The sequence below is a fragment of the Pleurodeles waltl genome, chromosome 7 (assembly GCF_031143425.1).
Source record: "Pleurodeles waltl isolate 20211129_DDA chromosome 7, aPleWal1.hap1.20221129, whole genome shotgun sequence".
In the NCBI taxonomy this organism is placed as follows: domain Eukaryota; kingdom Metazoa; phylum Chordata; class Amphibia; order Caudata; family Salamandridae; genus Pleurodeles; species Pleurodeles waltl.
Window position 1 is genome coordinate 1,195,782,779 of NC_090446.1, and position 137,066 is coordinate 1,195,919,844.

At 44.4% G+C, this 137,066-nt stretch overlaps 1 protein-coding gene across 2 annotated transcripts; it reads left to right on the forward strand.

Moving 5' to 3' along the window:
* Positions 1-53,118: 53,118 nt before the first annotated feature.
* LOC138246090 (TBC1 domain family member 24-like) lies at positions 53,119-120,686 on the forward strand. 2 transcript variants are annotated; one of them, XM_069200321.1, is made up of 7 exons: positions 53,119-53,273; positions 83,813-84,848; positions 95,738-95,896; positions 96,804-96,867; positions 105,878-105,976; positions 112,564-112,855; positions 119,724-120,686. In XM_069200321.1, exons 1-7 carry the CDS (start codon positions 53,246-53,248, stop codon positions 119,867-119,869), a joined length of 1,824 nt encoding a protein of 607 aa, XP_069056422.1. In that variant the 5' UTR covers positions 53,119-53,245; the 3' UTR covers positions 119,870-120,686. The 2 variants fall into 2 exon arrangements, with proteins under 2 accessions (XP_069056422.1, XP_069056424.1); XM_069200323.1 differs by lacking the exon at positions 119,724-120,686 and adding an exon at positions 113,958-114,013.
* Positions 120,687-137,066: the final 16,380 nt, after the last annotated feature.

The window sequence follows — 137,066 nt, forward strand, 5'->3', positions numbered from 1 at the left end:
GACTCACAGCTACTTTCCAGGAACCTGAGACCCCCCCCCCCATTCAAAGGGAACCTGCGCCACTCTGCAGAGGCTCTCAGAGTTGTCTACCGCAACTACTTGGTGAAGTACCCGGGGATCTATCTGCTCTTCAGACACCAGGTGACTCCTCACTGTAGTCACACTGGCTCCTGTGTCTATCAGAGCCTCCACCCTCTGTCCATTAATGGTCACCCATTGCCTGTAGTTCTTAGTGTTATCAGGCACTAGGTTTCTCTGGACCATCTCACTGTCCCCTAGTGAGACAAGGGTCATTTCTGCTGGTTCCCACCCACCTGAAACCAACTCCTCCCCAAGCGCTACACTGGCCAAACCCTGGGACGGTGCACCAGTGGGTGCCGGTGTACTTTTGGAGCATTTGGGGTCCCCCCTCACATGACCCACCTGGTCACATGCTTAACACTTACGTGGGGGACCACCTGCCACTGGCTTCCCTTTGGACAACCATGGCTTCTTTTCACTGGGGGGTTGGGAATCCTTACCCTGGGAATCAGTTTGGGGCCCTTTAGAGAACTCCCCCTGTTTGCCCTTACTCCCCCTGTTTGCCCTTACCCCCCCTTTCTTCTGAGAGGGACCCTGCCCACCCTTGGCGTGGTCTCCCCCATACCTCTCTTGGACCCTGGTGCTCTCCCAGCGGTCCGCTTCCTGCGCAAGCGTCCTGGCGTCAGTCAGCTTGCTGTCAATGAGGTGCTGGCGCAGCTCTGGAAAGCATAAACTGTACAAGTGCTCCCAAGCGATTAAATTGTAAAGCCCCTCATACGTGTTTACCTTACTGCCCTTCACCCAACCATCCAGTGACCTGCAAAAAGAATCAACACATTCCAACCATGTTTGGGATTCCTTTCTCTTGTAGGATCTAAACTTCTCCTTGTACTGCTCAGGGGTGAGACCATACCTGGTGAGTAAGGCCTCCTTCATGACAGGGTAGGTGAGATCCTGAGCATCCCCTAAGGCTGTCAGTGTGTCCCTCCCCTCTGCCTCAAAATGCTTCCACAGGGCTGCCCCCCAATGAGCTTCAGGGACCAGGTTCATGTGGAGAGCTGACCCATAACCCTTGAACCACAAGTAGATATCATCCTCCCTCTTATAATCCCTCACAAGGTATTTTGGGATGTGTACCCTTCTCTCAGGCTGCACTGTAGGATTGCTGCCACCATCCCTACTGGGCTGACCCCTCTGATCTATCTCTTTTAAACTGAGCTCATGAGCCATTGCTAACTTCCTTTCCTCAATGGGCAGCCTTCTCTGTTCCATCTCTAGACTGAGCTTTTTCAGCTCCAATTGGTACTCCCTTTCTGCCTGTCTGTCCTGTAACTCTTCAGGTGTCAGACCCTTGGAGGATACACTGCTACTTGCCCTAGAGACTCTTTCCCTGGGAATAACAGGTCCCCCCCACTATACCATTATGTACTGATTGCTCTCCCTCCTCCTCCTCGTCCTCCTCCTCATCCTCAGTGTGCCCTCCAGTGCTTCTGGCAAAAAGTTAAGGGAGACCACGCGAAGGATGAAAAGTCTAACAATCGGCATCTAGCAAGAGTGTGTCCTCCCGTTCTGCCATAGCACCTCTATTGCTAGTGCGGTGTGCAGATCTAATCCATGGTGCCAAGGGCTCCACCCATGGGGCGCAGAGGAGGGGAGAGGGAGGGTATCCCTGCCTGGTCCCTTTTTCCAGTGGGAAGATCTCAGACGCTTCTTCGTTCACTCGCACCGCCACCGTGGGTTTTATGTATAGGAGGACCACCCAGCTACAAATCCGAGGCCTTAATCTGAAACATTGTAGCACCAGGGTAAAATAAGTTCAGTGGATGGGTTCAAATGCCTTTTCAGTATCAGTCCAGACAATGGCAAGGGGAGTTTCCACCTCTTGCATGGCATCAAGTCAGTTATACACCCATTTCAAATTCAGCCCAGTAGACCTGAAGGGGCATGAACTCATTTTGGTCACAGTGAATGAGTGATGCAATGACTTTTTTGGAGATTACTGGTTAATGGTCTGCTAGTAATTTGGCCTTGACTTTAAGGAGAGAGTTGAGGCAATATGACCCACAATTTGTTTTTCGTTCCAGCAGACCCATCATTGTTTTGAACAGCTCTACTCGCAGGCCAGTGGGTCCTGGCATCTTGCCACTCTCTATTGCCATGAGCTCCTCAAGTCTCAAATTGCCCTATAGCAATTCCAGGTCCTCCTGCGACAAGGTCGGGGGGTGCATTCTCCCCAGGAATTGCTTCATCTCTTGATCATCTGTTTGCGGCCACACCACTTACAAAGCATGGTAGTATCTTGTGAATTCCTGGGCTATGTCTCTACTGTCAGTTAGTGTCTCCCCTGTTGGGGCAATGAACTCCATGACCCAGCATGCCTCTTCCTCTCTGTGACTCAACCAGGCCAATAGCTGCCAAGAGTTTTCTCCCACATCATGCAGTTTCCTCTGGGTGACCAGGAAATTACTATAGGCTTTATCTTCTGCTGTGGCGTGGTACTACTTCCAAGTAGTGGTTAGCTGCCGGATGATGTTGGCCTCGAGTAGTATAATAGCATATTGTTCTAATACTAGGAAGCAGTGTTTGTGGGTGGTCAGTGTCTCGGCTGTGCCACCAGAATTTGTAATTTGACTCACAGGACTGTTTTGAGGGCCTCTTACACTAAAACTGGGCAGTCTACCGAGTACTTATTTTATTTGAAGTATGTTTCAGAGTACAGTTGTAACTGCTTGGCAGTGTCTGGGTCCTGTAGTTGCTAGGATTTAATCTCCACTTACTCCTCCTTCTCTGTCCCCTACCATTCAGGGTGAGTAGCAACAGTGAGTAATCAGAGATACCTCATACGAGGTACTATGCCTCTTGCACAGCTGAGTGTTCTCCCATAGGTGAAAACAAGTAGTCAAGTCTAGAAAACGTCCCTCTAGCTCCAGAAAAGAATGTGTACACCCTCACTGAGGGCTTCCAGAGTCTCCACAAGTCAGTCAGTCCCAGTGCCCTAGCAAACTGGGACAACAGCATCTCCTGCAGATCTCGGCCCATTGAGGCCTGTGTCCTATTTAGGTCGTGCACCATGGTGCTGTTGACTAGCCACTAGCTGCAGCATACCCCCTGCCTCCAAAAGTATCAGGGTTACTTTGCCCATGTTTTCCACTGCAGGCAAGGAAAGGCATACACACTGACCAAGGTGTAGCCTTGTATGCCTTTGGTGCCCTGTACCCCAAGAAAAAGTCCTGCTGGGTTTGTCCAGACTCTTGTGGTTTTAAAAAGGTGAAGTCATTTGAAGCAAGTATTGCAACTCCACTGTATCCCCAGGAAAATCCTGCATGTCCAAGGACACATATTAGCCTCACCCCAAGAACTTGCAACAGTTTCTCAGCAGGTGGGTCTCCTGCAGAAAACCAATATCAGGTGCTAGTTATTTAATATATTGTGCCACAGCTCCCCATATGACTTTGTTCCCAAGGCCGTTCATGTTCCAGGTAAGGACTTTGAAACAATCCCTTCTTGTTCAGCCGTAGTCCGTGAACAGTTCCCTGTCCAATCCCAGGATCACTCCCTCAGATCCAACCTCTGACCCTGTTTCCCAAGTCCCTCAATCGATTCGCCTTGCATCTGCTCACTAACTGAAAAGCTTATTCTGCACCAACCTAAGAAATGTCTGTATCCCGTTCCCCTCAATACACCAGAAATCAGATAAAAGCAATAATGCAACAACTAGTGTAACTGTCAGCCCCCATGTGCAGGCCTCCTATGTAGGAACTCAGTAAGACAGGGTATCTAGGCCTAGCACAAGGCGCTCACTGATATTAACTGGGTTATGATAAAAAGCAATTCATGGCACTTCAGTTGTACTCTATAACAAGGATTGTCTACTAAACAATACCAAAAATAACCCCCAGATGAGGGATTAATTAATGGTAAACACAATAAAGAGTTCTGAGCACTCAAACGTTCAAGTTGGAGTCAATATCCAGTTCCAAGAGTCGTGAAGTTTCAAATAGTTTTATTTCAGGTCCACCATGTGGTTCATACAACGTCGGTGTATTTATGAGAACAGCCAAAAACATCCAGAACTCTTATTGTTCTCCTATGTAAGAACTCAACTCGTCTTTTAGTAGGAGTACGAGTGTGAATCCTATAGTGGTCATAAAGTTGGGGGGGATCCTAGCACCTAACTGCCAGTGCACAGCTCCTTACCTTCCCTCATTGGCCAGCAGCCCTTTAGCTCTGTATCCGGCAATTGAGGTGTTCCTGGTCAACAGATGATAGTTCAACCCAGTGTGTCTGCCGTCATGGGAGTAAACACTGATCTCTGGCAGAGTAGCAATTCTGTGTTATTTTCCAGTGAGTCCAGGTCATCTCTGGAGTGCTACGGGCTACTTCGCAGCTCTGTTGCCTATGTCTCTCTGTAATGCATCATTTCCACAACCAGCAGTGCTTATTACATTTCTGCCTGATGTTTTGTAGGTGTTCCGTACAGCCTGATCTTGCATTTTGACTCCTTCCTACACCTTCTGGGTTCCATGAACCGTCAGTTTTCTATTTCCATTCTTGGTATACTATCTTGCGCCAGTTAGTGCCAGACCGCCTCCAGTGTTGTAAAGAAGAAGGAGGAGGTATCCCTCTCCATGTGAAGCCACACGGAATAAAGGAGCACACAGCGGAGGCCTAGCTGGTGGAGCTTTGCTTTCACTTGGAGGAATGAGTTCTTCTTCCTTGGACAAGGATTGTGTAGCCCGGGAACAAGTTCACTTTATTATTTTCCTTTTCCACTGTCCATGGGCCATGTGACCGGGCAACATGAAGAATGCTATTCCTCTCTATAAAATTCAGGAACCTACTGACCACAGGCCTAGACAGAGTCCCTGTCACCACGGAGGGCATCCAAGAACCAGGTGTGTCCTATTCACTGTGAAAAAGCATGAGGGGTTACCATCATAAATGTGTTGTATGAGCCATTTTTCCTGAAACAGTTTCTGGCTTTGTCCTTCAATTTGTTCTGGGAGGCCAATGATCTGGATATTATTTCTATGACAGCAGCCCTCTCAGTTTTCCGCCTTTTCCTAAAGGTGAGCCACCGCGTCCATCAGGTCTTTCAATTGGATCTTCATGTCCTCAATGGCTGGGTGCTTGTTTGTCTCCTTGGTGGCTACCCTATCCATTAGTTTCTTATGATCCATGCTGAGGAGGGCCATGTCCACCGCCACTCCATCAATCTTTAAGGGTACTTTTCAGCTCTGAGATCGCTATCTGGATTTCGCTAAACTGTTTTTTTGGACCATGACTTCCCAGCCCAATGGGTGGAGGGCTCTCTCAGTGAATCCTCTGAACCTCTGCTCCATTCCTTTAGGACCCAGGTCCCGGGGGAGCCCAGTCCCCTGGCCCAATTTGGCCACCTCTAGTCCAGCCCTCGTTCAAGCTGCACTCTCTGCCTGAGTATCCCTGGTGGTCCCTGGTGGTCCCACGGTAGCCCCAGCAGAATGTGGCTCCTGTCACCACCATCCACAGTCACAACCTGGGTCCAGAAAAACAAGATTTTGAACCACCCCCCTCACTTTGTGGCATGATGACGGAGTGTGGGTGGGACTCGCATTTGCAGTCCTTGCAAAACCCATCACCAGGGCCAGGCAATGTAAGGCAGGTGATATGGGGTCTCCAGCTAAGGGCAGCCTACATCGTTGTGTCAACCTCCGTGCCTCACCGGAGATGTCCAGCAATTCAGGCCCCCATTTAAGGTTGGTCCGGTCTCACTGTATGATCCTGGTCTTCTTACAGGTCACTCGTCTCGCTCACCATGGTTCGGGCTCTCCCACAGGGATCTACTGTCAGCTGGAACAAAGTGGAGCAGGAAGTGCTTCTCGCTATATGGACGCACTGGCTACCGCAAAGCAGTAGTGTGTGTGGAGGAGCCAGTCTGCCTCAATCCATTATTTTAGGCTGTTGCTGCAGCTCTGGGGTGTACGCTTTCTCCATGTCCCTGCGAGCCGCTGGATGCTTCTGCTCACACTAGTCTACTAACAGGCCTCCCTGGACCTCTGTCAGCATGTGGGACCCCTCCAACCTGCAGGATTACACTGCAGTCGAGGATACGCTGCAGAAGCTCAGGTGGATGCATCAGCTTTATTGCAGTGTTGGCCATGCCCCCACAATTCATTTTTTAGCATGTTTCTCAAACAGTTCATCTGGCTGGCGTAAACAGATATAAATCATGAATAAAATTCAAAAAGACCCATAAAAGCCATCAAACCTTCTTAGTCCTTGGGGGTGGAGGGAAGCCCCCTTAACAGCTTTGAGCTTTGACAAGACCAGGCCTGGGTTTTACCCCTTATCTAGAAACTGTATAGCCCAGTTATCCAAATTGAAGCATAAGAAATTCACATTTACCTCTCATCGTCACAACATGATTTTTGAAAAACAGCAAACACCTTACACAAAGATTTATCATGATGTTCGTGGTCTCAGGCATATATTCTTAAACACTGCAACAGCTTTAGGCAGGTGGTACATAATCCATTAGAATGAGGATTATACCTGTAAGAAATTGGGTCATTATTTGTGGCGGGTAACTAACCACAATCCTTGCCAGGGTGAACCCTCAAAGTCACTAAATTAGCCTGAGCTCACCCTCTTGGTAGCTATGGCACAGAGCAGGCATGTTTAACTTGGGCAATACAATACCAAAACAGTAATAAAGTAGAAATACAAAACAAAAAAATCCTGAATTAAAAAAAAAAAAAGTAAAATTAAATAACCAAAATCATGACATAAAAATGACAAAAATCCAACAAGAGGAATCGGAGATATGAATTGTTTCAATTTTAAGTAGGAAAAGCACCAAGAAGCACAAAGTGTCAATGATCATCAGTGGTGGTGGGAGATTGGGACCAAGTCACAATTTGAGGTGGCTATGATGGAGCGTGAGTCGGATACACCTATCAGATTCCTCCTGGTCCAAGATTTTACCTTCTGACTTAGGGGACGAACACACGTTTGGCGGTCCCAATACAGTCCTTTTGTCAATACCATATATTTTACAAACAATGTGCATATTAACCCCTTGGGTGCCTGGGGCGAGTTGGTCTTGTCCTCAGCCATGGCGGTCCGACTGCCACCGTGAGTCTGACGGTCTTGTGACTGCCAGACTCGTTATCAGGCCCTCAGTCTTTTAGGTCTTAGTCCTCCTTCTGAGTACACCTTTAACGCCCCCCTCAGGACTCGGGGAGGCACTTAGAGGCTCAGATTGTGTGATGCAGAAGCCAACAGTAGGGCTCAGTCCAGGACCATTTGCCACTGTTCAGCTGAGCAGTTGCAGGGAAGGCCGCTTGTAGCATGCTGTCTGCCTGTTGCCACACAGGAGGTCAGTCAACTGACCCTTGGAGTCCAGTTCTTTGCCCTGGGTACAAGAGGGAGCAGACCTACTACTTCAGGGCTCCTCTCAGGTCACAGAAACATTATAATAATAGCAATAATCAACATAAACAGTACTCAATTTTCCAGCAGATATATTATCTGCACAGTTTCATTTAAACGTGATAATTGAAATTGACTCTCAGGAAGTCTATATCAACTGCTTGATCAATTCCTGTGTACTCAATGCAGAGAAGGGAAGGATTTTTGAAACTCATTAGCAATATGATTAAATACCATTTGGAATTCCATTATTGATTATTTCTTTACCTGTATCAGCTCAGTGCTTAATATTGTATGAAAAAGGAGATTCCATACTGTGCATTCTACCGCTTCTCACAATGATGTTGGCTAAGTGCTCTACATGTCCCGGAAAATACAGTAAGTGCCATTACAGATGGAATGTGACCGCTGGAAAATTGAATACTGTTTATGTTGATTATTGCTATTATTATGATATTTCTAAAAAAAGTTTTATTAATTCTCTTAACTTTTGCATGATTTTTTAGATTAGACTACCATACCCAGAATGCACTGGTATGGGAGAGCAAAACTGTACTATTTAAGGAAAAGAGAAATGGGACTCACTGACCATGAGTAAGACACAAGTGGAGTTTAAATGCGTTGGTGGTTTCTGTTTTGTTGAATAAATATGCCATAAAGGATTGTTTGGAGTGCAGTAAACATTTGTTTGGATATATTATTAACTCGAGGGTGGTCTGCTCCGTTACCAGCACCGGCAGCTGAGTGCGCCTCTGAGACTGTGACTCTGACCTTTTGCTTAATAAATATATAATCTCAATAAATAACATTTCCATCTTTAGTATACAGTCCTTATGTCAATACCATATATTTTACAAACAGTGCGCATATTAACCCCTTGGGTGCCTGGGGCGAGTTGGTCTTGTCCTCGGCCACGGTCGCTGTGTGTCGAGGATGAGACCAGCTCGTCCTGCACCCAGCTCATGGGGAAGCGCTAGCGCTCCCCCCTTTAGCCAGGGGGCAAGGATGGAAGCGGAATCGCTTCCCCTTCCACCCCAACCCCCCTCATCCCCCCAGCGACGTCTGATGATGTCAGCGCACAAATCGCACGCTGGCGTCATCAGAGGTCACCTCCCATTGCGCTAAAAGCATGCTTTCAGCGCGATGCGGAAGAGAAATGCTAAGCATTTCTCTTCCTGCCAGGAAGTGGGGGGCAGGCAGAGGCATGAAAGGAAAGGAAAGGTCTCTAAAAGCATTTCTGCAGCCGATCGCGATGCGATCGGGCTGTAGAAATGCCCACTAGACACCAGGGAATTTCTATTTTTATATGTTTATGGATAAGGGGAGTGGCCCCTTGAGCAAGGGTCGATCCCTAGGGGGGCAATTTTTTTCAGCCCTTTTCTACCCCTTCCCCGGGGGCAGATCAGCCTACAGTAATTAGGCCGATCTACCCCCCCCCGGTGGGTGGGCAGAAACCATTAGACGCCAGGGATTTATTTTGTTTGTTTATTTTCATAAGGGAAGTGACCCCTTAGGGAAGGGTCTCTTCCCTGGGGGGCAAATTATTTTTAGGCCATTTCTGCCCTCCTTTGGGGCAGATCGGCCTATTTTTATTAGGCCAAGATACCAGGGATTTTTTTTCTATATATGAATAAGGGGCCCTTGGGCAAAGATCGCTTCCTAGGGGGGCAATTTTTTTTAAGGCCTTTTCTGCCCCCACTGGGGGCAGATCAGCCTACTGTAATTAGGCCGATCTGCCCCCGGGGGGGTAAAAACCATTAGATGCCAGGGATTTTTTGTTTGTTTATCTTTATAAGGGGAGCGACCCCTTAGGCAAGGGTCGCTGCCCTGGGGGGCAAATTATGTTCAGGCCATTTCATCCCCCCTTGGGGGCAGATCAGACTATTTTTATTTGGCCAATCTGCCTCCAAGGGGGGCAGAAACCACTAGACACCAGGTTTTTTTTTTGTCAATTTCACGCAACAGGAGTGACCACTTAGGCAAGGGTTGCTCCCCTGGGGGGGGCAAATTTGTTTTAGGTCATTTCTGCCCCCCAGGAGCACATCGGCCTATTGTAATTTGGCTTATCTGCCCCCAGGGGGCACGAAACCTCTAGGCACCAGGAATCATTTTATTTAATTTTTTTACAATTTTTTTTAGAGATGGGGAGCGACCCCTTAGGCAAGGGTCGCTCTCCTGGGGGGGAAATCTTTTTGGGCCTTTTCTGACCCACTTGGGGGCAGATCAGACTATTTTTATTAGGCCAATCTGCCCGCAAGGGGGGCAGAAACCACTAGACACCAGCCATTTTTATTTTTTTGTGTCAATTTCACGCAAGGGGAGTGACCCCTTAGGCAAGGGTCATTCCCCTGGGGGGGGCAAATTTATTTTATGCCATTTCTGCCCCCCTTGGGGGCAGATTGGTATTAGGCTGATCTACCCCTAGGGGGGCAGAAACCACTTAGGCACCAGGGATAGGTGTGTGTGTATGTGTTTTCTTTGAGGGGACAGCCCCTTGGGCAAGGGTCGCTCCCCATGGGGGCACATTACTGTTGGCCATATCTGCCCCCAATCGGCCTATTTTTGGAAGGCCCATCTGTCCCCAAGGGGGGCAGAAAGCCCGCCAGAGAAGATTTTTTTTCAAAACAAGAGGGTGGGGGTATGACCATACCCCACCCCAAATATATGGGGCCACAGTTGTTCTGCTCACCGGTGGGCAAATGGGGCATTTACCCCCAATCCACTCCCTGGGGGGCAGAAACCCTACTGGATGCAAGGGAGTTAAAAGAAAATAGTGGGCTGGTGGCTACCAGCCAGTATGGGTATGGTTATGCCCCCAACTGAAGGGGGTAACAGTCTTTCAGCTCTCCCCGCACACTAAAACATCTTATCCCACGGCAAGCAAAAGGACATTTGATTATTTGGGTTTTGGTTTCACATTTGGGCCACGAGAGCTTGTCTAACTCTCAAAATTGTCCCACTTGGAATGGTGAGGGCTCCACTTTTTGGACTTTGGGACACTGCCATGTAGAAAAATACACAAGACCTAGACACATCTGAAAACTAAACATCTGGGTGAGTCCAGGGTGGTGTGCTTCACATGCATCCCACACCATTTTCTTACCCACAATGCCCTGAAAACCTCCAACTTTGCTTGAAATCACATATTTTTCCCACATTTTTGTGATGGAACCCTCCGGAATCTGCAGGAATCCACAAAATTCCTACCACCCAACATTGTCGCATCTATACAGATAAATGTTTTTTTTTCAAACTGCCCTTTTGGACCCGCTTTGGTTCCCCGTCAATTTCTACATGTTTTTGTCTCTTCCTTGTCACAGGCACTTGGCCCACCTACACAAGAGAGTTATCATTTTTACCAGGAGACTGAGGGGAACGTTAGGTGGTAGGAAATTTGTCCTGGTGCGGTGATCCCACACAGAAATGTGGGAAAATTAGTTTTTTTAGCTAAATTTGAGGGCTGCTGAGGATTCTGGGTAAGAAAACACTGGGGGATCCATGCAAGTCACACCTCCCCGGACTCACTCGGGTGCCTAGTTTTCAGAATTTCAGGAATGTTTGGGTTTGGTAGGTTTCCCTATATGGCTGCTGAGCCCAGGACCAAAAACGCAGGTGCCCCCTCGCCCCGCAAAAACAGGTCATTTTGTATTTGATAATTTTGATGTGTCCACATAGTGTTTTGAGGCATTTCCTTTCGCGGGCACTAGGCCTACCCGCACAAGTGAGGTACCATTTTTATCGGGAGACTTGGGGGAACACAGAAAAGCAGAACAAGTGATATTGTCCCTTGTCTTTCTCTACATGTTTTCCTTCTAAATGTAAGACAGTGTGTGAAAAAGACGTCTTTTTGAGAAATGCCCTGTAATTCACATGCTAGTATGGGGACCCCGGAATTCAGAGATGTGCAAATAAGCACTGCTTCTCAACACCTTATCTTGTGCCCATTTTGGAAATACTAAGGTTTCCTTGATACTTATTTTTCAGTGTTTATATTTCACCACATTAATTGCTGTATACCAAGTATACAACGAAAACCCATTGCAAGGTGCAGCTAATTTACTGGCTCTGGGCCCAGGGTTCCTGATGAACCTACAAGCTCTATATATCCCTGCAACCAGAAGAGTCCAGCAAATGTAACAGTATATTGCTTTAAAAAATCTGATCTCACAGGAAAAAGTTACAGAGTAAAACGTGGAGAAAAATTGCTGTTTTTTTAGCTCAATTTCAATATTTGTTTATTTCAGCTGTTATTTTCTGTAGGAAAACCTTGTAGGATCTACACAAATCACACCTTGCTGACTTCAGAATTGTGTCTACTTTTCAGAAATGTTTAGCTTTCCGGGATCCAGCATTGGTTTCCACCCATTTCTGTCACTAACTGGAAGGAGGCTAAACGCACAAAAAATTGTAAAAATGGGTTATGTCCCAGTAAAATTCCAAAATTGTGTTGAGAAATATGGTTTTCTGATTCAAGTCTGCCTGTTCCTGAAAGCTAGGAAGATGGTGATTTTAGCACCGCAAACCCTTTTTTGATGCCTGTAACTGGGCGTCTCTCGCCTCGGTTACTCTTCATCGCCCGAGCCGACAAAAACATACTCCCGGGACACTCAGGAGAGGAACAACGTTGAACGAATGACGTCAGATGAAGAATGCGCCGAAGGAGAGCTAGAAATTGAAGACGGACACCGGAATAACGTGTCGGAGAAGCAGGAAGGAACCCTGCCATCGAGGACCGCGAGGAAGGAGACGCTGCTATCGCCGCAAGACGAGGAATCCAAGGAAGCCTGCGACGAGAACCCGAGGGAGCCAAAGGATAGAGAACCCCTGTACCAGCCGCAGAAGAACTTCGAGGAGAAACCGGGGAACCACGGAGGGGCCCGCCACGTCCCAGGAGGGGCGTGGCATTCTCAGGTACGATCGTACCCTAGGCTTTCTTTTCTGCCTAATTGGTTACCGGGTGGGAGAAAGTCTACAGGGGCTGAAGGGAGGAGTGGGGAAAGGTGCTGCAAAGAAGGGAAAGTACTTTGAGCCCTAGAATCGACTAATCCCACAAACAACTGGGTTAGAACACCTTCCCCAGCTATAAAGAGACACTAAAAGAGAGAGAGAGAGAGAGAATACTCACGGGAAGGTGAATTCACTAGAGAGATAAAATACCCAACCACAACCCTGCACCCCCATCCTCCCACTACCCCTACTAACCATCTTAAAATCCCTTAAATCTACCTCTACACTTACCTGTTGTTCCGTTCTTTCTGTTTTGGGGAAACCGGTCCATCATCACGGGAGAAGAGAACAGACCCTATTCCACCAATGGACAGAATGGGTTGAGATCTCCAACCGAACACCTAAAGAAGTAAAAAGCGCCCTGGTGAACTCACTAGCAAGCAACCAAGAAAACACAGCAAAGTGATAAAAAGTAACTGGAAAACCATAACAATAAAGAAATATTCAAAACAAACCTGGGGCCTATAGCATTATTCCAATATCCATCCCATACAGACTTAGAACCCACTACAGTGGTGTCAGAAGTGGGATATTGGAATAGGTACCCAGGACGGACAGAGACAATGGAAGGTACCCCCACCATCGCGGATATAATGCAGCAATTGGCTGAGGGTCAGAGGCACCTTCAGATCGTGTGGGAAGAACAACAGAAAGAAGCTAAGGTTGAAAGAGAAGCCCTGCAAAGTGTCCTTAAGAGTCAGGCCACTATCATGGCCAACAATCAGTTGGTACATGAGAACGCTCTAAAATCTTTGACAGACACCATCGCGGCCACCCGAGTACACCCGAATGTACCAAGCTCAGTGCTACAAAGGTACCAGGAAGGCGAAGACCCGGACGCCTTTTTTACAAACTTTGAGCGAGTTGACACCTGGCCTCAAGATAGGTGGGGTCAGTATATTGCCCCTTTATTAACTGGAACCCTCCAAGCAGCCTATCAAGCTGTGAACCCGGGAGGTACCACACCCTACCAAGATATTAAAAAGAGCATCCTGGAGAGGGTAGGGTTTGACACAGAACATTATAGAGTTTGGTTTAGGAAAGCCAAGTGGGGACCGTCCGAGAATCCAAGAGCCTTGTATTTTAGGGTAAAAGATCTGGGTCTCAAATGGTTTTGGCCCATAGGGACTAATAGGAAAGATATTATTGAGGCAATTCTGTTGGAACAATATCTAGAGGCTCTACCCGTCACCACCCGTAACTGGATCAAACAACATCCTAGTCCCGACACGAATACCACCACTGAGTTGGCCTGTGCTTTTCACCGCTCCCTTGAGTTTAAAACACCCCTCCATCGTGCGGCCCCTACAACATCGCATCAAAACATGGGACCGATTCCCCCCTTGGGAAGAAGACTCGTCGAAGCCCCTGTAAAATCCAGAGGGATGGAGAAACCATTTTTGCAACAGCCCCAATGTTATAGTTGCTGGGAGTGGGGCCACATAGCCCGGGTATGTCCCCTTAAAACCGAGAAGACAGAACCTATGGAGATAGGTATTACTAGAGGACGGGTTTTCTTCACCGGGGGAAAAGATACCCATTATAAGAAAGAGCTATTACTCAACGGGAGACTAACCATGGTACTTATTGACTCCAGATGTAGCCAGTCAGTAATCAGGGCCGACCTGATAGACAGCCATACCATTACTCCTGGGATTACCGTTTCAATTTGCTGTATCCATGGAGAAAGCCGAGAATACCCCATGACTTGGGCCACCCTTTCTTGGGAGGGGAAAGAAACACCAATAAGAATGGGAGCTGTAGAACGGTTGGTTGAAGAAGCCATAATCGGAACGGATTATAAGGACTTTGCTGTTCTCTTGGATAGTACAAGGAACCAGGAAGATACTAGTTCCTGGTGGAAGAATGCCCCTTTTTCCAGCACACAAATACAACCTCAGGCTATCCTTTATAAACCTAGTCGAAAGGAGAAATGGGAAACCAAGAAACTCTATGGACAAAAGGACACAAACTATAATCGGGTAATTACGCAAGTCCACACCCTCTATAGTCTTCCCCCATTCCGTAAGTGTCAAAGAGAAGATCCTAGCCTACTTAATGCCTGGAGAACCGCCCGACCTCGAACCCCAGAAGATAAGGGCCCTTCTTTTTCCATAATCAAAAATCTGCTTTATAGAGTCACTAAGACTGACAGTCAGGAAAAGAAACAACTACTGGTTCCCGAACCTTATAGACTGCAAGAATTACATCTGGCCCATAGTCAACCGGGAGGTGGTCACTATGGGAGAGAAAAAACAGAAGAATATCTATTAAGGAGGTTCTATTGGCCTTGCGTATTTTCCCAGATCAGGAAATTTTGTCAACAATGTCCTAAAAGTCAGTTCATTGATCCATGGCCAAAGAAGAGAGCCCCCTTACAACCCCTTCCCATTATCGAAATACCCTTTTCCCGGATAGGGATGGACATCATAGGACCTCTTATACCTTCCTCAAAGGGTTATCGATATGTATTAGTACTAGTGGATTACGCCACTCGGTACCCCGAGGCCATCCCGCTCACCAGTATTAACACCAAAAGTGTAGCTAACACTATGATAGGATTCTTCTCCCGAATAGGCTTTCCTAGAGAGATCCTAACAGACCAAGGAACACAATTCATGTCCAATCTAATGGCTCAGATCTGTCAACTTCTAGGAATTAAACAGATAAGGACTGCAGTTTATCATCCTCAAACCGATGGTTTGGTGGAGAGATACAACCGTACCCTGAAACCCCTTTTTAAAAAATCAGTTTCTGAGTCGGGGAAAGACTGGGATAGGAGGTTGCCATTAGTACGATATGCCATTAGGACCCATGAGCAAGCATCCACGGGACACAGTCCTTTTGAACTAGTGTTCGGACAGCAACCACGAACATTATTGGATATGGCCGCGGAATTATGGGATGAGGAGGAAGGGGGAGAGAAATCTCTTTTAGAATATACTAGCGATTTAAAAACCCGACTTCAGTCAGTATGGGAAGATGTAAGGGAAAATATGGAAAAACCCCAGAAGAAACAAAAACAGTATTATGATAGGAGTGCCCAAATGAGGACCTTAAACAAGGGGGAAAAGGTGTTAGTACTCCTACCCAGTTCCGATAACAAACTATTGGCCAAATGGCAAGGGCCGTATGAGGTTATCGGAGTAGTGACCCCAGTTACCTATACAATCCAACTGGCTGATAATCCCAAAAGAACCCAGATATTCCACATAAATCTGTTAAAAAATGGGAAGAGCCTGCAGATTCTCAGGCAACTGGATGTTTGGTCAATACGGTTAAAGAGTTAGAGATCGGTTGGTGTCCTACTGATAGACATTCCAAAACCGAAGAGCCTCAGAGGAATACTCACCTCACGTCAAAGCAAAAAAAACAGCTAACCCAACTGCTCACCTGTCATAATCAAGTATTTTCTACGCAGCCGGGTAAAACCACCTTAGTGCAGCACCAGATTTTAACTCAACCAGGTAAAATAGTCCGGTTACGGCCCTATCATATTCCTGAGGCCCGAAAAATCATAGTAGAAAAAGAAATAGAGAAAATGTTAGACATGGATATTATAGAGCCCTCAAAAAGTCCCTGGTGTTCCCCGGTGGTGTTAGTCCCCAAACCGGATGGATCAATACGTTTCTGTATTGACTTCAGACAAGTCAATGCGGTGTCCCAATTTGATACCTATCCCCTTCCCAGGGTAGACAAACTCATACAAAGACTAGGGAAAGCCAAGTATATGTCCACCCTCGATTTGACAAAGTGATACTGGCAAATTCCATTAGCAGCAGAGGATAAGGAAAAGACGGCCTTCTCTACCTCCTCGGGCCCGTATCATTTTAATGTCCTCCCTTTTGGTTTACATGGGGCACCGGCCACATTCCAACGTCTTATAGACTCTGTATTACAACACCACACCAGATACGCAGCTGCCTATTTGGATGATATCGTTATATATAGTGAGACCTGGGATGACCACTTACACCATTTACATAAAATCTTTACTGTCTTACACCAAGCGGGACTTACAGCCAATCCTTCTAAAAGGCGTTTAGCCTTTCATGAAATCTCTTGCTTAGGGTATCACATCGGAGGAGGTATCATTAAACCACAGGTGAACAAGGTAGAAGCCATTACTCGCATAAAAGCTCCTACCACCAAAAAGGAGGTACGTTCTTTTCTAGGCCTAGTTGGTTACTATAGGAGATTTATACCTCATTATTCAATCCTGGCGGCACCCTTAACAGATCTCCTGAAGAAAGGACAGCCCAAAAATATTATAAATCTCAACCCTTCCCAGACCCGTAGCTCCCAAGCGTTACAAAAATGTCTCACTACGCAGCCGGTATTGAGCTGTCCAGATTTTAATCTACCCTTTCACTTACAAACTGATGCCTCAGATGTAGGGCTGGGGGCGGTTCTTTTCCAAAGGGATAAAGAGAACACAAGACACCCCGTGGTCTTCATAAGTCCAAACTTTGTCCCAGGGAACAGAGGTATCCTATAATTGAAAGGGAATGCCTGGCCATCAAGTGGGCAATCGAAAGCCTGCAGTATTACCTCCTAGAACGGCCCTTCTTACTATATACTGACCATGCTCCTCTTACGTGGCTCTCAAGACACAAAGATACCAACGTCCGTATATTGAGATGGTTTATGGAACTTCAACCTTTTTCCTTCCAGGTGTGCCACCTTCCTGGGGAGCTTATGGGTCAAGCTGACTATTTATCCCGATATCCGGCCACTCTGGGACTCGAACAGCCCCATTCATGGGAGGGGACATGTAACCGGGTGTCTATCGCCTCGGTTACTCTTCATTGCCCCGAGCCGACAAAAACATACCCCCAGGGCACTCAGGAGAGGAACAACGTTGAGCGAATGACATCAGACGCAGAATGCGCCGAAGGAGAGCTAGAAATTGAAGACGGACACCGGAATAACGCGTCGGAGAAGCAGGAAGGAACCCTGCCATGGAGGACTGTGAGGAAGGAGACGCTGCTATCGCCGTAAGACGAGGAATCAAAGGAAGCCTGCAACGAGAACCCGAGGGAGCCAGAGGACAGAGAACCACTGTACCAGCCGCAGAAGAACTTCGAGGAGAAACCGGGGAACCACGGAGGGGCCCGCCACGTCCCAGGAGGGGCATGGCATTCTCAGGTACGATCGTACCTTAGGCTTTCTTTTCTGCCTAATTGGTTACCGGGTGGGAGAAAGTCTACAGGGGCTGAAGGGAGGAGTGGGGAAAGGTGCCGCAAAGAAGGGGAAGTACTTTGAGCCCTAGAATCGACTAATCCCACGAACAACTGGGTTAAAACACCTTCCCCAGCTATAAAGAGACACTAAAAGAGAGAGAGAGAGAATACTCACGGGAAGGTGAATTCACTAGAGAGATAAAATACCCAACCACAACCCTGCACCCCCATCCTCCCACTACCCCTACTAACCATCTTTAAAACCCTTAAATCTACCTCTACACTTACCTGTTGTTCTGTTCTTTCTGTTTTGGGGAAACCGGTCCATCGTCATGGGAGAGGAGAACAGACCCTATTCCACCAATGGACAGACTGGGTTGAGATCTCCAACTGAAGACCTAAAGAAGTAAAAAGCGCCCTGGTGAACTCACTAGCAAGCAACCAAGAAAACCCAGCAAAGTGATAAAAAGGAACTGGAAACCCATAACAATAAAGAAATATTCAAAACAAACCCGGGGCCTATAGCATTATTGCAATATCCATCCCATACAGACTTAGAACCCACTACAATGCCATTTTCAAGGGAAAAACCACAAGCCTTCTCCTGCAGCCCTTTTTTCCAATTTATTTGAAAAAATGAAATGTTATCTGTATTTTGGCTAACTTATTAGTCTCCTTCAGGGGAACCCACAAACTCTGGTTACCTCTAGAAACCTTAGGATGTTTGAAAAAAAGGATGCATATTTGGTGTGGGTAGCTTATGTGGACAAAAAGTCATGAGGGCCTAAGCGCGAACTACCCCAAATTGCCACAAAAAGGCCTGGCACCTGAGGGGGAAAAGGTCGGCAGCGAAGGGATTAAAGAAAATTTCACAGTCTGAATATTAGAGTGATCTTATGCCCAAAATGTGTTTTGCAACTCTTGTTTCTTTTTCAAGACTGTAAAGAACAGAATAACCAACATATTGGCTACAGAACCATTACATGGAAATTATCTTACAGAATTTGTTTATAGGAACTTCGTTTATAGTTTAACGATGTCAAAGTTCATATTTGTAAATATTGTATCTCATTTCTTACTCAAGTTAATTGCAAACCATAGATTCAAAGTAGATGTATATTCATCCTTAATAGATATGACAGATGGCAAATCCTTATTGTAGCATTCTAATTAATTTCTCAGATACATTTCTTCTTGTACTAACACCTTACTGGTTATTGATTAATTCCTTAATCTTGCTATTATAATCTTTTTGAGGTATTATATTGTCTAAAGAAAGATTCCTTTACCAATATTCTACAATTAATAATAGTTGTTTGGTTGTTGTTCCAGCTAGTTCCATTCCTGGGATACAGTTTTAGGAATTTAATGTGTACTTGGGCTTTATACATAGAACAGCTAGGGCTGCCACAGTGAGAAATTGCTTTTGGGTGCTAATCACTGTGAGGACATGATACCATTAAGGTTCTACATTTCCTACTTTTAAATACCATGCACCCTCCTTTGGTTGCTACAAGTCTTACATAGGGGAAACATATTAATATTTAGAAGGGGGGTTTTGCCCTGTCAAAATGTTTTTTGTGAGGTGAATTGCGATCTTTACACTGTTACAGTCAGGGGAGACTGGTAGGTCTGAAGTCATGTTTTACACTGTCACTGTAGCAGAATGTGGCACAATGAGTGCTGAAGTCCACTAGTGACATTTAATTTGCAGGCCCTAAGTACACTTTGTACCATATACTACAGACTTATAGTTAAATTAAATATACCAATTTCATCATGTTAAAAAAGGGCGCACAGGCACTTTACCAATGGTTAATAGGGGTAAAGTGCACAGAGTTCTATAGCCAGCAAAAATAGTTAAGTCGAAAATATCGGGGATTTCAATCAAAAGATGGTAATTTCCTTCACTGCCGAATGCAGACCAAAAGGCATTTTGCAGTACTAAAAGGTGCCAATAGGGGAAATAAAAGCAGTGAAAAGTCTGGACTCTGTGTTTCATTCTAATTAGTGGTATGCTACTGCCAGATATAATTTAGAAAACCAATCCGCACCATGTATCATAGACAACAGCTCACTGGTATGAATAGCAGCCCAAATTTCCTTATTTAATCTACAAAGACTGATGCACACCCTTAGTTCTGCACTGTGTGAAATCCGCAAATAATGGAGAAAGCTGTAGAAAAGATTTGATAGATTTTACAATAGCACTTAGTCAGAGACAGTTCAACTGTTTGTCAAGAGTTTCTCTAACACAAAAATGGACACAAAGTAGCTTATGTTTAATGGGTACGCTCCTGATTTTGTTTTCATTTGATGTCTGGATCCTTTGATTTTACTTAGTTCCCTTATAAAAACATTGGGATATCTTCTCAACAACTCCTCCAAAAATGTCTTACATCTATTAACAAGCACTTGTTTGTTTGCTTCAGTCCTAACTACATCCCAAAAAGAGCTTGATGGAACCACCCCAGATTGTTCAACCTTTTTGTAGCCACATATGTTTTGCCTTTGAATTCAAGTGTATTCTGAAAATACCACAATAGGTCAATTTTCTGCTCTTCCTATGATCAGGGTCACTGGAATTATGCAGTAGGAGAGGGCCAAATTATGTAGCAGGGTTGAGTAAATTATGCAGCAAGAAAAGACAAATTATGCAGCATAATGCAGCACATTTTGTAATTGTATTACTCCATTATTTCATCACTTATACACTTGGTAACACTGTATGGGCATTGGTTGCACCTCATTAGTGCCAGTTTAAAATCCAAATGTACCAATAAGCAACAGAAAAGTGACCAGTCCAGCTTTGCAAAGGGCCTTTAACTGTGCTGCAACGCGTTGCAGCATTTTTTGTGACTTTTGAACCGTTTGAGCTAGAAACAATTTTTGGGGTTAAAATGTGCAGATTATACGGCAGATGGTGAGTTATGTGGCAATTGCGCCATATCTATTATGCGAACATTTCTGTGGCTGCATAATTGCATTCCAGTGGCCCTGCATTTGATACCGGTGCTATGAGGAGCACATAACTCTGTTTTCTCATGAATTTTCAAACAATCCCTTAACGATCATGGGGTATTTCACACCAGAATCTACAAGGGAAAACATTGATTTCTGGCCCACCAGGACATCAACATAGGGATTAACACAGTCTGTAGGATCACCTTCTTTTTCATCAGAAACAATAAACATCATGTCATTAATTTCTTCCTGGACACAACCATATCACCATTTTTGTCTTGCGCTTGCATTTTAGCAGCCACTTTGTTACTACTGTGTCCAACAGTCTGACACACTTTAGCAAAGTGTACTGACTTATTGCATAATTGTCTGCAATGTGTGTTACAATTCCACAGGACAAGGTTTTCCTCTTTTGATATGACTTTGATAACCGCATCTAAAACAAAAAAAAAATGTTTAAAACGTTTTTCCGCAGACATTTATTCATTCGACTTGACCTCTCTTGGATAGCTTTATTTTTGTGACGAAGGACACAATGATCAGAATCGGATTTTCATTCATTTAGGGACAGACGTACTAAGGTTTTTTCTTGTCACAAATGGCCCGATTCGCAGAATTGGACAGTTTGAAACAAGAAAAAAGCATTTCCCAATTTACAAACCCAATTATGCGATTTGGGAATCTATTTATCCAATCGCAACAAGGGTTTGCAAGTCGCAGTTAGGAAAGGGTGTTCCAAGGGCATCCCTTCCTAACTGAAACTCACAGTGGTATGTATGATTGTTTTGTGACTGTGAATGCGGTCACAAAACAATCTCAGTTAACATCCATTTCAAATTGGTGCTAACCCATTCGCAAACGGGAATGGAAGCGAAAATATTTTTTCAGAGCAGGTAGTGGTCCCACGCACCACTGCCTACTCTGAAAACATGAAAAGAAAACTTTTCATTTTTTTGTTTGAAATGCATTTTTAAAAAATGCTTTATTTAAAAAGCAGTCACAAACATTGTGGCCTGCTGTCCCCAGCAGGCCACCATCACTAGGAGTGTCGCCATTCCCAGTGGGGTCACAAATTGTGACCTACCTCATGAATACTGATGAGGTAGGTAATTTGCTACCCCATTGGGAATCACAAACGGTGTTCTTAACACAGTAGTACATTTTGTTTTGCGACTCGCAATTTGCGATTCCCAAACGGATCGCAAATTGCGAGTCGCAAAACAAAAGGTCAACCTCTGGCCCTTAGGGCCAGATGTACTAAAGAAGCATTTTGCGAGTTGCAAATAGCGAGTCTTAGCGACTCGCTATTTGCAACTCGCAAAATGTCATGCAGAACGGTGTCTCAGACACCGTCTGCGAGTCGGTATGGGGTCGCAATGACCCACCTCATTAATATTAATGAGGTGGGTCGCAAATTGCGGCCCCATACCGACTATGGGCACTCGCAAACATGGAGGCCTGCTGTAGTCAGCAGACCTCCGTGTTCGTGACTGCTTTAAATAAAGCAGTTTTTTTTTTTTTAAGTGTAGCCCGTTTTCCTTAAAGGAAAACGAGCTGCACTTAAAAAAAAAAACGAAACCTTTCGTTTCGGTATTTTTTCAGGGCATGGAGTGGTCCCTTGGACCACTCCCTGCCCTGAAAAAATTTTTTTGGGTCCAGTCACAAACTGGAAGGGGTCCCATGGGGACCCCTTCCAATTTGCGAGTGGGTTACCATCCACTTGAAGTGGATGGTAACTGCAACACCATTTGCGACGGCATATGCGGTCGCAAATGGTATTGCATACCACTAGGAATCGCAAATAGGAAGGGAACACCCCTTCCTATTTGCGATTCTGAAATGCATTTTGCGAGTCGGTCCGACTCGCAGAATGCATTTCTGCATAGGAAAATACGATTTGCAACTCGCAAACGGCAGTTTTTGCCGTTTGCGAGTTGCAAATCCTTTCCTACATCTGGCCCTTAGTTCTCTGACTGCGAAGTTTCTATGCTTATCTAACTTCTTAATAAGGATTACCCATTGAAAGAGGCTTCCGTTGTACTCTCTTGTCCAACAGCCTAACACTAGTCTGCGTAACACTGTGTAATAAGAATCAACAGTTTCACCACGCTTTGAACACGTTTCAGAAACTTGTGTTTTAATGCAACAAGGCTGGGTTAAATGTCTAAAAGACGTTCACATTTTGTGATTACCTCTTGGTACTCAACCTGAGCTTCACCTTCATTTAAAACAATGCCAGGGAGATGTCTGTAAATAGCTTTACCCGTAAATTCTAAATGATGTAATGTAAGATATTTTTTTCTATTTGGGGTGAATTTTGGTGCATTTACCCCAGATAGTGTTCAAAGGGATCGTGCCACTGTCTCCGTGGAATAGAAGGATCACCTAGACCTTCATAAACAGGAGGAGGGGGATTAACTGATTGCATTGTAGGAATATGATGGAAAGCTCATTCAAACCAAAACTGGGATCAAATAAACGTGATGACAGGCCTAAAATGTTGTGTTTGCCACTACTTTGATAACAATACTATAATAAATGCTCCTAAAGTGTAGCTAAAATATTGATCTTCGTGTGTGTAAAGTTGCTAATAGCACCTACAAATAATATGTGCCACACTTAAATAGAGGACATGTTATTGCTCAAAGATTAAAAAATAATGCATATTCTTTATTCAGACTGGACTGTGAGTACTTGTCTCAGTCTTTACTTTTACCTGGTGACTACTTGAGTGAGTTGAAAGAAATCAGCGTCTGAGACACTGTTGAAGAGTGAGTGTATCACTTTTGAACCACACAGTGTTGCTGTGTGCTGGAACGTACCATACTTTCCTGTGTAATGTTGGCAGATTCCTGGAAGACTGAAGAATTATAAGTCTGTTGAGTTTGACTCACTACTGAATGGTGAGTGTGTCATCATTGAACGACACGCGGTGCTGTGTTTTGGGGTTCACTGTGTAATTAAACACACAGTGATGCGGTGCTGAACGCTCAGTTCGGTCCACTGGAAAATTGACACACCCTTGCAGATGTGACCCAGGTATGCCACGAAAGGGGATCTGGCTGTGTACCTGTCATGTGGCGGATCTTAAATCGTGGCCTGTGTTTCATCAGGACCGTTGGCAGGCCGATAGCGTGCCAAAATGCCGACAAACTGTAGATCAAGGTCAACACAACAACACTGTATGGTATGAAACTCTTACAAATTTATCTTACTACCAACATCAATATCTATGAATATGCCCAATAGAGTCCTTGCACGTGGGTGTGATGAAGGAGGAGGTCACCTGTTAGTTGCAGTCAAAATAGAACTTTAGGCTTGAGCCTCTAAAAGGACTGTTCAGGGAAATAAAAATCTACCCCCTATGACTTCAAGGCTGCTCACAATGTATCTGGTTAGCCTTCCCGATTCCTGGTCCCTTGGTCGCATCCTGCTGGCCTTTACCACTGCAGATTTGTCACCCACGACCTGCTTTTACCAGCGTTTTAAGTGGAAATATGTCAAGTCTTGCCAATTAGGAACACCTTAGGGGAGCATGAACATCAAAATACGCCCTGCTACTTCAAGACTGTTGCTATGTCTCAGACTAGCCTTCTTTATTTACATCCTACAGAACAATACTATTGCAGAGATGTTACCTTCAGCATTCTTTTATCTACATTTGAAGTTGAAGTACATCGAGCCCTGCTACCAAGTAGCTTAAACACCCTTCATTTTGTGTGCGAGAAATGGATAATATCCTACTTCAATATGAAGAAACGAGAAAAAAAACTGCTTGCAATGCCCTTAAGGGCATGGAATCCACACAGGAAGGCACTCTTCAAGAGATCTATTTTTGGGGTGGCTCCATACGAGTGGGGTTTACTAATATCTGAGAGACTGTCTGCCTATTAGTAGTGTCTGTGCATTGATGATCAAACCTCATTTGTAATGACTGGAACAAGGAAGAGTGGGCGAGGGGGTGATGCTGCACAATCTTTGGCAGTATGTTGCTACTTGGTCACTTTAAGACACATCAATACAGTCTGTACAACAGATTACCCGCGTTACTATCAGTTCAACACCTGAAGACTGTATTCAGTAACTGAGAGGGGGCACATTAATCTTTGCAGAGTGTCAACTACAACACAGCACTACACATTAGCCTTACTTTAAAGTAGCATTTGATCCATTTTAGCTAGAAAATGTTTTGTTCAGATCAACCAATTGTGCAGCAGATGGCAGATTTTATGCCAAGTACGATAATTCCATGGTTATGCGAAAAACATTTGTGGCCGCAGACTCGGACTTTTTAAGGTATGGGCGAAGTGGGCAATTGCCCAGGCTCACCACCTTCTAGGCGGTTCATAGGGGACAGTCAAAAGTTCCACCAAGAAAACAGTGTCAAAACCAGATTCTTTTTTTAATGGGATAGCTGGGTATGTTGAACAAAATGTTAGTGAGTATGTCTGACCTGTCCTACCTTAAACTTCACACTCTAATACAGTTAATGGCAATTACATTTTTAAAAAATAGGGTTATGTCTCTCCACCCGTCACCTCACCCCTCTCGCTTGACTGCTCTCTACCTTTCTCTGCATCTCCATGTACCTACACCCTCTCTATCTCAAGCGTTATAGCATTCTAAGAACAGATATGCCAACTGGTGTTTCAGAACCACACTGATAGATTTCTGGTACTATCATGGTCTTGTCTGCAGTTGTCAAATTCAGTCAGTAGCTCCTATGCACGAGGCACAGAGGCAGGCAACATGTTTTCTCTTGTCGGTCCCTCTCCAGAAGCCATGAAACTATAGGATAGGAATGTATAGCAATGGTAGGTTAGAAATGGGGTCTCTAGTGGTTTTCACCCTGTCCAAGAAGGGACCCTCATTTTAGTCAGATTCAGGGAGTAACACAGCTAAGATAACCCCTGCTCACCTCCTTGGTGACAACATGGCCACCAGGACGTGAGCTCCCGCCAGCCGGGTGATAAAATTAATAAAAATCCTGCAAAAATCCTGTGCGATCCTGTCTCTCTCCGACCCTACAACGGAACCTAAGAAGGGTGCAGCACCCAGGGACTGATTTCTGGTCCTTGGGAGCCCTGAGTACTGTGTGTGGGACCTGTGGCCTGGAGTGACCTGTGTGGAAGGATGCCCAGGCTGACGTGGGGCTGACGCGGCTCGGGACGGAGGGGCCGCGCCATGTGACTTGCTTGGATTCAGTGAGGCCCTGTCCGGGTTGCTGATTGTGTGCTGTCTTCCGCAGAAGTGGGCGGATTCTCCAATCCCCTGGCTGCCGCCTTGAGCTCCAGTGACTGTGAGCGCAGAACCTGGGTACCGGGGGGCGGCTGGAGGCGAAGGTGCGTGACGGGGGAGGCCATTACCAGAGCGAGTTGGTGCCGAGTCCAGTAGATCACCGGTGGCACCTTAGATCGGAGACCCAGGCCGAATGGGGGTGAGAACGATAGCACATAGAGGTGACGGAGTCAAGAACATATAGAGCCTAGGGTGTACGGTGAGGTATCTCTGGGCTCCAGCACTGGATTGAATGAGGGGGCACCACAATATACAGACCCCTGATCGCTCACCTCTGATGCTGCATGTGAGCTGATCGTTTGCTGGTCCTGTCGTCCTGTCGCCTGTGAGGGCTGTTATCACCGGGGGCCCTGCACGTGGCGCCTGGCCCTTCTTGCACAAACTAAGTGGGTGGGGCAGGTTAGGCATGCACGCTATGCTCTCGGCGGCCTGGGCCCTGCTGGCAGTGTTTTGACGGATCCAGCTGTAATGGAGTAGTAGGCTATTGCAGGAGAGACACTGAACTGAGTGCTATGGTTTCTATGCAATGCTATTAAGGTCCTCATCCCCTTGCTATTAGCGCCTCCCCTTACGGACAATATAACTCAGCCCTGCCTGTGAAGCAACGGTCATTGAGCATGATTGGCTGAAATTATTGGGAAACTATCGGAACTTGGAGTGCCCCAGTGACTCACTGATAATGCTTGCTCGCTGCAATCTACCAGGCAGTATGGGGAAGGATAGGTCGGCTCGCTCACACGTCTCGAACACTATCACACAATATACACCGCCTCGCCAGTTCTCACAGACAATAACGAGGCATGCGGAGATATTCGCTGTGATACATGGTACCCGCACTGCCTCAGAACAACAAATCGACTCTGTGCCCATTGATGTTAATCTACTGCCCACTGACCTTCGCAGAGTGGCAGAGAAAGTCATAACTGCATTGAAAACTTGCAGAGTGAGGTCTCCACACTGAAACGCCAGATAGTGGAGGTGAAGGCAGTGGCAGCTGAACTGGAGAGACGGGCGGAGGATGCAGAGGGCCGCTCTCATCATAATAATGTTTGGCTGCTAGGCTTCCCAGAAAGAGTGGAAGGAACCTCTGTGGAGTAATTAATCAAAAATTGGGTGTGGACTTTCCTAAAACCACCAGGCCTTTCCAGTCTGTTCGCAATCGAAAGGGCGCACAGAGCGCTGGTGCCTCCGCCCCAGCCAGGGGCACTTCCTAGGGTGATCATAGTGAAAATATTGAACTACTGGGAACAGGACTGCCTCCTGCGGGTGGCAAGGGAGAAAAAGATCCCCCAATACAAAAATTGCAAGATCGCCATTTATCCTGATTGTACAAAGCAGGTTCAAGAATGCCGCAAGGCCTTTCTCGCTGTCAAACAAAAGCTTAGAGCACTGCGTCTACGCAATATGCTCCTGTGTCCGGCGCAGTTGAAAGTTATTCTACATGATAAGGCTCATTTTTGATAAACCGGAGGAAGTATGGGAATGGCTGGAGTTCAGAGGCATTTCCGCTGCAAGTGGACCAGATGGCCCTGCAAAGAAGTCTTGGGGCATGCGAAGTGCAGGGGGTTCTCCTCGTTTGGGTACAAAGAATACAAATCTCACTCCTCTTGGATCGCAACGAGTGCAAATTGGGGAGGATGGAGCCATGCATCTCACCACAGAGACTCAACAGCCTGGTGAGGGGACTCTCCCTCTCCAGGCGACCATGGAGGACTTGCCCCTACTAACTTCCAGTATACCAGTGGAAGTGGTACCAGATACACTGGCAGATTGAAATGGGTTACCGTAATAGTCCCCTTATTCCTCTGCGCTTATTGGGTATCCTATTTCTGAAAAGGTGGGGGACCACTCAATGGGGTGGGTCACCGACACCTGACAGCTAAGATCTAATTGCAACCTACCCAAGTGGTCGGGGAACATGTCCCCAACGTAGTGTCCAAGTTGGCGGGGTCCGAGGAAGCCCTGCTGATTCCCGCCAGTTGATATGATAATATGCTGGGGGAGTCAAATTTTTCACTTGACTAATACATATTGACAGAGTGTATGATTCGCCTGGCTGGCGGAGCTCAGTAGGTATTGGTTGGTCATTGTTGGACTGGGGGGAAGCGGAGATGTGTGTTCCTGGCACATGCAGGGGTTACATATTGTTTTCCCACGGGTGGGAGGTTGTAATGTCTGCAAATGTTTGGTTCAGTTCTGTTTATATTGTTCTCATCACCACAGCTGGGTACGGGCACTGTATGGAGAGGATGTGAGGGCGATAGATAGTGAAAACAACACCTAGATGAGGCATACTGATTACAAGTTACTCACCTGGAATGTCCGTGGCCTGGGAACCTACATAAAGCGGTATAGAGTTTTGTCCCCACTTAAAAAACACCATATTGATATTGCTTGCCTTCAGGAAACTCACCTTGATGATGCTGGGGTATTGAAGCTAGCAAATAAAAGGTGGGGACAGTTATACCACTCTTCCTACCCTACCTACGCTTGGGGTATGCTGGTCTGGGGTGCACCAGGGGTCCCATTTTCCCTCACTTTTATGGAGGCTGATGTCAATGGCGGATATGTTTTCTTGCAGAGCACATTAGACGGTAGGGAGGTATCTTTGCTGAATACTTACACTCCCAATACGGATGATTCAGTCTTTTTTTATACCATGCAGGATCTTCTCACTCCCACCACTGACACACCTATATTTTGGTTGGGGGATCACAATTGTGTACTGGACCCCTGCTTTGACCGGAGGCCTCCAAGACCAGGGATGAAACCGGCTTTGTCTAAAGCCCTCATTGAGGTGATGCACAATCTGGACTTAAGGGATGTGTGGAGAATGCCCATCCCAAAAGTCGGAAATACACGTGTCACTCTCCCACACACAACACCTATAGTAGGCTGGATAGAATACAAGTAGGTGGACCGCACTGGCTAGAGGATCTAGAAATTACACATTTGGCTAGCTACTTGTCTGACCATTCCCCGGTAGTCTGTAAAGTGATCTGGGGAGATGACTCACACTATGGGAAGACCTGGAGGATACCTTCAGACATTCTGGATGATACACTGGGTCAGGAAACCCTTGGTAAAGTACTTGGTGATTACATGGAAGGGAATTGGGGATCTGCCTCTACAAGATCCATAGAATGGGAAGCTTCAAAGGCAGTTATGAGGGTGCATGTATGGGCCTGCAATGTGGAGTACGACGGCAGTTGCAAACTGACATTCAGAAGGATGAGGCAGCCCTTGCAGCATTGCAGAGCGCTTCAACGGTTGCCCTGGACTCTCAGGAGTGGGAGATCCAAAGTCATAGAAGATTAGGTGACCTCTGGGACCAATTAGATAAATATACACTGCAAATGTTTCGGCAAAGACTCCATAGGGAGGGGGATAAGTCCAACAAGTTGTTGGCCTGCATTCTGTGTAGAAAGCAAACCCTGCTGCCCATTAATTGCCTGATTAACCTAGACGGCGACATGGTCACATCTAGGATGGGCGTAATGTGCACGTGACAACAGCATCTATTAAAGGTCTATACGGTGGATCCACGTATCAATAGGCTTGGATATGTCCCTTACTTAATGGCTGCAGGACTGCGAAGACTATCTCCAGCCGTGACTGAACAATTAGATGGCCCACTGACTCTGGAAGAGATTCAGGAGGCATTGCTGGCACTGCCGCATTCCAAGGTTCCAGGGGGTAATGGCTTCCCACCTGAATATTACCAGGTCTTTTCTGAACTCCTGGAACAGCAACTATTGGAGGTTCTGCAGGAGGCGTTCGGGGTGGGCAGGTTGGCTTCTTAAGCCGGGTGAAGATACCACTAACCTATCAGCTTACAGGCCGTTAACAATTATTAATGCCGACACCAAAATACTCTGCAAGTACCTTGCTATGCGTCTCACAAGACACATGCCCACACTGGTTCACGAAGACCAATGTGGCTTCATCCCCAGCTCCAGTACTAGTATGAATTTGCACAGATTGACACATGTGATGCATGCGGTCCGATACCGATGGGATGAGATGGCCCTGGTGGCCATTGATTTGGAGAAGGCTTTTGACACGCTGGACTGGGGCTACCTGCTTGAGGTTTTGCGTGTCATGGGATTTGGCCCTAATTTTTGCAGTTGAGTGCGCTTATTGTGTGAGGACCCACGTGCCCGTGTACGGGTTGGGAGACATCTCTCTGGCACTTGGGCGTTGGGCAGAGGTACATGACAACAATGCCCACTTTCTCTGCTTCTTTTTGCACCTGTGATAGAACCCATGGTGCTCAAGGCGAGACATGAGCTGCAACCCTGGGGGATACAGACAAGGGCTACTCATCATGTAGTCTCCTTGTATGAGGATGATGCTTTGTTCTATATGTCCTCCTGTAGGGAGGCTCTTCCGGCTCTCCTGCACATACTGGAAAAGCTTGGTGACATATCAGTACGGCGCCTGAATAAATCTAAATCACTGGTGTTCCCGCTAGCGGGTTTGGCCTCTATACCCCCTGACCAGCTACCGGAAGTGGGACTCCGTTGGGAGACCTCTGATTTTCGCTACCTGGGAATTAGAGTTGCACGTACAAGCAAGTTGCAGATTGCGCTAAACCTGAAGAAAGTAATTGAGGGCCTAAAATAATCAGTCACTTTTGGAACACATTGCCGCTTTCAATAATGGGCCGGCTGGCGATCGCTAAGATGGTCGTTCTTCCCAGATGTCTATACACACTGCAGAACTCACTGACTATAATCCCACAGAGGTATTTCCGACAATTAGACTCTATTCTTGTCTTATTATTAAGGCCGGGTAAAAGGCCTAGGGTTGTCAATCCTAACAAGACTGTATGCAGAGGGTGGCTTTGAAGTTCCGATGTTGGATTTGTATTATTTTGCAGCACATATTTAACATGCTGCACGCTGGCTGGCTGCGGCTGAGAACTGGGAAAAACGCCTTCTGACTACCAGAGTTACTGATGGATGGACAGAACGTGGAGCAATCGGCCCCATATCTAGTGCGACAAACATCAACTCTTTGGCATAGGTTTGTAGGCATTGCCCTTAAGTGCACTCTTTTGTAACGTTTGTCCCCCTTGTGGATACTTAAACCATTCCCTCCCATGGTGAACAATATGTCCTTTCAGCAATGGCGTGAGGGCGGCTGTTAGGTCTGGGTGACATATACCAAAATGAAAGGTTTCTCTCCTTCAAGGAGGCTCTGGGGGCCTTCTCACTGGGGCGGGGTCAATTCCTGTAATATAAAGGCCTGGACGGTGTCGCACGTGAAACATGGATAACTTTTTTCTGATGCACCAAAAGCAACACACACTGGGCGTCCTCCTTACCTGTGGCACAGTTAATCACCTGATCTCCTTACTGCTTTCAGATGTTGTGGGCCCGAGCGGCGTGGAATCAATACCTCGCTGCCCCGTTGTCAGAGAGTGACTGGGCTCGAATAAATGCTCTTACACAAACAGTCTATTGAATGCCCTTTTTAAATTAGTCCATTATAACTTCCTTCATAGAACGTATGTCACTCCCATTGGGCTACGGAGGATCTCTGTTGCTTGTCTGATGCTTGCCCAAGGTACAGTTATGGGGTGGCAGACTTTTTGCACCTGGCTTGACACTGTAGGTCAGTACAGGATTTCTGGGTGCAAGTGACTACAGAAATACAAAGGGTGGTAGATTTGAAGTTTGATCAGATACCCCAAAGCTGTCTCCTTGGTAATATACCTTGTCCAAAACGTAGGAAGATGGAATATACGTTTTTGCATCTCTCATTGGTGTTAGCAAAACGTAGGGTTGCCATAATGTGAATGGGCCGTGAGGGTCCGGACTATAACCGCTGGAAAGCAGATACTATGGAATTGTCTGTTGCAGAAGAGATGCATATGAAAAAAAAGTCTGCATGATGACAAGGCCCCCAAGGACATAGCTGAATGGAAAGAGATATGTGCAGTATTCACAGATCCAGACTCGACCCTAGCCTGCTTGGATGGTGAGGAAGAAGATCCAGGGGTAACTGCGGGGGTAAATGCAGGGATATAAAATATGGGAATACAGAGACATCCTCCTAACCAGTTGAGTGGGGGGGGGGATATTGATGCCTTTCTTAAAGAAGCAGGATGGTCTGGGGGAGGGTGGACGTGGACATGAACCTTTGTGATGTTGTTTTCTATTGTATAATGGTATTGACAGTGTTTGTCTGCCTCCTTCTCTATGTTCTACCGTACGACACAGCTGCATGTTTTTGGTTAAAACATAAATAAAGTTAAAAAAAACATACACAAGTAAAGATACACATTTTCAAAGATGAAATCTTAGTATAGAGTTTATAAACACAATAGCTCCAACTGGGGCTGTTACTACATCTTAACAGAGTAATTCCCAACAGTCTGACGCTAGGGGTTGGGCAAAGAATTCCGCTCTGCCGGTGGAGTTTGTGGAGTTTTCCCCACTCCGCGCTCTCCCCTCTGCGCTGAGTTCTGAAAAACAGCCTGGCTTACTAAAACTCTGTAGCTCCAGGAACTCCATGTAGCACAGTTGAGTTTTTTTGTCACTTCGCGGAGGTCTTTGTAGCAGAACCCTGCAAACTCTGTCCAAGCCTATCCGACGCCACTCGCGGGGGAGTGAGGGTTGGTCATGTAGTCTCATGGACCCCAGATACAGTACCTTGGAAAATGAGGAAACAAAGAAGTTGCACAGAGTCGGGGAGGTGAGGCGTCACTGGAACTGGTTGAGCGTTGGTTCCTTATTGCTATCAGGGAGGTGAGGCGTCAGTTCCTTACTGCTAGGCAGGGGATGTGAGGCGTTGGTTCCTTATGGTTGCAGGGGAGGAGATGCCGCCTTGGTTCCTTACAATCCAGTGGGGTCAATGAAACCAGCTGGTCAAGATGTGAGGCGTTGACTTCACACCAATGGGCCACAGGTGCTGCGGTGGAGTCGGAGTTGGGTGTCACGGACCTCAGTGAAATGGCACCCAGGACTCATGCTGTGGTGGGACTTTGGAGGTGCTGCGGCAGCATTGAGTCTGCGGTGCCAGTCACAGTTGTTGCACTCAGCGGGGACCATGACTCAGGTGCTGTCAGCAGCTCAGAGACAAACAGCGGCGCAAGTTCTGAAGTTGCTTTGTAGTCGATCTGCTTGGTTCTTCTTGGTTACACCAGAACTCACTCCCAAGGGCCCAGGAACTGGATTTGGCAGCAATTACAAGTCAGGACTCTTAGCAGGAGAACCTGGCAGATTAAGTCTTTGATGTCCTTGAGACTTCTCAGCAGGAGGCAAGCTCAGTCCAAGCCTTTGGAGAACCTTTGGAAGCAGGATGTAGAAGGCAAAGTCTAGCCCTTTGACTCCCAGGACAGAAGCAGCAAGCAGCACACCAGCACAGCAAAGCATCAGGCAAAGTGGCAGTCTCTCCTACAGCATCCAGCTCTTCTTCTTGGCAGAATGTTCTAAGTCAAGAGTGATTCTAACTTTGTGGGATCAGAGGTCCAGTACTTATACCCATTTCTGTCTTTGAAGTAGGCAAACTTCAAAGAGATGTCTTTGTAGTGAAGAAGACCCTGCCTTTCTTGCCCTGGCCCCAGACACACGCTAAGGGGTTGGAGACTGCTTTGTGTAAGGACAGGCAGTGCCCTATTCAGGTGCAAGTGTCAACCCCTCCTACCACTCTAGCTCAGGAAGACCCATCAGAATATGCAGGGCACACCGCAGCTCCCTTTCTTTGACTGTCTACAGTGAATTTACAATCAGCCCAACTGTCATCCTGACCTAGATGTGTATTGCACAGACAGGCAGAGGCACAGAATAGTTACGCACGAAAAAGTGTAATTTTCAAACTTACAATTCGAAAACCAACTTCACCAAAAGATTTATTTTTAAATTGTGAATTCCGAGACCCCAAACTCCCCCTCTCTATCTGCTCCCAATGGGAAATTACACTTAAAAGATATGCCAAGGCAATCCCCATGTTAACCTATGAGAGAGAAAGGCCTTGCAATAGTGAAAAATTAATTTAGAAGTATTTGACTATCAGGACATGTAAAACATACCAGTACATGTCCTACCTTTTCAATACACTGTGCCCTGCCCACAGGGCTGCCTTGAGGCTTCCTTAGGGATGACTTACATGAAGTAAAACCAAAGGTTTGGGCCTGGCAAGTGGGGTACTTGCCAGGTCGAAATGGCAGTTTAAAAGTGCCCCCACAGACACTGCAGTGGCAGGTGTGAGAGATGTTTACAGGGATACTCATGTGGGTGGCACAATCAGTGCTGCAGGCCCACTAGAAGCATTTGCTTTACAGGCCCTGGGCACAAAAAAAAACAAATATGCCAATCATAGATAAACCAATCACCAATACAATTTAGACAGAGAGAATATGCACTTTAGCACTGGTTAGCAATGGTAAAGTGCCCAACAAATAACGGTCAGAAACAATAGGAAGAAGAAGGCAAAAAGCATGGGGATAGCCCTGCAAAAAGGGTCAGCTCCAACATATGTGAAGAAAGTCATTTTGTATGTGTGCCTCCATGTAACAAGCAGCTAAGGTGGTCTGTCTGGGCAGCGTGTTGGGTGTTAAGTATTTGTATCCTCAGTTCAACATTGATTTCACTAAATCTGACTGAAATGACCGTTGTGCTATAGTTTTCCTAAGTAACACTTCTCTCAGCATTAGACTAATTTGACGGCTTCCCTCAGCTCCCTAACATATATTTCTCAGTTAATAACTCAGTCTTGCATTTTGTAACTACAGAAAAAGGGACTTTTCTCAGGCAAGTTCAAGAGTTGTTGAGTGGAGCAGAACTGAAAGATATTTCAGCAAACATGCTCAACAGCAACCAAGGCAGCAGGTAGAGAAATAATGACCAACATCACATTTTACTGGTATTGTGCCCCCGCTCAAGTTAACTTGTGGCCCCAGTACATCCCTTAAATTTTAGAGGGGCTGTGGTTCAACAGGTATCCTCATGGACCTAGTACGCCACTGTCCTAAATTTAAACCCTACTGGGAAAGAGTATTCCATAACCTAAACAACATGTTTTACACAGACATTCCCCGTTCCTGGCCTAAATTATTTTGGGATTACCCAATACACTCTCATGTCCACTGAGTACACATTGGGGAGGGCAATAGCCTTAGGCACAGCTCTGAGGGGCAAGGAGGCAGCTCCTGATTAAGAAATGTGGTTGCACCACCTATGGGCCCCAATGGGGATGGAAAAACATCTCAGCATTGCTTGAGGTGAGGGAAGTAATCTTCAAAAAAATATGGGAAGCATGTCTTACTTTACTTAAGCATAGAAAACTTACATACCCTAAATACCTACGAGTGCTCTGACTTACGACCAAGTCTGCAAATGTCTAGAGATGTATGGCGGACACTCCATAAGACAATGGGACTGTGAGACATTCTTTACTGGATTGGGCTACTTGTGTGGGCGGCTTAGATGAGTTAGATCAAATATGGATGGTGTGGGTGCGAATCCCTGAGGATGGGGGAGGGCATTGATACTTAGGTCCTCATTATGAACTTGGCAGAAATCACTGCCGACCGCCGTGCTGAAAAATCTTGCAACCTCCATCCACCGCCAGGGCCAACGACGGCGGAAATGCAGTACACCTCACCCTGCCACCGCCATGCAGACAAATCCTCCACCCACCAAATAATGATGCACAAATAAGCTCGGCAGATAGTGAATGTCGAACGACCATTGGCGGTATGGACCGGCACGGCCAGCAATGGGACTCACCAACAACAAATGCACACATTGGCAAGTTTGAAAAGCACACACCTGACACACACATCCACAAAACTTTAAAACACACACATACACACCCCATAGTCCTTTGCAACACCAATAGCACAACAGATATTGACACCACAACACGCATACACTGAACTAACCATCACACAAGTCACACACACAAAAACAACACCAAAACGAATACATTGCACACCCACCATCACAAGCCACACACCCAACCACACAACAGCACCCTTCCCAACACACCTACAACACACCACTCACAACACACACCATGGAACCCTGTAAGCACCCCCGCTTCACTGACAGGGAGTTAAGGACCATGGTGGACAAAATACTCAGAGTCGAGCCACACCTATTTGGGGCACAGGTGCAGCAGACAGCCTTGGCCAGGAAGATAGAGCTATGGCAGAGGATAGTCAACATGGTCAATGCAGTGGGAAACCATCCGCGCACAAGGGACGACATCAGGAAGAGATGGAACAACCTGTGGGGGAAGGTGTGTTCCATGGCATCCAGGCACAACATCGGCGTACAAAAGACTGGTATTGGTCCCCCCCTCCTCCCACTGAATACACCAACTGGGAGGAGACGGTCTTGGCTATCCTGCACCAGAGGGCCTCACTGGGCTCACTGGAGGACTGGACTCGGGTAAGTCAACTACAATACCCTAATAGTCACCCACCTGTAATGCATGTATCACCCCATCCCTCTCACTACCACCAGGACCCCATCCCCTTCCCAGTTCACAACACCCACACACTCATATCCATGTCACCTGCATGCCCACAATCCCCCATACAAATCACCATCCAGCTCCCTGTGCACAGTCACCAACCCATGCATGTAATCTCAGGAGCACACAAACACCCACATTGCACCACCTCGCCTGCATCAAAAGGAACACAAAGGGACCCGGCATGCCACTACATGGGAATCCAACCACCAATTACTGCTGACCAGTGCTGCAATTGACAAGAATGTGCAGGACACCCACATCTCAATTCTCTCACACACAGGCACCACCACCCATGTAACCCGGGTGGAGATGTTAAGGAGTGCCAATCCTCCACCTTAAGATGAAGGGCCCACTCAGGAGAGTGCAGATGGATATCTGGACACAGAGGAAATCCCTGTCCCATCCCGTACCTCTGGACAATCACCCTCCAGAAGCCCCACCCAGGACACCACTGACACCCCTACCACTCAGCCACCACAATCATCTCTGGCCCAACGCCCCCACACCAGTGTCCCCAGGCCACGGACTGGCTGCCCACATGTACAGAGTCTTGAGTCCCCACCCACCACCATGCAGGATGATGACGGGCCCATTTCAAGTGGGACTGCCAGACCTGTGTAGGGGACACAGGCACAGGGGGCTAGGGCCAGTGGGAGGGTATTAGTGGCCCAGGGGGGTGGCCCAAGGAGGGATGATGCTCCCCAGGAGGCCATTGCTGAAGTACTGAGAGCATACCACCATCCCCAGGACAGGATGGGCCAGATCCTGGTCACCTTGGAGGAGAATCAGAGGCTGCAGGGAGCACATCACCAGGAGGTCATGGAGCAACGGAAACAACTCAATGCTACCATGGCCACCATTGCAGGGGTGCTGCAGTGCCAGACAAACATCCAGCCTGAGTCCTCCACCCACCTACAGGCTCCTTCCACCGGCCAGGACACTGCCCTATCATCTACATCTGCAGCAGCTACTGGAATGGTGGCACTGCTAGAGGACTCACAGGACACCAACACCCCTTCCCCTGCAGCCCAGCTTCACCCTTGCAAACGAGGCCTCAGACCAAGACAACCCACTGAAACACCAGCCAAGACCATGCCCACCGCCAGGAAGTCACTCTGTCCTGAACTGTCTCCCTTGGTTGCCACTGAGCTACCTTGTTGGCATGCCACTGCCTCTTCACCATCTTCCAATGGCTCTATAGACATTGCCCCTGTGCTACCAACAGCTGTGCAAATGTAACTGAGAATGTTGTTCACCATGTGCGCACACCCTTCCACTGTCCCATCACTCATGGATGTTTTGACTTGGAATAAATACACTTGTGCATCCTAAATCTCTGTCCTTATTCATTATGAGCAATCAAATGTGATTGTGTGTACAATAGCCAGTTACCACCATGATACGGCTTGCATTGCAGGAGGAGGTCTAACCGACTGTATTGTCTGAAGTATGTCACACTGTACATTCCATTGCGTTAACTCACATCTGCTACTTCAGTCATGAAGTTGCTACATCACTGGTAAGGGACACCACAGAAATTACTACATGAGTCACCCTGAAACAATGCAGTGAAGCCATCAGGATCATAGGAAATGTACCTGAGAGTCACTGGGAGTATAGCCGGATTAGCTGGGTCCTGGAATTTATGTCTTCCCCCTCTTCTTCACCATCACTCTCATCCCTCCTCTGAGGTGACAGGGCTGGTTTGACAGCATCCTCCTCTTCTAGAAGTGGGATAGCTTTCCTTACAGCCACGTTGTGCAGTATGCAGCAGGTCACCACTATCTGACACACCTTGTCAGGGACATAGCACAGGGATCCTCCAAAGAGATGCAGGCAACAAAATCTTGCCTTCAGGAGTCCTATGGTCCGCTCAATCACCCTCCTAGTTCGACCATGTGCCTCATTATAGTGCCTTTCTGCATCTTCCCTGGGATTTCTCACAGGTGTCAGGAGCCATTGCATGTTTGGGTAGCCAGAATCCCCTGCAAAAGTGGGTGAAAGAGAGTTGAAACACACACTATCTACTTGCACACAGCCTGCCTGTCAGCTATGTAACGGATCCAGTGTCATACACACTCACCTATGAGCCAAGCTCTGTCCCCCTGTAGTTGTCCCATCATGTATGGCACACTGCTGTTTCTCAGGACAAATGAATCATGGACTGATCCTGGGAACCTTGCATTGACATCTGAAATCTACTGACCAGCAGTACACAACAATTGGACATTCATGGAGTGATAGTTTTTACAATTCTGAAACACCTGTTCGTTTACTCTTGGGGTATGAGGGCTATGTGGGTACCATCAATGGCACCTATCACATAGGGGATATTTGCAAAAGCATAGAATCCAGATTTGATGGCGGTGAGATCAGCCCTTTGGGGAAACTGGACATAACTTTGCAGGTGTTTCACAAATACATTCAGGAAATTGGACAGGATGTGGCTGAACACTGGCTGATATACCCCAGAAGCCATGCCCACTGTCACTTGGAATGAGCCTGTGGCCAAGAAATGTAGCACAGATAGTACCTGCATAGTTGTAGGTATGTCATGGGGATTCCTATTAGCTGGCTTCAGAACATGCTTCATTTCTGCACAGAGTTCCAGAATTGTAGCCCGATTCAGGCGGTAATGTATGATGATGTGGTGGCCAGATCTACTAGTGGTCTGTAAACAGATGGGGCTCTTCCTCGCCACATGGGTCTGTACCTACGGGGGAGGAAGGAAGACACATTGTTGGGACCTACACTTGCATCACATGGTGACAGAATTCATGTTTTACATGTGACACAAATGTACCTCACACAGACACAAAGAAGGAAGTAATTCTGTCAGGCTAATGTGTGGTGAGGTGTCTCAGTCATAATGGCACCACAGTGTAGACACACTTCCCACCATGATTCCATGTGGAGGACCAGTACTCATGTCAGTACTCGACGAAGGGGAGAGGGAATGGAGCCATGAATGAGTCCCCCGGCCAGGCTATGTAGGCATGGTGGATGCAAAATGACAGCCTCCTGCTATACAGTTAGTGTAGTGTGGAAGTGACTTAACTCCGCTGGTGTTACTCGTCATGGCGGTAGGCGGTGTTCACTGCTGTGCACCTGATCATTGGATAACATGGTTGTCAATGGGGAACCTGGGCCAATCATGATCCCCGCCGGCGTTGACGGTGCACACCGCCGCAGTATCTACCGCCATTTTGACATGCCCTTGACACTTGACACCTGCACTACGAGAAGGGAAGAACTCCACTGCGTGTGCTGCTCTTTCCTGACTCTGGTCCCTGAGATGGCACGTGTTACAGGGGAACGGGACCCTGCCTTCACCGTGGAGGAGCTGGAGAAGCTGGTGGATGGGGTCCTACCCCTGTATGCCAAGCTGTATGGGCGACCAGAGGAGCAGGTGAGTTGCTATTTGTCCTCCTTAGATGTGTGCAAATGTGGCAGATGCCTGTATGTGTTTTTTGTTGGCTGTGTGAATGCTCACTCGTAGTGTGTCTGGCAGTTTTTGGCTTGGAAATTGTCCATATGTATGTCTCCATGGGCCATGTCTGGTTGAATGGGCATGGCATTTGTGTATGGGGCACCCACACTGACGGCTTTTTCTTTACTTTGTGTGTCCCATGCAGGTCAGCGCCCATCAGAAGAGTGGCCTGTGGCAAGCCATCACCAAGGAAGTGTGGACCCTGGGGGTCTACAACCGGCGGAGCACCCACTGCAGGAAGTGATGGGAGGACCTGAGGCACTGGGCCAGGAAGACCGGAGAGGCCCAGCTGGGGAAGGCCTCTCAATGAGGGAGTGGTGCCCGTCGTACCCTGACCCCCCCTAATGGCCCGCATTCTGGCAGTGGCCTATCCCCATTTGGATGGGCACTTGAAGGCAGCACAGCAGCCACCAGTTAGTGAGTACCAACACTGTTGTGATGCCACTATGATGAGTGTAGTTAGGTGCTAAGGGGTGCAAGCATAGTAGTGCCAGGCACATAGACAGGTGTGTCCCTGCAGTCCTGCCCCCCCGCCAACGTCCGTGGGATAGTGTCCTAGGTAGTTTTGGCTGGGTCTTTAGGCCCGTGAAGGGGTCCCCTGTTTGGGCCATTGTATTCAATGTAACGTTATGGACTTGCAGATGTGTTGGCTTGACATCGTCTCTCATTGGTTCACTTTACAAAGTGTATCAGAGTAGTTGTGCAGGATGGGAATGCAGTGTACTGTGGGGTCATGCTTACCAGTCAGGGGCACATTCATAACATGTGTTGTGTCTGCTGAGGGTTAGTGCCTGAGCTGGGTGGGAGGGTATGTGTCCAAACATGTACATAATTCCTGGAATTGACATACGTCTTTCTTGTTTTGTCCCCCCGTGCTCTTGTGTCCTTGTGTACTTTAGCATCATTGGGCAAGGGAGCTGAGGCACCGGCGAGTGGGGATGCTGCAGCCCACGGGACCCATGTGGCAGAGTCCACGGACGCCAAGGGGACCAGTGGGTTGGAGTACTAGGGGAGTACCATGGGGAGGCAACTACCATTGGTGGTAGTGACTCCTATACCTCCTCCGATGGCAGCTCCCTTGTGGTGGCGGACCCCACTGGGCTCACCCATTCTTTGTTATCTCCCGCCCCCCCATACCATCACCGCCCTCCCAGTAGCTCCCCACTGAGTTGCCCGTTCCCACTCACCCAGGAGGGTGGGCATCTCCTTCGCTCTAGGCACCTCATCTCCTGGCCCAGTCAGCCCTGTTGCGGAGGAGGCTATTGACCTCCTGAGAACTATCTCTGTAGGGCAGACAACCATCATGAATGCCATCCAGGGGCTAGCATCCCAGATGCAGCAAGGCAATGCATACCTGGAAGGCATTCACGGTGCCATGTCTGGCCTACTGAGATCTTTTCAGGCTCTGGCATCCTCTTTGACAGCAGCCAGTGTCCCTGGTCTTTCCGTCCCCCCTCCCACCACCTCTACCTCTTCCAGCACCCCACTCCATTCACCCATCCCAAGCACACATACAGACAGCCATGCACACAGATCAATATACAGAGAAACACAAGCACTACACTTTCCACCACATGCAGGCACACACCCAACATACTAAAGCAGACACAACATCCACCTCCCCCACTGTGTCAACGTTCCCCGCCTCCCTGCCTGTCACTTCACCATGCACACCCACAAGCACTGAACCCTCAGTCACTGCTGCTGCCCCCATTCTTGCAGTCACCGCAACAGCTGACATCCAGTCATGCACCTCAGACATCACACCTGCACTCACCATGACTACATTCACAGACACTTGCAGCACACTCTCCAGACCTGCAGACACCCACACAACATCCATATACACTGGCAGCATGTCTTCTCCCACTGTGTCCACCCCCCTCTTCCCAAAACACTCAAACACTCACACTCATCCACACCACACACATCCACCATACATAAGCAGACTAAACAGGCACCTGCATCTACGTCCAGCACACCTACACCTCATACCACCACTCCCTCAAACTCCACTCCCAGACCTGGCTCCAAAACCACTCCAACTGCACCCAAGAAGCTTTTCCTCTCCTGTGTTTACCTGTTTGAACCCACTGGCCCACCCCATCTTGTCCCTACACGTTCCCATGCCCTCACCCAGTCCACTCCTTCCTCTTCAAAGTCCTCAACAGTCTGCCTTTCCCATTCCTGTGCACCTTCCGCAGGGAGGAAGAAGCCCTGTGTTTCCCATGGTCCCTCTGCCACCCCCCCCCCAGTCCAGGCACACTCCCTCTTCTTCCAAGGGCAAGCCCAAACCTTCTCCACCTCCACAACCTGAGCCCAAGGCCCCCCCTTCAAAACCTGACACACCAACCCCACCCCACACCTGCCCCTGATCCCTGAGGTGTCTGGCTGCCCCATACTGCCCCTTCTCTGTGGAGCTTCCTTTGCCATCGTAGGAGTCAAGTGCAGCCTATATTTGCCCTTCCGGGACTTGTACATATGGACTGGCCTATGGCCTTGTTTGTACATTTAATTTTAATCCAGTTGGAGTCAATTTTAGTGCCCATCAGTCCTGCTGGCACAATATTGACCGGTTCTGCAGCATTTCACTGTGGGGGTGTGGTGTGCAAAGGTGTGTGCATTGGTGCAAGTATTTGTTGGCTTGTGTCTGGTAAGTACATCTTGTTATGGTAAGTATGGCTTGGGATGGTGGGAGGGGTTGGGAGTGCGTTGTGGTGTGGGTGGGGTGGGTCGGTGTGTAACTGTGCCCTTTTCTCCCATGTGTACTAGGCTGCGGTACTTGCTGTCGTCGTCTTCGTCGTCAGTCATCGTTCTGGAGAAATATGGCAAAGAGAAGCATTGGGATTATTTCCAACTCTCGCTCCATGTCGGCGTCGGCGTGTTCTGTTTGCCTCCGGTGAGTATTTCCCTTTATATGGGTTGTTTCGGCCAAGCTTTGCGTGGTGGTGGTTCCCGCCCCGGAACTGATGGTGGTGTGGTGTTTCATTATTTGGTGGGCAGGTAGGGCCTTTCCACCAGGCTGAAGATGGCCTCCCCCGTCGTGACTACCAAAATGGCTGTAGGTGGATGACCCGCTGCCTGTTTCTCATGTGCTTCATTATTTGGCGGTCTGGAACGCCAGCCTGTTGGCCGTGGTTACTGCCATGTTCATAATGACCACCATAGTCAGGGTTGTAGTATTTTGTACTTTGTCCCTATTCGCATTTTATTATACTACGACCACCGGCCTTGGGATGTAGGTGGTTTATTATATAAACCAATAAACAGATTTAAACCTAAAACTTGCCTTTTTAGGACCAATCCTGGAAATTGTGCTTTCTCAGTGGTTGCATAAACTTGTGAACCGTTTAATTCTAAATGTGTGCTGTGTTGTGGAGTTTACTGGCAAAGATTTTGTAGTTGTCATACAATTGAAGGATCTAATACCTTCTGTTTAGATTCCCAGCAAATATAGTGGTATGCTGTATGACATGACTGGGTCATTTAATCTGTAACTGAGAATGCAACTATTGCTTCTGAGATCGCATGACCTCTGTATGTGTATAAAGAAAACTTTCTAACCCTCGAGTTGCATTCTGACACCTGGACTTTAATGATTTCAATTTATATAATTTTTATTAAGTTTGGATTCAAATAAATCAGATAAACAACATACCACGTGTGTTAAAATAACTGGTAATGCCTTTTTCAGTTACCACTATTTTTTAGCATAGTGAGGTCTACATACACAATGCCCGTCATACACAAGTTGCTAAATTAAACAAACTGACATGTAATTTAATTGTTCTAGCTAATGTTAGGGTATACCATGCATCATCCCCAGTGTCCATTACCAGACCATGTCATACATAACAAATACTTGCAGCTTAACTCTATGTACATCCTAGATAGTCTATATCTGAAGTAAGTTCGGTCAGAAATGACCTCCAAACTCCATGAAATATATGTAATTGATCATTAAATAAACTTCCCTTGTTGTCAGTGATTCCATCCAGTCCTCATTCGTGCACAGAGTTGTCAATTTCCAGTGCCTGAAGATACACAGTGTAGCTATTGTCAGCGTTACAGCTATATACATTTTTTTATGATTCATTATTACCACCATGTGGAGTTTATCTGGGAGCATTGCTAGTTTCAGGGATCTGTTGCTGATAGGGTTGTATATGTGTGCAGTGCCATCAAATATGTGCAATATCTGCTTTTTATTTTCACAATCTCTGGCACAGAGAGGGGCGCGATATTTTACTTCTGTATAGTTTGTAGTGGGACCAAAGTCATTCTTGAAGTATTTTAAAGGAACTAAACTTGAGATATGCTGCTCTTAGCTCTATGTCATGTGTGTGCAGTAGTTTTGTTCAATTCTCATCTACAAAGTTGTTTCCAAGTTTTTCTTGCCATTTTCACTTCAGTAGAGTTTACGTTGGTTTAAAGCAAGGGTTTCCAATCTTTCCTGTAGTGAGAGCTACTTCTGATCAGTTAAAATCATTGTGAGTTACTGAAGGCTAAACAACGTGTGCATTGTTACCAGCACCCCCACGACCAGCTTCTCTGACTTTAAGTCTAATGTCCTTAGAGACAGATAGTATGGTTTGAACAAAATACTTTGACTAGGGCACTATCACAGGGCTGCCATGTGCCACGTGTGTCGGTGAGAGCGTAGTCTTGGTCAGATGTATGAGCATGCGTACATAAGAATTGGATGTATTTATATGGGTGACTGAGAGCCTGCGTCGTACGTACTTGCAGAACAGAATAGACCTTTCGCCATATGTGGCACTGTTACATGTATAACACAAACATACAATTATTTTTCTACATGAGAGAAATTTAAAGTGCAGAAGATGTCTGCTAGAAATTTTCATAATATGGAACATTTTTGGTACTTTACATTTTTTCACTTACAAAAATGGCTGTATTTTTCAGTTATACTTTTAGCACAGTGTCTGCTGGCCACTGGGAGCAAGAGGCCTGCTGTTGGTAAATGCCACACTTTGAAATGGGAAAATAATAAAATGAAGAATTAACTTAATCTTTAAGGTAACTTTTCATTTTAATTTTCTCCCATTTCAAAGCATCCAGAGCCTTCATTTTGTTCACAGATTCAATATTGATATGACAAGGACTTTCCTTTAAGAGTTACATATCTCAGTGCTTCAGTTGTTCACCTCTAATCCCCTGTCCCAGCCTAGTTCATAAATCTGACTGAGCACTGCTCATTATCAGGCACTGCGATCTGCAGCTTGGTGATAATAATGTAAAATAAACACAGTATTCCCTTAACTTTAAAAAGGAAAATATGACCTTGTGCTTATATAGAAATGAACTCAAGGCTGTGAGCTACTCGGAAAGTGTCTGGGAGCTAGTGGTAGTACATGATCAACTGGTTGGAGACATCTGGTTTAGAGCATCATTGCTAATAATTATTTTGCACAGTCCTAAAATAAACTTATTGTAGTGTCCCTTTTTTATTAGATAGTTATGCAGTGGGGATTGTTCCAGGTAATATAACACATGTCCCCTTATTTCATTATACAATAACTGGAATGTGTCTGTTAGATATGTGAAGGCTTTTAGATCAATTCCTGAGAGGAGCTGATTTAGATTGTGAATGCTCTTATCATTCGAGCCTGTCCAGGAGAATGGTTTGCTAGCAACCCTTATCTCAGCATTGTGCTAGATGGAAGTATCAAGGTAAAGCATTCTCCCTTTGCTGCTCATTTTGTGTTGAAATTCATATATGAAACACCTTTGTAAGTACTAGATTTCAGGGTCTTTTGAGTGTTTTGTTGCATGGCTTGGGGTCCATTCATACAGCACTGGTGGCATCTCTTCACTTGGATCCAGTCCAGAGTTTCCAGATGTGGCTTCAGGTCATAAGCTATTTGAAATAAATGGGGGCATGAATACTATGTCCCTATGTGAGGAAGTCCAAAGCCCTCTTAAGTAGTAGCTGAGTAGAGTTTTGACATCCTCAGGTGTGGGTTTGCTCCCTCTAAATGTATCCCTTTGCTAAAAGGTCATCATTTTCAATGAGGTGATTTCGTGTTTTGATGGGAATGATGCCAAACACATAATGAAATTTTGGAACTGTGGAGCCATTGCCATCTTTATTGTCTGGACTTTTCTTCATAGTGACAATTGTAGTTTTTCCCATTTAATGAGATTTTTTTTCATTTGGTCTATCACTTCTTGTTTATTGTCAGTAACCACTTGATTTATCTATTTGATTACCAGAATCCTCAAATATTGCATATTACAAGGGATTCATTTAAAAGGTTAGTTGTTCAGCACATAATCAGTAGTGTTGAGAATCATTGGAATTGCCTCACTCCTTAGCCAGTTCTTTTTATACCCTGAAAATACAGAAAACTCTGAGGTGACGTATGTAATGGATGGGAGTGATGAGTCTGGTTCACTGAATTTCAGTAAAATGTTATCTTCCTATAACATTAATTTATTTTTCAAGTGGGGTCTCTATTTATTTAATTGTCCTGGTCATTCTAATGGCTATCATCAAAGGTTCTAATGCCAGTAAAAAGTGCAGCTGTGGCATGGGACAGCCCTGCTGGTACCCCTCATAACTGTCATCATTTCAAACAGTAATCTGTTACAGAGTACCCTTGCTGCAGGTTCCAAAAATAGGGCTTTATTTAGAGCATGGTGAACGAGATACTCCGCTGCAAATTGACAGATATTGCATCTACTTTACTACTTATTACTTTGATCCAGGCTTCTAGTTTTTCTTCTAGTTTTGCTAAAAGCAAATTTGCAAAACTATTAACTTCTGAATCCAATAGTACTATTAATCTGATGTTGCTCTGGTCTGATTTGCTTCCCTTTTAATAAATCAGTTCACAAATTGAGCCCTTCGAGGATGAAAGAACGCTGTATTTGTGAAGATGTTGCTGTACACAGGCAAAAGAGCTGCAGCCAATTTAGTTGGTGTCTACTGTAAGATATCAACTGGTATCCCATTTGTTCCAGGTGCTCTCCCGATTTGTTATAAATAGGATGAGATATTCAGGTTTGATGAAGTGTGTTTTATTGGCTTCCAGGGCAGGGCTGAAAAGGCTTTGTGGCCATTGCTCCTGTAAAGGGGTGATATAAAAAGTTCACATAATGTTCCTTGCGTGTTGTAATCCAGTGAGTTTTTTGCTTTCACCACTGCATTTACCAATTAGAAGCAAACGTTTCCTATCATCACCACTTTTCATTGTGGACTTCAGCCCCATCTATCTGTTCTCTAGGTTTTCTTGTTTTACCTGCAATGTCTAAACTTTGTAATTGCTTTTAATTGGTCAGATTTCAGTCTGGAGAATCACATGATGGCTACTTTAAGGGGTTATGTAGAGTTCTGCTGTAGGTTTGTTTAACAAAATGTTGGTCAGCATCTGTTGCCCTCCTCTGTGCAGCTCTACCTGTTGCTGCTGCCTCTCCCTTGAGTGAACTGAGAGCCTGCTTAACTCTCAGTTCGAGGCCCACCTCCAACCGTAGGTTCCGGTCTGGGCCTCATCCCTGGTGGCCGAGTGGCCATCTGCAAGTAAGTATCTTCTGTCTCTCTTTGCTCCTGCCTTTTACTTCTGCCTTTACTTCTGTCTTTTACTTTTATAGTCTTTGTCTGTCTTATATTCCTTTTTTCTCTCTCTTGTCTCTTTTTCTCTCCCTTCTCTGTCCCGAGTTTTCCCTTGCACCGCTGCTGCTCCTGCTGCCCTTCCTCCCTCCCCTGCGAACTGTTTTTACCACCCTCCCACCTCCCAGCTAACCGTATCCCCCGCCTCACTCCCTTTCTTAATGGCAGCCACTGTGCAGTGAGAGGCTGACTACTCTGACCTCCTGGTCAGCGACTGTTGCCCTTCCCTGTGCAGCTTCACCTGTTGGTGCTGCTGCTGCCTCTGCCTTGAGCAAACTGAGAGCCTGCTCGACTGTCAGTTCAAAGCTCACCTCCACCTGCAGGCTCCCACCTACGCCTCATCTATGGTGACCTAGTGGCCATCTGCAAGTAAGTATTTTCTGTGTCTTTTTACTCCTCCCTTTTACTTCTGCCTTTACTTCTGTCTTTTATTTCTATATTCTTTGTCTTTTATTCCTTTTTTTCACCCTCTTGTCTCGTTTTCTCTCCCTTCTGTGTCAAGCGTTTTCCCCTGCACTGCTGCTGCCCCTGCGGCCCTGCCCCCTTCTCCCCGCAAATCGCTTTTCCTGCCCTTCCGCCTCCCAGCTGACCGGACCAACTGCCTCCCTCCCCTTCTTAATACCGGCTGCGTGCAGCAGGTGCACCACTGGTGCACCAAAGGCAAGCCCATCTGCGTCCGTCCGCACCTGGACCGCGCCCAGCGCCATGGACCGTGATTCTCGTCCCATCCGCCGGTGCGACGCCAGCACTCTACACGCCCTCAACCGGGGAAGATCCTCAGCCTGCCACCTAGCCGACCACAGGAACACTCATGGACCTTTTTCATGCCGCACATGCTCCAGCACCCTTCAAGCACCACCTCATGATCCCACACCAACCACGGACGACCACCTCAAGTGCATACTCCTCAACACACGATCCCTCATCAAGCATGTGGTAGAAGTCTGGGACCTCCTCGACTCAACAGCCCCGGACGTCGCCTTCTTCACAGAGACATGGATCACCCCAACCGCTGCCCCAGACATCGCCACGGTCATCCCAGACAATTACAAAATCATCCACAATGACAAAGCCATCTGGCCTGGAGGTGGCATTGTCATAGTCTACAAGAACAACCACTGCCTGACAACCACCAATGAGTCTCAGTCAACCCACGAACACCTACACTTCCAGATTCAGACCAACACCAATGCCTCCCTCCATGGCACCCTGATCTACAGGCCACTTGGACCCTGACCCCAGTTCTGTGAAGACATCGCCGACCTCGTCGCCCCCAAGTGCTCACTTCCTCCGACTACATCCTACTCAGCGACCTCAACTTCCACCTTGATACCCACGATGACCCCAACACCACAAACCTCCTGGACAACCTCACAACACTCGGCCTCAAACAACTCGTCAGCGTCCCCACCCTCAGAGCTGGACACATACTCGACCCCGTTTTCTCAAGAGGGAACGAAATCATCTCTCACACCTCCAAACACCATTGGACCGACCACAAGCGTGTTGACTGGTTATCGGAATGCGCCAACAATGTAACCCCCTAAGGAAACAGAGCAAAATACCTAAATGGTTTACAGCAGACCTACAGGAATCCATGAGCTCCTGCAGATAACTGGAACATAAATGGAGGAATAGCAAATCAACCGAAGACCACACAGCCTACAAGAACGCAGTCACCACACACCACCAGAACATCAGAGCCGCCAAAAAAGCTGCCATTCAAGCACGCCTCAACACCAGCACTCACAACAGCAAAGAGCTCTTCGCCATAGTCAAAGAGTTAATGAACCCCAAGACAGACACCTCATCCATCCCTCCCTCCCAAGATCTCTGCAATGACCTCGCCACCTTCTTTTACCAAAAAATCCAGGACACTTACAAAGGCTTCAGGAAGAAAAACCCACCAGTGTTGCTCACCACCACGGACCTAGCACCTCACCAGATCCTGCACTCTTGGATCCAAATCACCAAAGAGGACACCCAAAGACTGATGAACTCCATCCACTTGGGAGCACCCTTGGATTTGTGCCATCATCATATCTTCAACCTGGCCAGCGCCACCATAGCACCAGAGCTCTGCCCCACTATCAACCGATCCTTTGAGACTGCCACATTCCCATCAGACTGGAAGCACACCAATATCAACCCGCTGCTCAAGACACCCACCACCGACCCAAAGGAGCTGCAAAACTACAGAGCCATCCCTCAGCTCCCTTTCCCAGCCAAGGTAACGGAGAAGGCCGTCAACCAGCAACTCACCAAATTACTCCAGACACACTAAATCCTAGACCCATCCCAGTCCGGATTCAGAAGCAACTACAGCAGTGAAACCACACTCATAGCAGCCACCGATGACATACGCATCATACTAGGCCACGGAGGCACAGCCACACTCATCCTCCTCGACCTCTCTGCTTGTTTGACACCATCTCCCATTCCACCCTCTGTGACAGACTACACAATGCCGGCATCCGAGATAAAGCACTGGATTGGATCAGGTCCTTCCTCACAGGAAGAACACAGTGTGTGAGACTGCTGCTGTTCACGTCAGAACCCAAAGACACATGCTGCAGAGTGCCCCAAGGATCTTTACTCAGCCCGACACTTTTCAACATCTACATGTCCTGCTTGCCAAGATCATCAAGTCTTCTATGCTGACAATAACCAACTGATCCTCTCCCTGTCCGAGGACTCTGCAAAGGCCAAGAGAAATTTCCATAATGGGATGAGAGCAGTCGCCACCTGGATGGAAGCCTGCTGCCTCAAACTCAACTTGGATAAGACAGAGATCCTTGCAATTGGCTCTACCCCTTCCACCTGGAACGATTAAGCACCCCCGCCCCCACGGACCACCCACGCAACCTGGGTATCATCCTGGACCTCTCTCTATCCATAACCCGCCAAGTCAATGCCGTCTCTTTGTCATGCTTCCACACACTCCAACTCCTGCGGAAGATTTTCAAATGGGTTCCCTCTGACACAAGGAAGACAGTCACACATGCACTTGTCACTAGCAAACAAGACTACGGCAACACACTGTATGCCGGCATCACCAAGAAACTTCAATCAAGACCACAAAGAATCCAGAATGCAGCAGCCAGACTCATCCTGAACATCCCCTGACGCAGCCACAACTCCTCCCACCTCAAAGACCTACACTGGCTCCCAGTCAACAAGTGCATCAAATACAAACTCCTGATCCACACCTACAAGGCACGGCCCAACATAGGACCGGTATACATCAACCACCTCCTCGCCTGCTACGTACTCAACAGACATCTCCGTTCTTCCCAGCTCGCCCTTGCAGCCGTCCCCAAACCTGGAAAAGCACAGCAGGAGGCAGATCTTTCTCCTACCTATCAGCTCGGACATGGAACACACTTCCCCTCAAGCTCAGGCAGAATGCATCACTGAAGCAGTTCAGGAAGGACCTCAAGACCTGGCTCTTTGACTGAGCAGCAAGCCCACAATCAGCACCTTGAGATGCTATGGGTGATTAGCCGCGCTCTACAAGCTTCTGATTGATAAATATTGTTAAGAGAGAAGTACTTTTATTTTGTATGTGACTGAGTTGCGCTTCCTGTTCTGTTGTTAGATATGGTGAATGGTAACCAGATTAGCTACTTGACAAGTATTGAGAATGATAAAATATTGTTGCAAGTCAAAAACAAATCTAGAGCCAAACTGAAAGAGGAATAGCTTCAATTCTTTATCAATATTTCTTTTGGTGCTAATTTGCTGGTGAACGCCAGACAGCTCGATCTTTCAGCTGTTTTTCCACACCTTCCCTTGTGAAAGTGTAATGTATAAATGCAGTGTTTGGCATCTGGAGGGCTTGAATTAGTTAACAATGTGTAATAAAATCAAAGTTGTTCAAAAAGTGGAGGATGTTGGATACCGCCCTTCGTGTTGTCCTGTACAGAAGTAGCATGATGCATTCTCACCAGCATCTCTTCCCAAACACTAAGTGCCCAGGAAAGAAGTTGATTTTATCACACCCAATTAAATCTGAATCCTTGGGGTTCACGATTTATCAGTTGCAGTACGTTGCAGCTATTCTGAGTTTTGGGGAAATAACACATAACTTTCAGTGCTTACCACACGAAAATCCACATGGTAAGGTAAATACTGTCTCTTTTCCTCGCAAACGTTGTCAGTTTTGTTTGACCTTCCAAACTTTAACGCGGGACGTGAACTTTATTGCACCTGGTACTTAATGTATACAGTAAACTCCACACAACCAGGAATTCCTATTGACGTACAAACGGGTTTGGGCAGGGGTCAGACGAGTCCTCCATTCATTATCAGGGGCCATAAGCACCACAAGCAATCAATCCATTCAACACCACACGAGAGTCGGGAAGTGGTGGGTATTTCTTTCATGTTATCAACAGCATCTTTATCTAAGGCAACATACATAATGGGCAAGATATCGAAAAACTTTTCGTAAGTAGAAGAAGAGCTATATAAAATGTTGAATGTTGGGAAGTGAAAGGCTTGTCACAGGACACAATGTGTGTATTTTATAGCGTTACAATTAAGACCAGTAAAATTAAAACAAAAAAACTATGGCGAGGTAAAAAATGCTTTGGCAATGTCATGAGAACATAAAAATCTACATTAATAATAGGAGGATGCTTTAAGTAATCAAGACTGACATTCTGAAAGATAAACAACAGAGATTATGTTATTTTCCTCACTTGGGCAAACATGATTTGCCGCAACAAATCTGGTGTTACTGTTTCTCTCACAAACAATACCTATTCTGTTGATTTCGGAAAGCTGAAAGACTGGGTGACCTCTGACGTTTCAGAGATTGGGGCCTGCTGATTATAAACATATACCCGCAGAAGGAACATAGACCTACTGAGCAACTGTGTTTGTACGAGATGAACAGCAAATAATCTGCGAGGCTATTTGTGGAGCAGGCGCACTGCAACTGTGAGCTATTTTATGTTTGGAATTCATGGATCTGAAGGTGTGCTTGCAGATCTCTGACAGGCACTCAACCCGGTGCTCCCTTTGCCAACTCTTGTGTGTCGACCTTCATTTAAAAATGACAACAACAGTCGCCAGCCGGGACCAGTTTTGGGCAACACCCGTGCACGGGTCACTCACGGGAGAAGGGCAGAAAGTCAGCACGGAAAACAGATGACGCAGTCATGTTGTTGTTTTGAGCCGGTACGAATTCTCGGGCGCACTAAGGTCGCGCATCAGTGTCTTTATGTTATTGAAAATTGCGCCCTTGAAAATAACCTCACTGCTTGTTTTCTTGGCATTCATCTCTTCTTCTAATTGGGTGCCCGAGTTTGTGAACTAGTAGTGGGCCTCTCGGAAGCAGACCGGTTCCTAATAAAATTAAGGGAATTCAGGGAAGTTAGCAAAACGCTGGGACAGCAATAGTGATATGTCGGAAGTTCAGAACAGTGTCTCAGACGAGTCTCCCTACCACCCCTCTCACCTGGGGCGGAGTCAGACATGCATCATCCTCCACGGCCTGGTAGGACTAGCAAGGACCTTATCTTGACTCGCCTTGGGCGTGTCAGGGGGGTGGGCCAGGTTCCTTCAAGGCCCTCTAGATAAATAAATGAGACACCTGTACAAACCGCTCCTTCGACGCGCCGGTGGCAGGAGCGCGCGCAGGGACTCGAGGCAGGGTATGTTGTCGAACCCGAGCGCCAGAGCCGCTTGAGAGCCTCGTCGTGGCCGCTTCACCTCAGGGAGACAGAGGCCGCCGCTCCCACCATGGGGGATTGCAAGGACCTCCTTCAAGGTAGGATAAGCTGCCAGCGCTGCACGCGCGGCGCGCACTTTGATGGCAGTTGTACCTATGGATGTAGAAACTGCTGTACACCCGACACACTTAGGAATACCTCCACTGTAAGCGCAAAAATAACCACTTTGTCCCTGTTTTGAGATTCTGTAAGCGAGGGGCAAGTATTCCCTTTGTAGGCTTAGTGCATGTTTACTGTACATATTTTGACATCTCAGAAATGTTTACAGGACTAGGGCATCTCTTTAGTTATGGTACTGCTGTGATGTTGTTTTCACGAACCAGGTAAACAGGGGTCTAGGAACCCAGTTAATTCTGGCAGGATTCTCTTTCTTGCTAAATTGAGCGATCGGGATATATCCTGACAGGTAGGTAGCGCTTGGTAGCGAAGACAACTGGACAAAGCCAATGGCTCTTTATATTTCTCACGTACGCGAAAGGCAGTTTTTTTACGGTGGCAGTCGAGTACTGTAAGTGTTGTATGGCTCATGGCCCTGCCCTTTTGAAGGGTTAGAGATGCTTGCTCGGAATTGGTGAACACCGGTCTTAGCGCCGTAAATGAGGTCCTAAGTTTTATTTTAAACGTTTTCCCCCAACTTTATTTCATTATATCTGTAATAAGACATAACACATAGGTAGCAGTAAATACAGACAATACTTACATACATATTTTCCAGTGGCTCGATTTATATCTTACAATGTTAATTGTTTATCTGCATTCCAATTTCTGGTATGGTCAGGCATGGCTACTCACATTTAGCAGGATTTACGTATCCATCTGTACCTCCCTGCCAGGCACAATGCAGCTCACTGGTCTCTGCAAACCAAGTGCTCCACGTTTTATTTTAAACTTGAGGGTAACCACAAGTTTCATCCAGTTCATTGCCAAGGCTACTACCTACCAGGTATTTCTGCGGTGCCAGCAAAGCTGTTGTATTCCAAAACCCTTCTTACTTTGGGCTCAGGCAGTGCTGCTCGTGCTGGTCCCTTAGTCCTATCACCTACCCCGCAAGGGGATCTTGCATGCTGCTGTAAGGCTTGTGCTTGGGGTTACAAGGCATAACCATATCACACCAATGTTGATGCTGTCGCGTAAGCTACCCTATATACAATGCACTCCACGAAGATTGTGTTTTGGCCTAAATAAAAGAAAATGTTTCAGGATGATAATAACCCACCTCTTCATGTACACCAAAATCAACTAATAAACTACACTCCCACATAAGGTTATTGTTGAGATGTTACCAGTTCATGTGCTTTAACCATGAAATGCAATGTGTGCTATTCTCAGATATTACCTAGAACATGAAAATATTGTACTGTGTCTAAAAATAACTAAAATCCTTCTTACTTCCAATGTACTTTCACCAGGATGTCCAAGCCCTGGGAAAGTCCTTAACTGATGAAGAAGACAGTTCCCAAATCTCCAATATCACCTCGTAATGCTATCATCCATTCAGCAGCTCGCCTGGACTTATGCCCTCAAAAATAGGAACCCATTTCCACAATACTACATAAAGTGCACTCTCTTCCCCAGTGAGGCCATAATCAAGTTCTAACTAGCCAGCATCAGTTTTAAAGCCACTTACTGTGCACAGCCAAAACAATCAATATCTTAATAAAAATCTCTCAAGGAAACAAACATTTAAGTAGCAAAGACATCCAAGTACTGGAATCTGAAAACTTGAAAATTCACTTTCGCTATTCCCCTCTCTTCTCCAGCGATGCACCATCCCACTGGACCTATCTTCCAGCAGACATGAAATGCCATGAAGTACTCTGATTTTAGTATGAGAATTGACTGATACCCTGCATTAATCTTCTGTGCATCTTCTCCTTTGCTTGAGGTAGTCGCCTCTATGATTTCTTCTCCTATGTTTATTGACATGTGCCCACCCATCTTCACACTCTTTTTTTTTTTATTCCTCCTCTACTCAAACCTGATCTGCCGTCTCTTCTCTTACTGTACTTTCTTTGACCCATTCAGTTTCCATGTTGCTAGATGTTAATCCTGTTCTCAGGTCTGCACTACATACAGTTCCTATCAAACTCGAGACCATCGACTTCCTATTTGTTATTTTGTAAGGTGCACTGACACCATGGGTAGAATGGCATTGAGGAAAATGTAAAATAAAATTAAAGTGCATTAATTGTTACACAGTAGTGTATGCATTGTTTATCACTTCAAATGAACATTTGTGAGATTCTCGAGTACAAAACATCAACAACCTTGTTTCGGCTCGTCGGAATTAATGATAATTTTCTTAATTGCATTTAAAGGGTTATAGTCACAACACTTTATTTTTTATTTCTGCCTTTTAAACTGGATTTCAGTTTTTTTTTTTTTTTTGTTTTCAATGAGATTTTTTTTCTTTTTTATAACTGCTGTTCGTTCTCGGGTAGATCAACTCTGTTGACCCAGAAATGTTATTGGGATTATCGTTCTAAATTCTTCAATTAATTGTTTGTGCATGGAAGCTTATGTCTTTTTAATTTGCACTTTGTAATACTCTAAACTGAAGACAAATAAATGGGTCACTGAATAAAAGGCTGAATTGTACTCTATGATAGTTAAAAGAATGCAAATCTAGCTAAATTGGCTCTGAGTGCATTGTACAGAAGATTCAAATTAAAGAGCGAAAGTCCTTAATAAAAAGTTAAGAATAATTTCACTAAAGTAAATGATATGCAGTAGTAATATATACACTCAAACAGAATTAACCCAAATATTTTTGAAGCTAAATTATCTTGGTTTCCATGTGGGCCTTTTAAAGCCACATTGGGCCTGTAACATCGGTCTATGTTTTCCAGGGACTTGAGGGTTCCCTTGCAAGGAATTTATCAGAATGGTGCTGGATCCGGTGTGTTACATATAATGAATTACAAGCGCCGTACAAACGTACCCAGCTGGGTTTTCCAAAGCAACCCTACTGTCAGATTTGCATGAGTCGACCAGAAAACAAAGAAACATAGTGCACTGTCATGGAAAAAGTTGTGGAAATTTGTAGGGTGTCCAGCTACACTATTTCCATATACTTACATGAGCACCAATAATTGAAAAAACATGAAAAAACACAATCACTCTAATTTCTTTAACTTGTTTCAAGTATTGATTTTTAAACTTGATCATTTTTGTAAAATACTTGTTTCAAGTATAAGCATGAGGCGATACACTACCATAAAGTTGAGGCTTCCAACAGATGAAGGACGATTGGAAGCCCCAAACTCTTTCTCATCCTCTCTCCAACCTTTTCCTCAGGACTCCCTAACAGAGACAGGCCATGTCAGATATTTATCTGGGTAAGAGGCCTGTGGTACTCCCGCATATTAGAAGCTGGTCACTGGTATCTCATTCCTCACAGTATTTCAGATTTTACATTGTATTAATGAATACTGAGAGAGCTGAACTCTGCCTGAGAACTGGCTCAACACAATCTATGTATCAGCACACCTCATGCTGTGCAGGGGCTGAGCTCTGTCTATAGGCACTCTGCTCTGGGTCAGTGAAAGAAATTAACTGTATAGAAACTCAACAGAATGTCTGTAGGAGCTCAGCTGCATCTGTGCAGGGGTTAAGCACTATGTATACAGAGACTTGGCTGTGGTGTTACGACTAGAGCTGCTGACTTTGGAACTGGGAAACAAAGTTCAAGTCCCAGTTTCAGTTCAACCACTTGTGATTCTGGGCAAATCATTTAATCTCCCTGTGCCTAAAATATGTATGTGACCTTGTGCAATGTAACTGGTGCTCATGTAAAGCACCCCATTACTTTCAGGTCAAGATTGTGCTATATAAAACTGCAAAAAAATAAAAATAAATCAACTCAATCTGCGAATGAACTTTGCTCTACAAGAGGATAGAGCCTGTTTATGACAGAGTCCCACTCTCTCTGCATGCGCAGGAACTGACTTAAATGGTGCAGGAACCCATTTATGTCTTCTAGGTATTCAGCTGCATATCTAGAAGTGCAACTGACTTCAGTTTTGGGTTCCTCTTCTTAATCATACAGGCACTGAAATGTTGTTCTCGATTCCAGGCAGTCTTGACCCTTTGATTGCTACACTGCGTAGCAACCCTCTAGATATGTCATGCCTTGGCTGAGTTCATCTTGTCAAGTTCTAAGTAGGAGCCCTAGTTTTAATCTGCGGGGGGACCAAATCACATTTTCATGGGGATAGTGCTTGAAGGGCGGTCAGGCTAGTGGGTAACATTTTATTCATGTGTCATTTGGAAAATAAATACTTTCCGAGAATGTTCAATTCCCAAAACTATGGGGCTTATTTACAATCCCCTTGCACCGTCGTAGCTCACTTTTTTTTAAGCTGCGGCAATCCAAGCAGCCCCCTACACTGCACTACATTTACAAACTGGCACAATGAGACCATTACGCCAGTTTGTAAAGTCATGCGCCACATTATACCTGCACCAGATATAATGTATGCAAGGTAGGTGTTTCCCCATTAAAAGCCAAGCAGAACTGCCCATTATGAGCCTTCACAACGTCAATTTTTTTAACACCTGCTCAGAGCAGGTGTTAAAGTGACACTGGGCTTTTTTTACATTGGTCCCCCCTCGCATTGCTGGAGTAGCATCATTTTTTTGACGGTAGTCCAGCAATGTGTCGGTTTAGCGCCACAGATGCATCAGAATCTCTGCTGCATCTGGGAAAATCTGTGACATGGAGTGCTGTATCATAAACACAGTGCTACCATGGCATCGTTGGGGGGGGTCCAGAGCTGGCACTAGAAAACTGACGCATCAGTTCCAATGCGCCAGTTTCTTGTAAATGAGACCACAAGTTTGGTGGTTTCAGGTTAATTACTTCCTTGCTTTAATGCTGGGATGTGGAGTGTGCTTGATTTAGTATATTCACCCAGCTGTCATCCCTAATCAACCTCTCTGATTCCCTCGCCTATGTAAAATGTGAACTTTTGTCGCTGGCACTAATCTTGAGCTTTAAAATCCTCTCTTCAGGCAGGCATTCAAAAGAGGGGAGAAATTTGGAGTGTGTCTCAGAAGAATGCATTAGTGCACAAGACTACACTTTCCGGTTTGAAGTTGACATAGGATAGTACAAGGTAGGGGCAGCACCAGCTGACTGCAAAAGTGAGTTAGCTTAAGAGACAGCAAGGCCCAGAGGTTGCACACCCAGGATCTGTTTCAATAGAGCCTTTGAAATGTGTCACAGTGTTGGATTTGGATCTGGCCACCCTTTTAACCATGTTTTCCAACCATCAACTACCACTTGCAGAGATGGTAAGGAGGCCCAATAGGTAAGCCACACAAGGGCGGTGCGATTTTGGGCACAACATGCTGCTGCAGCAGAAAGCTTTGGTGGGTGCAGTGTCAGGTGCTGTCCATGAGCAGTGACATGCTTATCCTCTTTGTCAGCCCATTACAAATTCAGCTACCAAATACCCAGGGCAAGAGGCACACACAGCGTTTTGTGAAGTGGACTGGGAGAGGTCAGCACCCAGCAGCCTGTGACTAGGCACAGTAGAATATTGCACCACACTTGTTCCTAATGTGGTGCATGTGTGCAGCCTACCAACCTGAGCTACATAGTAATCATGAGGTAGAGGAGCACAATGACAGATGGCTCTCCTCTGCTGCTTGTGTATCGACTGTAGAGTAAAATGCATGACTGTTAAAGTAACTGTGTGACATGACGTTATTGTGAAGCCATCACTCTGACATGAATACTGCCTTATAGACCATAGCTACCCTTCCTTTTGCGATAGAACAGGAAGCCAGGCCTGAGGAGCCATCTTTTAAAAATCCCAGCTCCTACTGATAAGTTCTGGTGCCACCTACCATCAATCACCAAAACAAACTAACTGCTTCTCAGACCTCTATTTGCCAATATCACTTTGCACGTTCTTAGGACCGGATTTACTAAGGACTTGTGTTGCCCTTGCATGGCACAAGTCGTTGTAAGGCAATGCAAGTCCCTTAGTGGTATTTAGTAAACCACGCAAAGTCACTTGCATGGCTCTGTGTGGTTTAGTAAATCCAAAGTGACCTGTTCCATGTGTCGAATATGGGCATTCCCATGCACCCATCCATGGATTTTGAGAGAATCCCAGATTTACAAAGGCCTTTAAACCAGGGTTGCGCCAAAATAGTGCACCTCCCTGAGCTAGGCTTAACGAGGAGAAATATCTTTATTTTTCTATGTTACTTCTTCTTTGTAAGTGTTGTGCATTCTGCAGCACATACACAAAGAGGAAAATGTTTTTAAGGATTGTATTTGTACAGGAGTGTATCCCTTCCTGTACAAACATAATCCTGCCTGTAACACAGGAACCCTGCACAATGGCACAAGTGTGCCTCAGTGCTAGGAGACACTGGAAATGCGCCATAGCTTTGTAATTTCTGCTCTCTCCCTTACATGCAACTCACATTTCTGCTCTCTCCCTTTCATGCAATGCAAACCAGCAAGTTATCTTGCTGCGTTGCATGAAAGAGAGAAAAGCAGAAATGTGCGTTGCATGTAAGGGAGAGAGCAGAAATTCTTTGAAGACAAGTTCCAGCAGCACAGAAGCTGCTTGTTTCTTTTTAAAGAAAATAAAATGTTTCCCAAACAGTGCTCAGACTAGGCGCTCCTTGAGACAAGCACCCATGAGCTGCAGCCTGGGCTATGGTGCACAGTGGGGGGATGGGGGCTGGAGCCCCTTTCGCCCAATGGGCGTTGCATGCCTGGAGCTCACCCCCAAGTATCTCTCAGGGGAGTCACTGCTTGATGACATGGCGAGGAAGAGAATAAAGCGATCAGAAGAGTAGAAGCCCAAGGGCTTTGCAGACCCATCATATCGCAAGCGTGGGACACACTTCTGATCATATCCTTCCACCTTAGGCACAACACTAATGCTAATCAGCGCAAAAGCACAGCTAGCAAATACAGTGATACAAATGAATTGCCCCTGTCAATATTGTCAATATGGTCTGTGCATACTTCCTGTAGATTACTGCTCTGTGAATTGTTCGCATTGGAAAAACAATAAAAAGATGAAAAAAAGAGAAATATGCTGCAGTGTATCGCATAGACTGCCCAAAATGGCGCATTCCTGTCCAAAAGTCTGTGGTGGACCCTGCATAGTTAAGAGGGCATTTGGCATTGTGTGACAGTGTTCGTGTGCAACACATGGCGTTCTCTGCATGTGCTACTGCCTGAAAGTCCCCCTCTGAGTTTGTACATGATTATGTTGGCTCTGCTTCGGTGTGTGTGATTGCATTCACTCTTCTTGTTTCTGTGAATGGTAGGGATTCACACTGTGTGTGTAGTATGATGTTCAGTCTACCTGTGTGTGATTTAGTTCACTCTACATATGTGAAAAAATGGTTGAGGGAGCATTTTGTTTACTGTGTGCATGTGTTTGACTCTAGTTATACCTGTTCTTGTTAAAGCTGGTGGAAGAATGTGTCTGCTATTATGGCATACTGTTACTTTATCACACACATTTTCTATTAAAATCAAACAAAGCATTTCTTGATAAAGTCTACACCTGGGAACTGTCCCTAAATCTCTTGTGTCAGTTAAAGAACAAGGAAGACATTGACACGTGGGACATAAACGTCCATCCTTCCTACCTTCTTACATAAACACAAATAGTATTATATCACCGTGATTAGACTGTGTGGATGTTACTATTATTAACGAGCAATGGTAAAGGCAATGGGCCTCGCTATTTTAGGTCTCGCTTACCAGACAGTTCTTAGATGTCTGGGAGGTGAAGGCCCACTGTGGACTATACTGAAAACGTACAGTTTGCTTTGGCTTCACAGTATTAGCAAACAGCATTAGCAAATTCAATAGGTCTGAAAGGCGAGATCTATTGATTTTGTCAAATGTCTCGTCAAAGAAGCAAAGACATATATCTACATTGTCATACCTTTCAAAAGCTGCCTTCAGCACTTTCCCCATGCAGACTGCAGTGCCATACCCCTTACTAAAGGTTCCATAGGCATAGCTTGTTTTTTTCACAAAAGCACCACTTCACATGTGAGTTATATGCATTGTGGAGATGGGGAGGATTTAATTATTGTAGAGTTGTAGGTAGGCTAGTCATAGTAGGTTAGGTATGGTATATTAGTTATGGTATATAGGTAGGCTAAGTTAGGGTGTGCTTTTGTGAGTATACTAGTTATGATAGCTATATTTGAGATAAGTAGGTATGAAAAGTAATCAGGTATGGAAATATGGTGAGTAGGTGTGAAAGGTAGGTTAAATACAATTGGGTATGTGGCGTATGTATGGAACATATGGCATGTTAATTATGATACATCATATAGGTACTGGCGGTAAATATGGTACATAGTTTATTATAGTAGTTATATAATTTAAGGTTTAAAAATTCGGTTTGTGTTAGATATGCTAGGCCAGTATGATAAATTAGGGATGGTATGTTGGGTTTTGTATAGTAGGTAGTTTAAGTAATGAAAGTAGATATGATAGGTTGCATTGTAGAAGAGGCAAATAGGCAGGACAGGGGTAGGCAGGAAAGGTTAAGTACAGTAGGTGCCGCAGGTTGTACGATAAGTTAGTTATGATAGACATGGTAAGGATGGTAGGTATTGAAGATGTTTGTTACGGTAAGTGAAATAGGTTAAGTACTGTACGAATGGTAGGTAGTTTGGGTGGGTAGGTACAATATGTAAGGGAGATGGGTAGGTGTGGTAGTTATAATAGGTAGGTATGGTGTGTTAGGTATGGTAGTTGGGCATGGCAAGTAAGTAGCTATAGTTAGCATGGTATGTAGGTATTACATGTGTTATTAGTCAGGTCAGTTAGGTTTGATGTGGCATATAGTTAAGATATAAAAACGTATGGTTGGTAGGTAATAAAAGCATGGTAGGTTAGTTATGGTGAGGTGCAGTATGATAGGTAGGTATCCAGGTATGATTGATAGGTAGGTAAGATAGATTAGGTGTGCTAAATAGGTATAGTGTAGGTATAATGAGGTAAGTTAGGCATGTGAGGGCATACCGTTTTTGGTCTGCTTATTAAATGTTTGTGAAACTAAAATATGTTCTAGACTTTTTGATTGAAGTCATAGCATTGTTATCAAGAAGCACAAGCACACACTGTTATACTTTTGCTAAAGTGACAGTATTTTTGTTGCATGTTTAAGAAAGCCTATGTATGTACAGAACTTTATTTTGGTAACAAAAAAAGTACATCTAATAACATGTTATCACAAAAGTAAAATAAATGCATATGTAAGGATGATTAGTGGATAGCACTGTGCCCGACTGTATTAAATGCTTGGGCAGCCCAACAGAAAACAATAAAGCCACGAATCACCAAGTAAACGCAATTAAAATGCAAATATGCCACCAAACTAAATACATCAAAGAATACGCACTTAGAGTTCAATTTCAAGTACGTTAAAGAGGGGGTTGCATGGTTGGGTAAAAGTGAAGTTTTTACCCCCGTCACTTTTTGCAGCTGGTTTGTACAAGAAAGATAATCTGAAAGCCGTGCTTTTTGGAAAATGTTATGATGCCATGATTTAGCCACGTCATCTTAAGTCCCCTTGTGTTCTTATGCCTTTGTATTTATAACTTTTGTTCAACACTGATTTCTTTTAACCCGTTTTAAGCTGAAATTAGTTCCTGCACTAGTCAGATTTCCCAAGAAGAGGTTATGGAGAGACCATTTGTTTTATCATTTGCGCCTAGGAAACAGTTTTGTTACCTTTAGTGCATAGTATACATTTCAACAATTTCAAGTCAGCTTTTCTCTTTTACAGCAACTTTCGGCAGAATTCATATTTTGTTTTTCACCCAGTACATTTATCGAGTATTAATTAAAGTAAAGGAATTAATTGGCCTGACCACTAGTGACATTTGAAAGTGGTGGGGCGCAAACGTCTGGGTATGTCTTTTATGTTGTGAGTGAAGCGAGCAAGCTCAATGGACAAATATGGAGTACAGGGTGGGTCCTCCTCCCAACAAAAATAAATAAAAAAGTATGACAAATGGATCATGTGAAAGTAAATACATTTAGTCAGAAAGCAATGTTTATAAAGAAGTGGGAATGTCTAGTCTTGAAATATTAAAAACGGCCCTGTATCTTACTACATTAATATGTTCACCCTTTAATGTTTGAATTGTACACTGCAACAACTTCATGTCCTTTAAAGTGTATGCTTACCCAGTGTCTTACACTGCATGAGGTATCAACTTTGGAAGAAAATGCTCTAACCAGGCACCAGGAAGCCCCCACAGCTGCTGGCTGCAATCAATCATACAGAAATATGTGCAGACAGGTCTTTAAGTGGGATGGAAAAAGTGGGGGCTCTCTAAAAGCGAACATGCAAAATACATTTCTTTGAGTTCCAAAGTGTGCCAGCAAGCCTGTATTTTTATTTGATCTCTTAGATGTTATTTCATCCAGAAATAAAACACAAAAACTGACTGACGTACACCTGAAACCTGTCAATACTGTTGGCTTTGTCAGTGGTTGTTAGCTCTTTAAGATAAATGAGTAACAACAATGATTAGCTATAAATATATAACACTGGAAATGTTTCAATTCTGAAATTGTGAGACTGTGAATTAAATAATATTGAGGCCCGTGGAAGGAGTAGGACCTTCAGTTATCTGTGCTTTATGTTAGATATGTTTGCCCTTTTTCTCTTCACATCTCATCCGTTTGCACATTTTCAACCTCGTCACTTCTCTTCAGCACCCTCTTTTCACTCTCACCTAAATGCACTTCCTCGCATCTCCCTCATTTTACCACCCCAAACATACAGTGCACTCATTCACATTTAAGCACTTTATTTCCTTTAGCTTTTGCCTTCTAAATATTATGACCCCCTTCACACACATTTACACAGAATATCAATTGTAACTGGAATACGTGATCATTGTTCTGTGTGCTCTGCAGAGATGCCAATACACTGACAGACACTTTGCTTTACCATCAGCCTCAGAACCAGTGCTCTTAATTAAAGCCTCTCATTAACACCTGGCATGAGTCAAAGTGTGCACTACGCAAGAGTAATAAAATGCACAAAGAAAATATAGAAGCAGAGCATAATGAAACAGCTAACTCTCTTCGCAAATGCAAAATTAAGTAAAACATGAAATAAGAGAGGAACTAAATATGTTTTTAACATTAATTGTTTGTATATCAATCCATGTTTTTGGCACTAATGCTAAGAACATGACGATCGGACCAGTTTTAAAACCATACAGCAGATAACTTTACTGTAAGCACATATTTCTCCCTTTGTTCTTGAGTTTGATATTTGGATCAGTTTCACAAGGGAACAAGAACCCTGCTTGTCTTTTGGATCAATTTCATGAGGGAACAAATACAGCAGCTCCACTTCTAAAGGTGCAGCGATTTGCAGCCTGGGATGTCACAGTGGGGGAGGTTAGCGTGACAAGGAGTCTCAGTACAATAAAAATAATACAAGATTAGCATTACAACACTTCCCAAAGCCAAGACACTAAATCACAAGTGCTTGCATCCACTCCTACTGTGTGACAAATGGGGAAAAGGTGGGATCTAGGACTGTGAATGACACAGCTGCCATTACACAGGGATGAAAACTCGAATGCCCAAAATCATGATGCAAAAAGCTTCACTGGCCTATAGTGAATACTGTCATTGACCACAATGGGAAGGAAGGGCTTTTAAGCAATTAGCCCTGCATCATGGGTCACAGTGTAGAAAGTTAATTTACTGCCTTGTTCCGTCTCCTGCTTCAAGGCGAGGCAGGCCGGGCAGCCTGGGACAGACAGCCCAGACTTAAATGCATCGATCAGTTTAGAGTTACGAACGTTAGGATCACATCTCGGAACAAATCGATCTATTTATTATTTTTTGCTATAAATGTGTAGGAAGTTCAGAGGGGCGCAGCCCCTCATTCCTAAAGGAGAAACTGACCCTGGGCCTGACTTAGAAGAGCATACATCTAAACTTTACTTGTCTTCAGTTATATATGAAGATGATATGAATAGTATGTGGCTTCTCTCTTACAGTGTACATATTTTTAACATTCACATTATTTATAGATTTTGTATTTATGAAATCTTTGTATTTCTTATCCATCTTCTATGGCCTCTTCTATGAGTCCAGATTATGTTGATTGATTGGACTTTTGGATGCTGTAAACACATTTTCTGTAGCAGGTGAAGATCTGGAGAGAAACATGATTACAAATAAAGAGCAGAACATGAAATGGGGGCAAGGCATATATTTTTAAGCCATCATGTTTTTTCAGACATTGGGGGCTTGCAGATCATAGGCTGCATATCTTAAGAGTGTCCGATTACTCCATGTTACTGGAGACACACACACCTTGTCCTGTGCTTTTGTTGCACAGTCCCTAGTAATCTGATGTTTAATTAACGTGATCCAGGATTATAGTTCTCCTAATGCATTAGGATGTTGTATGGAAGGGTAAGGCTGGTGTATTGGAGTCAGTCCCATCAGTCGCTATCCTGCACAGTTCCTATTTTCAGACCTATCCTTTCATTCCATACTGTACTTCACCTAGTTTCTTTTTGCTTCCAACGCATGTCATAGCAGTTACTGTCCATAACAAGTTATTTCCATATGAACTACTCAACATACTTCCAAAGCTGAGGTGAACTGGTCATTTGAAATTTGGAGAGATTCCACTACATGCTGGTGTCTGAATGGCTTTAAGGGTTAGGGTAGTCACCTGTTAATCTTGTGGTGTCAAAACGCTAGGGGCATAGTCAGGCTTGTGCTTTCGAAGGGCTCATTGTGCATTTGTAATTTCCTGCACGCTTGTGATAAACTCTCCATGTCATGTCTGTGAGATCATCTCCAATCGTGTGGAGACACAGTAAAAATCAATTGAATAATTTCCCTGTCTGGTGCATGTCCTTTCACCTCACTACCAAATATTCATACTGCAGCCTTTTGTCAACAGAGTGAGTACTCTGTGTAGAGTAGTAAAAGGCTTCTGGCTAGAGCCATAACAAACATGGATATTGGTGAATGGAAAGTACATTAATTGGGGCACGTGATTCACAGTCTGAGAGTGAGCTTGGCTTCAGTTATAAGGGAACCAAGTTCAGACATTACAGAAAATGAGAAAGTGTGGCCATCTGTGGTGACACGATATAATAGAGTTTAACTCTTTTCTGGCCAAAGTTTTTTTACAGGGTGACATTGTATTAGACGCACATAAATGGAGTTTCCGGCCTCTTTCAGTTTTGAGTCCAGAATGAGCATGTTCTTAGGGAGGAATATGTGACATCAATTTAGGCACATCAATGATTTTTGCTAGCAATTGTAGGCATGGCTGAACAGGGGCTTTATGGAGTGTATGTTTTGTGTGCTCCTTTTCAAAGAAATTGGCAAACATTGAAAAGGGATGCAGTTAACCTTATTGTAAACTGGCATTTGACCGTTGTCCATTTCTGTAAAAAGAAACAAATTAACTTGATTGCTGTATGTCTTTAAACTACTCTCATTATACCAATATGCATTGATTGGTATTGTAGTTGATGTAGAAAGCACTTCTTAAACCCGAAGGGGAACCAAAGCGCTTTGTGGATGGGCAGCATACTACACCTTTGGGAATGCTTGGCTGTAAGGGGGTTGGTTTGAAGAGTTGTCTTTGTGGGAGCTCTTTCTGTGTTGTGCAAGATTAATAGAGTTGTCCTCTTAACATGTTATATGTTGCTGTACCACGGTATGGCATGTAGTGGCATGAAAACGACTGAGAGATGGGTTGTTTATGCTTGTGAGGAATGATATATTTGGTTTTGAAGGGTAACAGAATGCAGTTTGGCCTTCGGGGTTCTGCGTGATTGGCAGAGGTTGCTTATATTATGCTTCAGTGGACACTTGGCATATGTTTGCGCATTCCATCATGAATGAAGAATTGGTTCCAATCCTAGGGTAAGCATTATCCTCAATGCGATTTTCATCACACCCACCTATTGATGATGAATGGTTCTTTCTGCTGGTTGGGAGAGCTGTTCATCATCTGTTGGAAAGGCTTAGGTCTTTATTGCCTTGCTGAATTCCTGATAGCTCAATAGTTGCACTGCCTGTTCAGAGGAGGAGGTTCTATTGAACTGTTTCTTCTTGCAAGAAGTGAAAATATGCTAAGATGCTAGATTGGAGCAGAGGTGTCTGTATGAGGATTATCTATTCAGTTTTTCTTTGATAAAAGACCAGCTCTTGCTATGTTTCACCCTATGGGAAATGTTGAATACCTTAAAGATGGAGTGACTGCCGTTGGGTAGCCAGTGGATTTCACTGAGGGCTGGTGAGGTGTGGTCGTGTAGATGAAGATGTAATAATTGGTAAGGTAAATAAGACTGGGTCCAGGCCGTTTTAAACATCTGTGGCAGATATGACCAGGATGATGATGGTTGGAGGATTATTGGGAAATTTAGTTGATCTAAGATGCATCAAAGAATGTGCATGTTGTAGAAATAGCTTCCTGTGACGTGGTTTAATTGGGCTGCAAGAAAGGCTGGGAGACTTACAGGTTTTTCACTTCAAGTCCACCTGTCTGTTTAACTAGATACTTTGTGAACATGACTGTCACCCTAGAATGCGATTTATTGGCACTGATAGTTGAGTTTTGAGGTAGCGCCCTACTTTCTGAGGCCAAATGGTTGTAGTGTTTCTCTACTATTCTTCACAAGCTAGGATCTCTGTTTTAGAAGAGCTGGGTTTCAGGTGGGTAGAATCCAGTGGTCATCAGACAGGAGGAAGAGATTTAGCCTTGAAGAGTTATAGTCCATTGGTAGTTCCAGCTTTACTTCATTCTACGCCACTCCACTCTACGCCACTCCATGGCACTCCAATCTGCCACTTTATTCCATTCGGTGCCCCTCAACTGTACACCCCTTTGTTCTGTGGCCCTCAACTCTACACATCTTTACTTTACACCCCCAACTCTGACACTCTATTCCACTCTACCTCACTCTATTCTACACCACTCTAGTCTATGCTACTCCACTCTAAGCCACTTCACTTTATGACTGTACTCTACTCTACGCCAATCCACTCCTTGACAGTCCGACATTCGACTCTACTCCACCCATCGCCACTCTTCTCCACTCTTTGCCACTTTACTCCACTCTTCCCCACTCTGTGCCACTTTACATCACTCCACGCTACGCCACTCCACACCACGCCACTCTGTGACTCTACTCCACTCTACTCTACTTCACTCTACAACACTCCACTCTATGACACTTTATTCCAATAGACCCCCTCCACTGTACATCCCTTCCCAACACCACACAACACGCCAGTCCATGCCATGTTGTGGGTTCTCCTTAGCACCTGGGTTGGACACCCTTATTTTAGTGTGAGGCCTGCTGCTTGTGCCCTTTACGTTTTGACATATTTTATTTTGTGTTCCTATTTTTTGGTGAGGTTTGCTTTTAGCCAGTTGTTTTAATATTTTAATCATCTGCGTCTTTCCAAGAGGAGAGAGATGTTTGAGCTGCACATTTTATCAGCTGTATGAACACAAAGCACTTAATGCCCTGTTTAAGGCTTCATGTTCGGTACATGATATTCCAACACACATTGCCACTCCAGGAGATCAGGAGTCAGTCCCCAATTTCTAGACACATCAGTGCTTGGGGCCTGTTCTTAGAACACTCTATGATGTATTATATACAAAACACGTGGGCCTAAGATGGCAGACGGCAATCCAGTCATGGCCGTCCTGGGATGCACATCATTCCACTGACAGCTTTGCTGATCCTGGCACTGACCCTCGAGCTTCCTGAGCGGATTGACTTTCAGACAACAGGCAGACCATTGCCAAACTCTGCAGGTATGAGGTTGGGATAGATCGGGATAGGCAGAAGGGTTACTACGGCAATGCTCTCCAGATTTAGTCATAGGGTGTAAGTAGGACTCTGGAGGCTCTTTAGAATCATACAAAAATGGTGAATTGTTTATCTTCGTCACCCTAATTATAATGATGATCACATTACTATGTTTCATCTGTCTTATTATGGCAGCACATGCTTTTTATACTTAGATGCAATTGCTTCAGTAAATGCTTTGAAATCCAGTTTGCATATTGTGTCCTGCCTTGCTTGTGTGAGTGGCTGAGGAACTGAGCGAAAGTGGTATAGTCTGTTCTCCACGACTTCGCTATGGAGTCAGAGTGTCAGGTTGTCACCAATCACCTTTTCCTTTCATGGGCTGGGTGAGGCATTGCAGGCTAGCCAGGAGATAGGCCAAATGATTCCAAGACTTTGTGGGACTGACTCAGTCGCCTGTACTCTGTGGTGCTGCCACCCTAAACACGCTGTCTTATCTGTCTTATTACCATAATAGGAACCGCATGACAGCCGCTCCACGACACTCCACTATTTGCCACTCTACTCTAGGCCCTCTAGTCTACTCTCACACACTCTACTCTATGACTCTACTCCATTCTGTGCCACTCTGCACTACTCCACTCCTTGACAATCCACGACATTCCACTCTAGTCCACTCTTCACCAGTCTTCCCCACCCTACTCCACTCTACACCACTATATGCCACTCTACTCCATGCCACTTAATGCTAGGCCCCCATACTCTACTTTAAATTGCCCAACTCTGCGTCACTCCACTCCATGCCACTCCACTCCACTCCACTCTGTGCCTCTCCACTTTGTGGCTCTACTCCACTCTATGACACTCCACTCTGACACTTTATTCCACTCTATGCCCCTTCACATTATGTTCTTCCTCAATACTCCATGACACTCCAGTCCATGAGACTCCACGACACTCCACTCTTTGTGACTCCACTCCACTCTTTGTCACTCTACGTCACTGTACTCTGACACTCTCCTCTAAGCCACTAACTTTTACCCATGCTGAACATCAACCACACTGTGTACAATGGTGTACAACATGGCTAAAACACATTGGCAAAACCAATAGCTCTTGCATGTTTTAGACATATTGGCTTTGCCATTTCTTGTCTCTCTTTGTGTGTTTGTCTGTGTGATGGAGAATGCACCACATACTGATTAATGGCCTTTTTTAGTATCCTTCAGCTGCTCACACTGGGATTGAGGTACTTTGTTTTTCTCTTTCTGCTTCCCATCATCATGGTTGTTGCTTATTCCCTGTCCCCTCCTGCTTCATTGCTTGTTCATTTAACCATCTTGCACTGAACCCAAGTGTTTAAACGTTTGTTGTATAGAGCCTACAGCTCTATCTGGGCTTCAGTAAGTATGCATGGGAAGTTTGTTTATATGCCTATCTCTTGTTGACAGGGACATAGCTTCAGGGGAAGGGTGTTTGGGCTGTTACACCCCCCTAAAAATGTATTGTGTAGTAAATAGTTTGGTACAAGTGCTTTCAGTCAAGCATGGTAAAGTGTCTTTTGGATTTCACCTGGGATTTGTATACACACAAACACACACACAGACACACACATATTCTCTGTTTTTAAGGCCTTAAATTTATTGATTAGTTTGAAAAATGTTGTTTGAGTGCTCAAAACAATCCACCCTCCTCTCTCTTTCCACAGCTTCTAAAGTCCCCCCCCCCCCTTATGTCCTGCTTCTCATTTAATGTGTTTTAACAAGATATCCAAGCATGATTGTTTGGGAAATCTGAAGCTCACCCCCCAACCCCCAATCTTATTGCCCAAGCTACGCGCCCCTGCCTATTGATGACGTACTTGCTTCTCCCCTCGCACTCTAGCTTTTGTAACCCCCAAATGCCATGCTATCTTTCTTGACTTGCTGACATTGCACAACGTTGTATGTCGATCTGCTATATCCTTTCAAATAAATAAGTGCCCATTGTTTAGAGTGTGGCCAGTAATAGCTTATAATTTCTTGACCATAACCCAAATAAATATTAAAATTGTTGCTAGACATCAGCAAGCACAGACTCATAAAAGGAGTTTGAGCCTCCTTAAGTGAATTTAACATGTATGTAAAAGTATGGATTTCTGGAATATATAGATTAGAAAACGGGTAACTATGTAAAATGATCCAATTTTGCTATTGAGAGGTTGTGATTCATATAAAAAAATCACAAGACTGAATACCAAGTGGTTTGTAAATGTCACCCGAAAGCCTGAGATGGAAATGTTGAACCATATTACCTAGATAAGTGTTATATATTTTTAGGTCTCCCCTGAGATGGCACATGCGCTGTCACTTGCAAGACACTATGTTTACTCATAGGGGCTTGGAGCCCATCCATTGCTTACCATTGGATGGCTTCATTGTCACTCATTTCCTTGCTTCTCATTGGTAAGCGTGTGCCGTTGTCACTTGCTCTATCATTGATTGCCTTGTCCTTCCCGCTCCCCCCGCTGTGTCAACTCTCTCATTGGTAGAATGTGGGCAGTTTCTTAGTGGCCCTTAAAAAGAAACAAACAAATATGCCATCATAGCCATTGCTACAGAGAGGCAGAAAAAGTCATTCCTGGGTAAAACGTAAAGAGCAGAAACGTCTCTGTTAGCCTTTGGTGATGTGCAATGACAAAATGTTCTTACTTACATGGATGTCTAGACCCCAAAAGACAGTGGATGTGACCATTGCACTGGTGAAAGCATCACAGACTTGACCCTTGCCCCACCCTTAGCCTCAAAACCGACTCCTATGTTCTGAGTGGTTACGGGAACTACAAGATGTGGAAACTTCAGATAGTCATCCTGGTTCTTTTGGTCCTGTTTACTTGGTGTTCCTGTCACAGCCTTCCTGACTGTCGCCTTCATGGGTAGTGCATTATACGACTTTTTTCAGGCTGTTCCAGTGCTGGAGTTCGTGCCAAAGTGTTGTGTTGTGCCTTTAACAACTATAAAGTGAATGTAGTGTAGTAAACTAGACCTCCGTGATGCATGAAGTATGAGGGAGCATTTCAAGTTCTATTCAAGACTGTCTTGTACAAGCTGTTGAGATTATTCGGGGAGTCCCTGCCCCCAGTGCAGAGACGTCTTTGTAACCTCCAGGTCACTTGTTTCAAATCATGCGAGGCCGACCAGCTCACACCTCATGTTTTGAATTGTCTTAGGAGTGAGAACTAAGTTGCATATTTGATGTCAATGGAAGTGGTTACACGACTTTTTACATAAAATTACAACACAAAAGTGACATTATTGGATTATTATAAAGTAACACTTTAATTAGTCTATCCCAAACCTAAATTGTAGAGTAAATATATCAGATCTCAAGGTCACAAACGTAACACAACCGGTCCTAGAGGGAAAAGGAAGCACATATTACTAAGTTACTGCCTAATTACCTCTGACCTTGGGTTCAGGAGCAGCATCCTACTCTATGCAAAGTGCCTAGTCAGGAGTAGTTAGCGCTATATAAATACAATATACAATTGAATAAAATAACAGCGCAGTCACATATCTTACAAGAATAATTGCTGTCAAAGCTAGTGAAGGCCGATGGCTCCCAAGAGGCGCTCTGCACAAAGCAGACAGAGCTTGAAACCGACTCACATTTAGTGATTAGGGGCTAGTCCTTCTCGACAAGTGTGACATTTAGCATCATAAGAGTGTGAGTTCTACTTGACAACAAGTTGTGGGTCTCACTTGCGATGAGCGATACTTTTTGAAAAAAACGATTTTATTAATTTTCAAAAGAGAAATGGCAGACTTCACAGCATTTTTGTATACAGTACATTATTGCTCAATGCAGGTTTCGGCAGCAAGAATTCAGAGGACACAAGACAACTTTTGCAAGGGTATCACTACAGTTCTGGACTGTATCGTTAGTGCAGCTGTGATTGCAATGAGTAACACTAGAGGTCCCTGACAGCCTTTTATTCTTTTAGCTTCCACATTCAAATGACTGCTATTAATTTGGGTAGTATGATCACTCATAGGCAACTTTGGATTTCCGTGAACCTGTCGCAGCAAACGCTATCTAAGACATATGATTGTTACAAGAGCAGTTAAAAGAGTTTCTGGCTACCCTACTTATATTAAAATGGAAGAACAAAAGAGATTGATGTACTCCACAGAAACTTCACCCGCACACTTGAGAAGTAATCAAAATCTCTTGGACATCTGGTAGCAGATAAAGGATGCCAAAAACCTGCTTCTTGATTCAAGCCTCCTAATGCAGTAAAAAGGACCTGCAACATCTGTTCAAGTCCAGCCCAGTGACTGAGTTAAAAGATTTCAAAATAGAACACATTAATGAAGGGGAGCGGAATTCCAGAGAAGCATCTCTCTGCTTTGCCTCTATGTTTAGTTGAGGAGTTTGTAAAGCGCATGGCAACCAGAAGGCCTCCCAGCGCTAGAGCAGAAGCAGAACGACAAGGAGGCAACTTATGCTGTGAACATAAGGGTCTTCAAATTCTTATGAAAGGAGATTTCTTGACTATCCTGGCGGAGCTCCAAGGGAAGAGAATTCCAGAGATTTGAGGCTCTAAATGCTAAAGATTGACCTCTCCATTTTGCTTTCTTAATCCATGGAACGCAAATTAGGGAGGCCGTTCAAGAATCTAAGAGCCTTTTAATGGGATGTAGGGTGTTGCAATCAGTTTAAGGAAGGCCGGACCCTTATTATGAAGAGCCCTGTGCAAAGTGCAGAAGGCCTTGAAGTTGATCCGTTGTTCCACAGGCAGCCAGTGAAGGGAAACTAAAGCAAATTTTGCAGGCAGATGTCTGGGAATTTTCACAAGTAGGCGCGCTGCAGCGTTCTGCATCATCTGAAGTCTGTTTAGTACATATCAAGCTGAACTCCCATAGAGGATATTTCCATAGTCCAGGTGTGAAATTATGAGAGCCTGAGTGATTAGTCTTTTGGCTTGAAAAGGAAGTATCTTAAAGACTTTTCTAAGAAGTCTTAATAGACTAAAACAGGTGGCTGCCAGATTTTTAGATTGATGGTCCATAGTCAAAAACCCAACGACTTTATGTTGTCTCTTGGTGGAGGCAGGCCTTCCAACCCATCAGGGAGCAGAGAAGGGGATCTGAGTGGGCCATAATTACCCACCAGCATGACTTCTGTTTTTAATTTGTTCAGCTTAAATTTAAAGCTGGCCATCCATCTAACTACTGCTTGAAGACAGGGAGTCAGGTTGGGCTGACCTGTCTTAGAGATGGTTGAGAATGAGAAGCCCAGCTGTGTATCGTCAGCATAGGAAACCAGTGACAAGCCATAAGGTTCCACAGTCTCAGCCAGAGGGGACATATAGATATTAAACAGCGTAGGGCTGAGAGAGGAGCCCAGCGGCACCCCACAGCTGAGAGGAAGGCTGTTGGGGAAAAAAAGGAACAATTAAGAACTTGAAAGGTTCTATCCCTCAAAAAGGAGGAGACCCATTTCAAAGAGTGCCCCTGGATGCCTGCATGGAAAATTCTATGAAGCAGAATGTTATGACCTATGATGTCAAAAGCAGAACTTAGGTTCAATATAATGATGGCAGCAGTGCCCCCTAAATCCAGTCGTCTTCGAACATCTTTGACTACTGCCAGAAGGGCAGTTTCAGTACTATGTTGGGGTCTGAAGCCCATTAGAGTATGATGAAGGATTTTATGTTCTCCAAGAAAAACTGACAGATGTCTTTTGACATGTTTTTCAATCAGTTTAGCTGCTATAGGAAAGAGAAAAATTGGTCTATAGTTACTCAATAGGGCTGTATCTAGATGAGGCTTTTTAAGTAAAGGCTTAATGATAGCATGTTTCCAACGTGACGTAATGAGGCCTGTTATTAAAGACCCATTAAAGACCCATTAAGGGCCTTAGTCAGAGCAGGGGAAAACATGTCTGACCCTAATGCCAAAATGGGAGGAGGGGCAGGGTCCAGTGGAGATCCTGACTTTATAATGTGTAACAAGTTTGTTACCGATTCCTCCGTAAGGGGCAGAAAATCTAATAGAGAATCTTTGGAGTTTAGAACCTGACCCTGGCCTGCAAGGTCGTCATTCTGGGTGGTTATATCTGGTAAAGCTAAATAGATGTCTAGAATTTTCTTTTAAAACAAACAGGCCAAATTATTGCTATGCTCCTTTGAAGCTTCAGTGAGATCAGTGTGAGAGGGCACTTGAATGATTTCTTAAATATTGAGAAGATTTCTTTGGGAGAGTTGGATGACTGATATATTTTAAATGCATAATATGATGACTGTGTGGCTTTAATTTCTGTATGGAAGTGTCTTATTTCATTCCTATATTCGCTTTTGCAGACATATCGTAAGTTTTCCTCCATTTTCTTTCAAGGCATTTACACTCCTTTTTTATCAGCAGTAGCTGAGGAGTGAACCATGGTGATTTTGTATGGCTTGCACCTCGGGTGATAGTTTGTATTGGACTTTAATGCGTCACTAGCCTGAGAAAGAATAGTCTTGAATAAGCTAAACTGTTACAATCTATGATGTGGTGTTTAATTCCTGTGTTAGTGGACAACTACCTGAGCCATATGTGCTTGCTGTGGCGTCCAGGTCACAGTGTTAGCTTCCAGACAGTTCTAGTTTATCAGCACACTGCACACGCCGTACTAAGGATGCTGGTACTTGTAGTTTCATATGCCCTTCTATTAGGATGGAGAGACAAGGCCATTGAAGCTTAATATATATTCTCTCAAAAATTAAGACTGGCGGAATTTGTCCTCAACATCCTGGGTGCAATCCTACCAGGTCGAGGCTTTAATGCTATACTGAAACACTCTCCAAATATTTCTCATGTAAAAACTTTTAAAGCTGGTGGTGATAAATTGTTTGTTTTTCTTTGTTTGAGATCCATCTGTTTTCTACATTAGGTTGCTTTTTCTAGTTTTTAGTATTTTATTTATTAGTTTCATAAATTAATTAATTCTGTGTATGTTTATAGTATCTGTACTCATTTTTTGTATTTGTATAACTTTTATAACTTTCAGTCTTAATGTCTCCATTGGATTGTGCCTGAATAGAAACATTGTTGCCTTTGATCTGTATGATAAGACTTTTTCATGTCACATCACTCCATTTAAACTCTGCTTTAGCTGTTTATAGATAAGAGTTATTTGGCGATAAGATGTTTTCATTTTTGTAATTACATAATCTTAACTGTCCGGTTATTTTATACTAATTACTTGACAGCAATGCCTGACCTAGGATGACTGTAATTAATGTAGTGATACTTAAGCATTATTATCTGAGGGGAAAGACTGCCATGTAGTTACTGACCAGAGTGGAGTCAGAGGGTCCCAAAGAAAAGCCAAATGCCTTATCCAGGTCAATAACTACCAGGGAATGCCCCCTAGATAATATTGCTATTATATATCAGACCCTTAGAAATTGAGGGTGAAATTCACAAAAATGTTTGCGAGATGCTGTGTTCTCATGTGATTACATAGGTGGAGGGTTAAGAAGAATACTTGTTGGATTTCTTATGATAAAGTCCCACCATTTTCGTCCATTGAAATGCATGTAGTGAATGGCTGGTTTTGAGTGTCACAACAACGAACACATATAAAGGGTGATAGCAGATTTTAGTTAAAATGTAAAAGAAAAACGTGTTGGTGGCATCATGCTTATTTCTGGAACTGTGGAGAGTTTTAAAGTAATTTTGCCCTCTGAAAATTGCTCATCCTATGCTGGAATTTGATGAACCGTGTTTGACAGAAAACAATTTTCTCTCATGATTTCCTCATATAGGTTTTGGAAGGTGCTGTCCAGAAGCTAAAATAAGAACAATTTTTTCCATAAATCCCATAATATCTTCCTTTCTCATATGAGAAAAAGTCTTGCATGCTGAGTAAAATATTTTGGTACGGCACAGCGTTCTGTCAGTTGGTTCCCCAGTACTTTACTGCATCTTAACCACATAGTTGTAACAAACAGCAAGAGTGCTAGCATTCCATATTTATGACTAATATGAGACACGCCTGAACACCAGGTTACTGGAATTAGAAATAAAAGCAATTCCTCTGGAGGAGACTGCAATAAATCAACAAAATGAGGGGTTTGATATTGTTATATAAGTTATGATTGGTGATCTACAAAGTTAAAATGAAATACACTGTGTATAAATTCATAAATATCTTCCTCATTCGGTGTAAAAAAAAAAAAAAAGCCCGAAATACTGAGTGAAACGTACTTTCAGTAGTAGTCCAGTACCAGTAGTCTGTCCTTTGACTCCTCACTGATCTTCTGTAGATTTCAACTAAAGCGCCTGCATGATGTATTCAAGGCAAACGCGAGGCACTCCTGAACACCATTTCGTTGCAATAGGAACAGGATGATGTAGATGAGCAGTGAGAGCTAATGCAGATATGAAACCAGGTGATTACAAAATGTGATGGTCGGTACGGGAGGAACAATAAACTTTTAAATGGGCTAAAAACAGTTAAAGAGAAGGATCCCTACCTTAGTCTACCATTCCATTTCCATATCTGTTTACTGAGGCTACGAATATTCTTTGTCACTTAATACCTCCTTTATATTTGTTTTGGAGGGTGCAAGAAGCTATTTAAAGACAGAGCTCATATTTATAGTTTAAAAGATGTGTGCTGTCATGGGTAAGGTGGCCCTTCAAAGGAGTTGCTGTTTGGATGTTTATTTTTCACTTTTAACATTTCTCCTCTTCTCCTTGTCAGTAGTTGCTTCTCTATTCATGAATGTATACTGGCTTAAAAATAATTGTTAATGTGGCTAACATATAGGTAAATGATAAAACCTATTAACAATATGTGTTTTTTGTTTCTAAACATGTCTTTTTGTGTAGCTTTATAAATTGCTACATTCAAAGTTAATTAACCCCTTCGCGGCCAGGCCTTTTCCTCCTTAGGTGCCAGGCCTTTGTTTTTTTGGTTACTTGGGGCAGTTTGCGCTTAGGCCCTCATAACGTTTTGTCCACATAAGCTACCCTTGCAAAATTTGCGGCCTTTTTTTCCAACATGCTAGGGATTCTAGAGGTACCCAGAGTTTGTGGGTTTCTCTGGGGAAAACAAAGAAATTAACCAAAATACAGCTAAATGTTTGTTAAAAAAAAAGGAAAAAAAGTTCTGCAGAAGAAAGTATGTGTTGTTTTTTCCCTGAAAATTGCATCAACAAGGGTTTATTGTGCTACAATCACTATCTTCCCAGCTTTCAGGAACAGGCAGACTTGAATCAGAAAACCACATTTTTCAATTTTGGCATTTTACTGGGACACACCCCATTTTTACTATTTTTTTGTGCTTTCAGCCTCCTTCCAGTTAGTGCCAGAAATGGGTGTGGAAATAATGCTGGATCCCGGACAGCTAAGCATTTCTGAAAAGTAGACACAATTCTGAACTCAGCAAGGGGTAATTTGTGTAGATCCTTCAAAGTTTTCCAACATAAAGTAACAGTTAAAATAACAAAATATTGAAATTGAGGTAAGAAAATAGCCATTTTGGTCCACGTTTTCTTCTATAACTTTTTCCAGCTATGGCAGATTTTTGAAAGCAATATACCGTTATGTCTGCTGGACTCTTCTGGTTGCGTGAATATATGGGGCTTGTAGGTTCATCAAGAACCCTAGGTTCCCAGAGCCAATAAGTGAGCTGCACCTTGCAATGGGTATTCATTGTATACTGACTATGCAGCAATTCATTTGGTGAAATATAAAGAGTGAAAAATAGGTATCAAGAAAACCTTGAGAAGCAGTAGTTATTTTCACATCTCTGAATTCCGGGGTCCCCATATTAGCATGTGAATTACAGGGCATTTCTCAAATAGACGTCTTTTTTACACACTGTCTTACATTTGAAAACCAAAATGTATAGAAAGACAAGGAGAAATAACACTTGTTCTTCTATTCTGTGTTCTCCCAAGTCTCCCGATAAAAAAAGGTACCTCACTTGTGTGGATAGGCCTAATTCTCGTGACAGGAAACGCAACATGGACACATCACATTTTTACATAGAAATCTGACGTGTTTTTTGGAAAGTGCATAGCTGTGGATTTTGGCCTCTCTGTCAGCCGGCACCTAGGGAAACTTACCAAACCTGTGCATTTTTTAAAACTAGACAACTAGGGGAATCCAGGATGGAGTTACTTGTGGGCATCTCACCGGGTTCTGTTACTCAAAATCCTTTGCAAACCTCAAAATGTGGCCAAAAAAACACTTTTTCCTCCCATTTCGGTGACAGAAAGTTTTGGAATCTAAGAGAAGCCACCAAATTCCTTCCACCCAGCATTCCCCCAAGTCTCCTGATAAAAACTGTACCTCACTTGTGTGGGTAGGCCTAGTGCCCATGACAGGAAATGCCCCAAAACCCAACATGGACACATCACATTTTCCCAAAGAAAACTGACCTGTTTTTTGCAAAGTGCCTAGCTGTGGAATTTGGCCTCTAGGTCATCCGGCACCTAGGAAAACCTAGCAAACCTGGACATTTCTGAAACCTAGACACCTAGGGGAACCCAGGATGGGGTAACTTGTGGCACTCTCACCAGGTTGTTACCCAGAATCCTTAGCAAACCAAAATATTATCAAAACAACACTTTTTCCTCACATTTCAGTGCTGCATAGTTCTGGAATCTGAAGGGAGCCACAAACTGCCTTCCACCCAGCATTCCCCCAAGTCTCCAGATAAAAATGGTACCTCACTTGTGTGGGTAGGCCTACTGCCCACGACAGAAAATGCCCCAAAACACTACATGGACTCTACAAATACAATCATACTTGTTTTTGCGGGCACACCTGCGTTTTTGGTCCTGAGCTCAGCAGCCATCTAGCGAAACCTAGCAAACCCAGACATTTCTGAAAACTAGACACCGGAGAGAGTTCAGGGAGGTGTGACTTGTGTGGATCCCCAAGTGTTTTCTTGCCCAGAATCCTCAGCAAACCTCAAATTTAGCAAAAACATTTCATTTTCCCACATTTCTGTGTGGGCTCACCGCACTGGCACAAATTTCATACCACCCAGCGTTCTACGTCAACCTCCCGATAAAAATAGGACATCTTTTGTGGAGGTGGGCCATGTGCCTGTGACAGGGAAGAGCCAAAAACATGTTGAAATTGAGGGAGGAACCAAAGCGGGTCCAAAAAGGCAGTTTGAGAAAAAACGTTTTTAGGCTGACAAGTGGGGCAGATTTTTTATTGGTATAGATGAGACAATTCTGGGTGGTAGAAATTTTGTGGATTCCTGCAGGTTCCGGAAGGTTCTCTCACAAGAATGTGGGGAAAATGTGTGATTTCAAGCAAAGTTGGAGCTTTGCAGGGCATTGTGGGGAGGAAAATAGTGTGATGGATGTGAAGCACACCACCCTGGACTCATACAGATGTTTAGTTTTCAGATGTGTCTAGGTCTTGTAGATTTTTCTACATGGCAGCGTCCCAAAGTCCAAAAAGTCCAGCCCTCACCATTCCAAGTGGGACGATATTTGAGAATTAGACAAGCTCTCATTGCCCAAATGTAAAACCAAAACCCAAAATATTCAAATGTCCTCTTGCTTGCCGTTGGGATGAGATCTTTTAGTGTGGGGGGGAGAGCTAAAAGACTGCCGCCCCCTTCAGTTGGGGTGGGGGCATAACCATGCCGATACTGGGTGGTAGCCACCACCCCACTATGTTTTTTTTTTTTTTTAATTCCCCGGCATTTAGAAGGTTTTCTGCCCCCCGGGGAGTGGATCGGGGTAACTGTCTCATCTGCCCACAGGTGGGCAGAACAGCTTTGTCCCCCTTTATTTGGGGTCGGGGTATGGCCATATGCCTACCCTTTAAAAAAAAAAAAAATCTTCCCTGGTCTGGGGCAGATGGGCCTTCCAAAAATAGGCTGATCTGCCCCAAAGGGGGCCAGAAATGTGCCCCAATGGGGAGCAGCACTTACCTAAGGGGACTGTCCCTTCAAACAAAACACCCACACACACCAATCCCTGGTGCCTAAGTGGTTCGGCCTAATAGAAATAAGCTGATCTGCCCCCAAGGGGAGCAGAAATGGCCTAATAATAAATGTCCCCCTTGGGAGCGGCCACTCCCCTTATACATAAATACAAAAAAAATATAACACACAAAACCCCTGGTGTCTAGTGGGCATTCCTGAATCCCGATCGCTTTACAGTCAGGCTGCAGGATGCTCATAAAGACATGAAAGCAAAGGCCTTTCCTTTCCTTTCATGTCTCTGTGACACCCTCAATCGGAAGAGAAATGCTTTGCATTTCTCTTCCAATCGTGCTCAAAGTTGAGCTTCCCATGCGAAGCGGGTGACCTCTGATGCGGTCCGTTAAACTTTTCCTGAACTAACATTAACCACCATGACTGCAGTTCTTGCCATCTTATTGAGATGTCTGCTGGGCTGCTGGGCATCTCTAAATATGGAGGGCGGAGTAAAGGCAACACATTCTCCTCCACCCTGTCTGCCTCTGCTGCGTCTGATAAATCCTAAATTAGTCTCCCTGTCTAGAGAGGCACTGTGGGCAAAAAACTGTGTTTTGGAATGCTAGCCAGTGGATTGTCAATAGTTTGACTATTTACGAGTATTCACCCCATCAACTTTTGGGTGCTTGATTGCCAGTAGTATGCCTGGGAACCTGGGAGTGGTGTACCTTTCCATTCCTACTAAAACCAATATTTGTAAATTCTATAAAGTAGTAAATTTGCATCCATCCAAGGAGTGCTTCTTTGGGTGCATATTTGCTACTTTTTTGATAAACAGCGAATAAGAGGCATATTTACAAAGACGTGAAGTTGCTCTGTTGCATCACCTGAAGAGAACAGAACTGCATGATCTGTCAGAAGAAATGGCTCAGATCTGCTCTACTCATATGCTAGGGCACTTTGGGCTGCCTCACACCAACACAGGCACTCTTGCTCCATAGTACAAGAGTGTCTGTGTTACAGTTAGGATAGTTTTAGTGCAGGAAAGGGTACCTTCCTACACACAAACTATTCTTGGAGGCATTTTTCTCTTTGTATATGTGCTGAAGAATGCCTTAGGCAGGCACACCATTTTGGCGCAAACCTAAATACGGGTTTGTGTTAGAATGCATGGATGGATGCATAGAAACGTCCATGCACCAGCCCTGGAATGCCTACCTGATCCAAAGTCACTCAAGGCAGCACAGTGTACTCCGTCACTTTTTCTTACAAAGCCACACAAATCAACACTAGTGTGGCTTTATAAATACCAAAAAGGATTTTATGTCGGGGCTGTGTCAAAGTGATGCAACTGAGTCGCAAAATCTTTGTAAGTCTAGACCTATGCTAATATGGGTTTGCGTTAAAATTCATGGATGAAAGCACGGGAACTCCTGTGCACCATCCATGGAACCTAATGCAAAATAATACAAGGCAACGCAGTGCTCTGCATTGTGCTTCTTTTTCTTACAAAGCCACTCACATCAACATTTGTGTGGCTTTGGAAATACCTCAAATTATTTTGTGTCAGGCTACTTCAAAAAAGTGATGCAACCCTGACACTAAATATATTTAGGCTCAGATTTACACAGATTTTATTTCCTCAACTAAAAAAATTCACAAGTTAAAACTTCTTAGTGAAATCAGGATGACAAGGCAAACCGACATATAAGACTCGCCAGGGGCCTCCAAACCCAACTACCAGCCAAAAGGATATCTATTAGGGGGTGTCACACCCCAAACACCATCCTAAAGCTACAACCCTCCTTAAACAGCATCAGGAAAAGCTAATTGCCTACACAGGAATGGTAAGTTGCATTGGTTTTTACCTGCCTGACGGGATCACAGAGAATCTCTCTCGGGTTTCCAAAAAGAAAGAAGATCAAGCGATGTAAAAGCTTCACTTAAGCATTTGTTTTGCAGTAAATCACGAACACTCATGATTAAAAGTAACGTTGCACCGACAAATCAGAGTAAAAATAAACGCGCTGCATTGAATGTACATATAACTCTGGCTTGCAGTTGCAGTATTACTTGTAAATACGAGTGCGCTTGATATAAGTTAGATGAATGTTGCGTTGGAATTGGTTGCATCTACCTGATATCCAGACCTCTGTGTACTAGAGTTTGAATTTAAAAAACACAACTCAATACTAAAAAGAATATGCCAAATATGTGTTCTTTTCACAGAGAATGCAGTTTCCTGGGGTGAGTTAGGCAGGACAGATTAGAATGTAATTGGTAGAGCTATAAAAAGAATTTCCACCCTGGCCGGAAGAATTAAAGTAATGTTACACCGTGGAATGTTGGATGGCGCCCTGGGATGTCTGGAGTATTTTTGATAGATGTGTGCATACTTTTAATTTTCATGAATAACATTACTTTTGTTAGAGGTAGCACTTGATTTTATTCTAACCACTCAGATAAAGTGTTTACACTGCACGGATATAACCGTGATTTCCCCTTTGTCTCGTTCTCTGCCATGTTGCTGCATTTGTTTCACTTTCCTTTTTTGCCGTGTAACATTACTTGTAATTCAGAGTAGTTTTTATTGTATTAAGCCTACACATGTAGAATCCAGTTGGTGTCTTCGTGGCTCTTGCATGCTGTAGTGTAACCTGGTTCCGATTCATCCCATGCTTCACATACCGTCTGGGGGTCTGAGATGCTGGAACTTGACAACATCTGTATAGACAAAATCCTGTTTAACTCTTCTCAGTCTTTCTTAATATTGTCAATAGTTGGTGCATCCAGTAACAGTCCATGTCTTCTTATTTGCTAGAGACGAGCTCTTCTCCTGATGTCCCACTCCTGATTACTCCAGAGACAGGAATATGGCAGATCGATACATCTTCTGAGGTGGAATGTGGACAGTTTGTAGACTGGAATAAAATGCCCGACTTCAGTACAGACCATTGCCAGCATGGAAACGAACTGCCCCAGAACCTCAAAGAGCTGAAGAAAATGGCCAGGGGTGGACATTTCTCTCATAGCCATAACATGAGAGCTCGGGCCTATGGCCAGATAATCAAGGCCATCAATTGCCGCGTTGTCACCCCAGATGCCTTGGTATACCAGGACATATCAGAAAAATTGTTCAGCAACAGAAGCGTAAGTTCTCACCCATTGCCAGACTTCCTAGATGAGATTGTGATGCCCACATACTGTCTTAGTGCGCAAGGTGTAACTGCCGTCCAAAAGATCCTTATATGCATCGGCAACCAATTCCCTGACATCACTTATAGTCCGATCCTGCCAGTGGTAGTGGCTTTGCTGCTCCACTACAGCCCAGGTGAACCGGAGTGCTTTGAGCAAGTTTGTCGTCTGATTACATGCCTGGACACACAGAAATGCTACATTGACCAAAGTCTCCTGGCCTACGAGGCCTCCTGCATGACTTTTGGTGACTTAGCCAAGAAGCATTGCCAGGCCGGCCACAGGCTGATTGCTACCACGTCTGAAAACTTCTTTGAAGTCTATTCTGAATGGGTAATGTGGATCTTTGGTGACCTTCCTTTTGGGTACGCCATCAGGGTATTCGATTGCTACCTACTGGAGGGCTCCAAAGTGCTGTACCGTGTGGCCCTGGCCTTGCTAAAGCAATACAGGTATTTCACCACCGAGAGAGAAGCAGAGATCACTGATGTCAAGCAGGACTTGCAGAATTTTGTCCAGAGCATTGCACAGCACATTCCTGCAGATAAACTTCTGGAAAAGGCATTCCACATCCGGCTCTTCTCACACAAGGAAATCTGGCTCTTGCAGCTGGCGAATAGGAAGGCTCTTTCCCAGAGGGGGATTTCAGTAACCCAACGCAGGTAAGAAATAGTAAGACATTGCTACCTGTGTGTCTTTTACCAACTGAGGTGAGAAGGCAATAGAGTGTGCTGGTTTGCCGTGAAAGGGATATCATTGTCTTCATGGCTATCTGTGCGTCAACCCATGTGTGGATATCTGAAGTCTGTGGAGCTATATGGATACCTGGTAATATCCAATTTAGGTAAGAAATCTATAGATCTCTCTGTCTCTGTGTTTATATGTTCATTTTATTTATAAGGCACACACTGCAAACTGAACAGCCTCAAAGAGCCAGGCTCATAATGTTAAAGCATGTCTCTTTGATAATCGGCAAAAGGTTCTCTTGTACACATATGACAGTGATTTAGGCAAAACAAGTATATTTAAACTGCCTTCATGAAGCTGAGGAGATGGGCTTTCATATTGGCCTCTAATGGTTGGGTTTATACTTTTTGGATTGACAGTGGCAATTCTTTGATCCTGTTTCCATCTAAAGTGAGTGCTCGTACTTCTAGATTCGCCAGACCTTAGTGTTCTTTCTGGGGTATATAGGACTATCTTCTCCTGCAAGGGATCCTCTGGGTGGCCCTCTGACGCACTGATAGATCAGGGGAATAATTGGAATGTACTTTGTTTCTTCACAGTAAGCCAGTGCAGTCATTTAAAGCTCATTGAAATATTATCATTCCTGCTAAGAGACTGTTAGAAATGGGGTTTCTGGTTGGCTAGGGCGTACACCTCAGCCAGGCAGAAACCAGTACTCTAGACAGGGTGAGTAAGTTACACACCAAAGATAACCTATGCTCACCCGCAGTAGCTTGGCACAGAACAGTCATGCTTATCACCAGAGGTCATGTGTAAAGCGTTTGTGCAACACACGCACACCAGTGACACAATAGAATACACCACAAATAAGACTCCACACAGGGTTATATGTTAATATATTGTATATTGGGTGTAATATAAATCTGAGTGACTATTTATACGTTCTGTGGTCACTTTGCACATACTGTAATAAGTCTAAGGCTGTAACAAGGGATGAAATACATAATCCACATAGGTGAGGCAAACTCATTTAATAGAACACCTGGATCATAATACCCATAACCGTGTAATTACTGAAATAGAGCCCCGTCTCCCGAATGTCCAAGAGCGGCACACAACATATATCTCATCATGTAAAACAGCAGATTGGTTAGAAAAAGCAAATACGTGAGTCATCAAAGAACCATAGAGCATAGCAGGCCTCGGCTCATATCCAACTTTTCTACGGTATTTAAAGAGCACTAATTAGAATGAGGGACAGGTACATCCAATAAATGTTGGTTACCCACTCCCGGTATTGCCAGAGTATCTCCTATTCCGGTAGATGTACCGTAACACGAAGCATTCACTTTCAGAAGGATGTAGTTCTCAAGGACACCTGTACTCACTTTAGCCCCTTTGTAAGGGTCTACAGTTTTGCCACATAAGGCAGCTTTAGGCAGTAATCTTACGCTGCGCGTGGGAGGGGCCCCTGTCGAAGTCCCCCCCGTATGGCAATGATCAAACGAATGGCTCCAAGGTGCACAAAGACTAAAGGGAGCCACACATTGGGCCAATACGGGAGCCTGTGGTCAGTACCTGCATTCGATCTCTATGGTCAGCTCTAGAGGGTAGCTGCCCGCAGCCATGCCATGCAGATGCCAATCCCAGTACCTGTGTGGGCGCCCCATGGTCTCTTTTGACCGGACGCAGCATTCTCTGCTGAACGTGTGGGGCTCTGGGACAGTCTGCAGTGGTTAGAGGTGTCTTCCTTGGACTGTCAAGCTCTGCCCGCTGGCTGACATCAATGAAGTTCTTCTGCTCCATCCTCACCCCCTCATCCCTCCTCTTGGGATTCCTCTCATGCTTGGTGACTTTCCCCTTGGGAGGAAAAGGTGGGGTGCGTTCCTCACTCAGGGTTCTGCCGCAGTTGATCTGAGAAGAGCAGTCTCCCTTAAAGGAACCAGGAAAATGGAGCAACAAGGGCCACTCTGCCAGATCTGTGTACTTCGACCAGCACACTTGCACAGGAGCACCTAATACATGCTCCTGGTGCCTGGAAAAGAAATGCCCAGTGCACGCTGATCACGGTGACCTCTCCTTGCCAAATGGGACATGCTCCACACGCACCCTGCCCATGCGGGAGGATTATAAGGCACATAAATCAAAAGAGAAAACGCTCTCCACTTGCTAGGGGAAAGTTGAGGTGTTCAGTGCATGCCTTGCTGCAGTCCCCAGAACAAGCCTGCACCTGGAGGGTGAGGAATAAAGCACTATAATGGAAGGACAAGGGGCAGCAACCGATGCACACAACGTGCTGGGCCCCTGGGAGAACACTTGGGGTAACACAAAGCAGGCAGCTGTAGGCAGGGTAACACACAGAAGAGAAATCCAGATGAGTCCTTTGCGCCACCCAGCAGATATCAGGAAGCAGGGCAACAAAAGCAGAGCAGTCCATATAAGTCCTTTGCGTAGTCCAGCAGTCCTCCTGACAGAGGTTTGGTCCCAGTTCCAAATTGCTCTCTGAGGGGAGCAGGCCCCTTCTAATTATACTCAAAAATGCCTTTGTTCACAAGATCATTCTGGACCTTCCATGCAAAGGTAATATCCCTTTCTCCTGGCTACCTGCCCCATGTCTCAACTGCAAAGCTACCAGGTAGGCCCATAAGCAAGCCCCACTGACCTGGTTTACAAGGCTTGCAAACCTTAGGCACCCTTAGAACAAAAAGAGAGGGTTATTAGACAATGAAAAAATGTATATGTCGCACTTGAGCTACCCGGCCATCCCCAGTGTTAATTGCACTGTCCAGTTTCTGCATCCCACCTCTCCCATTTAAATGTGCATGTGGGTTTGTTATGGTTGCAGCTTGTCAGGCTTAACAGAGGCATGAGTTCCAGAGGCAGACTACTTTTGCTGGAAGCATCTGAGGCACAGGGTGTGGTGTGCTGCTGGCTCCTGCTGCACAGTGTTGTGTACAGTTACCACAGGCCAGGCTTTTTGCCAGTTGACAAAATATTTAATAGCTCAGTTCTTTTGTGGGCTGATCTAAATGTGAAAGACACTGAAAACAAATAATAGTTGAATGGGAATGACCCAAAGTGACCAAGGGGCTGACATTTTCTGTCTAGTGCTAGCATGAGTTCTGTAGAACAGGAAGCTTATTCTAACTTTACCTTAAAAGTGGGATATTCAAGCTAGTTTTGAAGCAAGTACCAGGAAGCAAGTACAAGCCATAACCGTTAAAGGAAGTTTGCAATTGTTAGGTTGAAGGCTTGGAGGATGATAACTAATAGGTTCTTACTGCATCGTTCATGTGACAAAACCTTGAAGACCTACGCCTGGGTGATCCCGCCGTTGTGTACACCATGGACAAATAAGGTTTATAGTAATAACAAGGTCTAAGTGCAAGTTTTTTTTTTGTCAGAAAGGAAACGTGAAATGCTATGGTAGTTATGGTTCAAGACAAATAAAAATGTTGTCTCTTCGAGGCAGCTACTGTTTTGTGGAGATGAAGAGTTGCTGTATATGGGAACTAATCAGCAAACCAACACTTTAAAGAAATAAACAGACTTCATGCACCCTATTAGGGGTAATTCTTAAAACGTGTCTTTCTCGTGCAGATAGTCTTATTGCATTATATGATGGAAAACTGCATCCCAGTCCGAACTGCAAATGCCTTCCGGTGAACACAAAAGTAACCCTTGGGATGCTGACATTGTAATTGGACATAATCTAGTCTCCACTGGACAACTGAGATATTAAGTATGCATGCTCTAATGTGGCTCATACATCCAGATATATGTATGGGAATGCTTCTGTGTGGTCATGGCTTTCGTGTAGTTCAAAAAACACAAACATTGTGATGGTATGCATCATGCCATAAAGAATAGCCCATTCTGAGAAACCAAGAGTCAATCCTAACACAGGTCTACATTTCTGACCTCTACGAAACTCTGCGCTAGGGTTTTGAATTTGTGTCTAACATTCTGACACTTTAGACATGGGGCCTAGATTTATCTTTAAAGGTAGAGCCTTGCAGCTTATGAAAAACCGCAACGCTAGCAGAATACCTCAATGCTTATATCAACCAGTGCATCGAAGGTATGTTCAAAAGCAGATTGACCTACAAAGGAAACTGGGAGGTTTCCCTGATAATGTGGGTTGCATCTATGGGGCACACCTGGCCTGTTTTGTTTCGGGCATGCTGCAGGCTATCCCCAAGACATCTCCTATGCCAGAGGAAGTCAGCTGGAGTCTGTGAGACAACTAGTGTCCTATTGGGTCTGTTCACAACAGACTGTGGTGTTAAACACTGTACAGTTCTATTCCTAGGGTTCTATGTGCAGTCTGTCCATTTGGGAGAAGACCAGAAGACCATGGTGAGACTGTGGGTTTGGGCCAACCTGTGTATTATGAAGAAATAAGTGACACAAGGAGATTGAACTCAGCCCTTCATTTGCAACAGCAGAGCAAAGCTTGCCCTAATCTTCCATGATGGTACTTCTTTATATTTGTTCTCCCTTCAATATTCCAGAACTTTCCCCAGTAAAGATTAACAAATACATCTAAACAACCATATAACTAGCATAACCTAAAATAAAACACATGAAGCATATACTACTATACATTACTCAAGGTAAAAGCCCATGAGTCATGTACAGCAAGATACTACTTAAACCCGAGGCACAACAATGGGTTCACTACTCCTGGGCTGCAGGCCACTAGCCATGGGGGAAGTGTAGGCCTTAACTTCCACGGCAGTGGTTACTTAATTCAAAAACACTCCAAATCGGTAAGGATTTGTTTTATTACCTAAAACATTTTATTCAACAAAAATATTTTGAAATTGCCAAAATCAAAACAATCCCCAATTCTTCAATATTTCAGTTTAGTTGCTCTTCATAAGTGATGGCGCAATGCAGGTGATTAAAGTGAATTTAAAAGTGCACCAGTGTTATCTAAAACACAATGTACAAATGTGGCTAAAAGATCTTGTAGTGTTCTATACAACACCTAAATCTAGGTATCTAGAATCTACTTAAAATTTGTTGACGTTTTGACCCAACCTATAAAGTTGATTCAAAATGGGTCATCATCTGGACGAGATAATGTTGTAGGAAGCACCCATCAAAAATCTGTGTCCTAACAAGCGTGGACTCCTTACTGTGTCATATTGTATATAGTCACCAAAGGTGCCCGAGGTCACCATGAAAATTCAATTTAACGGCAAAGATTCATCAAATGAATCCCACTAGTTTCCAACAAGTACGCATACAGAAGATGGTGTTACTCTAACATCCTCTCTGCTCGTGAAAATCAACCTTTTTTTTTCCTTTGCACTGGATGTGAGGTGTAATCGCTTTAACTCTATCCATAGGCCACCAATGGACTCAAAATTAATCACAGCACGGGAGACAGCCAAAGTGAATCAAAGGCTTGCTTTTGTTGTTACAAAATGACATACTGAGGTCCCAGGGTTACTGGGCTTGACCCATTGATTTGAGTAGGCCACTAGCAATGGTCAGCAAATCACATTTTCTGTGTTTTGGAGGGAAGCCAGGCAAAAGAGGGCAATAATTCACTACATGGAAAATCAAGCAATCAAGCACTGCAAGGTGTGAGAAATTGTTTGTTGGTTGAGTGGGGTGGGAACCCTGCACAAACAACAGTCACAATCCATGTGTGGGTGGACCACTAAAGTCACTAAATTAACCTGTGCTTAACCTTCTGGTAGCATTTATGCAGCACAGAAGCACCAATAAAGTAGAAACACAACACAAGAAGAATCCCACACCAACACAGAAAAATAGATTCATTTTAAATAAATTGTTTGACACAAGAATGACAAAAATCAAATTGGCAGAAACAAAGACATGCAGTCTATACATGTTGTGACTATCAAGCGCTAAGAAGCAAAAAACACCAATTGTGATTATCTGGTCACAGTAGACCAGATCCAAGTTACAAGTTCAGGCCGACCGTGATGGAGCGCAGGCTGGATAGAGGACTGAGTTGAGCTGGCGGGAAAATACCTTCTGGCCTTAGCGTCCAGATACGAAGTCCTTGTGTCGCACTGCACGGCCAGCATGGACCCTTTGACAAGGAGCTGCGATGCGAGGTCCAGTATCGAGATGTGATGCGCAGCGGTGGGATGGATGAGCTCTTGATGAGGAAATGCTCAAAACAGCAATAAGTTGGGGAGCAGTTAATGAAGAGATGCGTTGCGCAGTGGCGGAGTCAAGCCGTCAACGGGAGCTTGTTCTGCAATCTCCTGAGTCGTCGTCAAGGAAGCCTATGAGGACTTGCACTGAGATATGTCCGTGATGAGCTGCGTTATGCTGGGCCAGAATTAGTTGTGAGCTGTGCGGTGCTGCATCGAGATCTGTGAAGTTATATTGACGTCGAAGAAGCCTGTTATATCCCTGTGGCTGTAACAGTGGGCCAGATGAATGACCCTTGGAATCCTGTATTCAGTAGGACAGCTTAAAGCAGCAGAAAAGTCCTAGTACAGCAACAGCAGGCCTTGATAAGCAAGCAGGTAAGCAGGGTGGACTTCAAAGCTAAGCAGTCCTTCTCTCTGGCCAAGGGTCGAGAGATGATCGGAAGAGTTGGGTCTGAGGGTCCAGCTTTGAAGTGGGAGAAGCTTCTAGAGTCCTCCCCTACAGTGGTCTGGAATTTCCTTCCTCCGCTTGTCTGGGTAGACCAAAGACTATTGTGAAAACCCTTTGTTTGTGAGTGTGTTGAGGCAGAGCCTTCGTGATATGCAAGCATGGTAGTTGACAGCTCCTCTGTTCGCCCTGACAGAGATGTCCCATTCTGCCAACACCAATTAATTCCCCCTTTGCCTCACTAACTGGGAGTAATACACAACTGCCAACTGCACCTAGTCATGTGACTCAAGATACAATCTGCAGGCACCAAATGGTTAGGACAAGAAAATTCCAACTTTCTACAAGTGGCATTTCAGAATTGTGACTTAAAATCTAACTTTACCATTAAAGAGGGTCTTAAATTACAGCTCCTTAGTGACCAAACTCTGTATTCTAAATGTAATAATGTAACCCAATGTTATTCTACAGAAAGAGGTAAGCTTTGCAGTAGTGAAAAGGGATTTTTTCACTACCAAGACAAGCAAAAGTTAAAAATACATGTCCAACCTTTTTAAATACATTGCAACCTGTACAGGGGCTGTTTAGGGCCCACCATAGGGGTGACATATGTATTAAAAAGGAACGTTTAGGCCTGGCAAAAGGTTTCTTTTCCAAGGTCAAAATGGCAGTTTAAGACTGCACACACAGACTGCAATAGCAGGCCTGAGACATGTTAACAAGGGATTCTTAAGTGGGTGGCACAACAAGTGCTGCGGGCCAACCAGTAGCATTTAATCTGCAGGCTATGAGTACAGGTAGTACAAATTTACTAGGGAATTGAAGGTAAATTAAATGTATCATTTGGGTGTAAGCCAATTTTACCATGTTTTAGGGAGTAAACACAAGCACTTTAGCACTAGTTAGCGGGGGTAAAGTGCACAGAGACCTAACGCCAGCAAAAACGAATTCAGAAAAATAGGAGGGTGAAGGCAAAATGTTTGGGGAAAGGCCACCCTAAGGCTGACAGGCCTAACACAAGGCCTTCACCATGCACACAGCACCAAAGTGTTCCTGCAGCCAGTCTTCTGTATTGCTGTTTTCCATGGGTTTTTCTCCCCTGGAACTTACAGGAACCCTACCAGCAGTCTTGCTTTGACATCTCCACCTGAGATCACTAGAGCTTAGGTGCACCCAAGCTTGTTGTTTCTGTTTTGCCTAACGTTGCATCTGGTTCCCTCCTGTCATCAAGGGTCCTGCAAGTACTATGACAGCAGAAACGTTCTGTGGCTGCCAACTTTTCCAAGACTCGTCCTTTGCCCCCAAGCTACTAGGATACCAGTTGAGCTATTTCACCACAACCACCGTGCAACCCCGCCAGCTCTGCCATATGATTCCTTGCCAGCTTAAGGGGTGTAACATGACATGTGGTCCAAAAGAAAGTACTAACTACCGATAAGGTGGAATTTATCTCACTGTCTGACAAGAGAAAGCTGGGATACTGAGAAGTGTAATCTGTTCACTGTATAAGTGATTCATCTAGTGTTAAAGTTCAATTGAACCTCTTAATTTCTGGCCACTGAATGAGTGTAAACCTGCCAGGGGCACAACTTAGTAGAAGAAGAAAGTTAAATATCGGCTGAGGCAGCTGGGAAGCAAAAATTCTTAGCTGCAGCAGAGTGACTTTGCTATTGTTCATGTTTAGATGATAGGAGAAACTGAAGGAGAAAATAATGATCCAAGGGAGGGGGTCAGAGAGAAGAGAACCCAGTAGGAAGCCTTGGGGGATACAAACAGGTGGGGGGTTGGCCTTGAGACTGTAGAACACCGCCAGGAGATTAAGAGTGGTAAGGTTAAAGAAGACACATTTGGGAGTTTTGTGTGTGATGGTAAGGCAGATTTGTAAAAATGTGACGTAGAGTGTAAACAGTCAATTTGAAGCGCACTGAATGAATTCCAGGAATGGAGTGGACGAAAGGGCTAGCTTCCAGACACACTTAAGAGGTCACTCGAGCACCCAGTAATCCTTGGCAAGGAATGGGGAAGAAGATCATTCCCGACCACATTTCAGAACATCTGGTCAGTATGTATGGCAAAGACATGGTCTCCACCAGCCCAGAGCAGGTCTGAAGGCAGAGGCAGCACAGACCTCATTGTGCACCTGGACACAGTGGAGAAGCTTCAAGGATTCAGGGAAGCTCTGGTTGTGTTTACAGCAGTAAGGGCACCTGAAGTCCACCTCAATGTTTGGGTGGGTGAGTAATACGGCTAATTTACTTCTTGGTCTGAGATCAACTGGTATCAGGATAAGCCTCAATCTTTTGTGCTTGGAAAGTAAATGGGAACGTGTGCTAGAGCTTGATTGAATCCCATTGTGAATGACCCTCCTGATAACATGTAGAAACCCCTGCTGGTGGGCCCTCCTCCTGCTGAGCTCAGCATCTTTAGTACTTTCTTAGCAATAAAGCGTCAGTCGTGATGACTGTCACCTAGGACATATGCACGGATAGAGGAGCCTTGTTCTGAGGACTCTTGTGAATATCTGTTCGGATTACCAGCAGGACTGCAGCAGTAGTTTTCCTCATCTGGATCAGTGGCTATCCATGAACCTTTTGTCCAATGCCTGAATCTTCCCTCAAGAGTGGCTGGACTTTTTTGGCCTGCTGTGGTCTGCTTGCCACAGCACTCCATCTGCAGGGACGGCTATAGGTCATCTGCCTCCACAGCTGGCTTTATCCCTGTAGGAGGTAGCTGTGACTACACCTACCCTACCTGACCCACTTGTAGAGGTACAGCCGTGCAGACAACAAAGTAAAGTGGTTATGGATTCAAAAGCAAACGGTGCACACACCTGACACGTGACTGTAAATAGGTTGAGGCATAGTAAGTCTACTGATATGTGATCCGCTTGTGCAGGAGTAGAGGAGGGAGGCAGGAGAAGGAGAATCATTGGCTAAGAATTCAGAACTGCGTAGCAGGTGGCTGGTACCAATGCGGACAACCGTGCATCGTCAGCCTGCTCAAGACTGCTGCTATGGAAACCTTTAAGAACTTTTTTCACCCATCTGTACTTTGGGAACCAATTAAACCCAAGGTATCTAAGGGGGCTGAGAGGAATGGACTGTCAAGCTCTGAGCAGTGCCAAATGTGGGAGGAACTCAGTTCTGCTAACTGGTAGTTGACCTATCTGTTTGGGGGGGTTAGGGGTCATCCCTCTAGAGACATTGCATAACGATAGCTTATAAACTGTGACGTTGGAGGGGTACTGTACTCGACCTTGCTCTCATAATGCTTGAAATGTTTACTCCCTTTAAGTAGTAGTGAATGGTACAAGTGAACATATAGGGGGTTATTCTAACTTTGGAGGAGTGGTAATCCGTCCCAAAAGTGATGGTAAAGTGACGGATATACCACCAGCCGTATTACGAGTTCCATAGGATATAATGGACTCGTAATACGGCTGGTGGTAAATCCGTCACTTTTGGGACGGATTAACACCTCCTCCAAAGTTAGAATAACCCCCATAGTATTTTGGTCGAAATGCAATTAATCAAACTCAAATAGAATGAACCCTTTCAATTAATAAATACTGTAGTGCTGTTTTCCGTTCTTTTTGCTCCCCTTGCACTTATAGTTCCCTACCAGCAGTCTTGCAGTACATATACTGTGTGGTTGCCACCCGTAGTAAAACTGCACATCCTTGCACCCTTACCCATTTTAACTCATTCTACCTGGGGTTGGTTGTTTGTGGCTTTGGCGTTTTTCTGCATGCTATGAAACACTATACCTAGTATTCTGCCTACTGCCATCACCAATCTCACAGGACCTCATGCTGTATATAGGCACCAGGTTTGCAGGCCAGCTTGGTGGAAGTGTGTTCCTGGAGTGCTAGTGAACAAATAACTGTATTTTCACTTTGGGTCTGACACTGCATATGGTGGTATATCTTGCCTACAGGTGTATCCCAGGTACAGCGAACAAACCATTTATGTCAGTGGTCATTGTCAGATCTGTCAATTGCTCGCTCCTGGATCTCTGAAGCCCCAGATCCACTCAGGTATTAGCATCCACACACCACTGTGTGGAGATATCAGTCCATACTGCTCCCTTAGACCTGACCCTATCCATCCAGATTGAACTCTGCTCACATACCCTTTATTGGGCCGGTCTCTCCAACAGGGAACACAAGCAGAAAACTGCTGTTGATTGCCCATGGCTTACATATGACAACCACCTTCAACACAGTTTCTAAACATATAATTTCGAGTGCTCTCCTCTTCTCCCTCCTCTCGCACAGGCAACCAGCTCACATGTCAGTGGATATGCTGACCTTCAGCTCCACAGTCGTCACGGCACAGGAGATGCGCATCATCTGGTCCTGGATACCTGACCGCTTTGCGCTGTTGCCGCCTGTCCTGCTGTACTCCACCACTGACCACGGCTATAGCCTGCAGAGGTAAAAGTCTAACAAGTGACTGCGCAAATTAGGGAAAGGGGAGGATAATGTGACCCTGTGTGAGCTGTTTTTGAAAGCTTTAGGCCCTTAGAGTGTTTGGGCATCCACTGGGGTTTGCAGTTGAAAGTAGCTTGAAAGTTTGTCAGGGACCCCACATTTCCTTTGGACTTTTTTTCATTAGACAAAAGTAAATTTAATTGTGTACTGCTGTACATTTTGAACTGATGCACATGTGTCTCAAGTAATCTATTCTAAACCCCCTATGTTTGGAGCCAGGCTCTTGCAGAGTGTGCCAACTTGTAAGAGGATATTGCCGGTTCTCCACACCTTAGAAGTAAATCTGTTTTAGCACCACATTTGGTCCCCATCACCTAGGGCCAGACGTAAGAAATAAGTGGACGCAAACTTGGTTTCAAACTGTGCACTAACATTATTTTGTAAGGAAGTGTATTGCAGTGTCTATGAGTGGTCTTACTCTATGGGGGCTGGAGTAAATTTACTACGATTTTCTGATCTTAAGGCTGTAGTAACTTTTGAGGTGTGGTTTATGAGTATCAATTGTCTGACTCGTTGGTGAGTGTTTGTATTAGCATGTCCGTCCCCAAAGCCCTCCTTTCCCCTCCCTAAACCTCTCCTTAAATTTCCCTACCTGACTCCCATTTAATTGTAAATATTATACGTTTTCCATCCTCTCCCTCTAGTCTCTCCTACATTTGCTACAAAAAACCGTGCATGGAGATCTCTGACTCTCACATCTTTTCTGCGCAGATATCTCTGCAAATAGTTGTGTGAACAGCAATGTGTAGTACGTGGGTAGTACTACCTTACATACTACAAAAAGCAGCTTGTAAATGGACCTCTTGATATTTTGCTTACTTCTTGTTTTGTCCCTATTCTGCTGCCACAGGTTCTACTCCCATTGTGAAGGTTATGAGCCCACGGTACTGCTGATAAAAACGACAGCAGGGGAGGTGAGTATTGTCAAAACAAGTAGATGTGTTTTGTATGCAGACATCAAGTGGGCAGGCAGACTGTGGTCTGGACCCAACCGAGGCACTTATAAAAACACTTAAAACACAGATGCGTGAAGAAATGTTTTAAAGTGCCGGTCTGAGCGCGGTGGTAGAGGAGAGTGAATAAAAATAAACACACCTTACTGTCTGTCTCTCTGTCCGGAAGGTTTGTTCAGTTCGTTTTTATGTAAGTGAAGAAAGCCTTCTACTCATTGCCAGAGTAAAACAAATGGATGGGAATGGCTGCACAAATGGCAACAGTCGGGGAGGTGTGGGGGGCGGAAAAGGTACTGACGGGGAGGCTAATTCCTCCTTACACTCCGATAAGGTCAGGACCCTGGGGGCCCCTCTGTACCACAGGAGGTGCTGGCGGGGCCCGTGTTTCGCCCTAGGCATTTGTTTACATGATGGCTGGGAGGGAAGAGTGGTGGCACAGGTGTCCTTCACAAAGCAGCTGTACAAACATGTTTACCATTAGAGACGGTAGTTAGGAGGAACGTGAACACCTGCCGGGGACTAGTCCTGGACCCTGCAATGCAAAAGCAGGCCAAGCATTAGCCAGATCGAGTTAATGGCCAATCAAACTAGACCTTCATTTAAGTAGAGGTTTGACTTTCATTGCCACATGCATGTAGGTACAACAGGCACCCAAGGGAAGCTAACTGCACAGAGAGTCTGCACTGCATTCCCCCATAGGGACACTAACCTAACACACTGCCTCCCAGGCGTCCTAACCCACTACAATACATTATACCCGAGAGGCGCTTACACAATGTACTGCAACCCAGGGATGCTAACGCTTCTAGGGACATCCGAGATTCAGCTCCAGCGATGCCGCGCGGTAATACCAGGGTAAGCCACCGGGAGTGACTCATGACCGTATCTGAGTTGCTGACTTTACAATGGTGCTGTAGAAACATGGGGTCTGATGGCAATAAACCCGCAGAGCTGTGCGGTGTGCCTCCTTTCTTTTCCAGTCATGACACTCTATGCTTGAACGGAGGTCTCCACTTTTACTTTTCTTTAATTTGCACGTTTTTCTGTGTACATCCCTGGCTGTCTTCCACATGCGCCTTTCCAGTGTTGTCCCTTTTCCAGACAGCAGCTCGGTGTTGATGAGCTGGAAGAGAGATAATGAAAATCATATTTCGGACAAATACACTTATAATCTGTATGTGGAAAATCGGGAAATAACTAAGAACATAAATGGAAATTAAAAGCTTGTCTCCAAGCTTCTTTGCTGCTCTTCCTTACGAGACTGCTCTACGATGGTTTTAATGTTATTTACGAAGTTTCAGATCAGTCTATGAATAGCTGAACACATCGATTTATACATTACCACAAATCTTATGATGAAGGCTCTATATTTATCATGGCCCAAATATATTCATAAAATGAAAACACCCTCGGGGCCCATGGACAATGGCTACTATAAAGGACATATTTTACCCTGCATTAGTAGACCATGACACCTGTGGTCACACCACTGGCCTAATAAGAGATACGAGTGTTACAAACTTCTTGTGCCAGAATAGTATCTAGTGCTGGTGACAGAGATCAGGTTGAGAGGCGTAAAGCATACCCCTACAGCGAAGGGAGTGCCCCAACCCCTCAGGGGGCCACTGACCCTTCAAGAGGACTCTGCTCAGCCCAAGGCCAAACACAGTTTGTTTGTGGGATATGGGAATCTCCGAGGCCCCTCATCATATCCTGCAGTTGGGTCCCCATCATTTTGTATTACAGCACTGATCATGATGACTGTACCTCCTGAAGAAATGAACCTGCTACTGTCATGTCAGAGGAGTATAAAGGTCTCGTAGGTCCCCATGCTACAGATGCGGCAGAGGCCTGTGCTACGCCACTGCTATTTGTATTTCCCTAAAAGAACAGATTTTACAGTTTGACACACTATCATTTAGACTCAGGTTGGCGGCCAGCTGGTCCACCAGTTCAGTGGCTTGATCTTCAAGTCTCTGGGCTGAGGACTGTCTGCCAAATTTAGACTTCCACACCAGCAAGTCAGGAATTTCTGTACCTTCAGCAGAACTGCAACTGTGCGAGCTCCACAGACTAGCAACACAAAAGGATGATGGACGGAATGTTGAAACTTTTTTCAAACACTCACCCCCAGTCACAGATCTGGGTTTAATCCATCATTCTTTTGCTCACCATGCCACCCTAGTTTGGACCGTGCCATATTCAATGAGTCTTGACCTTGCTCCCCATGAGAACAGTCCAGCCCGAACTCCCAGGCCAGGACCTCCCTATTCCAAAAACAAGAATCCTGGGACCAGTTTCAGGGTATCACCCTTCATCAGCAAGGCTAGTTTCAATCCAGTGGCACAGTGAGCCCAGGACCCACGACTGGGCATACCTTGCCCACTTAAGGCAACTTTAGCAACACAAAAGGATGATGGTAGGAGTGTTGAAACTTTTCAAACACTCACCGCCAGTCACAGATCTGGGTTTAATCCATCGTTCTTTTGCTCGACATGCCACCCCAGTTTTAACACAGCAGTATTTAAATCAGTCTTGATCCTGTATCCCAGACGTGGGTCTCTTGCTTGCTGCACCACTGGATTCAAGCTAGCCTGGCTGATGAAGGGCGTGCTCTGAAACCGGTCCCAGGATGCTTGTTTCCTGTCCAGGAAGGACCTGGTCTGGATGTTCGAGCTGGACTGTTACCATGGGATGCTGGATCAAGACTGATTTGCATACGGCTGTGTTCAAACTGGGGTGGGATGTCGAGCAAAAGAACGATGGATTAAACCCAGAGCTGTGACTAGGGGTGAGTGTTTGAAAAGTTTCATCATCTGTCCATCATTTTATTTTGTGAAGCTTCACAGAATATACAGAATTTTCCAAAGCAGGCACCATGTTTGTCACACCAGCTTTTTTTTTTTTTCAATGTACACACACCCAAAGCAAGAGTTTTTCTATTGAAAACAAAAAATCCCTTATGAGTAGGATGTTTTCTTACTATATGTTGAGGGCTAGAGTTTGATTTCCCTGACACGGACTTCAATACCCTGGACAGAGACCATTTTTACTCAAAAGTGTACCATTCTTTGGAAGCCCCATGAATACCCACTCCTGCCATGGAGACTACATGACAGATGCCAGCACTTACTTTTCCTTTCTGATCTGTACAATCCTATAACTCTGCCATACTCCACATGTGCTTGTTTTTTAGTCTTGTGTGTTTTCAAACTCCTTGACCAATTCCCTTGCTTTTTTGATGCTGACATGTAGCCGACGTTGGATATTCATTAAAAAGTATCAATGCCTGCATCAGACAGGTAGAACTCAGGAGCTAAGTATCCAACAGGTCATTATTGGTGTGTTATTGACCGTTGCTTGATTGGAATTGGCGTTGTCATTTTTACATTGTTACCTTATTTCGTGTCAGACCGTGTGGATCCTTCAATTGTATATCAGCTGTCTCAGGCTATATCACCCAAAAGAACACTGTGAGAGGGGGTTCTGCATTCAAACTTATGAGTTCTTTCCCATGTAGGTTGTCCACCATGACATCTCGATTAAGGCCATTTGTTAACTTGGGTTAGAGGCAGCTGACTTGCATGTAACATCTCATGCCAAGCGAGCCAGTGCTTGAGATCGTGGTATATTTGGAATTGCAGCTAGGTTTCTCGTAACCTATAATATATCCTGGATGTTAGGTAATATACAACATTCAGTGCATTTCTCCTTACTAATGCATCATTTCATGAACGTATTTGGCATGCCACTTTCAGAAGTCATGACTAGTGTATTTCTGCCGGAATACTTTTTTTATGTCACACTAACCATTTTTCTGATGTTGACCTATTTTACACTCAACATGGTATAACATCGTAATTAGCACAAATGTCACAAACGTTGTACAGCTAAAGTCCTCAGGCCTGCAACAGCTCATGGCACACTGGTTCTAAACCTGCTTGACTCCCTTTGCCCACACTTCCCATGGCTGTGTTTGTGGATTCTGTGTGTAGGATTGGGAAGTGAAACACAACCTCCTGCTTCAGCACCTGGTATTTGTTGTTAAATGGAGTCCCACTGCTAGGCTGTCCCCTACTTTTTGTTCTTGTGCATGCTTCCCCACTGGATTACAGTGTCCTGTTAGCAAACAAAAAACAGTGGAAAAGAGATTTTCACCAAACATGTGAACTTGACAAGAAAACATGATTTTTAAAGCAATGCAAACTATGCAAATCACTCACATGAAAAGAAAAAGAGGGCTTTTTATGACAATTGCCTAGCATCTGCCTCGAAGCTTACAACAGAACAAAGCCTGGAAACTAATTAACGAACCACATACACCCACCACTCTAAAAAATGTTTGTATCACAATTGATATGCAATAAAATTGCTACCTTTTTCATTGGAGATAGCAAAAATCTGTTCAGAACGTGGCCAGTTGTAGAACTTAAGTTGTGTGATTGAGGGGGTGGCATAAGTGTCACTTCATCCATGCTTGCCCTTCTATAAAGTTGACTCTGCATGATTGCCCTGTAAATAATATTTAAACAAATAGCAGTAATATCCAGTCATATTATAACCAGTGCAGTTAATGCCTCACTGAATTCCAGGTTGTTTAAAGAGGGCAGTCATTCCCCTTTTGAAAAAAGCACAGGCCAGTTAATAAGAGGCTGCTCTCCAACTTGTCCTATTTCTCAAAATGTCTAGATTTAGCAGTAAGAAGTCAACTCTAGGCTTATCTTAAAACCCACGACATACTAGATGATCGGGCAGATTTTTTGCTCCCCCCACCGTACTGGGATGGTCACAGTGGGGAGCTGGGTTCTAGTTGCAGTACCCCCTCAACATTTATGGCCTTGTTTTTGATGCAAATTTGACTGGAGTGCTTGGGGTTCCTGCTAACCAGATCCCCAGTGCATGTGTTCCTTCTCCAAAACAAGACATCTGGTCACTTGATCCCCAAGTGTCCAGGCTCTTTAGCACCTCTAAGTCCCTAGTAAATGGTACCACTAGTACCTAAGGCATGGGTACTGAAGAAGGGCCCTAAGAGCTGCAGCACAACTTGTACCACCCTAAGGGACCCATCACCAACCTTATGCAGACTGCCATTGCATGATGTGTGACAGGGTGCTTCCAAAAAGTGAAAACACAACATGCACACACTGTGTGCCATGTCCCCTATGACACTGCCTGTAATATTTGTAATTCATGCCCACAGCACGCCTTACAGCCCTAAGGCAGGGTGCATAATATTACATGTGTGGGCATATCTGCAAGGGCAGATATGCCCCTGCTATGTCTTTGTCGATTCTTAGATATAGTACATGTGCTGTGAAGCCATTTTAAATACATGTGATGGACACTGGTCGATAAGAGTTCCCCAGCTATATGACGTCTTCACTGAAACTAAGGATGCTTGGTATCAAACATCTCCTATTAATAAACCCTCACTGATTCCAGTGATGGATATATTCATACATGCACCCAGAAGGCACCTTAAAGGTGCCCCCTGAAAACGTACCAACCACTGATGAGCTCACTGACCAGTTCTGGCCAGTCTGCCACTAACAGACAAGAATCTTACCCTTCCAGGGTGAGAGCCTTTGCTCTCTGAGGTCAGACACAAACGCCTGTTAGGGCTGGTGTGTGGAACACCCCTCCCCACAGGATGACCTGCATTCCAAGGCAGGGAGCTTTAAAGAATCCCACTGCCTTTGGTATGCAGACCTGGTCTTCCTCGGAGGAAGATGCCAACCCCCGTGCCCAAGGGCCCATCTGGCATCTGGACAAACGGGAAAATTAGCTATGCAGGAGGAGTGTTACGTTTCTAGGCTGGGCACAGTTCTACGGTGGCCTGCTTGAAGTGGACACGACTTAGGAAATTCCATCATCTTGGAACTCTGGACAGGGTGATGCCCACTCCCCACAGGAAGTGGTAATTTAGGAGGTGTAGTGACCCCAACGGTAAGTAGCCTATTGGCTACTACCCTTCACTACCGTTAACGCCACCTAAATTGAGTGTTCAGGGGACCCCCTCATACCAGGAAAACAGATCTTCGCTGGACACAAAAGGAGAGGACTAGAGGCCTGCTGGACTTGAGAACCGAGGAGCACGACTGACTTGGTGCCAACCCTGCCAGCCTGCCTGCTGCATCCGACCCTCGAGGAGTAACTGACCTGTCCTGCTGCTGCAGCCTCCAAAAAACTGTGAGAGCTGCCAGTGCTTCGCAAATCATCAGAAAGAACTCCCTTGAGGTAGAGGAGCTGCTCGCCTGCATCTGCAGGCACCCAAGAAAGAACTGTGAGGGCCGGGACCACCAAAAACCTGACACCAGACATCATCCCGGCACCCAAGTCGCCTAGCCGAGCTGAAGTGGGCCAACAGTGTCAGTGTGGTTCCCAAACCCTCCAGAGACGAAGCCCACAATGAGTTTGTCCACTGTGGACTTTGAGACAGTGTCTGCAGCCTGTTTTTGTAGACCCCCATTGCAACCCCGAGTGTCCACGAGACAGAAGCCCGACCCCTGAGGACACCTCTGCACCCGTTCCCCCCTGGATCAAGGAGAAGAGAACCAAGGCTGTCACAACCTTTCCCAGCTTTGTGAGACCTAAGCCCACTTGTTGGCTTGGTCATACTGGACCCCCAGTCCACAACTGCAGATGGTTTCTGTGCACCCCAGAAGACACCACTGCCCCCGCACCCTACAGCCGGAGGAGAAGTGGACCAATGGACCCCAGGTGCCCGAGGACCCAAAGAGTCAAGCCCTCTGTAAGTTCCCCTGGACTGGCCTTCCAGTCCATTCCTGCAGCAACTTTGTGACCGGACCATTCCCCATTGAAGTGAATAGGCACCCAACACTGTAACACACCTCTGCACCCGGACACCCCATAGTCTCCCGAGGTGACCTGCTGGTGTGGCTTTGGACCCTGTCCCATACTCACCTTAAGTCATGGAGAATAGTCCCTTAACTTGCTGTAAAGAGCCCTAATGCAGTACATGTTTTCCCCCATAAGATAACATTACCGCACCCAAAAATTGCACTGTCAACTTTTTAAAACTGTAAAATTTCTATCTCAAAAAGTACTCACCTGATTCAGGTGAACCTGGTATCAAAAGTTATATAAAAGTACTTGTTCATTTTATAAATCAGTGTTGAATTTCTTTGAGTGTGTGTTTCCCTTACTGTATGAGTGTGTGCCTTACATGCTTAGCACCACCCTCTGATATGCCTAACTGCTCAACTACACTACTCAAAAAGATAGCATTAGGGATGCCATTTGTGCCTCTGTGATACCTTTGGGAATTGCTTGGACTCTGCACAGTGTACCTCATTTTGCTCCACTGTATAAAGAGCCAGTTTCCCACAGTCAATAAGATGATTTTAGTATGTCAATAGATGCAGGCAGTGTTGTGCCCCTAGTTCTATTAGATATGTGAGTGGCAATTCTGTTTACTTCAGAACACCATCAATCATATGAGATTGCACAACAGACTGAAAGTGTGGAATTAGAGACTATCTTGGCCTGGTTGATTCGTTTTTATCAGACAGAAATGAAGCAGCAAGTTTTTGACTTGTACATCTCAGTTAGGTGCAGCGCCCACCCCCGCCATAACACAGCATTATTCAGAACTTAAGGCTAGATATCCACACAGTCTAGAAACACTGGGGTGGCTTATGAGGCAACTATTTATAAAGAGAAGCGAAAAGGTTAGGCAGAGGTCCCAGCAGGGGCGGCTCCTCCGCTAGGGCGTAGGAGCGTCATCCACCCACCCCTCTCTCCCACCAGGTCAGCAGCAGCAGCTGAAAAACTTTTATAGTAAAAACATAATAACTCAGTTTATTATGTTTTTACTATAAAAGTGGGCTGGGCCACGGGCGTTACAGCGAAGGACTATAAATATCTAATTGCCGGTCATCCTGCTCACTTAGTAGGTATTTTTCTAGTATCCTCGTTACCCTCGGATATTTGAGTTTGTCTCTAAATGTCTTAGTGTTATGTGTTTTTACCTGCAGTTCACATGCCAGTGATTTCTTTTTGCAGTAATCGTCCTGCCGTAAGATAGTCCATCGGTAATGCTGTCTTTGTCTGAACTCTTCATTACTCAAGCATGAAATTCTCAGTTTTTTATTTGTATCAGCAGATGTTTCTTTGCCAATTTTCAGACTTCTTAATTCTCCTTAACTCTGTTTTGTACTACCTACGTCAATTTCAAAATTAACAAAAACAGTCCCAGTTCTTAGTCAAACTGTTCTTGAGACCTAAAACATTACTGCATGTTTATTTTAATGGACTGCGCATATGAAAGGCGTATGGTGGTTTCAGGCCAGCTGTAGGTGTCAAATCATTCAACCACCGCCCAGAAACCACTATCTCAATTCGGTGTTGACCAGTATTGGTCTAACCACCCATGAGCCCCCTAATGTAATGGATTCCGAATTTGAAATAACCTTACTCCTGTGATTATAGAGAAAGGCCGAGAGAGGGGCAGGTCGAGAGGGTAAACAGCATATTTCCCAACATGCCTCAGCAACTAGAAGCTGTTGTTCGGTCAAACACTGCAGGCCAGAATAGATGATCAATTTCATGTTATTTCCGTGCATGTTTCAGGCTGTGCCTTTGTAATGAAAGCTTTAAAACTACAAGAAACAGAATGCAAATAAATAAAACATGATGAATTCATAATTAAGATGGGACAAGTTAAGGTCTCTGTCCACTTTTGTTGCTGGAAAGATAGCATATGGGATTGATGGACCAGTGGGTCAAAAATTCGAAACTTAGGTCAACTCATCCTTTTTCCCTTAAATCGCCAGGCTGATGATGAGCGCCATCAAGTTGGGTAATAATCATTTTAACCATTGTTAATCTAACAAAAGTGACTAAGGAAATCAAAACAAAAGTAGAATCTTGGCCAACATAGAAAGAATACGATTTTTTGAGAATCCGAAGACTCCTGTGAGCCCTTTCTGTTGCTGTTTATATTTTGCAGGTGTGTGGCGCCTTCCTCTCCTCCGACTGGAATGAACGGAAAAAAAACTGTGGTCAGGTGTGCACCTTCTTTGGGACAGGAGAGTGCTTTGTCTTTAGTGTAAGTATCCTCACTTTTATTTGTTACACTGCATATTCTCCAGCATTTCCCTATTCTCTGGCTATATATTACCATGTTGTTCTTGCAGTTCTTAATTATTTTATTTTTCATCCCGTGGGGCCTGTTCTTGTAATGCCTTCATAATGAATGATCCTAAAAATAGTCTGGATTTTCCGATATCTGTAACTTTGGGAGTGGGGAAAATCCAGGCCATTACAAGTGACACCTGAGGGTCCTTTAGAAATTAGGAATGATTTGGGGAATCAGAAAGTCCGGGACAATTCCCACAGTAATTCCACAGTAATTCACATTTCCCCAGGATTTTCACACAGGCATTTCTATATGAAAATCTCCACGTGAAACTAAACAGATCCATGGAAACAATGAATCGCAACATTTTGATAGGGCTGGTAACTGCTGTTATAGAAAGGAATTAGATTGGTTTAAAAAGTTAAGGCCAGAGTGAACTTTAACATTCTGACACTGGCATACAAATGTTTTCAAGGCATGGTGCTCAGCTTCTTGCAAGAGGTATTGCATCACATTGACCTAGAGGGTCTCTATGATGTAGGAATCTTTCCTTAATAGTTAGTTGCTCCAAACTCTAAGTCATGGGGTGACCAAAGGTTGTCTGTACTTGAGTCCCTTTTTTTAACTCCTGGTTCTGCGCCTGTTGGAGACCTGATGGTACCAGCACATTACATATACTTAAGTCAGCCCCTTTTTCATGATCAGTGAGTTTTTTTTGTTAATCTCTTAGTCCCGATTATTTTGTTTGTGCTGCTTAGTGTTTAGAATGGATGATGTATTCGCCCATGGTTGATGTCAGACCTTGCTTTGCAGTGCATAGGAGGAACTATTTCCTCTCTTGATTCCGCCTCCTGGCCCTCTCTTTCACTCCCCCCTTCTTTTGTCTCACTGTAACCACTTCCAGCCCAGCATCCTCCTGCCCGTTAGCCTTATTTTCTACCTCCCACCACAGTATTGGCATGCGACTATCTTAAAATGTTTTTGGGCAATTAATAAATGGCTATTGGTGCATGCACGTATGCATGCATGAGTGGCAGGCGTCTCCTACCGGCTTTAAACAAATTGCATTCAAAGATGGCCAATGCGGTTTGCACACATCCTTACCAGCCATGTTTAAACAGTTGGTTAAAATAAATAAAATGCACGCCTAGATGGCGTGCACATACTTTTAACACATAATACATAACAAAATACATTCTGAGACGATCACTGTGGATGTGCGTGCATCTGCAGCAGCCATTTTTTAATGCATTTTGTAATATTGTTACAAGTTCTCGCCCAAGAAGGGCACAGCAGATACTTGCACATTTGTGTCAGCTATTTACAATTTTAAAAAAATAATATACTAGCAAAGCCAATATGCTGAGACGTATTCGATTTACAAATGTATATTTCTTTTAAAATATCCTTTGGAGAACAATCCCTATCGTTTTTGGAAACATTGAAGAGTTGTCTATTTTGATTATCTCCTTCATTGATGCCCTCAGTATTTTCTTTTATGTCAGGGCATGGTAAGTTTTTGGTGCGCGGGTATAAATAAACCAACATTGGGAGCTGCAGGCTATTAACTTAATGCCAAGGAACATGGACCCACTGGCATGCCTTTTCCCACTTGTTGGGTTCCTATCCCTACCACCCACCCACCGTGCAGTGTAGTCTGTGTGGTCAGAATATTCTTCCTCTAACGGGCCTCTACTATGGTCACTAACCAGTGATTAACTTTCACTCAAGGCCTTTCCCCATGCTATTTATAGCAACACATTTCACTCTTCCTTTGTTGCTTGTGATTCACATTTTTCCCATACATTTTCCTTAAAAAGGACACCATCACAGTGTGCATCAATTTGCTAGGCCATTTATTGTATAGCTTTGGATTCACAATTCCCTTTAATATGCAGGAAAGGGTTTGGTGCAAAGTGGAAAGCTAGAATATTGGTGACAGTGTGCTAGTTTCTCACTGTGCCCAGTAATGCGCCAGCACCTCACACTGCCCATTTGTGTGAGAAGATGCCATTTTCAAGCAGCTTGACCCTAATATTGTTGGGCAGTGTCAGCACCTGGCTTTCATGAGACTGTAGGAAGCAGACACAGATATTCAGTAAGAGCAGTTAGCACTTTGGTGAGATGCTTGAGGAGCTGGCACTGGGGGCAATGCAAGAAGATGGCACTGTCATGCAGTGTGACACTAGTATGCAATGTAAGGAGCTAGCACTGGTGGGCAATGTGAGTAGCTCACATGAATGGACTGTGTAGGAAACGTGTCCTTTCTGCAGGTCACCCCAGATTTTTTGCCTTTTTCTGGACCCTATATTTTTGATGACTGTAGAGTTCTATGCACTTTAATTCTGCTAACCAGAGATAAAGTGCCTGTGCTCCCTCCTTTATAATGGTGAAATTGGCATGCCCCCAATTGGCACGAGTTAACTTACTGATAAGATTTTAGTACACGGTACAAAGTGTACCCATGGCTTGGAAGTTTAATGTTACTTGTGGACTGCAGCATCCATTGTGCCACACACTACAGTGACAGCTGAAGTATGATAGCAGCATTATCACTTTTAGCCTGGGTGTTGCTGTTCTAAACTCTAAATTTGACATGTCAAGATAACTCCTTTTGACAGGTTCAAACCTTTGTTTCAAATATTTCACACCCCATGTAGGCCTTTTTGGCCACAATGAAGGGTACTCATGACAATCTGTGAGTCTCAGAGTGCCTCCCCCAAAGTCCTGGGGGGCGTTTAGAAGTGGACTGAGGTGGTGGATTGAGACTTACATCACTAAAGTCATAACTTGAAATCTTTGACCAGGACAAACCTGGTGCGCGCATCCGACTTACTCTACATGGGAGTCAGCATCAAATGGTGCTTAGGTCCTGGTCAACCCCAGCCATTGATTCTCATTTGCACTTTATGCTTATTGATGCTATTCCTGTTTAAAACTTTAAAAATTCATATCTCAGGGTCCCCTCATTGGATATTTGTCATTTTGGTGTCAATGTTTGCTTATTAAATTTCACTCTATTTTTCTTTCTAAATTCTTTGCCCTAAGTTATGACTTTGAGTCATGGCTAACAGAGGGCTTAGCTCAGGTTAATTTAGTGATTTTAAGCATTCACCCTGACAAGGATTGTGATTATTCCTTGAGGTGAGGAATCACCCACCCCATACAATGCAATTTCCGAAAGACTAGATGCGTCCGAAGACAGTAACAAAGTTTTTTTATTTCATCCCGTTCAGCATTATTTTATTTTGAAATGCTACCTTCACATGCAGACTATCCATATAGAATCTCAACCTTAGGGTAGGCATGTAACATGTAGTTGAGATCAAATGTTGATTGCTACTCCACATGAAAAAGAAGGTGAACTCCTGTGATAGGCAGGAGATGAACATCTTGTCACAGGCCAGCCATTCAGTTTGTACGGGCCAAAGTTTTATCCGACTACAAAGGTTTCTCTCAAGGGGTGTAGAGGACACTTGCAAGAATTGTTCACCAGCGTCCATTGTTCCCCTGGAGAGATCACCCTCCACACCACTGAATCAGAGCAAAGAAACATCCATCGGTCTCTCAAGGCCTTATTATCTTAGATCAAGGGATCAGATATGATTTGGATATTCTGAGTTCAAAAACTGGGGAAATAGGATAACTCCTTCTTTCTCAGGAGGTGCAGACACTTTCGCACTGGTCCATATTGCAGGGCATCTCTGTGCCCATCCACCGCCAGCTGGGTGTGGCATGTTACCAAGGAGATTTCTTAAGCAAGGGCAAGTCAGGCTGCCTTTAGTGGGAGCTGGAGAACACGCAGTGGCGTAACACAAGCTTAGGGTGCCCCCTTGCAAAATATACTGAGCCCCCCACCAATCATTCAATCTGCCACCCTCTGTTCAGCAGTTTGTTACCATTGACATCCCCTGCATGATATGAGCAGAGGTTTCAGTAGCACAGTTAGTACCCAAGGTAAACCACATACATTTTCGACATAAGCATGTATTTTAGTAACAGTGACAGTATGATTTTTAAATCCATGCTCATAATTAGTTAGAATGTAAAGTTGGTTCTATATGCACATACTTGTATATTTTGTGTGTATACAGTATATCTATATATGCATATTAAGATGTAGAATACACACATATAAACAGTCATTTTTAAACATTTTCAGCAAACTGCCCTGCTTTGCACAGAGAGGTAATTGGACAAATTAAAATAATGTGTTTGACAAGGTGCAGAATCTGTTTTTTATGTGTTGCTTTCTGGCACATTCAGCAGCTGTGGTGATGGGGCAAAAGCGAGGCTAGGACAATTTGAGCTAGGGCACAGGCCTAAAGGGACCCTCACTTGGGATGCCACAGGTCAGCCACCCTCAAACAAAGCTGAAGGTTCTAGTGTTGGTTCGTTTCAGCAACACTCTAGTGTCCAAAGCAGGCCACGGAAAGAGAGAGTGAGACAGACCTGTCGGCCTTGGGATTTCCCTGCCTGCTTCAGCCCCGTACAGCTTGTGTAAAAGTGAAAGCAAGACTTTTGCTCGGTATGGAGAGCTGGAACTGCTAGACGGAACTCTGGAATGAGGACCCACACAACCCTGCCATCGTCAGAAGGCTCAGCTGAGCCCTGCTTTGACTGTTCTGTAATTGGGACACTCGGACCAGCAGCACCCCCTCCCTCTGCACTAAGTGGGTTGAGGGGCTTTGTGAATACAAGCTGCAATTATTCTTTGTATCACTTGGTTATATCAGTTCTTTGACAACATGAGTTGGCAGCCTGGCTCTGAGAGGTGTTTTTGTTGACTTAAGGCGAGATATTTGCGATGCTTTTTCACCCATGACTTTGATTACTTGTCTGCTCCTCAAGAGAAAAGGGTAACGCTACATGCTCTTGGAATAACCCCAACTTGGCAGTTCTGGTACAAAGACTTGTGGAAGATGAGCGACACCACCTGGTTGCCTTCAAGGTGCATCCTCATATCTAAACCAGGATAGATGGAGCAATACTAAATCCCAACCCAGCCTCAATCCTGCTTGGTCCCTGAGGACCTAGCGCGTGGCTCCCACCATATAGAGTACACACATCCTGAGGGTGGCAAGGAGCTGTCAGCGTTGATATACAACAGCTTTGTTTCTAATCATGCTCAAACAGTTTGGATCCACTAACTGCTAAACCACACAAATGGCTCCCTTAATATCTACTCTTGGAAAGTCTGTCTTTAAGTACACTTTAGTCAACGTCCACCTTGTGGCAGTATCTCATTACTGATTACAAGTAAATACACATTCATTTTCTCAGAATAATTGTGGAGTCCATTAACGGTCTATTTAGTGCCCCGTGAACAGTATTCCGTCGTTTTCATTTAAGAAACAATGCCTCGAGTTCCATTCAGAAAAGCTCTCCACAACAACACATCCCTGTCATATAGCACACGTGCCTAAAGACTTTCATTTGCTTAGCAAGCCATGCGGATTAAATTCCGGGTCAAAATGGGCAGAAAGGTCTTTCCATACCTGCGATGTGAAATGGTGTCCGCAATACCAAATAGGGAGCACAGCGTTTTTCTGCACGACTGCAGCCGGTTGTGTCATTTAGAAACGCCAGCAAAAGTCAACCATTCTGCATGTAAGAGACCCCCAGCTTAACAGCAACTGGCATCCGCAGGAGCCTCTGCAGAACTGATATGCCTCTCCTACGGACAGTGGGCGTGCACTCTACAAGAGACATGGTTTGGCAGCAGTGCTGTATGTAGGCACTTCACTGGCAGATCTGTGCGAAACAGGGTAGTGTGGATTGTCACACCGTCACTTGATGTTACTGCTTGGATGCCTGACCCAGGTCCCTGGTTGTGGCGGAGCAGAGAGTATTATGGAAGTGAGCCTCATTTCTCCCACCCTCTTCTAATTTAGTATTGATTACTAGTCCTATTTCAAATATGTGAGTCTATGAAAGAGCCAGAAGATGTGAAAAAAGTTGCTTACATATAACTTAATTTCACCAACGTATCTTTCATAAATTGACAAGTTACCCAGACTCCTCCCCTCTCGTGAGGCTCTGCAATTGCATTTCGCTTCAAACTACTATGAAAATCTACCAGAGAAAGACTGAGGGAATCTGCACATTAGACGACTGAGGGACGAAATCTGCTCCTCAGAAAATGTGAGTGGAGCTCAGAGGCTCTCCCCGGTAAGGGTTATACAGTGACCTGGATTTCCAGCTGGATAGCAGCTGCCATCACTAACTGCTGGATGGGCTGTAGGTGGGTCTATCTTAAATGAATGCAGTTTTTACACAGTTTACTAGAGACCATCATTCAAACGTGAAGATAATTTAGCAGGAGAAATGTAATTATAGGTAAGTAAAGATTTCTTGTTGGGGACATTTTTAAGTGGGGTTGAAACCTTGCAGTTCAAATCCACTTCACACTACCTCACTAGAGGTTCCGAGATAACTGCAACATTTAAGGGGCTAACTAGTGTGAGTTATTTCTCTCACCCTAAAGGATAGACTTGGCCGGTGTCATTGCCAGGTGCTTATGATAAAAGTTAATATTTTTGTTTCATTTTACAAAGGTGCGCCCAGAAATGGAGAAATACCAGTGGGTGGCGGTGAGAAAGGCAGAGATGAGGAAGGCTGCACCTCCATCACCCCGCCCCCGTTCACGGTCCCGCACTTCCTCCTTCGGATCAGCAACGCCGCGACCATCAGCCTCGTCACCAGTGGGTGGCAATTACCTGTCAGTGCCGATGCCAGCACAAGCCACAGCCGAGCGTCTATCCCCATACCTCTCCATCCGCCATTTCAAGCTACCTTCCAAGACTGCCTCCATGTTCATGTCAGGGAGCCATGAAGGAATCATCATTGGTAGGTGACCTCATATAAAAGTAAAAATGCAAAGTGCTCTCTAAAGTAATTTCATATTGCCTTCACAAAACAATATCAAACAAAGTCCAAATCGTTGCCTTCCATAGTATGTTTTCTTGTAAATCTGTGCCTGGATTCCAAACCCATGATCATGCTGATGATGCCGTTATTGTTCGTGTGGTTCTCCTGGAGGCCATGCAGCAGTCTCAGCGAGGAGATAACTGTGTATCTGTCCATTTCAGGATATCGGCATAGTTGGTATAGAATAGTACCTAGATTTCTTGACCCTTCATCTATCGTACATCTGCGCTGATAGGTCACAATTAAACATTGTGAGGGAGCAGAACATATTCCTGCTTTTATTTATGTGTTTTTGGAAGATCATTGATGATTTCTCTATATTAAATGAGTAGGATCCAAGTTTTATTGCTGCATGAGCCTGGTGTAATAAGGTAATTACACAGATGTTCAGCCCCCTCATAGGATGGCAGTTCCACAGCTTTTGGTGAGCTCTTGAATCGTGAGCACTCTTCAAGTCAAGAAAATCATGATACATACATAAGGGACTGGTCAGGATCCAGTCTGGCTTATTGAGAAAAGCTTGAATCCTTCTCTTGGAAATTCTTTCTGCCTATCACAATTTCCTGATTTATTTTGTGTGTGTTAATTGATACAATTTTTCTATTAATTTGCAATCCTTAAGGCCTGTTAGCTAGGTCTCCAGTCTGATAAATTTTGAAACTCTGGAGCTTAGACTTCTTCGGTAGTACAAGAAGAGCTTAAAATATAAGAAGGTGATTGTCGTAGTCCTGGGAGAAAATATAAGTATAAGGCTCGGTCTCCAACTGTTATTATTGACCTCGTGGATGCAGGAGAATTGTACCGACTGCAGCCGGGCATGTTTCCTGTTGAAAGCTGTCAATTTACACTGCAGACTGGCACCCACATGGTCTTTCTTCTTGGGATAAAAAGCAATATTATGATTAGTGTATATAAGAAAAGCTCCAAAGCTTTTTAGCAATTACGTTTTAGCTCTGAATTTTAGGGGCCTAATCAGTGATTTTGTTACATTTCACACCTTTTGGACTACAATCATTTTTAGGACCTGGCAGAAATACGCAAACTGTTTGAGACACAAGATGTCAGCTGGCGATTGTAGATGTCCACTCCGTGGGCCTCAGGTAGGAGAAACATGGAAAACATCCTTTCAAAGGTCTTGCCTTAGATCATGAAGGGTGTGTCAAACTTTGTTTGTGAGCACCACCTGTTACCATCGAGATGGGTGTTTCTTTCATTTGATAATGTGTGGGAACTGTTAACTTAGAGGAGAGAAAGATAGAAAATTGACAAATTATTGTGCTAGGGTGGGTGATTTCTCCATGTTGGATCCTCTCATGCAGATCTCCTAAGAGTGACCCTGGTACTAGGCAACCCCAATTGCCTCTCTGCCATTATTATAGGTGAAAAGTGGGAGACCTGGGGGGCTGGGTTGAATATTCTCTCCGGTCACTAACATGTTTGCCACTTTTAGACTTTTTACTGAGACACTCAAGAAGAAAAGAAAATAACCTGATGGATTTTGGAGAGGAAACAAGAGGACCCCAGATCCGAAGAATCTTGTGGACTGCATGGAGCCTCACTTTAATCTTGCCTGCATCCTTGCTGGACTCTATGTCACTCCAAATGCGTGCAAGACACTGCTCTGCCTAGTCCGGCAGAGTCCAGAACCAAGTTGAAGGGTCCCTTCTTGAACTTAGAAAGTACTGCCCAGCCAAAAGGGTCGTTTCCATCAAGCAGAACGTCTCTAGAATGAGAACTATAAGAAACTGGTCAATATCCATGAAACAGGTCAATCGAGCAGAAGAGCCTGTGCACAGGCACCAAGATGTATGTCTATTTAGTGGAGACAAGACAGAATTCCACAACAGGGATAGAGCATTGCCAAGCACCTCCCACTTCAAGACCAAAGAGAAGGTCACTGGTTACCTCAAAGATACATATTCCAGGAGGGACTGTGTAAACATTCCTGACAGGGGTAGCGCCTGACAACACACTCAGCTTCTGATGGTGCGAAGCATTCCCCATTTATTTATTGGTTATCAGAACTGTGCATCTCTCCTCTTCTCTAATGCACTTTATTGTATTGCAGCATTTATTTATCGCGTAGTACCCCTAATTGGAGCACCTAAGTGCTTACCTACATGGGCAGCAAGCTACACCATGCAGGGTCTGTGGTTGGAAGGGTGTTGTCTTTGTTTTGTGATCCTATGTGGGAAGTGTTTCCATGCTGTATGTAATGACCACCAAGGTGCATTATCGTATGCTGGGACTCATCGCTTAGCATCATGGTGGATGATGAGAGTGAGAGATAAAACGTGCAGTTTATTGTTTTCAGTAACCTGGCAACTTTGCGGGTCCGTTTATGGTAATTTTACTATCGCAGTCTGCCTAGCTAGTTACTCCACAGGGTTGACCAACCAGAGATTTTCTTTGCAGTTTTGATCCTGTGCTGGCATGGTTGGAGAAAGAAAAAAATCAGGAAGTTCTACTGGGATAGGCTTTGAAATCCATTCCCATATCCGAGTGTCATTATTATGAGATATAAAGAAGCAGTCATAGTGTATGAGTATTTGGAACCTGCAGTGGTGGACTTGATTAAAGACCCCTCATTGACCAGCAGTATGGGACACATAGGTTTAGGTATTTCATGCCTGTCCATTTGATGCTGACTAATTTATTGGTTGGTACAGTACTAGTGATGAGCAAGTCACGTAGTAGATCTTTCCTATGTGAGAGTAAGAGGGGTAAACCCAACTGATTGCTGACCGCTAAGTGTTACAGTATTATTATTCATGCCGGCCCGAAATATTATATATGAATTGACATAACTGCATAATACCCAGGCAAACCGTAGGTCAGCTCTTTTTTTGCTTACCTGAATATAGAAAGTAGTTGTTGTTTGGATTGTTTTCTATTAGTCGGTTGTTAACTGGAGATGGAAATGGAAGCTGCTGTTGTCTTTCTGGGTTCTAAACTAGGGATGTGAAATGATTACGTTTTCATGGAAGTATCCTGGTTTTCAACTGTCTTCTGAATTGTATTTGCTCAGGGATGCTTCAAATGTCTGTAAGCGAAGCGTGTTTCAGAGGTTATCAGCTTGTAATGAGAAAGCAGTGCTCCCTATTGTTTTTTTTTATAGTGAAGTGGTATGATGAGTGGTGCAAAACTGGAGCACAGTCTTCTGTTTTGTTAATATTGCTTGGATTTAACTTGTAGGTATAGTGGTGCTTTTCGTGGACTACACATTGTCATTCTAGCAGAAGAGCTCTCGTGGCAACGATTTGGATAATAGCACATTATTCCTTTCTCTTTTTCCATCCTCTCAGCAGAGGAGTTAAGGGGATGTATTTGAAGGCAAGTGCTTAATAGCGCCCATTAGTTGCATTTTGACATTTTTGTAGGGGGATATTGAAGTATTGTATGTCATTTTGGCAGTAGATGTTTGAATCTGATTTGCAGTATGTTTTCACATGCTACCCCAAAAGTGTATATATTGCACCAATGTCTCTAGTTTTTCTTTAAAAAAAAATGTTTAGGAAGAATGTGTTTTCACCCAGTAAATTACAATAGAAACGTTAAAAACCATCTTTTGACGGACCATAATCCTTATAGACAAATATGGATTTACACAATACTTCTTCTTGGAGAGATGACTCTGCAAAGCAGTTACTGCAGTTACCCCACAGCTTGTAGCTGTGTGCCTTGTAAGGGAACAGAACGGCCTTGGTATACTGTAGGATGACAATGACCATGTACAAAAAATGACTCTTTATTTCTTGGAAAGTCTGTTAACAATCTATACAGGTAGGTTCATTAAATGGTACATCTAAGTCTTTAATACAGAGCAAAAATACGTAGTGACAAACTTTTTGTTAATTTAAACACTTGAGTAAGTATACTACTTTTGGGCTATTCACAAAAACAGAGTATAAATGTACTCCACAAGTGTAAATTGCATTTCTCCATCAAATTGAAGAGTGTGGGGCTATACTTGAGTAATGTAAATTTTTCAGTAAGTTTACTACTTTAGGTTTTCACAAACTACAAGTGTAAACATAATTTAAAAGTGTAAGTTACTGGTCTCCACCCTGGAGCGATGTATTTGTTTTATTCTTGTGTGGTTGGGTGACATCCCTCCCAAAACCCCTCTTTCTCCATCCTAATCCCACCCCCTTTATACTAAGTGTGCCCCTTTTCCCACCTACTCCACCCAGTCCCATTCACATTTACTACTAAAAAGTTTACTTAAGTGTGCAGAGACTCCACATTCAGGGTAGTGACCTACACACACATAAGTATATGTAATACAGAGGCATAAAACTCTGCATGCAGTTTGTGAATTGCAATTTGTCATACGTTTTGTAGTTACAGTGTACGTTGTGTAACTTACATTCCATTTTTTGTGAATAGACAAAAAATAGTAAACTTACTAGAAGGTGTAACTTACTCAAAAGTGTAAGTTACCTTTGTGAGTGAGGCCCCCGGTGTTCTTTTTCCTAAAAACCTATTAAGATAGCTGCAGGGGATAATACTCCCATTTGTTGCATATGAGAGTTCTAGACTTTATACACCTTTAATCATGCAACACTGGGCAAAAATAAGGACAATGTAAACTATTACAATCAGTGCGCTGCCCCCAAGCCAGCTGCAAACTCATAAATGCCCTGGGGGCAGCCCATTAGTGAAAGACCGCGCGGCTTCTTGAAGCAATTGCTCCATTTTTTACTGTGCATTTCAAAGGAGGGCAGTGAGTGTCTGCACCTGTCTGCAGGGAGAGGTCTGAGCAGTCCGTGGAACCCTTCTTCCCACCTCCAGAGCGCTACCCTTAGGGAACGCACCAACAGTGCTGCCAATGTATCTTCTAACTGCCTCTACACCCCTGTCCATAACACAGGGCAGACACAGAAACAAAATGTTTCCTCCATTATTCATATAAAGGAACGCTCCCTTAAGGTAGTTCCTGTGCTGTATTTGTGCTGGCGCTATCTTTATTACAGAAGGAGCCACAGAAGCTATTGCCGCCCCTTGTGTAATACTACAGTGCCCCAGGTTGCAGAATTACTGGCGCACACACTCACTGTGCCACAGGGGTGCTTTATGTAATACAGCCACAGCTATTTGTGCATGACACTGTGCACCTTTTAGAGGCTTTATGCACATAATTACTACCACTATTTAACCAAAAGTATTTCTATTTAGGTATTCATGTGTTCTGCAATCTCTGCATCCTTTCTTATTTTTAGGTCTCACGTATAGGCACCTGTAGCATTGGTTGTCTGTTGTTGCAATACTTATGGTGTACTACAACAATACATAGAGTGGGCTTCAAGTCAGCCTATTGCTTTTTATAAGTAGGCTTCCTTGTTCATCTCGTTTACTTGGTTCTTGCTCAATGGATTCCTTCCTTTTTTCTTGGGTTTCTCCTTCCTCTGGAGCACAGCTGTTTTCTAGTGTTTCTGGTTTGATGAGTTTTATCGTTCCTTTGCTCACAATCAGGACACTGTTTTCTTTTTCTTTCGGCACTCCTAAGAGCACATCACAACATGCCATTTTTTGTAAAGCGCACCCAGAAGGGCAAAACACAAATCTGTGCAGTGGAAGCTCAAGTCCACTAAGCCACTTGCAGATTTTGTTTCACATTTTTGATTCCCTCTTTCAGCTATGCCTGTTGCTCCTCCCCAGCATCCTTCCTTTATTTTTTCTTTTCTTTTTATGGATGTATTTTTATATAAGCGTATTGCTCTACCAGCCTCCTTTGCTAATTCTCCCTACCAAACACGCTCCTCCCTCCCACCTCGGCTGCTCCAACTCTCTTCCTCATTTGTAAAATATTTTTTCTATTTAGCACTCCATGGAAATGAGTCTTTCATTGTGCTCACCATGTCCATTCATTCCACCTCTTATCCACGCACCTCTGTTTGCCTCTTGCACCACTACCCATGCCTGCCCCCAATTTATATTTCATTTTTCTTGGGGGAATTTTTTTTTTTTTGCTGTAGGCCTGGCAACTGCATGCTGGGCCACTCGCTTCTCTTCGTTTCTGCACACCTGTGAAGTTTTTTGTTGTTTAATTTACAGCTTAAAAATGACTTTTGTTGGTAAATCAAACTTAAAAACATATGACCTGATTTTGCATTTGGTGGGCAGAGTAGTGTCCTTTGGGATGGTGGAGGACATTACTGCTGCCATCTCAAAAGTACCCACCCTACAAATTTAAAGATGGCCACCTGAGGAAGTATTCCACTGACGTAGCCAATGGGGGCTCCATTATTGACAGAATACTTAAGGTCTGCCAATCTCCACATAAGGTGAACGGCCCACGAGTTTGACAGGTGGGTACTCCGTCGTGTTTCTGACGGAGTAGCCATTTGGCAAATTTCTAAATTAGGTCCTTACATTGAAACTTGTGTGCATCATGTGTTATGTCACAATGCATGCACACACAATGGTGGCCATTTTGGAATGCTTTTTGGTTGAGAAAACCCATTCCATGATGGGGTGTAGTTTAAAAATCTTAATATAACCCGTTATATTTGGGTTACATTGTTTTACCTGCTCACAAATGTTCCAGACAAAAGCACACAGACACTGGGAAATGCATTGATATGGCCGTGATCACACACACTTCACACTGGCAGTGAAGTGGGGAAGCGTGATTAAAATACTGGCATCCTGGTTTAATAGTCAAGAGCTTAACCACTAGGAGACATCATCTATGGATTGACATGCCATCATTTGCCAGATTGTTGCAGCCTGAATATGTGATTATCCCCCACATTGTTAATAAGTTATTTCTATTTTTTTCTAGGTGGCGGAGGAGGGCAGGCTTTGAATATCGACTCTGATCTCAACCATGGGAGGACGCAGTCTTGTGAAACCTTTGACAATCCACCACTCTGCCAAGAGAACTTCCAGGTGCAAATCCTGGAAGTTTGGGGATTCCAGAACTCCTGATAGTTCCAGAAAGAGGAACAACACCGATCATTGAAAGCTACAGCTTGTAGGCCTGGATAATCAGCAGTTCTCCAGACTGCCACAGACGAGCATACTAGTTAACAGACATTAACCCTTCCTGATGTAATGGAAGTAATCCATCCAGACCACGCTTCTTGCAACTGGCTTGCACCCTGTAATGCCCCCTTTGTATGTACAGATTCAGACATGTGCTGGCCTGTAGAGAGAGACTAAACAAACCGGTACTCATAAAGTTGCTATTCACTTTTGTATGACTTCCTAAATAGTGCCTCAGATGATTTTCTGAGTCAAGAATGTTCTTGCTAATTGGAGTGCAATAGGACAATGTTGGAACATGTTTGAGAAGAAGCACATTTTTGTTGCAGTGGGAGAAAAAAACATGCATTTTGAATAAACTTTTTATCAGCTGGTGGCAACCCTTTAGTGAACCATAAATAGCTACAAAATGAGTGCCAATGTGTACACCAGCGCTATGTAAAATGCCAAGCTTATGCAAACAAATGCTTTGAGACCAGACCTGACCTGACCATTGAAAAACTTGAACAAGGATCATTGTGACTGCCTCTGCATTAGCAAAGACTGCAGGTCATTGAGACGAGCCAGGGTGCAGAACATCTCCTATAGAAGAAATTGTACTGAATCAAATGCCCCAGACTGGTGTTATGTCAATGGAGTCGCCTCTTGAGTGTCCTATTTCTTGTCAACAATTTTTGTTTGTGCTTTATTTTATTCTGATTTATAGGAGGTGATTTCAATATAATTGGCACATAGCAATAAATTCGACTTTTGGTTTTAAGACTGAGGTGAGATGATTCCTTCATATACAGCTCTTTGCCATTTTGCCATTTCATGTAATTGCTCTTTGCCATTTTACTTGTGTCAGACATCGTTAGTAGGAGGCAACTAGTAAACTGACCTGTGGGGAAACCAAGGCTTGATCCTTCTAAACCAGCCCCATCAAATGCCTGTTGAGTTGTGGTAAAGTGGGTCCTTTATTAAGCTACTAAACTGGCAGCAGAAGCAGGAGTATTTTTTCCATATGCTAAATTTAAATTTCCTTTCATACAATCAGCCCTTATAGGCTATTGCCAGGGTCCTTAAGTTATCATTGGGTGCCAAAACACAGACTTGTACTGTCTAGAAAGAACTTGTTTTCCAATTTAGCCATTTAGCAGTGAGGAAGAAGAGGCATGAATTCACTAGCTGTTAACAAAAAAAACTCGTTATGAAATTTGTCAAGCATACAGGGAGTGCAGAATTATTAGGCAAATTAGTATTTTGACCACATCATCCTCTTTATGCATGTTGTCTTACTCCAAGCTGTATAGGCTCGAAAGCCTACTACCAATTAAGCATATTAGGTGATGTGCATCTCTGTAATGAGAAGGGGTGTGGCCTAATGACATCACCACCCTATATCAGGTGTGCATAATTATTAGGCAACTTCCTTTCCTTTGGCAAAATGGGTCAAAAGAAGGACTTGACAGGCTCAGAAAAGTAAAAAATAGTGAGATATCTTGCAGAGGGATGCAGCACTCTTAAAATTGCAAAGCTTCTGAAGCGTGATCATCGAACAATCAAGCGTTTCATTCAAAATAGTCAACAGGGTCGCAAGAAGCGTGTGGAAAAACCAAGGCGCAAAATAACTACCCATGAACTGAGAAAAGTCAAGCGTGCAGCTGCCACGATGCCACTTGCCACCAGTTTGGCCATATTTCAGAGCTGCAACATCACTGGAGTGCCCAAAAGCACAAGGTGTGCAATACTCAGAGACATGGCCAAGGTAAGAAAGGTTGAAAGATGACCACCACTGAACAAGACACACAAGCTGAAACGTCAAGACTGGGCCAAGAAATATCTCAAGACTGATTTTCTAAGGTTTTATGGACTGATGAAATGAGAGTGAGTCTTGATGGGCCAGATGGATGGGCCCGTGGCTGGATTGGTAAAGGGCAGAGAGCTCCAGTCCGACTCAGACGCCAGCAAGGTGGAGGTGAAGTACTGGTTTGGGCTGGTATCATCAAAGATGAGCTTGTGGGGCCTTTTCGGGTTGAGGATGGAGTCAAGCTCAACTCCCAGTCCTACTGCCAGTTCCTGGTAGACACCTTCTTCAAGCAGTGGTACAGGAAGAAGTCTGCATCCTTCAAGAAAAACTTGATTTTCATGCAGGACAATGCTCCATCACACGCGTCCAAGTACTCCACAGCGTGGCTGGCAAGAAAGGGTATAAAAGAAGGAAATCTAATGACATGGCCTCCTTGTTCACCTGATCTGAACCCCATTGAGAACCTGTGGTCCATCATCAAATGTGAGATTTACAAGGAGGGAAAACAGTACACCTCTCTGAACAGTGTCTGGGAGGCTGTGGTTGCTGCTGCACGCAATGTTGATGGTGAACAGATCAAAACACTGACAGAATCCATGGATGGCAGGCTTTTGAGTGTCCTTGCAAAGAAAGGTGGCTATATTGGTCACTGATTTGTTTTTGTTTTGTTTTTGAATGTCAGACATGTATATTTGTGAATGTTGAGATATTATATTGGTTTCACTGGTAATAATAAATAATTGAAATGGGTATATATTTGTTTTTTGTTAAGTTGCCTAATAATTATGCACAGTAATAGTCACCTGCACACACAGATATCCCCCTAACATAGCTAAAACTAAAAACAAACTAAAAACTACTTCCAAAAATATTCAGCTTTGATATTAATGAGTTTTTTGGGTTCATTGAGAACATGGTTGTTGTTCAATAATAAAATTAATCCTCAAAAATACAACTTGCCTAATAATTCTGCACTCCCTGTATAACTGCACTTCTTTTTTGGTTAAACACCTATTTCCCCAGTTAAAAATGCAATCTGGCCCCAATAATGCTCTCAGAAATACAATTTTAAACAACTTTCAAATGACCACATGGCCAATAGTTTTTCTGGTGACTGCCAGAGGCAAGTTTTGCTGCAACTACATTAGTTAGCAAAGAAAAGGCTCTACCACTTATATCTGGTTTATGAATTCAAGGGAGGAGAAAGTAATTGCTGACTAAGGATCTAAAAACGGCAAGCAGTGTCGTAATGTTACACCTAGTGACAATAAAGAGTTGTCTTTACAATAGAGAGCCTTGTGGATGATGCATAATGCTTCTATGTGAGTCACTTTGTCATCTGAAGTTAGCGACGTAAGGACAAAATGACAGAATTCGGCTGCAACTCCACTGACCAGATTACTTACTTTGTACACTTCATACACACCATAAAAAGTTTGGCCTTCAGTGTATTTGGCTGGTTCATTTGTCTATTGAACAGGACTAGACTGGGAACCGAAAGTAGCCTGGCCAACGATGTTCATACCCACGTCCCGTGGGTTCCTTGCAACCAAGTTCCCAAATCCCCTTCCCATTTTGCAGGGCGAGCATAGCCCGATAAGCCAACCATTTGAACGTGGTTTTGGACGTCTCCCATTGACTCCTTTTTTTCAACTTTATACTAATAGCACCGCAATCACCCCAAATTTTCAACTATATTAGCTAAAACAACAGATGTTTCACGGAACTTCTGAAGGACAATTAATTAAATATTCAAGTATTAGCACAGTATGAGGAATACAAGAGTGGTGTTTCACAAACAATGTGTGCACTATATATAGATACGTGTGTGCGTGTGTTAACTAAAGACGGTCACCACTGGGTAGTTAGAGTTAGGACTCCGTTTCCACAGAAAATGTAGTTATTGGTTTGCTTGTATCGTTTGCGCCATTTGAGGAATCTTCACAAAACTTTCTGGAAAAAAAAGTTCATCCACCTCTTCCTGGAAAGAGTCAGGGGGATACATCAAGTTGGGGCTGAGAAAAAGAGAGGGGGTCGCAAAACGCGTTTTCCTCTGCAATTCTCCAAAGGAAAATTGAAGAGCAGTACCTCAAAAACAGCTGAACAGAACTACAACAAATGTAGCAGAAAGCTAGCTCTTGATCAAGAAAGCATGTTTTTTGGTTTGGCGTACATCAGTTCAATAGTTCTGGAGAAATATATATAGCTGCCACCACATCAACAAAGAGGTGGGCCAGCCTTTTTAGGATGCCGGGCCTCAGTTCCTTGTACTACTACAACAACAATAATAAAACATATAGGGGGGCAGGATCGGAATACCCTGCCCCCTCAGGCCTCGTGGCCTAATATATATGTTTTTTACCACACCACAGCTGTGCGGAGGATCCGCGGTTCTGTTGGGGAAAAAAAGGCAGGCTTCTGCCCTTATTCATTTTAAATCCACCCTTTCTCTCTCCCACAGGTGGGCCATGGCCTTGGGGTTAACTTTTATATAATTTAATGTGAAAATGGAGCTATTATCATGCCCTGGGAACACCTTATGAAAGGTGACGGGGTGCTCTCCCCTCCCCAGCCATTAGTAGGCCCCAGGGAACCCATCCTTCAGGCAGGATCATATATTTAAAAGGAAGGAGGGTGTGTGGTGTCCTTTCCTGAGCCCTGGGGGACTCCATCCCTTGGGGGTGCATGATAGTATTGAGGGGGACGGGTTGTGTGCTCCCCCACCTGTCAAAACGTGGCCCTGGGGAGCCCATGCCCAGCAGCTACAAAAATATTGAAATTTGCCATGGGTGCCACCCGGGACACCCAGAGCAATTTCAGCCCTTGTGACTGTGGAGGGAGCCCCACGGCCCCACTGACCCTGCCTGCACTCATCCTTATTTCACAATCACTGCTCCAGCAGCAGAGTGCCCATAATGCAGTGCAAGGGCTTTTTAAAAAATGTTTTTTTTATGTTGGTCGTGCCCCTAGAAGGGGCAGGTGCACCATCAAGCTTTTTAAAAAATGTTGTGGGGGGCGGGGGGGGCTTCAGGGAGAACAGCAGCCCCTAACAACCTTAAAAAAAAAAAATGCAGTGTCTTATGGGTCATAGAATCCATAACTCTAGGAGACCTTACCAATATTTTTAAAGCAGTCTGAGCTAGAGCTGTTTGCTCTTCAGCTGGAGTGCAGTACCCCTTGTGGATTGTTCTGTGGCCTTACTTAAAATGACACCCTTTATATCCTTACATGATATAGACTTCTGTGTGCGGCAGCGGATGGGTTGGGGGCTGGGCAAGGTCATAGGCCAGGTCCTGCACCCAACCCTATGCTGCGCATGCAATGCACATCTTAGTTTACAATTTAAAAAACTGGAGAAAATACCGTTTTAAACTAACAAAGCCACTGAAATTCACCAGCTATAGGTATCTCAAGTTGCCATGCACTTCTAATTACTTCACACATTACATTACTCATGTCATATTCCAAGAGGTTGATAATGATAATAAGTAGACCATGATGCCTGTTCTACTAAACAATAGTAATAAATAGCTTAGAGCCTCTGTACATCTGTATATATAGTATATGCCATGATAAAAACAAAGGTATTAAATGGATGCAGAATACAGCTGGTTAAATCCATGCTTTTTGGCAAAGTCACATTGAGTAGGACTTATAACTATTAGAATGATTTCTTCCCTCACTCATTAATAAATGCATTTTATGAGCCAGTAAGCAGTACTCTTCTCATATCAGTTACATTATACTGTAGTAAAAAATGTGTGAATGTAAGCTTATTACTAGAGTTACTCTAAATAACTCTTAATGTGCTACATTTATTTTACCGGTATGGCAAAAATATGTCGAAAGAGCCTATTTGGTAGTATCCATTTGGGGAAAAAAGGGAAATTACTACACAGGTGTTAATTAAATATGTTGTCAGACATATTAACTATTAATGGCCCTGTGACATATTTTTCAAGTTTATTTTTTAAATTTATCACAAACTACAATGCAGCTCACAACACATTCCCCATCCACGACAGTCAATATGCATGCATAGAAATCTCTACTGCCGCTTCCAACAGACATATTCTATACCTTTATGTTTTTTTTTCATACATTCCTCTGCCTTAGCACAATAGCCCATCACCATTACTTCAGCATGGGGCCCTCTCCAGTCGCCAATGCCTTACAATATCCCTCTTGACCACCAGAAGACCCACTGCTAAAAATATCCTGGTGGCTCTGAGCCCACCTGTCGTCCAACAGTCCCAACAGCTTTCTGGTGGCATCCAGGTCTATCTGTCTCCCTGAGAAATTGTGTAGTGTATGCATGACCAATGTCTCTTAATAATCGGGTACTCCAATAGTGGATGATAAAGGGTGCTCATTGCCCCGCATTTAAACAATGTGGGTGCATTTCAAGTTTCATTCTGTTTAGCCGGGATGGCCTATAATAAGGCCTATGCAAATATTATTATATTATCTTGGCTTCTGCCTGTGTCTGTGTCAACCAAATCACCCACATCTTGGGACCACCTATCCATCAATTATAGGAGAGGATCCGGAGTATTATTCACTAATGTGCGGTATATCCGAGATATGCCTTTATAAGCCAGATGCTCTAACAAGACTTTGGACTCCACTGGGTTATGGTAGGGTAATGCAGTGAGTTCCCTGGCCTGGGCTTCTAGGGATGTTGTAACTGTAGATAGCAAACAAAATGTGTCTCCTGCGTATTGTATGTCTACACAAAATACGTGAATGTGTGTATGTGATCTGTGTGCCAGATGTCACTGAGATAGGAGATGGCAATCAGGTCCCATGCTCGGAAGCCAGTCAGTTATACTGTGTGTTTAAGCCCTGAGCCGTGCCACTGAGAGGTCTTGGCTGTCAGCGCCCCCTCCCATCTAGTCTACCGAAAAGCCACCCACCAGCACTTCAATTTTGTTGCCTTGACTGGGGGAAGGTCCGACCACTTGTTTGACTCAGAGTAAATTAAGTATTCCCGTATATATTCAAACCCAGCATAGCTGTCATGCAACCAATTATTAATTGGCAGCAGCTGGCTGACCCATTCACATAACCTCACATCCGCAAACCTGAGGTCGCCATCATAACAAGACAACACACACTTCCTGAATGCTATTCTGGGTTGCTTCCCTGCCCAGAGAAACATTGAAATCATGACTTAGGGGATCGGTGAGAAGCATCCGGGATATCAAACGGGTAGTTCTGCAGCACGTATAATATATGTGGCAGGGATATCATTTTAAATACAGCCCCTCTGCCGGCCACTGAAAGAGGCACGGACACTCATGCCTTCATCTCTCACTTAACCCAATGAAATAGCAAGCTTATGCTCAATTCCCAGGCACGTTGGTTATTCCATGAGACCTGCAAGCCCTTATACTTAAAAGGATCGGTGGCCATCTGCAATCCATTGGATTTTGCCACATTCTTATTCACCAGCAGCGTACAACGATTTACTCTAGCTAATGTAGAGACTATAGGCCTCCCCGTAGATTTGTATCATCTGCATCAGAATATAGGCACTGATGTCTGGAGGTCTTAAACAGAAAGAAGGATGCCATAGGTGTACAGTGCGCTCCAGTGCTTTCTAGGTGTTCTCCCAGACAAACCCATTCAACAGGGCATCCCTGTGGACCCACACTGCCAAAGGATCGATGGTCATGGCAAATAACATGGCTGAGAGGCGTCAGCCCTGCCTCATCCCTCTTTGTAGTGGACCGGGAGAAATGGGAACCATTTAACCTAATCCTTGCCCATGGGTCGGCATATAAAATTTGTATGTAGCGATGGCACACCAGGCCAAAGTTCATGCACTCCAAACGTCGGAACATAAAGGCTCAACTTACAGAATAGAAAATCTATCTCAAAGTCAATGGACATTAAGGCCCTATCCATCGTAACACTTCAGGCCCGGGCTAAGGATATTTTTTCTCAGCAGACCATACCCTGTGCCAATTAAAAGCACAATAACGTTGTTTTGCCACATGGTAAATGCATCTAAATGCATCTGAATTCAGATTTGCTTTCATCTGTCTAAGGTTGCTTAAGGCAGGACCACTGACAGGAATGAAATTAAGATACATTATTCAAGCACTTACAGAAAATTCAGTAATTGCAGAGTATATTGTAAACTCTATCTATGGGTGCCTCCACATGCCCCACATTAATGGCCTCCTATAAAAGGCATCCCTCTTTTTTGTCACATACACCAGTACTCTATGATCCTCCAATGGCCCAGTATATGTTCCAATTGGTTCACCCTCACTGTGTATCAAAGATGTTCTATTTGTCAGCTAACCACCCACAGCTGATTCCACTTAATTTTCTCCTCTCTATCTGTGCATCAGATCCCTTTCCCAAGTGCTCAAAGACAACACCCCCTATCTCGTGTTCCACATCTGTTCACTCTACCAATTGTCCCCACTCCATTCCCCCACTACAGCCGTTCAGTAATTGAATTGAGGTACCACCTCCCTAGATTCCTTTATGCCCCAGAAAGTCCCTCCCCAAACACCTAACCAACTGCTCCAGGCATACTCCTCCACATCTTTGCCACATATATCCCTCCACTGCCCATTCCTGAACTGTCCTTTCCATGGGACATTCTCTCACATTCCTGTACTTCTCAGATGCCCCATATTCTGGCTGTCTTTTACCATTCAGCCCCAAGATGAGGGACCAATTTGGCTTGCACCAGGACCCCTGATCACCTTGCTATATTACATGCAACATTCAGTAAATGTACAGAAAGAGATGGTGCGAGGGAGGGTCTTTGGAGAGTGGAAGGCAGGGTATTCACCCTCATATTTTGTTTAAAGATGGCATTCATTAGACTGGTAAGTATGCCATGAAAACCTTCCATAGAGAAATGATCCTCAAAATCTTTCTGCCGTCTACCATTGTCCTGCCTAAAATTTTGAGATATTTAGTCAAAGTGTATTGCTAATATTTCAGTCTAGGAGTTCTATATGAAATGCGACATACATTTTATTTAAGCATTGGTTGAAGGTATTAATTTATCAACTGTAGTGCACTACAGGGAATAGGCCATACCAATAGTTGTGTAAGCTGCACTGTTTGTGTTTTCATGCCACACCCCCTTTGCAGACCCTTCACTTTTGCATTCACATGAAAGCACAGAGGAAGAGAAAAGAGAAACAAGCATTTGCAATGCAATAGGTCTCGCATTTGCTTGAGTTAGAGCTATTGGCATAGTAAATTCATAACTGGACGTTTCTTGCCTCATATATTCGTCAACCCTGCCTCATAATTTCGTCTTTCCCTTCTATATAATTCCAGTGGCACTGCATATAACTAAAGCACTTCCATTTACCCTCTTCCTCTATCTGCAGCAAAAAAATGAACATGTTGTCATTTAGCATCCTTATTTAAATCTGCCATGCTAATTCCAATAGAATACCACTTTCACCACCCCACCATCAGAGTTTCTGGCTGGCTAATACGGTTCCCCCCAAAAAAGACACAAGACAACCACAGAGGAGAAATATATTAGAAGGGTCACCCAAACATATCAAGAGTGTTCAAACCGTCATAGTGTAATAAGGATGTTAAGTTGGCCTGAATCATGGTCATAATTGTAATAAGGAGAGATTATAAATACATATACAATTATCATATAAACCTTTATCAGAAATAAACTTTTGGCATTAGACTGTAATGCTCAAAACAGCCCCTGGAGGACACTATAACAAAAATATCATTTGTAAGAAACATGGTCATGTAACCATATTGCTAGCCCCTAGAGGGCAGTACCCCTTCATTAACATCACCTGAACCATACCACGGGACGTATACTGGCAAATATTTGTGTTCTGCAGTCTCGGAGGCCTTAAACCATTACTAACAACCATTGGAAAAAAATACTACCCACCGGGGGCAAAGAGGAAACGTTGAAAGGTATGCAGTTTTCTAATATCTTGACTATTTCTTTATGTAAAAAAAAAACAATATTCACGGCCAAAATGTGAGAGAACATATGAGTGGCAGTGAAGCTGATCACTTAAGCATTAAAATCATTGCTGAAACCGAGCATCCGCGCCATCTTCTTTAAATGGAACGTGCTCCCTGTCAAAACTGACTTCCGCAAAGACATCAGCACAGCCAAAGCAAAACCATAAGACATGCGTTGCCTACCAGTGACAACAGTGCAGGGTTTCCAATGCCCCTGCTGTCAATCTCGGCAAAATGTTTTGTCTTAGAGAAATTATTTCCACCTAAATCTGGACTATTGAGGCCCACCTGGACTATTGATGATTTCTCTATATTAAATGAGTAGGATCCAAGTTTTATTGCTGCATGAGTCTGGTGCAATAAGGTAATTACACAGCTGTTAAGCCCCCTCATAGGATGGCGGTTCCACAGCTTTTGGGGGACTCTTGAATCGTCAGCAATCTTCAAGTCAACAAAATCATGATACATACATAAGGGACTGGTCAGGGTCCAGTCTGGCTTATTGAGAAAAGTTTGAATCCTTCTCTTGAAAATTCTTTCTGCCTATCACAATTTCCTGATTTCTTTTGTGTGTGTTTTTATTGATACCATTTATCTAGTCATTTGCAATCCTGAAGGCCTGTTAGCTAGGTCTCCAGTCTGATAAATTTTGAAACCCTGGAGCTTAGACTTCTTTGGTAGTACAAGAAGAGCTTAAAATATAAGAAGGTGATTGTCGTAGTCCTGGGAGAAAATATAAGTATAAGGCTCGGTCTCCAACTGTTATTATTGACCTCGTGGATGCAGGAGAATTGTACCGACAGGAGCCTGGCATGTTTCCTGTTGAAAGCTGTCAATTTACACTGCAGACTGGCACCCACATGGTCTTTCTTATTGGGATAAAAAGCAATATTATGATTAGTGTATATAAGAAAAGTCCCAAAGCTTTTTAGCAATTATGTTTTAGCTCTGAATTTTAGGGGGCTAATCAGTGATTTCGTTACATTTCACACCCTTAGGACTACAATCATTTTTAGGACCTGGCAGCATTACGCAAACTGTTTGAGACACAAGATGTCAGCAGGCGATTGTAGATGTCAATTCCATGGGTCTCATGTAGGAGAAACTTGGAAAACATCCTTTCAAAGGTCTTGCCTTAGAGCATGAAGGGAGTGTCAAACTTTGTGAGCACCACCTGTTGCCATCGAGATGGGTGTTTCTTTCGTTTGATAATGTGTGGGAACTGTTAACTTAGAGGAGAGGAAGAGAGACGATTGACAAATTCTTTTGCTCGGGTGGGTGATTTTTCCCATGTTGGATTCTCTCATGCAGATCTCCTAAGAGTGTCCCTGGTACGAGGCAACCCCAATTGCCTCTCTGGCATTATTATAGGTGAAAAGTGGGAGACCTGGGGGACTGGGTTGAATATTCTCTCCGGTCACTAACATGTTTGCCACTTTTAGACTTTTTACTGAGACACTCAAGAAGAAAAGAAAAAACCTGATGGATTTTGGATAGTAAAGAAGAGGACACCAGATGCAGGGCTCGGTGTCCGAAGAATCTTGTGGACTGCATGGAGCTTCACTTTAATATTGCCTGCATCTTTGCTGGACTCTGTCACTCCAAATGCGTGCAAAACACTGCTCAAACGTACTCAAAAGTGTAAATTACCTTTGTGAATGAGGCCCACGGTGTTCTTTTTCCTAAAAACCTATTAAGATAGCTGCAGGGGATAGTACTCACATGTGTTGCATATTAGAGTTCTAGACCTTAAACACCTTTAATCATGCAACACTTGGCAAAAAGAAGGACAATGCAAACTATTACAATCAATGCGCTGCCCCCAAGCCAGCCGCAAACTCATAAATGCCCTGGAGGCGGCCCATTAGTGAAAGACAGCGTGGCTTCTTGAAGCAATTGCTCAATTTATTACTGTGCACTTCAAAGTGGGGCAGTGGGTGTCTGCACCTGCCTGCAGAGAGAGGTCTGAGCAGTCCGTGGAACCCTTCTTCCCTCCTCCAGAGCAGTCCATTAGGGAACGCACCAACAGTGCTGCCAATCCACCTTCTAATGGCCTCTTTGCCTCTACACGACTGTCCATAACACAGGGCAGAAACAGAAACAAAATGTTTCCTCCATTATTCATATTAAGGAACGCTCCCTTAAGGTAGTTCCTGTGCTGTATTTGTGCTGGCGCTATCTTTATTACAGAAGGAGCCACAGAAGCTTTTGCGGCCCCTTGTGTAATACTACAGTGCCCCAAGCTGCAGAACATTGGAACACACACTCACTGTGCCACAGGGGTGCTTTATGTAATACAGCCACAGCTATTTGTGCATGACACTGTCCACCTTTTAGTGGCTTTATGCGCATAATTACTACCACTATTTAACCAATATCAAAGTATTTCCATTTAGGTATTCATGTGTTCTGCAATCTCTGTATCCTTTCCTATTTTTAGGTCTCACGTGTAAGCACCTGTAGCATTGGTTGTGTGTTGTTGCAATACTTATGGTGTACTACAACAATACATAGAGTGGGCTTCAAGTCAGCCTATTGCTTTTTATAACTAGGCTTCCTTGTTCATCTCGTTTACTTGGTTCTTGCTCAATGGATTCCTTCCTTTTTTCTTGGGTTTGTCCTTCCTCTGGAGCACAGCTGTTTTGTAGTGTTTCTGGTTTGATGAGTTTTATCGTTCCTTTGCTCACAATCAGGGCACTGTTTTCTTTTTCTTTCGGCACTCCTAAGAGCACATCATAACATACCATTTTTTGTAAAGCGCACCCAGAAGGGCAAAACACAAATCTGTGCAGTGGAAGCTTAAGTCCACTAAGCCACTTGCAGATTTTGTTTCACATTTTTTATTCCCTCTTTCAGCTACGCTTGTTGCTCCTCCCTAACCTCCTTGCTTTATTTTTTTCTTTTCTTTTTATGTATGTATTTTTATGTAAGCGTATTGCTCTGCCAGCCCTCTTAGCTCATTCTCCCTACCAAACACGCTCCTCCCTCCCACCCCGGCTGCTCCGACTCTCTTCCTCATTTTTAAAATATTTTTTTCTTTTTAGCACTCCATGGAAATGAGTCTTTCATTGAGCTCACCATGTCTATTCATTCCACCTCATATGCACGCACCTCCCTCGCACCTCCGTGTGTCTGTTGCACCACTACCCATCCCTGCCCAATTTATATTTCATTTTTCTTGAAGAAAAAACATTATTTTTTGCTGTAGGCCTGGAAACTGCATGCTGGGCCACTTGCTTCTCTTCGTTTCTGCGCACCTGTGAAGTTTTTTGTTGTTTAATTTACAGCTTAAAAATGTCTTTTGTTGGTAAATCAAACTTAAAAACATATGGTTTGATTTTGCATTTGGTGGACAGAGTAGTGTACTTTGGGATGGTGGAGGACATTATTGCTGCCATCTCAACACTACCCACCCTAAAGATTTAAAGATGGCCACCTGAGGAAGTATTCCACTGACGTAGCCAATGGGGGCTCCATTATTGACAGAATGCTTAAGGTCTGCCAATCTCCACATAAGGTGGACAGCCCAAGAGTTTGACAGGCAGGGTACTCCGTCGTCTTTGTGTTGTAGTAGCCATTTGTCAACATATTAAATTAGGCCCTTACATTAGAACATGTGTGCATTATGTGTTATGTCACAATGCATGCACACACAATGATGGCCATTTTGGAATGCTTGTTGGTTGAGAAAACCCATTCCATGATGGGGTGTAGTTTAAAAATATAAATATAACCCGTTATATTTGGGTTACATTGTTTTACCTGCTCACAAATGTACCAGACAAAAGAACATAGATACTGGGAAATGCATTGATTTGGCTGTGATCACACACACTTCACACAAGCAGTGAAGTGGGGAAGCGTGATTAAAATACTGGCATCCTGGTTTAATAGTCAAGAGGTTAACCACTAGGAGACATCATCTGTGGATTGACATGCCATCACTTGCCAGATTGTTGCAGCCTGAATATGTGATTATCCCCCACATTGTTAATAAGTTATTTCTATTTTTTTCTAGGTGGCGGAGGAGGGCAGGCTTTGAATATCGACTCTGATCTCAACCATGGGAGGACGCAGTCTTGTGAAACCTTTGAAAATCCACCACTCTGCCAAGAGAACTTCCAGGTGAAAATCCTGGAAGTTTGGGGGTTCCAGGACTCCTGATAGTTCCAGAAAGAAGAACAACACTGATCATTGAAAGCTACAGCTTGTAGGCCTAGATAATCAGTAGTTCTCCAGACTGACACAGAGGAGCATATTAGTTAACAGACATTAACCCTTCTTGACGTAATGAAAGGAATCCATCCATACCAGGCTTCTTGCAACTGGCTTGCACTCTGTAATGCCCCCTTTGTACGTACAGATTTGGACATGTGCTGACCTGTAGAGAGAGCCCAAGAAACTGGTGCTCATAAAGATGCTATTCACCTTTGTATGACTTCCTAAATAGTGCCTCAGATGATTTTCTGAGTCAAGAATGTTCTTGCTAATTTGAGTGCAATAGAACAATGTTGGAGCATGTTTGAGAAGAAGCAAATTTTTGTTGCAGTGGGAGAAGAAAACATGCTTTTTTAATAAACTTTTTATCAGCAAGTGGCAACCCTTTAGAGAACCATAAATAGCCACAAAATGAGTGCGAATATGTACACCAGCGCTATGTAAAATGCCAAGCTTATGCAAACAAATGCTTTGAGACCAGATCTGACCTGACGTTTGAAAAACTTGAACAAGGATCATTGTGACTGCCTCTGCATTAGCAAGGGCTGCAGGTCATTGAGACGAGCAAGGGTGCAGAACATCTCCTATAGAAGAAATAGCACTGAATCAAATGCCCCAGATTGGTGTTATGTCAACAAAGTTCCATCTTGAGTGTCCTATTTCTTGTCAACAATTATTGTTGGTACTTTGGTTCTCTCTGCACAATTTACACCCTATTCTCTCTTCAGGCCTTAGCGTTACACAACCAGAGTTTAATATGTGCCCATAGTAGCTGGCCGTGGGCACCATCAATACGTTTATGGAAGGGCTGACATATTTAATCACCAGTCTTTAACTTAGGGAACGAGACATCAATGCAGAAAAGGTTAAGCAAGCAAAGATAGGAAACAATAACCAAAGGAGAAAGCAGGAATAAACAAGAACTTGCAAGAGTGAGTAAAATAGACAGGAACTGTAGGTTGGTAGAAGGAGCAGGCACAAGGCGGAATCATATAATCAAAACATAAGAATGGAAGAGAACCCATATAGGACAAACTGCAAAGCCTCAGAAAGTGTAGAGCCCCTTCCAAGCACTACCTAATTAAAATAAAGTAGACCGGGTTCTGAGATTGCAAAGTAACCTTGTACCTTGGGTCCCTTTCCCACAAAAAACATTTAGGTGGTCATTATGAAAATGGTGGTCCGGGGCACCGTGCCGGCAGTGGTGGTAATTACCGCCACTGGCATGGCGGTCCAGACCGCCATATAATGTTCATGGCAAGACCGCCACAGGCGGAACTCTGCCACTGCCAGGCTACCGCAACCAGGCAGCCTAGTGATGGCGGAGTTACTTTTCCGACAGGGCAGCGCTGCAAATAGCGCTGCCTGCCGGATAATGTACCTGTTTTCCCCCAGCCTTTCCATGGCGGTTTAGCCTACCAGGGTAAGGCTGGCGGAATGGGTGCCCCAGGGCTCCCCTGCACTTGGCATGGACAGTGCAGGGGCCCCTGTGCACAGACCCGTTGCGCATGTTACTGCCCGATTTACAGGCAGTGATAGGCGCGACGGGTGCTGCTGCACCCGCCACACTGCTACATTGCCGACAGATCAATGTGGAGCCAGCGTCAATGTACAGGCCCTGCATTCCGCTGGGCTGGCTGGCAGAAACACTTTTTCCACCCTCCGGCCCAGTGGAATGTTGTTTATGTGGCCGGCGGGATCTTCAGTGCGCTGGCGGGCTTTTTTAGACCGCCAGCACCGAACTCTGCGGGGTTTCCCGCCGAGTTCAGAATGACCACCTTAATCTGTGACTTTTCAGTGATGAAGTAACATGTGTATCTCAAAGTCATGAAAAATGTGCTGTCTCGAGTTTTTGTAGAGAACAATCATTAAAATTACTTCTCTCACTTTACCCTACCCTTGTGGTCCTCCATAATTGTCAAATGAACTTTTAATATACAGCCTCAGAACCTGTCTCCTGTAGACCTAATCAGTCTAGGTTTGTTAACCCTGGCATTTGGCAGCACACAGCTCGCTGCTAATAAGAACTTTGGGGCCTCTGTGCTAATTACTATTTTGTTCAATAAATTAATCATACTCTGTCATTTTCCCCTCAAATCTTGATCTTCCCTCATCCATTTCTCCTTCACCTTTCCCCTCCCCATCCTTCTCCCTTTCACACTTGCCCGATCCTCCACTCCAGCCCATCCTCCTTCTTCTTCCCTAACTAATCCTTCTCCTGTCTACACTTTCTCTCGCCATACTCCATTCTGTACCCCACCACCTATTCTTCTACAAGTACTGCCCTGCCACCTTACACTTCTTCTACAAAAAGAACCAGGACACAAGAATCTTGCAATTGTCAGTCATTTCCAATGTTTTCTTCAAAGATTTCTGGAGAAGACGATATTTCAAGTGAACTGTAGTTCGTTTTTATACCTGGCACACTCCATAATGTTGGAAATAAAGACAACTTAAATGGGGGAGTGTAGGTTGTCAGCTGGCCACAATGCCTGCTGCCAGCAGGCAGCTCAGAGCTGCTCGGTCTCCTGTGGTTACAGAGCCAGTGGTGCCCTGTCAGCAGTCATTTTAGAATTGTATGGCCACAGGAAGGGGGTTCCAGGCCAATTGTGTTTTCAAGTGGATTTTATATTTGCATACTATTCCTGCAGTCCTGTCTTTTGTTGTGTTCTGCCTATTCAGAGGAACACAGCGCCACTGTTTGCAGATGAACATTTCTAAGAGTTTATATTTTTTGTTACTAATAAAAATAACATACATATTAGTAGAGTGCAAGTTCAAACATCAGTGTGCTTGTGCTATTGATTGGTAAGATAATAGTTCCTCAGCTCAATGGCACTCATTGTATCGACCTCAGAGAGGTAAAAGGGTATATGAACCCATGTGGGATGGAGTATTTGAACACTGGAGGGTGAGGGGCAAACCCAGAACCTTGGAGTGGGCATGTTAGCCCCTTGGGCCACTAGTGCAGTGCAATACATAACTGTATATATACCACATGTTCTGGTCAGATAGTGGTGTTTGAATATCAAAGTGACACAGAAACAGTTGAGTGATTTGTTGCTAAAGCCCTCTTAACCCAATGGTCGTTGCGCGCCTGAATCCATCTAATGGCTGAACTGCACAATATGAAAACATGAGTCCCGG

Bases quoted from the DNA above. Each gene is read 5' to 3' on its own strand.
- LOC138246090 (XM_069200321.1), top strand. From the start codon at position 53,246: ATGGGGGATTGCAAGGACCTCCTTCAAG. The intron at 53,274-83,812 runs GTAGGATAAGCT...CTTATTTGCTAG, and splicing joins TTGCAAGGACCTCCTTCAAG to AGACGAGCTCTTCTCCTGAT. The intron at 105,977-112,563 runs GTAAGTATCCTC...CATTTTACAAAG, and splicing joins GAGAGTGCTTTGTCTTTAGT to GTGCGCCCAGAAATGGAGAA.